The sequence below is a fragment of the Musca domestica genome, unplaced genomic scaffold, assembly GCF_030504385.1.
Source record: "Musca domestica strain aabys unplaced genomic scaffold, Musca_domestica.polishedcontigs.V.1.1 56, whole genome shotgun sequence".
In the NCBI taxonomy this organism is placed as follows: Eukaryota; Metazoa; Arthropoda; class Insecta; order Diptera; family Muscidae; genus Musca; species Musca domestica.
The window spans coordinates 2,498,998-2,643,176 of NW_026712356.1; the positions used below are offsets into that span (position 1 = coordinate 2,498,998).

Sequence of the window (144,179 nt, forward strand, 5' to 3'; positions counted from 1 at the left end):
AAAATTTTTCATTAAACCGCGATAATTTCAAATCCCGGCGAAATCACAAAGCCATCACAAGGTTACTTCTGACCTTTACATTGATGTTATTATCCAACAAATCGGATATATAGCAAAATATGTGCGATATATATGTCTATCAAAGGAGATATGCTTGCAAGATCTCTTATATGTCGAGAACGGCTGAACTGATTTCGACAGTTCTCATTAATTCAGAATGGCCTCTTGGCAGGAAAGAAAAAACGTCTAAAAAATTGCATAAAAATATCTCTCTAAAGATGAAAATATTGATTTTGTAAAATTTTCTCATATTTTTTCAATGTTGTCATATTTTTGGCATATTTTCATTTTGAATTAAACATTTGTTAATATTTCTACAGCTAACAAAATTAAGTAGTTAGGATATCAGGATATCATATATAGATCGCATTTATGGCCCGATCCTTACGAAATTTTGCATGGGGATAAGATGAGGGTCAGAATAGAAGTCTACTCTTTTTGGAGATGATCGCCATATATTTAGGGGTTGAAATGGACCAAAAAACTGCAAAATTGTCAGCGGGTCGTAATTATCGCCCGATCCTCACGCGAATTTGAATGGGGGTTATCGGACATTGCAAAAGCCAAGCAGTTTTGGATGGCCATCCAAAAATATTCAATGTGTGAAATAGTTTGCCAACTTTTCTAGACAAAATACGAAAATGTCCATTCCAGTGACTCTTTGGAGAATTCACAAATACAGGAAAGACGCACTTCTGAGTATTTCGTTAACGCCGATTTCGTTGAAGAATATAGTCAAATGGCTGTATTTCATATAGATGCGTTACAGTCAAAAACCAATAATAAATGTTAATCTTTTACCACTTCTGAGAGATTATAGGTCTATGGGAAATATTGGTTCCAGATCTAGGAAGACCATTTAAGTGCAACATCTACCAATAAATTGGAAATGAGCAAGCTAGTTTAAGTTGCTATTATTCGAAAATTAGGGAATGAAACCTGATGGTTTTCTTTTATTATTTGTCACAATATCTTGTGGAATTCTTTCGAGTATCTCGCCTATATAAACTGTATCGTTTATTATAGTGTTGTAGGGTATTCAACGGTCGGCCCCGCTCGACTGTAGCCTTTGCTTACTTGTTCGAATTAAAGTTGGAATAATTCGAATTACAAACCGAATAATTCGAATTTCAACTGGAATTCTCAACTTTTTTCTTCCATTTTTTAATGGAACATTTCGAATTACAGTTGGAATTATTTGAATTACAATTGGAATAATTTCGAATTACTCGTAGAATTCGTATGATTCGAATTTCAAATTACAGTTTGCAAATGTTTCGAATTACATCTGCCCAATCGCTATCAACAAAATCCAATCTAATCCAGCAATCATCCAGCAACCAAAGTCCATATTGGCTGGCACTTTAATTTCGCATCATAATTTCATTGTAACAATTGACAACTTTGTAATTAAAATGTCATTTTAGTATGGACGCAAATAATGTCGTCGTATACCGTTTAGTATTCATCAAGTGTAGTAAACACGCTTAAATGGAACTAATTATCAGCGTTTATCGTCAGAGGCCACTGCAACTGGAAGCCGTTTCAGCAACACTATTCCCACCCACAAACGCCACCACCACCAGCCATCATCCACAGCTAATGGGAATAGAAATTGAATTTCATTTTGTAGAAATTATTATCACTTTGTCATCATTGCCAGCATCGTTGGCTGTGCCATTTGCCTAAGGGGCAATATGGACAAAAAATAAAAAAAACAAAAAACAATGTCTCGGAAAACACTACAATTTCCATTTGCGCTTTACCTACCGCATCGATCGATAAATGATGTTATTGATAATGACTCTGGTGATGGATGGATGGAGGAATGAATGAATTGTTGACTACATGAAATGTAGTGGGACGGGTGAGCTTCCTCAGAGGTGTGGGAGATGACTGGCAATTGCTCTGTACTCAGCTATTGTTGTAAATTGCTTTGAATATGTACTTAATTTAAATGGCCGATCGATCGGCCGTCAGCCAAAGCAGCCAACCATTAAAACAATTTTCACTCGATTCAATGGACCCGATTGGAAGAGGACAGGAAGGAGAATAGTTACCACACCTCCAGCTACCTCTCTCTCTTCTATTGTTTAACTCCTCCAATTTCAGTGCAAGTGCAACACCCTGCCATCTGGCCATTTGATGGCCTATTCCAACACACACACTTCTAACACACTCATACACACATACAAGGATATTAGAGATGCATTGACTGACTGGCTTATTGAATTTTATCGACCACCCACGGTGTAGAATTGCAACGACCCGCAATGCAATGCCTTGCCATACGATGCGATGCCTTTCGCGCCTTCGATGACGCTAAAAGGCTTTTAGCTTTATTCAATGTTTACAAGTCAAGTCGTGGATTTTTTGCTGTTGCTGCTCCCCATCGACCACCTCGCCTCCGCTACTATTTTTTTTATTGCTGACAAGTGGTCGTACGACATTTAAGTTTGATGATGGACCAACCCGTCTAACACTTTAATAACATTTTACTGACAAGCCACTTGATACGTTAATAGTTTAGAAAGAAAAAAAACATACATAACATGGCTTGAAAATGTGACCGATTTTCTTTTGCCATGGACATTAATGGACAGAAAAGGGCATGGCAACAAGGATGGAAAACAAATTTTCAAACAATCCATAAAGTCGATATCTATACGAAATCGAAAAGTACTTTCCCATGGATGTTTCCCAGCTCCGTCAGGGGTAAAATCGGGGAAGAGCTTGTCGAGCTAGATTTTTGGAATATATTTGGGAACTTGCAGTGCCATGGATGATTTTAAGAATATTTTTGACTATTTGCAGAACCATAATCGTGGATTTTTAAAATAATATTTTTGAGAACTTGCAGAACCATAATAAGGATTTTGAGAATATTTTCAGAACTTGTAGAGCCATAATCTTGGATTTTTCTAAAAAATATTTTTGAGAATATTTTAAGAATTTGTAGAGTCATATTCATGGACTTTTAAAACAATATTTTTGAGAATTTGCAGAGCCATAATCGTGGATTTTTTTAAGGATATTTTTGAGAACTTGCAGCACCAATGTCGTGAATTTTTAAAAGAATGTTTTTGAGAACTGACAGAGCAATAATCGTGGATTTTTCAATGAATAGATTTCAAAAATATCAGAGCAATAATCGTGGATTTTTCAAACAAAAATAGTTCACAAAATTTGTAGAGCCATAATCGTGGCTTTTTCATAGAATAGTCTTCAAAATGTCCATAGCCATAATCGTGGATCAAAGAATAGTCTTCAAAAATTTCAGAGCCATAATCGTGGATTTTTCAAAGAATAGTCTTCAAAAATTTCAGAGACATAATTTAAAGAATATTTTTGAGACCTGGAAGATCCATAACCGTGCTTTTTTGAAGAATACTTTGAGAACTTGCACAGCTATAATTGGAGATGCTTAAAGAATATTTTTAGAAATAGAAGAACTATAATCGAGGGCTTTGTAAGTATATTTTCAAGCAATTTTAGGGGAATTATAGTGATTTTTTAGAGAATAATTTTTTATAATATGCAGACCCATAATCGTATTTCATTGTGGATTTTTTAAAGAATATTTTTGAGAACTTGTAGTCCCATAATCGAGATTTTTTGCTGCAGAGGGTATATATCATTTGATAGGTCAAAACGTGCCTCATCGAAATAACGGTTCTATGTTATAAAACCGCCTCTTTGGACCAAATCCGTTTCAGGACATTTGAAGTCGATCTAGCGATGTCCATCCGTTCATCTATATGTCTGTCTGGCTGGTGCGCACGGTATTTCTCGAAAGTAGTATCCGATTTGATACAAACTTGGATCATCGTAATATTATTGTCAAACTTAGATCGAGTTCGGAGATGGGCAATATCGGTCCACTCCTGGTACCTCCCCCACAAAATGTCACGTTTTCAAAGAATATAATTTAATGCACAGAAAGAGAAAGGATAATCCGGTTTTGCTCCAACTTTGCAAATCTTAAAATTTGCATCAGTGCTAGATGAGGTGCGAAAATGGACAACGTCGGTCTACTCCATCAAGTACCTCCCTCACAAAGCGTCAACATTTTGAATACTTATAACTCTTATAAAATGTGCGATTGTCTTCAAATTGCACACATCACAATATTTTTATGGACCCAAGGTTGGATGTGAATATGGAATATATCAGTCCCCTCCTTCTGGTACCTCCCCCACAAAGGGTCAATATTTTGAACATTTATGAAGCTCATAAAAGACAATTCCTTCGGAACCTACTCCATAGACGGTCAACAGTTTTGAATAATCATAACAGAATTAAAAATATATTGAAATAATCGAACATTGCGTGAGGGTATACAACTGTCGGCAAAACCGACTGATGCCTTTTAATTTGTTTTAATCACAATCAGAACCATAATTATGCGTTTTTTTTTTTTTAAACAATCGGGTTTAAGATCTTTCAGAGCTCTAATCCTGAATTTCCAAAATATTTTTAAATATTAAAATATATTTAGATATGATTTTTCCTCTGTCATTAGAAATGCCATTCTATTTTCAGAATCCTTCCTACATTTATTGAATCTAACCCAAATATATCACCACATAGCTATGGAATCCTCATTTTATCTTTACACAATCTCATGTGTATCCTAATGGGTTCGCTTAGCACCACGTACATTTTCTTTCCAAAAAGATACTCTAAGTCATAGCGATCGCAATACGAATGATAACGGACGGATGCATACATTGTCGTGGTGACAAGTGTGACAGCCAAGAATGGGTCACTTAAAGAAAGATGCACTTCGTCGCAGCAGCAAGTGGGTGGCGTATTTCAACTTTGTTGCAGTAAATGTTGATGCAAACAAACATTTGTCATTCAGTGTCAAGTCAAGTGGTGGTGGTGGTCAGTTAAGAGCTGTCCTGTCATTGATTTGTGGTGCTGAGTGAGGTAAATTGTGAAATGAGATTATCGCACAGGCACCATCATCTTCGGCGTTGTTCGACAGACGGGCAGGCAAGCAAGCTTTTGTGGAGGAACTTGAATCTCGAGAGGATGTTTTGTGTTTGTTAATAAGTGTATACATGTACATTTCAATTTTTACCCACTAAGTATGCGATGTGCTATCGCCAAACCATTGCTGTATTACATTTTCGACCAGTTTACTTGTCAAGACAATTTTCTGCACAAACAATTTTCTGTCTTTGGCTGTAGTATCCATTATTTGGAGTTAGAAGGCCAAATTTGAAATATTTCCGGTGAATAATGTCGGGAGGTACCGTTATATGGCGACTAAACGAAGACCTAGACCAGCACAGACAATTTTCCGTCATAGGCTGTAGTATTCATTACGAACTTCAAACACCAAAATTCCGTTGAATAATGTCGCTAAAATCATCAAAATACCGAATTTGGGAGGTACCGTTATATGGGGGCCTTCGAAGACGTTGACTTATAAAGACAATTTTCTGTCTTAGGCTGTACTATCCATTACGAACTTCAAATATCAAATTTAAAACATTTCCGGTGAATAATGTCGCATATATCATCAAAATACCGAAAAAAGAGAGGTACCATTATGACTTATGACTTATTTTCAATACCAAAAGTCCTGCAAACATAATACACATTTGAGTAAAATTTTATCAACCTACTTCATTTCGTTGGAAAGCTAGAGTGATTTCGACAGACGGACAGACAACGCTAAATCGACATAGAATTGTATGCTGATCAAGAATATATATACTTTGTGGGGTCTAAAATGTATATTTCGAGGTGTTACAAATGGAATGACAAACTTAATATACCCTCCATACTATGGTGGACGGTATAAAAACATACAAACATATCTCCTTACATAGCTATTTTCCTTTGGTAAATATTTATTTAAAAAACAACAACAACAAATGCTTTCCCTGACTACTGGTGATAATGGAAGAATTCCAGCGGCTGTGGCATCAGTTAAAACCGAGACTGCCAAAACGCAAAGGTTGATGTTTTTGTTACTTTTCTTGTTGTTAAGTGAAGAGGGTGGAGTGAGTGGTTGGTGAGTGGCGCACTTAAGATGACGATGACAAATAGAGATTAGAATAACCGAGAACGCTGAAGATTAGAACATAATAGCCAAGATATATACTTTGTTGTATTTGGTGAAGGAATGATAACATCGCCCATGGGGTATGCGGTATAATGCGGATAAAGGTATTTCATTTGAAATTCTCTGGGAATTTAGCCTTTTTTTTTTTTGTTTAAATTCCAGGAGATTTTTACTTCCACTATAAATGGCTTATGCGATTTGGCTAAAGAAACCGATTAAATCATAAAGAAAAAGTTGAAAATTGTTTTAAATGTATAAATGATTAAAGTAAATAAAAAGAGGGAGTTTATAATTAGTTAAGTGTGGCGGTGCGTCATTTTAGTGTCAGGTAAGGATTAGCATTTCTCAGAGAGTGAGAAATTTCAGATGAAACCAAATTAGGCATTTTGTGAAACGTCAAATAAGAACTTGAGATATGGTTTTCTGTCTTCCAAACGAAGATAATTTACTTTGAGTGTTGGTATGGTACTTTTATTAAGAGTAAGCTACAGTTTTTAACCTAATGGTAATGCCGAAGTTAGTTTGTTTATATTGCCTTTTAATGGATTATTCGGTTCATACAAGAATGTAATGCAATGATTTAAACTAAAGCTACATAATTCATATCTTTTCATCTTTTGTTTAATGATCTGAGAGTTTCGCACTTATATCTTCATACACATACATCTGCTTATTTGTTTCTCTTTTATTATTTTCGCATTTTACTCTCACTACTATTCACTTGCTATCTTCAGCAATTTTTGCATTTTTGCCAAGAAATTATTGTAATTTGCTTTTCCTTCATCACCCCCTCATTAATGGTCATTCAAGTTGATCAACCTTGACCTAATGTGAAATTTAATATCAAGTACATATCGGTCATATGAGATAGGCGCCTATCAACAAGCAATCTCTAATGAAACTTGGTTTATCAATAATGCATCACACAAAAAAGAACAACAATAATAACACATTTATTGCTACACTTCTTTGGTTGTTTGTTTTGTTATTTTTATTATTATTATTATCATTATTGCTTCTTTCAATTTTATACTGGTGCTCAGCACAAAAATTCAACCGGTATATGTGTGTGTGTGTTTGGTGAGTAGAGTATCACCTACCATTTATTGTGAGAACAAAAACAAAGAGACGCAATAAAATAGGGCCATACAATGTAAACAAAAAAAACAGCAACAACAACTGTAAACCAGTTAATTGTGGGTGTGTTCAAAAGAGGTGCACTCATTAAAGGGAGCATTAAATGCTCACACTATACCACACAATACCGCTGTAATGACAGTAAGCAAGAGAAGTACAGAGTTATTGATTTAATGAATTTGCAAATGACTTATTTGTTTTTATTCCAGGGAGCAAATTTTGTTTTTTTTTATTTCTAGCTGAGCACTAATGTCTTTTGAACTACAAGCCTCAATCCCTAGGGCTGGAGTGGGCAGGATAATGTTGCAAATCTTGACGGCATAGGGAGAAAGGTAGTCAAATATTCAGTGTATGACGTGATAGTCGTCACTACTTTAGCGGTGCTCAAGAACGAAAGCTCGCTCACCAGTCTATTTCTCTTTGCTTCTAGAAATTGTCAAGAAATCAGTGTTAAAACATTATTTTTTCCTTATTTGTTAATTACATTACTTAATCAATCAATACTTCTGGACCAAATTTAAAAACAATTGAAATAAATCATAGAATATAAAGAAAACAGAATATTAATTTTCTCTTAAATGTTCTCTTTTGAGAACTCATGTGTTTAAGCAGGGCTGCTATTTCTAGATCTTGTATATAAACGAAGGCCTTAAATTGCACTTTAAACAGAATAATGAACATATAAAATTGTCGACTACTAGAATATATTGACCGTATCGTATTACAGGTTGGGATGATATGCTTTAGACATTAAAATTTATACGTTTTTAATCTGAATCAAACTATCCCTTAGTACTTCATATTAAATAAAAATGAAGTCATTTCTCCGAAATCGCTGCAAAATGCCTTTAAAGTACACTATAAAAAGACAATCTGGGGTATAAGAAATTCCAAGTGGATTTGATAGCATTCCGTTTGCCGATCATACCCTCAAGAATGTTTGGGGTTCTCAAACTAAACTTTTTAAGGTCCTTAGTACAAAACTTTAATCATACAATGTTTTGAGCTATATTTCATAGAATTTAATATAGCTTTGGATTACTTCAAGGATTACTGGTATAAAAAAATGGGTCACGTTGGCAAACAATGTGTATAAAGTCCACATAAGGGTAAACTCCGATATCAAGAATTTTTCTCTTCAAATTCCGCCAAACATTAGTATTTTGAGTTCTTAAGATATTGAAACCCTTTTTGTCTCGGTTGAGGCTTAAAATGGACAGCTAAAACAATTGTCAAATTATCAGTAATATTTTATTGTATAGCGTCCACATAAGGGTAAACTCCGATTTCAAGAATTTTTTCTTCAAATTCCGCCAAACTTTGGTATTTTGAGTTCTTAATATATTGAAACCCTTTTTGTCTCGGTTGAGGGTTAAAATGGACAACTAAAATAATTGTCAAATTATCAGTAGTATTTTCGAATATTTTATTTAATTAAAATTCATAAATGCCAAGGAATCACAATCCGACAATTTTAACAAAAAGTTGAAGAAGGCTGATCTTTATTCCTCTATTTAGGTTACTTTGCAATGTTACCACTCAACTTGGCCTTACTTTCATAATCTACTATGATTTTCCTGTATTTTTATAACCTACACCACAAGGAGGTAATATTATTATGTCTTTGTGCATTTTTTTTTTTTTGTAACAGGCAAAAGGAAACGAGATAGACCTACAGTTCCTTTTGATGATCTGCATAGAATCACATTCTGAGTCGAGTTATGCATGTCCGTCTGTCTGTCAATGTATTTTTGTAAACAAAGGTCGAATTTAGGATGAACCCAATAGACGAATAGGTCACCGAGTGGAGTGGTTGTTTACACAACCACGCATCCTTTAACCTATCCTAACAGGCCACACTTATTGCTGCTGTCATTTCTAAACCACTTGACCGACAGCTGTTAAAATTATTTCAGTGACAGCTGATTATATTGTTTACAAGCATACAAAAGCATTTCGGTGAGGATTTTCCAGAAAAAAAAGTTATTCGTGATGGAATTCAAGCGTGATAGTGTGATTTCTTTATATTTGGCTGGAAAACCACTACTGGCTATCTTTAGAACACTCCAGCATTTAAAAGTGAATTAAATTTTTCGTTCGTTGCCGTGATACTGGTAGCGCAGCCCGACGTCAAGGAAGTGCAAAAAAAAGAGAGCGAAAAAGTGGCTTCGCCGAATTTGGTTTTCTCCGATTAGAAAACATTCATTGTCCAGCAGTTTGTAAACAAGCAAAATGATCGTGTTTACTTGCAAAAGAGGTCAGCTGAAAATGTGCACCTTGGGTTGGCCACCAGAACTCAGGCGCCGGCCATGGTGATAGCCGATGGTCGCTATCCACTCGTATTAATCGACCGTGGAATCAGAATAAATGCCTTGGGTACGCAAACATTTTGGCCGCAGACCTTGGACATACCAACAGGACTCAGCACCATTGCATTCAGCACGCGCCATATCCAGCGCACAATTTCCACCAGACTATTGTGTCTGGAGTATTTTGGAAAGCAGGGTACCGCAGATACCAAAAATAGCAAAATACCGCAGACCAACGTTCGGACAGCGTGTGACCGTTTTATTTGAAGGCTATAATTCGTGCCAAAGTTGACCAATTCGAACAAATCTAAACTTATTCTAAAATTTGATGCGGAAATTTCGGAATTTTTTGCTTTCATGCAATAAAATGTATCATAAAGTCGGCCCGCCCTGATACAATATTTCCAATGATCTTTGGCGGGTGTCAGTCTCCAAAAGCGAAGAGAGATTTGACTTTTAAATGATAGATGTGGGCAGCCTTTGTCCGAAATTTTACAAAGCGGCTATGCGAGGCACTAATTGTAAGCAGGCAAATACCTAATATCATTTGAAATGACTTTGTGGTTAGTTTCAGACCTTCAAACTCGTTTAAAGCATGTGAATCTATAATATCATTCGAAATATTTGCTATGATCTTTGGTGGGTAACCGGGATATTATAGACTTGATTTTTAAATGATAGAAATGGACGGCTTCTGACTATAGTTTTACTAAAATAGGATAGGTAATTAAAAAAGATTTTTAATTAATATGATTTTACTCATATTGTATAGGTTAAACTGATTTCAAAGCAGACCTTCGATTTAAGTCTTTCCGATAACAACAGCGGCTACGCGAGGCACAAATTGTATGTATAACCCTAGTTGCGTTCTAAATATTTGCTATGATCATTGCTGGGTGACCGGCCTTCAACCGGAGTTACATAAATAACTTTAACGTTAAGTAACCATAACCATAATTTTACTAGAATCTAAAATATGAGAAATATTTAATTGTATTAATTTTACTCGTGATCTGTACATATTTACATCTGATTTTAAGGTATTTTAAACATCAAACATTCCTTCCTTATTAGTCATACCTTATGTACCCAAGTTTAATTGTCAAAGCTTCTTGAAAACGGCCACTTAACAGACGGGGCAATATTTGCAAAACCGGTTTGGTAATGAAAGAAAAAAATAACAGTGATCCTGCCTTCAAAATCCACTATTCTCTACATTTTCTTCTTATAAGAATGCACAAGAACGTGATGTCAAACAGGAATCTCCAATGCCAACCTTTATCGAGACATGTCAAGTTATATTCATGTGCACCATTCATGGTACACAATTTTGAGACCACCATTGGTTTTTTTTAATTTTTCAAATAGCATTCTTTTTATAGACTCCCCATGTTTGAATCATGGATCCAATACTAAAAGGAAAAACAAATGTAAATACTCGCTATGAGTATACAGCCCTGTCGGGGCACTAGACAAGTACATTAACTTCTAACCGGTACCATGCAAAAGGGGTAGTAATCCAAAATCCTATTGGATTGCTCTTTATGGGTTTTTGTTAGCAGTTTCAAGTATTCCTTTCAAATACAGGGGGTGCTTTATGTAGAAGTAGAAGTTGAGCACTTGTCTGCAATGCAAATGAGAATTACTTTGTTAAGGGATAAAAAATAAATTTTACATTATTTACCAGCTAATAAATATGTATGTTTTTTTAAAAATAAATTTACTTTTTTTGCTGGTGCCTCGATGCGCGTGATTATAATGCACGGGAGCACGTCGTAAATATATTTCTGCTGCAGTTGTGTTGTAATATTTACATTTCTTGTTGTTGGTGGCTGGCTGGCTGGTTGTCTGCTGTCGTCGTCGGCTTTTTTGCGATATTGCTGATTTTTCTTCTTTTTGATGTTATTATTATTTTTGCTCTGACCACTTTACACTTTTAGGTGTTTTCTCTTGTGCTTGTTTTATTTCTTGTAATTTTGCTGAATTTTTGCTGTTGCTGTTATTATTTTTTTATATTTCACTATGTTTCCATCTATCACTTGTTTCTTATATGCCCTCACGGCGTTTTTTTCTTTTGGGTTGGTTGCCTCGTTTGTTTGCTCACTCACTCACACGCTCACTTTACAATCGACGGCTGGCTACGGCAAACACACAAACACATGAACGCACACGTATACTTTGGTGCCGCACCACAGCAGTAGTAGCAGCAGCAGCAGCAAACATACAATAATGCAACAACAAACACCACCAATAAATATTCCAAAAGAAATGAAATTTACACAGGTGATTGGCACTTTTTCTTCAGAAATTGCACACAACAACTATAGTAAAACAGAATTCCACACACAGAATTTTTGTATTTTTTTTGTATCGGCTATGGGTTTGCGTTGAGGGTTAAAACAGAATTTCTTTCTTAGTGGATTTTATTTATTAGCCTCACTCACTGGTGCTCATTTATATTCACATTCGCACCATCCCAAGCAATCTTCATCATACATGTATAACATTTCAATTCCCAGCGAAAGGCCTTATAATTCTTTACTTTTGTCGATTTTTTATTCACTTTCCACGATGTCAACGAAAGCTACCGAACTGCGCGAGTATTTTTTTTCGACCAAGGGTTGGCGTTTTGATATTAATAATTTATTTATTTTTTTTTTTAATTTCTCACTTATCGACCTGTATGTACTGGCGTTCGCGTTTTTGACTTGACGGACCGAACAAATGTTTACAAATGTAGAAATGGTTAATGTTTCGTTGATGGTTACCCATTGCCCCGAAATAACCGGTAGTCGGCCAGTTTCCATTAAAAAGTCTCTCAGTTATGCTCTCTCCTATGAAAATGTGTGAGAGTATTGTGGAATGTATTTATTGTTGCCACATTGTATTGCATTTATAGCTAAACCACTATTTACACCATACAAATAAAGACAAGTTCTAGGGAATGGAGCCCTTTTGTAATGTTTGTCCGCATTAACCCTTATAACATGTTATGAGTTTTAGAAGGTGGAAGTAAAACCACATCTATACAAAACGTCCTATCTATTTTAATAGTGCATTTATATATTATTAAAGATAAACCCACTGGATTTATTACATTCAATTGGTTAAACTTCTGTGTTTAAATACACCCTTTGGATCATGGTAGAAGAATACAGGCAGTCGCATCGACACAGCTGCTGGGACAATGAACTGTCAAACCGATTTTGGAATTAAAAATCTTGAATGAAAAATTATTGAGATTTGTAAAAATTGTTGAAAAATACATATCATTACAATTTCCGATTTGCGTCGTATACGAAAACATATAAAGATCTAGTTTTTTTTTTCCAAGCGTTGTTGAATCTACCTATATTCTTCTACCATGCTTAGGAGGATATCATGGCAGAAGAATGCAGATAGATGCATCAACGCTTGGGAACATTGATATGTCAAAAAAAAAATAATATATTTTTAAATACAAGTAGATTTTTATATGTTTTCTTATATGACATCATTTGGATGTTATTATAATTCGCGTTTTTTAACAATTTTTACAAATTTAAATAATTTTTCATTCAACATTTTCAATTCCAAAATTGGTTTGACAGTTCATTGTCCTAGCAGCTGTGTCGATGCGATTACCTATATTCTTCTACCATACTTAGGAGGATATTAAAGCCACTCTATTTACGTTTACACTTTATTTACGTTTACATACACAAACAACAGAAAATACAAAAATAGCCAAAATGATAAAAGAAACGTAGATTGATATTGAAAACTAAGTACTTATTCACATTGGTGACTATCTCTAATGCATCTCTCAATGTATAATCATGAGCAATTACAATTGTATGCGTTTTGTTATTATTGGAATGCGAAATGTAAAAAAACCTATACCAATTTAAAAATCCAGGGATGCTTTCCACAAATATGTGTATTCTGCACCGAATATGAAGTAAATCTGACCGTAAATGAATCTATTTATGTATGAATAATCGAGTTGGAAAATCCAGATTAAATAACTTTTCTGATTCTGATAATGTGGGCTAGTAGACCCCACACATGATTTTAAATAAATACGGTGGTTTAAATAAATCTGGTTGAAAAAAACTAGATTAAGCAATTAATCCTGTGGGTTAATCGGGTAAAGTTTTTTATCTAAACGCGCTATAATTCGGATAAAATTTTGTATTTGAATTTGATGATAACTAATAAATTCGCTTCATGTTATGGAATATTTTTTGACATAACATAAAGGGATATTGGATCTCTACTGGAATCTTGTCGGCGTTTTCCCTTAGCTGCTTATGTATCTTCACCTTAAAAATGCTAATATCCACGGTACAGTAAGAAGGTAGAACAGCTTCGTAAAAATACAGCTCTCAGGCTATGCCCGCTTACTGTTAGAACTATTCAAAATTATAAGCAAGAAGTTGTTTTCATCTATTTGTTATTTTTCCTAATTTTTAAATAAATTAAATAATGTGAAAAATGAATAAAATTCCTTGATTTTTAAAGATGATCCGAACTATTCAATTTTTCAATTCCATGGCAAAATTGGTCAATATCTTAAATATGCGACCTGCAAGGTATGTCACTTCTAATCATGGTAGAATTAAGAAGGTGAAGTCAAGCAACTATATATTTACAGGTTCAAAGATTATAGTGTTTTCCAGGGATAAATTTTGCGACTTAAAAAGCCATAGACCTATTGGCAAACAGGAACAATGAAATTAATGGCCCGCTGTCTGTATACATACGCCTACAGTCAAGCGACACCGAATATTTTAAATTCCTTTACCATTAAAACTATGGCAGTTGTGGAGTACAATATTCAACATTCCAGCTAATTAGAAAGCAAATTAATTGGCAAGAAAGGGTTCTGAATCAATTGACATTGAAGTTGGGAACTTCGTTAGATCACCCGTGTGACACATTTTTGTGCAATACCGAAACACTACTCCGAGTGATTCCAACAAAAATGAAAGGGAATATAATGTCCCGAATAAAAGCTGGTCTATAATCTCTGAGAAGACAACAAGATTTCTGGTCTCCATGGCGAAACCTGACCTAAAACTTGTTTTGGGTATCATCACAAGTCATTGCAGCTCGAGAGCCATGACTTCTAAATAGAGCAGCGCACTAAACTGGGACTACTTTTGGATGCATTGGTAGCTACAGGGTGAGGTGGAAAAACTGCAACCAACTTCAGACTGCTGTCAGTTTTAAGCCACTCCTCCGACAACTGTTAAAATTATTCAAGCGACAGCTCTTCATATTGTTTACAAGCGTATAAAAGCATTTTGGTGAGAATTTTCCAGAAAAAAAAATTATTCGTGATGGAATTCAAGCGTGTTAATGTGATTTCTTTATATTTGGCTGGAAAACCACAAGTGGCTATCGTTAGATCACTCCAGCATTTAAATGTGAATAAATCTTTTGTGTCTCGTACCATGGCAAAATGAGGTTCCTCGCTTCATTTCCAGCGCACAATGGCCGCCAAAATCTCCGGATAACAATCCGTTGGACTATTGCGTCTGGAATATTTTGAAAAGCAAGGTTGGCACTAAAAAATACCAAAATGTCGATCACCTCAAGCAAGCTCTTCGCCGGGAATGGGCCAAAATACCAAACTTGACCAAATCGAACAAATCTTACCTTATTCTTAAATTTGATGCTATTTCCGACATTTTCTGCTTTCATTCAATAAAATTCAAAAATAATGTAAAAGTCATGGCATTTGACTTTGTTGCAGTCGTTTATATCACCCCGTATTGCATAGATGCACAAAATGAATATTGCGCTTGTGTGTGTGTGAGAGAAACTAAAAGCACGCAAAAATATCTCCCTCTTGATTTTGGACGTTTTGTAACAAGAAACGTGCTTTAAGTTAGAAAAATTATTAAAAAACATTAAATATAAGCTCCATATATTTATATTTTTCTACAAAATCTATCTATAATTTGTTTCATTAATGTTAACGAATAAACAATGCGTGCATACCCCACGCATGTCTACATTCATTGAAGTCTCATCAACGACTGAGATCACCGCAAACGTACTGTTTTGTGCATCTATGCCGTATTGCAATGTTTCCTATTCATCTTCTCTCAAAAATCGATGATTCTGCTTATTTACGACGCATTAAGAAAAAAATAATTTTCATAAAACTAGAATGCAGTCTTAAATAAGTTTTTTTAGTGTATTTATGTCAACAGACTATTTTAAAAACTAAAAATTGTTCCATTTCAGCTGCGCCAAAACATCAGGCGCATCTATTTTTTCATTTTACAAAAAATATATCACTCGTTTGGCTTAAATAGTTATAGAATTAGTTTTAAAACTCTCATTTAAGAAATTAGATTACCTTTTTAATTTTGGTTTTGTTTATTTTACCTTTTTTTAACAAAATTACTATATTGGAAAAACCCCACAAAATATTAATGAAATATTGAAAATTTTCCACAAAAATGAATCAAATAGGGGACAATGTTGTTTCATCCAAAATAATACATTTTGTTGCCCGTTAACGTGGAAAATGCGAATTTTTGTTGCATCTAAATTTAAAATAATTTCAAATTTATTCTTTTTAATTCAAAACAATACACATACAAAAATTGTGTATATGTTTTGACAGAATATGGGCACAAAAAGAAAAAAAATGTATTTACGGGCTATCTTTGTTCTAGTTTTTATATTTGTGCTATGAATAATAATATAATCTCTTCATTGTATGGATTAAATGTGATATGGCAACGCTGACATTTACAATTTGACATTTTGACAATTGAGTGTTTTGTTTTGATTCCAGAACTTTATCGTTATATTCGACTTACCTCAACTTTCTACGGCGTCTTTCATGACGCCAATAAACTCTGTACTGTGAATTCTTCTATTAAGTAAGGTGTGAAATTTTTACCGGAAAACAATAACAAAAACAAAAATATACACACTGTATTTAAAAATAACACAAACACGTTCTGTTATACAGATTTTCAATAATAAAAACATTAATTAAAACCACTTCCAAGGAGGCAAAGCAAACAGCCGACGGAATATGAACATTTGTATGAAGTTAACAAAGGCAACAGCTGTCATTACTGAGGAGGAGCACCAGGAACCGCAGGGAGATTTTCACATATAATTTCCCATATTTTAAATATGCTGTGAAAATTGGAGCAAGGTTAATTGATTATATTTCGATGACATTGTAGCTAAATAAGACCACTAGTGTACATTTTGCCGGCAAAGAATTGATGTCTTAGAAAGAAATAGAACTCACTGACAAAATGGCAAAAGAGTCGTTTCGTGAAAGACAAATGCAAGAACTGGAAGCGATAAAGGTAAACATCATAGACTATGCAATCGCACAAATACACCCAAGTATATACATATGTTTGTATGTTGTTGAGTAGGGTTATGTTTCATTGAAGAATATTTTGGTTTTAATTTGAGACGCAATTAATTTTTATGTTGTCTTCTTTGGTAGTCAATTTTTGGCAACGATGTTGAAGATTTGCGTCCATATAACAGCAGTGCCACACCTTCACAATGGAAACCAACGGATATTCGAATTATGCTGACACCGCTGAGAGATTCATCGAATGGCCAACCGGAGGTACATGTTCGTACCAAACTTCATGTGGTGTGTCCCTCCAAATATCCAAAGGTGTAAGTGTAATCATTTTTGTAATTGTGATAAGAAAAGAGCTCAGGAAAATACTATTTATTCCAATTGGAAGAGTTTTTTTTGTATCCTTTTTTTATTTTAAATCGAATTCAAGATTTTAAATAGAAACAAAATATTTTTATGCATATTTACATTTATTATATACTTATATGAAGAGCAAATTTAAAAAAAAAAAACATGTTAACTATATCATTGGATTGTTAAATTGAATATTATTTGAAGTAGTTTCCCGATGTTATTGAAAAGCTTGCGAAGGTCCTTTTCAGGTGGTATCAATTGAAACCAACTAAAGAATTTAAAAAGAATGGATATTAATGAAAAATAAATACTTTTCGAGATATTTTTCTTAAAAATCTCTGTTTTAAATAAAAAATCATGGTTTAAAGCTGACTTTAACTGTCTTTGTCAAAAAGTTCTATTAAAAGGAGAATCTTGCTCCAGTAGCTCAATGATTTATCTGCCCCAAGACCGACTTTTGCTGCTATTCATAAGGGACCGTTTGTAATCCATAGATATTTACAGTAAAATTCCAATTTAAAATAACATTTTTGCTTGCGTAGCTTTGTTTTGTATTGTGCAGGGTGAGATAAAAAAACTTTAATTTTATTGAATGAAAAAAAAAAACATGTCGGAAATACCATCCAATTTTGAAATAAGTGAGGATTTGTTCGAATTGGTCACCCTTGGCACGAATTATGGCCTTCAAACGGCCAATGAAACCGTCACACGATGCTCTGCTGTATTTTGGCTCATTCCCGGCGCGGGAATGTCACCATACTTGGGTGGCGCGTGCAGTGTGCGATGGTGCTGAGTCCTGTTGGAATGTCCAGGGTCTGCGGCCAAAATATTTGCGGGCCCAAGGCTTTAATACACCCTACAGAATATTTTCGCCATAATATTCGGCATTTATTCTGGATGCCACGGTCGATTAATAAAAGCGGAGAGCAACAATCTGGTGGCCAACCGAAGGTGCACATTTTCAGCTGGCCTCTTTGGCAAGTAAACACGATCATTTTTTTTTGCTGGACAACGAATGTTTTCTCATCGGAGAAAACTAAATTCGGCAGTTCACCACTTTCGGCCAAGCGAAGCAACTCTTTAGTTTTTTTTCGGACGAGTGGCTTAGAAATGACAGCAGTCTGCAGTTGATTGCAGTTTTTTCATCTCACCCTGTATTTGACACAAGACCGACTTTTGCTCATGTTCATAAGAGAACGTTTGTAATCCCTAGATATTTACAGTACCTTTTTTTACAGAACCTTTTTGTTTCCGTAGCCTAGTTTTTACCTGTCCACAGGAGTATCTGCCACCGAAATTCAGTCTATTCCATGGGCAGACCGACTCTTGTATTCTTTACTTGTTTCAAATCATTGAAAAGTACCCATTGTTACCTTTTAAACGACATCAATATTGTCTAGTTTAGAGAGTTTTCAAAACCCCTATCTCAGAAAGTATGAATTTCTCATTAATAACCATAATATTATTGTAATCAAAATAATATAGAATGCATAAATATATGAGGGGTGACCTGAAGGGAACTTGAAGCAATAAAAATATAATTTTTATGCCGAAAAAAATGATGGCAACGACTCCTCTCCAAAATTCAACTAGGCAGGGTAGCAAATTTAAAAAAAAAATCAGTTTTTTAGTAAAATCATCAACATAGGTTATTATCCTGAATTGAAGGCTAGATATTTTAAAAAATAAGCTTAAATTATTTAAATAAATATCAAAATTTTAATTATTATCTGATTTTATTTCTTAAACCGTTTCAGAGCACCCAAAGTCACCCTGGAAGAATCGAAAGGCATTTCGGATCAACTAATAGAGGAATTACTCCAAGAATTGCAGCAACAATCTCAAGAATTACGCGGAGAAGTTATGATCTATGAACTCGCCCAGACGGTACAAGCATTTCTGCTGAAACACAATAAACCACCACGTGGATCTTTTTATGATGAAATGTTACAACAAAAACAACAACGGGAACAGGAGTTACTTGATATGAAAAAACAACGTGAAAATCAAGAGAGACAAAATCTTATCGAGGAGGTTGAGCGGCGCAAAGAAATGTTTAAATCAGAGGCAAAACGACGTGAACCACGTCGCAGTATGAGCGAGTCGAATCATCGACATCCCAGCTCCTCGGAAAGTTCGGAGAGCTCGTCACCATATTATCGTGGGCAAATCTATCTCACAAGATGTGTGGAACATCGCAATAGTGAAACGTTATACTTCCACAAAGTGGGCCGACAAATAAGACGCGGCAGCTGTTTGGGACATTCACAAAAGGGCTGTATTGCCTATACAGGAATCGATATTGACACGGGTCAATTGGTCTACATCACTGAATGGAATATAAAATATTCTCAAATTGAACAACACTGTGGCGGGAGTGGCAAATGCCTATGGCTCACTTCCGAACCAAAATGTTCGGGCAGCCATCGTGTCGATGATATTATTGCATCGATAGAGAAACAAGTTAGCATTTTGGCCCAACTACATCATAAGAATCTCATCCAATATGAGTGTGTGCTGTGTATTAAACGCAAAGAAGGATTGTTGGTGTATTTGGTGCAGGATTTTGTATTTGGCACAAGTGTGTTTAGCATTTCATCAGCCCTGGGTTGGTGTATGGATGGTGTAAGAGGTGTGGCCAAAGGCGTATTGGAGGCTTTAGTGTTTCTACACAACAAAGGTGTTTCGCATAGCCATCTATTGGACACCACGGTGTTTATGGATAATAGTGGCACAATAAGAGTAACTGATTTTTCAATAGTTACAAATTTGTTGGAACTAATTGGTGGTTCAGGAGAGAGATCAACCCATGGAGATTTGCCAGCTTTGGGAACCCTGGTGGACAGTTTGATGAGTACGCACACACCAGAAATGCGGGATTTTATTGACAAGTAAGGTGCTCCTATTAACGATATTGTTTAGTATTCATTGAAGTGACAAATATTTTATCGTAGTTTGGATGTGGATATAACATTTCTTTTTTCCTATTTTAATTTGTAACTATTTCCATAAAAAAATCTTATTTATATAATTAAGTGGAATATCTTACAGATTGAGTCTTATATTATGCTTTTAATTATAGTAACACCTCTTACTGCGAATCAATTCAATCTCACTTATTAATTGAACCCCTGTGGCACTGCAGCCTATGTGAAACCTAATCTGTAACCATGTTCTACGATTTTTTCTATTATTACGATTGAAATCTTAAAAAATCTTCTGAGAATTAGACAGAGTGTATTTGAGAGTGTTAGAGTAGTCATGAATAGAAGTTTTTGGAACCGTCCATGGCCCTATGGGCTAGGTTACTGTACAAATTGAAAATAAATAAAAAAATATTTATTATCAACTGGTTTATGAACAATTCATTTGAGACAATTCACAAAAACAGAGATAGGATGTTTTTAAATATGTCGAAAACCTTTTTTAGTACAGCTAGAATTGCTCTGCCCTTTGGTTTTATCCCAGTTAATTCTTCCATATTTTGTTTCCTTTTATATTTTCATTCGAAAAAATCCTTTACTTTGAATATTTCTCTAATAAACAGAATTATCAATTTTAATATCTCCAATACTCGATAACATTCCTTAACTACTCGATCATTCTAATAAGATTACCTATTTTTTCAGATGCCATTCAGATCGTACATTATCCGCATCCGAACTTTTGGAACATCCATTTCTCCGTTGCTCTCTGTTCACAAATGAGGATAAAGAAAATCAACATCTAACCATGGCGCTGACCACATACAAAACCAATGGCGGTGGTGGCAAACCATCTTTAGCGGTAGCTCCACTAAATTTAAAGCAACGTAACAATGTAACAGCACAACCAACCACACCACAAGCGTTAGCACCATTTTCCATACCATCTTTACCCACCTCACAGTCTCGGCTACGGACGGAATTTGAAGTTCTTATGTATCTGGGCAAGGGAGCTTTTGGAGATGTTCTCAAAGTGCGAAATATACTTGATAATCGTGAATATGCCATAAAACGTATACCGCTACCGGCACGTAGCAAACAGCTATACAAGAAAATGACGAGGGAAGTGGAATTGTTGTCACGACTAAATCATGAAAATGTAGTGCGATACTTCAACAGTTGGATAGAAAGTGTCAATGAGGAAGATGTCGAAGAAATGGATAAATTGGTGTCCGGCGATTGGTCCATGAGCGTGGAAAGTATTAAACCCCCGAAATCACCGCAAGTCACTAATGCTACCACAGAGACTGAAACGGATTCATCAAGCCTCTGGAATGGTTATATACCACATATGGATGATTCCGATTCGGATGGAATTGAATTTGTTGATTCGAATGGCGAAGCGGCAGTATATGATGATGAAGATGATGACGATGTGGATGAAGTTGATTCGGAAATATCGAAGGTACTATCGCCAAAACCCATTATGCAAATCATGTACATACAAATGGAATTTTGTGAAAAATGTACCCTTCGAACGGCCATCGATGATAATTTATATTCAAATACTGATCGTCTGTGGCGTCTATTTCGCGAAATTGCCGAAGGCCTGTCACACATTCATCAACAGGGTATTATACATCGAGATTTGAAACCTGTTAACATTTTCTTGGACTCTCACGATCAAATTAAGATTGGTGATTTTGGTCTGGCCACTACAAGTTTCTTGGCATTACAATCGCATCAAGAGCAAAACACACAACAAAATCATGCTTCTCAAATAACGTCCATGGAAGATGGTACCGGAACAGGCAAAGTGGGTACCACCTTGTATGTTGCCCCTGAATTGACGGGCAATGCTTCTAAATCAACCTACAGCCAAAAGGTTGATATGTATACGTTGGGTATCATCCTATTCGAAATGTGCCATTCTCCATTTGCCACAGGCATGGAGCGAGCTGAAACTATTATAAAACTACGGAGTCCCAATATTGTTATACCAAATTATATGCTAACAAATCCCAAAAATGAAAAGACTGTAAAGGTATGATTTCAAAATCTACAACCTACGGAATAAAATCTAATAAAGGTCTTTTAATTTCAGCTCCTGCGTTGGCTTTTAAATCATGATCCCTCACAAAGACCCACGGCTGAAGAATTATTGGTATCTGATCTACTGCCACCGGCCCAGCTAGAGGCCAGTGAATTGCAAGAAATGCTGAAAAATGCTCTGGCCAATCCACAAAGTAAAGCCTACAAACATATAGTAGCACGTTGCCTGCAACAAGAAAGCGATGAGGTTTTGGAACACACCTACCACATGGGTGGTAGTCGCGCTATGAAATCCTGGAATACTCCAGTTGTTCTTGAAAGCCTGGTAACTCTGAGTCCATTGATTGAATTTGTCAAGGGCAAGGTGGTTTCACTGTTTCGTAAACATGGCGCCATTGAAGTTGATACACCGCTAATGTCTCCTTTAACTAAACACACCAATCATTGGGTAAATCCGGTAAAACTTATGACACACTCTGGTTGTGTGGTAGTTTTACCAAGTGATTTACGCACTGAATTCGCCCGTCACATCGCCATGAGTGGGGTGAATATGATACGACGTTATTGTGTGGATCGTGTATATCGTGAGGAAAAAGTGTTCAACTTCCATCCGAAACAAAACTACGAATGTGCTTTCGATATCATTTCACCCCATTCCGCAAGCCATTTAGTTGATGCCGAGCTTTTATCCTTGGCCTTCGAAATAGCTTCGGAAATCCCAAATCCAAGGGAAAAGAATGTGATGATACGCATGAATCACACCAATCTTTTGCGAGCCATACTCCTATACTGTAATGTACCGAAGGAAATGTATGGAGATCTTTTTGCTAGCATATTGGATTACATTGAAGGACGTATATCGAAATTTCAGTTTCATTCGATTGTGAATAGCATTATGGAAAAATCCCGAACATCGGGTTCGGCTCTAATTGATTTATTGCTGGCAAATTTCCAAATGAGTGGTAAAAATAGTGCCGATGATTCGTCGCTAAGATCTTTGGTAAAAGGTAAAGGAGAGGCAGCTTCTCTTGCAAAGGGTGCGCTAAGAGAAATGGAGTCGATTGTTTTGTTAGCTCAAAGCCTGGGTGTAAAATGTCCGATACACATTTTTGCTGGTTTACCCATTAACTATGAACGAGCAGCTGCGGGTGGCCTAATATGGCAAATGATTGCCGATGTTAAGCCAAATCGTTCATCCCGCCCATCTGTACTGGCTGTGGGAGAACGTTACGACAGTATGTTAATGGATTTCCAAAAACAAGCCCAAGGTTTCAATCCAAATTTACCGAATCGTTGTATAAGTGGTGCAGGCCTTTCTTTCTCCTTGGATAAACTTGTGGCTGCCATGGGCTCGGAAGATTCCCAAAAATGTCGAACTATAGATGTGGGTGTATGTGTCTCGGGATCGAGGCCTCCCCTTAAAGATGTTACATACATTATGCGTCTGCTGTGGTCAGCTGGTATACGATGCAGTTTTATCGAATCGGTAACATGTAGCGGTGATGAATCTCAAGATTTAGCCAAGCTGGGGGCTAGCCATGTTATATTGGTTGCCGAAAATGGGGCATTGCGTATTCGGTCGTGGGAAAGGGAACGTTTCCAAGAACGTCATGTTACCCGTTCAGAATTGGCAGATTTTATACAAAAATTATCGGTGCGCCAAGAAAACAATTACAACGCATCCAGCGAATATTCCGTTCAACAGACAAATACAAATTATGGTGGTTTTGGCGGTGGAGGTGGCAGTGGCAGCTATGGCAGTCGTGGTGATAATGCCCTTAGTACCTCGGCGTCGGGTACAAATGTTAAGAATATCATAAGTTCAAGCAGTCTCAGTAATTTACCGAATATACAAGTTATATTTTCTTTGACACAAGATAAACTGTCGGCAAACTATCGTAGACGTTTGGAGAATCAGGTGAGTGATGGAAATTGTTGTTGTTTAATTTAAAAGAAATATTTAAAGAATTTGTTTTGTAGGTAACACAACAAATGTCTTCAACTCTGGCACAATTTGCTAAAACAGAAAACATTGCCGTATTGGTTGTTGAGTTATCACCATGTACATTAAATGGCATTGTAGCAGCTATTAATCCACGAGCTGTAGATCGCAAAGAGACTGAACAAGAAATTAATAGCGTAATTGATAGGTGAGTTATCAAAGGTCGATTGCATTTGGGGGTGTTTATGTTTTACGCCTAAAACTATGTACCAAAAGTCGCTGAGCCCTATTTTGTTTAGGTTAAGCTTATCCTTTTCCTGGCATTCTTAGTTTCAATTGAAAGAACTCCAAGCTCATCCGTCGAAAATGGGATTTTCAATGTAGATCCTCGCTTTACATAAGCAGATGTTTTTCGCACATAATTTTCAGTGTTTGACTAGAGCTTGAATTCAAACAAATATTCAAACTGCATCCTCAAAACTTTCCAATACAATTATAATGAATGATTTTTTTTTTTATTTCAGGTTCCCAAAAAATCGTCGATACATTTCAGATATATGTGAAGAAATTGTAGATTACATTACCGATTCGAAAATAACCATAGTTGCCTTATATAGCATAACTGATTCATACTATCGCGTTATAATATGAATAGAAAAGAAGAGTGTCGAATACAACACATCAACTATTGAGGAGTGTCATAATCATTCAACTAGATATTGACATGGCAACTACTTTAAATACATGATTTGAGATGCTCGAAATATGGTTATCCTTACCTAAAATATCCTATTGACGAAACGGTCCTTTCTGAAAGTTTCACATCGATTTTTTACATTTTACAAAAGGAAAAATCAACAAGAAACAATACCCACAAAATCAACTGGTAATATGGCTGTAACTGCAAAAAATGTAAATTGTCTCCACCTCTTAAAAATAATAAAAAAATAAATTTATAAATTCTATTTAAAATAATCATATCTTCCAATGTTAAATATACCATAATTTATAATCTCAATATAGAATTTTGTATAAAAAAATGTTTAACTATTCCTTAGCTATTTGAGTTTGAGAAATAACCATTGTTGAATTACATGTGAAATTATTTTTCATTTATTTTCATAATTTCAAAATATTGAAAAGTTTCATTTTCGCATTTGCATTTCCAAGACTTGCAAAACTTTTTATTTTCATTTTTTTCTTTAAGATTTTTATACATTTCTAAAGATAACAAATGTAAAACATTCATTTTTTTATCGAACAAAATCATAAAAAATAAAACAACTATTTAAAATTACTTAGAATAACAAATATTATTTATACCTATTTAGTTTTTGGTAAACAAGGACTACTATGATCATGAGGATGTAGATGGTGAGTTTTCATTTTGTACATCGTTGGCATTGGATTTGTTAAGGCTACGTATAATGCTGGTAGTGGGTTGTAGAACTTTACGTGAGAGACGCATAAAACCTGAGACAGGATCACGGCCAAAGTATTTCACTTGAATTTCTTGGCCAACTTCAAGGCCCAAGGCAGAGGGATGGGCAACCTGCAAGAAAAAGGCAAAGGAATGAATGTAACAATAACTGAAATGGCCTCACGCATTATTACTTTTCTTTGATCCAATTGTGAATTATGCAGTAAAGCTGGAGGCATGTTATTATATAATATGACCATAACTCCAGTATCACGTATTTCCGTAATTTTTGCCGTATAAATGCCACCAAATTCTAAATCAGGTATTCTTTCCTTCGGCACTAAGAATGTATCAATCATTTCCTTGGCTTCATGCATTGCTGACTGGGATGGTGCAAACAGAGTAAATGTTGTCTCATCTTCAGTCGTTGCTGTACAACCGGTTTCAACGTAAAGCTTTTTCAAATTTATGCCACCTGGTCCAATTAACTGGGCCCGTTGTTGAGGTTCCACGGTAATGCGCTCCGTAACTGGCCAACAATCTTTTTTCACTTTTCTTGGTTCGCGTATTGCCTCCCCCATTATGTCCAATATTTTTGCTTTGGCATCGGTGGCTTTTTGTAGTGCTTCCATAACAACTTTTAATGGAATGCCTGGTATTTTCAAATCAGCTTGTATTGCAGTGAAACCTTTACGAGTACCCGCAACTTTCATATCCATATCACCTAGATAGTCTTCTATGCCCAAAATATCGGTTAAAATACGATAGTCTTGTAAGTGTTTGGTGTCATTATTTTCATATTTTGTCACAAGACCAATGGCAACACCGGCCGCAGGTGATGAAACGGGTACACCGGCGTCCATTAATGCCATAGAGCCACCACAAACAGTTGCCATAGAACTGGAACCGTTCGATTCGAGCACTTCTGATGTCAGTCTTACAGTAAAGGGAAAATCATTTGGCAGTGTAGGTACTAAGGCTTTTTCCGCTAAGGCTCCGTGTCCCAATTCCCTTCGGCCAACACCACCAACGCGGCCCACTTCACCGGTGGCATATGGAGGGAATTCATAGTGTAACATAAAGTTTTTGGCTTTTACTCCACTGTAAAATAAAAAAGCAATTGGTAAATAAAATGAAAATTTAGTAAATTATACAAAAAGAAAATAACATACGCAAATATCGTCGATTCCTAGATATATATATTTATAACCAATGGTTCTTAGCTTATACAAATATATATGTAGGAATCGACGATATTTGCGTATGTTATTCTCTTTTTGTATAATTTACTGAATTTTATACATATTAAATGAAATGTTATGACGATTTCAACGCTCAGATCAAATTGAACTTTTTACCTTTCCAAAGCTGATAAAGTATCCAGTTTCATGGCAGATTCTTGGGAATCTAAAGATACAGTACAGAACACTTGAGTTTGGCCTCGTTGAAATAGAGCCGAGCCATGTAAAGGTTTATACAAATCCACCTAAAAGGTAAGTGATATATTTTTTAAATATTTAAATTATTTATAAAAAATGTCACTTACCTCACAGCTAATATTTCTTAAACTATCAAAATCACGACCATCACATCTGCGATCAGTTTCAAATATCAATTCTCTAAATATCGTTTTACAAAAACGATTAAACTCGTCAGTTATAAGGGCTGGTTCGGTATCGGGATAGCTGGACCACACCTTGTCAATTACATTTGTGCGTACATCATTTACAGCCACATCACGGGATATTTTGTCATGACTAGCATCTTGGAAGATTTCACGTAAACGCATTTCACTCATGCTACGCACTGCAGCGGAAATTTCCTCACCAACTGTGGTGATTTGTTCCAATGGTCTCTTCTCTTTGCCATGAAGTTTTTGCAGACGTTCAATTTCTGAAACTATACTTTGAGCTTCTCGTGTTCCTTGCTTTATGGCCTTGAGGAGATCCTGTTGCAATACTACATTGCCCTTGCCCTCTAACATAACGACGAGATTTTGTTTGGTAGCTGATACCACTAAATCCAACTGGGAAGATTGAAGTTCACGGCGTGTGGGATTGACAATTATTTCACCATCACAAAGACCTAATCTGCAAAAACAAAAAATATAAGTTAAATACTTTTAGGTTGTTAGAGATTATGTTTTACCTTACAGCTCCAATGGGGCCATACCACGGTATGTCACTTAAACTTAAAGCCAATGAAGAGGCATTCAAAGCCAACACATCGGGCGAATATACAGCATCCATGGCCAACATATTACACACCAATTGGGTTTCTGTTCTATACTCGGCGGGGAACAGTGGTCTCACAGATCTGTCAATAAGACGAGCCGATAAAATTTCTTTTTCCGATGGACCCATTTCACGGCGAAAGAAATTGGTTGGAATACGACCAGAGGCTGCTGTTTTCAAACGATAATCCACTACAAGAGGTGTGAAATTTGTGCCCGGTGTTGGTTTTTGCTTTGAGACAGCAGTTACCATAACAGCCGTATCGCCCATTTCACACACGGCAGTGGCATTGGCGAATCGGGCATATTTGCCCGCTGTCATAATGAGATTTCGTCTGTAATAGAATACAAATTGAATTTCAAAGAAATAAACAAGATTTTTTTTGCCTGCATAACTACTCACCCATTTGAAAATTTTACCTCTAATTGTGGTCCTTCTGTGTTGGATGTATGTAAAAGGTTTCTTGGTGTAAAGGAATGATTACGCAGTCTAAAGTTGAGCAGTTTCAAATAGTTTGTGGGATACTTCATCGCTAATTTAATTTACGAAATCGAGAATTGTTATAAAATAATCCCAAGCCGTCAAAGAAATTCCTCCTCACCTTCCGCAACACGACAACAGCTGATTTGTGGCACATGGAACGATTTTAATAATATAACAGTGCCCTCTGGTGGCAAGAAAATGTGAAATGCTGAGAATGTTAGTGGTGCCATACAACATTAAAAAGCGTTCGTATAACATAAAAGCATGTTTACATATGCGATTTAATTCAAAAGTATTTTTTTACACTCCACCCATGGTAGAAGAATATAGGTAGACGCGTCGACACAGCTGCTGGGACAATGAACTGTCAAACCAATTTTGGAATTGAAAATGTTGAATGAAAAATTATTTAAATTTGCAAAATTTTTTGAAAAACGCGAATTATAATAGCCTCCTTCTGACTTAGAATAAGAAAACATATAAAAATCTACATATATTTTAAAAAACATTTCAATTTTTTGACATATCAATGCTCCCAAGCGTTGATGCATCTACCTGTATTCTTCTGCCATGACTCCATCCATGGTAGAAAAATAAATTGGAAACATTGATATTTCACAATTTTTAAAGTGTTTTGTCAAAAATATGTGGATTTGTATATATTTTCCTATACGACGCTAATCGGAGGTTTTTATGATATGTACTTTTTAACAAAGACAGTTCAATGTCCCAGCAGCTGTGTCGATGCGATTACCTTTATTATTTTACCATGCCTCCACCATAGTATGTACGGTATATTAAATTTATCATTCATAACACCTCGAACCCCCACAAAGCATATATATTCCTGATTAGCATCAAATTCTATGTCGATTTAGCGATGTCCGTCCGTCTGTGGAAATCACTCAAGCTTCCGAACGAAATGAAGTAGGTTGATAAAATTTTACTCAAATTTGTATTATGTCTGCAGGATTTTTGGTATTGAAAATGGGTTATACCTCCATACAATGGTACCTCCCTTTTTCGGTATTTTGTTGATTTTAGCGACATTATTCACCGGAATTGTTTCAAATTTGGTATTAGAAGTTCATAATGGATACTACAGCCTAAGAAAGAAAATTGTCTGTGAAGGTCCACATCTTCGAATAGCCCCCATATAGCTGTACCCCCCGATATTCGGTATTTTGACGATTTTAGCGACATTATTCAACGGAATTGTTTGTTGCGTAACACCTGATACAGCGCTATGGTGGGGTTTCATCTAGCTCAGTCGGGGCACCAGTTTAGGGGTGAATTCCCAACCCTGCCACCATCAGCCCTAGGGGTCGAACAATCAAAAAGGAACAACATGAATTTACAACAAACAAATCAAAATAAAACGACGAAACACATACGACCATAACACGGGAAATTGGCGTTAATAATTCCCACACTTAGCCCGCCCAACCTTGACCCTTAGATCCTCATCCAAGATTTCGATTCAATTTATAAGGGCCCCGTTTTCCACACACACTTACCTTACTTCAACATCATCCTATTTTCCTCCCTAACAAAAAAACACTAGCAATTCATATTAATCTAAACACTTAGACATTAAAACAATTTATTGGTTTCATTATTTTCTTGTCAGAATTCTAAATTTCTAACAGTACGTTTACATATAAAGGGGTTAACCTACTGGATTTGGATTAAACTTGTCATATCCATTACCTATACTTCAAATAAATCCTCTTGAAGTAGGTTAACCCTACAAAAACCTCTAACATAAACATGACATAACACCTGACACATCGATAAGTCAACACCTCGGACTACCACCTTATCCTATTGAATTTCGGTCAACTCGGGGCGCTTTTCTAAATTATTTCCTCACCCAAAAGAGCTCTCTTATGTGGTTCTAAGGGACATTAATATTCGATCCCACAATAAATTAATTTCTAATAGGATTTTCTGGGATAACCCTACACTTGTCGCATTCTATCTGGCGTTAAAAACTTTTACAATTCTTTTTCAGATTTTCTAATGTTTCATTTCCATTTCTCCCTTTTAGATGTTAATAATCACTCAGGCTCTGGGCATTAATATTGCAAACAACGTTGCTCATCGCCGGTAAGTAGATCTTTTTTCTTTTAAGTATTGTTACCTGGTCAGCATATACATATTTGATCTTATTATTCCAGGTTTTTGGACATCACGGACTTAGGCACAATGAATACTTCAATGGTAGTTGGTGCTGACTTAATTTGCTGCCGTTCCAGTGGACAGTTCACTTGGCTTGGAATAAATCCTTCTTGGAAACAATTAATTCCGCCAAGGAATTCAACATAAATTTTTGGCTGACCTCCTTCGTTCATAGAATCGGAGACACAAACATTTAAACACCATTAATATAATACAATACAACACAATACTGACTTTAACTTGTTCGCACAAACGCATTCACACACAACAATAAAACACAAGTGTTAATTAAACACAAAAACAAAATTTAATTTAATTTTTGGGAGATTTTCTTCAAGTATATTTTAATTAGCAAATAAAAATGTCTTCTTTGCTAATACATCAAACAAACTGCCTCGATTTTTCCCCGATATGCCTTTTATAAGGCCGCAGCAATTTACAATTTTCCGGGATTCTCGCGCAATTTTCCTGATTCATCAAATTACCTTTATCGTACACATTAGAGTTGTATTTCTCGGGTTTATGTTTTACACCGGTTGGCAACACTGATTTCTTCAACTTCTGCACCGAGCTTAACATATCCGGTTCATTTTTTCCTGACCGGTAGAAAGCAAATACATCACATCGGGACTTGCTGCTAATTATTTTTCTTAAATTAAAATAAAAAACCACATGCAACATGTTTCAAATTTGGTATTTGATGTTTATAATGAATACTACAGCCTATGACAGAAAATTGTCTGTCCCATATTGTAGTATTTCCCGATGTTCTGTATTTTGATGATTCAGGTCCATGTCGTCTTATAGACCCTAATATAATGGCTACATTCGGTATTTTTAAGATTTTAATAGAATTTTTAACGAATTTTATTTTTTTGAAAACTGCCAAATTCGTTCCAAATGGTAGAGGGTATTCAAAGTTCGGCCCGGCTGAACTTACAGATTTTTTACTTGGTTTTATTATTACTTGATGTAATTCGAAATATTAAAAGTCTGTTTTTACTGGCTAGAGACATATCTTACATTCATACAAATGGAATTTCTATAATAAAGAAATTGAGAATTTTTCATCGATTTTGTATCAGGCCAAGACTTCACAAACATTAATAATTTCAAATAAATATCAATTAAAAATTTTAACAGCTCCAAATTTTATCTACAGATTCCAACCTTATTAACTTTGGCTGAATTAAAACCAGCATAGGCAGCCTTGGCTAATTTCAACATATCATCCATAATATCACCAGCTCCATTCAAACCAAGCCGCTGTTGGACAGGTATTTCGAAAAACATCCAAATTTGCATTTCCTGTTCGGCAGAGTAATAATCCCGTATGGTATCCACCAACATTGAAGTATTGCCCCTGGGTCTTATATCCAAATTTGCCAAACACGTACTCAGGGCCACTTTACCATCCGTATCCAATTTGCCGGCAACAATTTGCATATAGGAAAATTTCACCTCATACATTATACGATTTCTATCCGAAAAGCTGAATAGAAAATCCAAACACTCTTGACCCTGACAACCGGCAACTAACTGCTGATAATCACCATTTAGCCATCGTTGCAGATCCATTGTGCTTAGGAATTTCTTGCGGCGTGTAGGCCTGCCCAACAAATTGACCATATCGAATTTACGTATGTCGAAATATTCACATTGGATGCAGCTCAAACTTAGCTGGGCCGATTGCATTCGCTTGTCGACCTCACAGACCAGCAAATGATTGAGAACTGCGGCCGATGATTCACGTTTCGCCACACATCGTATCATGCAACAGTTTCGTTGTTGTAGCAACAAATGTGCCATCATCGAAGCCATCTCAGAACGTGTCCGGGCGTCAAAACCATTGCCAACGCAATCGAAATGCAATTTAGCCTTTGAAGGTGAGGATGATGATGATGACAAACTGGAAAATTGAGACGATGATTTCCGATTGACTTGTAACGTGTCGTAACCCAATGCAACAAAAGGGTCAGTCAGCTCGGGTCTAGCACGAACTTGTACCAGCGTTAATTTCGAGTGGGAGGCATTTTGTGATCCCAATTTATTTAGTTGAACGATTACGCGATGTTTTTCCGAAACTGCTTTTTCCAAAGAATGCATTCTTGCAAATTTCAAGTTTTCAAAGGGAGTTTTGAATTGTGATTTCTTTTTTTTTGTGGTAAAATTTAGAATTTGAACTAACACAAATTAATGATTTCTTATGGTGTTGCCGTGGTACAATAATTTGAAAATTTTCAAAATTTCAATTAAATCCAAGACCTATATAAAGTCGGACAAGAAAATTGTTATTGACAATAAGTTGAAATGTAATTAGTAGGTATGGCTCAATTGGGAATTGACGTACTTGACAAACATAGTTATCCGAAGGGCTTACTGGCCGACCTTATTTTGCCCTTGATTGAATTCAATTAAATCAAGGAAGGACACTGCTACCAATCCTTAAAGAATGATCGAAATCGGAGTCATTCTTACAAGGGGACTAAGCTTTTATACCCTCCACCATAGTATGGGGTGAATATAAAGTTTGTCATTTCGTTTGTAACACCTCGAGGTATACATTTTCCCCACAAAGTATATATACAGGGTGAGATAAAAAAACCGCAACAATGTCAAACGCTATAATTTTTACATTTTTTTTAATTTTATTGAATGAAAGCAAAAAATGTCGGAAATAGAATCAACTTTTAGAATAAGTTTAGACTTGTTCGAATTGGTCATCTTTGTCACGAATTATGGCCTTCAAACGGCCAATGAAACCGTCACACGCTGCCCCGAATTTTGCTCAGCTGTATTTTGTGCCATTCCCGCGAAGCGCTTGTTTGAGGTGATCGACACTTTGGTATTTTTTAGTGCCAACCTTGCCAGACACAATAGTTAACGGATTGGTGTCCGGGGAACTTCATTTTGTAACCATTCTAGGGTGGCGCGTGCTGAGGTCTGCGGCCAAAATGTTTGCGTACCAAGGCGTTAATACACCCTTTAGAATATTTTCGCGATAATATTCGGCATTTATTGTGATGCCACGATCGATTAATACGAGCGGAGAACGAAAATCGGCTGTTATGGCGGCCCACACTATCACCATGGCCGGCGCTTGAGTTTTAGTGGCCAACCGAAGGTGCAAATTTTCAGCTGACCTCTTTGGCAAGTAAACACGATCATTTTGTTTGTTTACAAACTGCTGGACAACGAATGTTGTTTTCTCATCGGAGAAAACCAAATTCAGCAGTACACCACGTTCGGCAACTGTTTAGCTCTTTTGAATCTATTTTCTTTCTGCTGCGGTGTAAGTACTTGCACTCTTTGGAATTTCAATGGCTTTACCCCGAGCTCATTTTTCAATATTTGTCGAATGGAATATAGCGATATGTTCAGCTCATGAGTCATTTTGCGGCCACTGCGACGCGAGTTTCGATCAAGTCGCTTCTTTACTTTTCGAACCATTTCTACTGATGTTGCTGTTTTCTTCGGTCCACTTCCTTGACGCCTGGTTACGCTATCAGTATAACGGTAACAAGCGATGCTTCGAGACACAAAAGATTTATTCACATTTAAATGCTAGAGTGCTCTAAGGATCGCCACTTGCGGTTTTCCAGCCAAATATAAAGAAATCACACTTTCACGCTTGAATTCCATCACGAATAACTTTTTTACTGCAAAATTCTCACCAAAATGCTTTTGTACGCTTGTAATCAATATAATGAGCTGTCACTGGAATAATTTTAACAGCTGTCGGACGAGTGGCTTGGAACTGACAGCAGTCGGAAGTTTGTTGCAGTTGTTTCATCTCACCCTGTATATTCATGATCAGCATAAAATTCTAAGGACGATATCCGTCTGTTGAAATTACGATACAGCCCACATTATTTGACGTAGAGCTTCAAAACTTGGCAAAACAATTTGTATTGTGTCTTGGATGGTTGGTATTTGAAATGAGATATATCGGTCTACATTTTGGTATAGCCGTCATAATACGGTACCTCCCGATATTCGGTGTCATAATGATTTTTGCCACACTATTCCACGGATTTGTCTAAAAATTTGTATTTGTAGTTCGTAATGGTTTCTAGCTCCGGTGGCAGAACTTAGTATATATACGTTTACGATTTGGTATAGCGTACATATAACGATACCCTCCGACATTCGGTATTTTTATAATCCTAGTCACATTTACCCACGAAATTGTTTTAAAATTTGGTATCTAAGAAGATTTGACAATCCTAGAATTATAAAATTGTTTATAGAGGTTCCCGTTTTGGTATGGCCTTCATATACTTTATGGTTTTTTGTATTATTCAAACGGTCTTACTGGTATTTGTAGTTTAAAGTGGAACACGTTTGAATTCAGATACTTTCATATAAAAATGTTTTCTTTATCAAAAGGTGTTTTAGTTATAATTTCATAATCTGCTGGATTTTCCCCGTAATTATCCCTTAAATAAAACAACAATACACATGGCTTATATACACCTCTTTTGATTTTTTATTTATTTATGCTCGATGATAAAATTAATACATCTATAAATTGCTGAATCATATATTAAACAAAACCTAGAATGCATTTTACATAATATTTAGTAATATTTATAATTCATACATTTATTTTTGTTTTGTTTTTTTTTATACGTAAACATTCTATAGAAAAAGTTATGTCCTGCTTGAGAATAAAAAAAAAACAATTTCATTGAATTTGTTTAGAAAATTAAACGATTACTATGGATAGAAAAGACTCCATTAAAAAAGTATTTTCTGAAAATCAGTTGTACTTAACGCATGAAACTTCAACGAATTCCTTATATCAGCTTTCGATTTCAATTTCCTACATCATATTCATTGTGGACCAAAGATTGTATAAATTCATTCATATTTTTTCATTCAGTAACTGGCTATGTATGTTTAATAGTTTTTTTTTTTAAATATTAATTTACTATTTTATTTTGTCAATATATAATACAATAGCTATTATATATATAGTTTAGTTAATAGTTATTTATATAATTTTTGCCGTTTTTAATTTATAATTGTTATATAGTAATTATATTTCATTTATTGTCAACAAATTATGCCATTTAATCAACAATGACATGCGATAGTTGTATATTTTAGTTAATGTATTTATTTGTAATACAATCATCAAATAGAAGTTGGTTACAGTTTTGTTTGTTATTTTGGAGAAGTCTTTAGATAAAATCCAGTCAAAAAAGAAACCGAATTTTATGGTAAAATTTTAAATTTTAGAAAAAGGTTCAGTTTGTTTTTTGTTTGTTTTGTTATATGTATTTGATGCAAACATTTATATATAAATTTAATTATACATACATATATTATGCAAAATAAATTTTACTCGTAATTGTTAAACGTTTTCTTTTATGGTTAGATACATGATTTACATGTTTTATGTAGAGAGGTAATTTGAGGTGATACAAGTCAAGTCGTGCGGAAGACGATGTAGACTCGCAAACTAACACCGATTAAAAAATGATAAAATTCTCTCTGTTCCAGAACTGCAATAATGTAAAAGTTTTTACTACGATAAAAGATTTCCCTTTATGATATCGAAGAAATTTGCAAAAACAGTAGGTTCTTGTAGGTACTGGAATCAATAATAATATTATAATATTCAAGGTAGCCAAGACCAGGAAGGAAAAAACAAAGGTCGGATGGACCGACCGTATGATATCCTACACCATTCTTGACATTTAGCAGAGTAGATTCTCGTAACACATTTACAGGGTGAGATGAAAAAACTTCAACAAACTTCAGATTGCTGTCATTTCCAAGCCACTCGTCCGACAGCTATTAAAATTATTTCAGTGACAGCTCATTATATTGTTTACAAAAAGCGTACAAAAGCATTTTGGTGAGAATTTTCCAAAAAAAAAAAGTTATTCGTGATGGACTCCAAGCGTGATAGTGTCATTTCTTTATATTTGGCTGGAAAACCACAAGTGGCTATCGTTAGCGCACTCCAGCATTCAAATGTGAATAAATCTTTTGTGTCTCGTACTATCGCTCGTTACCGTGATGCTGGTAGCGTAGCCCGACGTCAAGGAAGTGGAGGAGGAAAACAGGAACATCAGCAGAAATGGTGCGAAAAGTAAAGAATCGACATGATCGAAACCCGCGTCGCAGTGACCGAAAAGTGGCTCGTGAGCTGAACATGCCGCAATATTCCATTCACCAAATATTGAAAAATAAGCTCGGGGTAAAGCCATTGAAATTCCAAAAAGTGCAAGAACTTACACCGCAACAGAAAGAAAAAAAAATGGTTTTTTTCCGATGAAAAAACAGTTTGTAAACAAAGATGTCCGCAATCAGTAAATATAGAAAAATACGAGCTTCTTGAATTTTCAACTTTAAAATGGCATAACTTCTATTTTTAACACCGGATTTCTGTTATTTTTATACCCTAAAATACTATGTGTTGGGGGTATTATAAGTTTGATTGGGCCAAAAATTATGTAACGTCTCGAAATATTCGTTTCCCACATAGGAAAGTATATATGGATCTTTAATCTCGGCGAGCTGAGTCGATCTAGCTATGTATGTCCGTCCGTCCGACTGTCCGTCTGTTCATGTTAATTTGTAATCACGCAACAGGTCGCAATTATGGCCTGATCGATAAATTCCGAAATTTAGAATGGAGTTGGGGCTAGAGCCAGAATAGAAGCCTATTGCTTTTGGAGATGATCGGATAAAAAAAAATGTCCTTTAAAAACATTTCCTGATTTTGCAGTTGCTCTGCAGGTCGCAATTGTGGACCAAACGAAGCGGAAGTTAGCATGGGGTTAGAGCTTAGGGGTGGTCAGAAGCCTTCCAATTTTGAGGTCTTCTGGTAATATTCAGTTGGTTAAATAGACCACAACATTTGTGTTAAATAAAAGTCAAATTTTCCATTAAACTGCGAATATTTTTAATCCGGGCGAAATCAGAAATAGACGAAAAGGTAAATGATCACCGTTACGTAGATGCCGATAAAAAATATATCGGATATATATATATATATATATATATATATATATATATATATATATATATATATATATATATATATATATATATATATATATATATATATATTCAAAGGAAGAGAATGTTAGCTAGAATGCCTATATCTCAAGAATGGCTAGATTGATTTTGACAAATTTTGTCAATTTAGAATGCACTCTTGGCATAAAAGTATAAATTCTAAAAAAAATCTCATAATACATGCCAATACATTGACATTTTTTATATTTCCATATTTTTCATCGCATGCGATTTTTTCAATTTGGCTTATACCATTGAGGTGTATATTTTGTAATATTTTTTTACCTTACAACACAGATTGGGGTTATTATATTTAGATTGCAATTATCATCCGATCCTCACGAAAATGTTCACAAGGGTAGGGTTAGGCTCAGAAGTACCACTCCTATTGCTTTTAAAGATGTCCGGGTTGAAATGGACCAACAACTAAAACTGTTCCTGAATTTGAAACCGTTATAAAGGTCTTAAATAGAAACCACAGGACACGAAATCTCTTATGAAGTTAGAGTTTAGGGCAGCGAGTAGAATGGACCTCTACTTTTGAGTGAAAAAATACCAACATTACAGGGAAGAATTCTAACATTTTGGATTACCATTGGATAATATTTAACTGTAAAATGGACCACAACAACTAACAGCGCGGAGGAGTGCGTAAATATTGGGCAAATGTCCCCGGCAAATGTCCTAGGCAGTGCTCCGTCACATAATTTCGAGAGCAAAAACTTCGAAAATGGATTTGGACATAAGGGGGCTTCTAACGTATTGTAGGGCATCTCATGGTCGGCCCCGCACGTCTATAGCCTTTGCCTAATTGGTTTGTTTTGACTTTTTTGTACTTGTTCATGTTATTAAATGAAGCCCTAACGGAAGGACTCTAGTTCAGTAAAAACTCTCGGGTTTTTTTAAATTTTTGTTCCAGTGGTAGGAATTTTCACCCTGATTCCTGAAAAGTATATTTTTCAAAGACCTAAAATTGTAAAAACTAGACAAAATGCATTTTTAGCAAAGTTTGAAAAATCCAAAAATGTCCAAAATTCAAAAATTTGTATATTCCCTTAGCGGTTTACATCAGTTAACATTGGTAACTATGATATCATAACAACAGAGGTATTTTCACAGGGTTGCCATATTTTGACTCTGTCTTGTCCCATCTTTATACTTCTATGTCTTTGTATTTTTCTTGGGGGACGGACCTGGATACCCGGATATTTGACCCAAAAGTCTGGGTCCATGACCCGGGTTACACCCTGACCTACTAAGCAGATATGGACATTATAGGTATCATTCCGTTCCAATGACATGCACGATAGTAAGATTATTATGCTTCATATATAAATTATCTATATGCATATCAGCTTTAACATTTGAAAATAGACTCTACGTTTTAAAATCATTGATAGCCCTAAAAATCTCGATAATTATCTTCATAAAATGTTAAGTTAAATTTTGTATTTGATTAAAATAGTTATAAATTTCAATGCTTTCAATCGCCAGTTTTATTTTAAATATAATATGGAGCCAGAATCCTCTTCGGAAAAAATCAAATGAATAAAATTTCAGAAAAGTTAGTTTTAGAAGGAAGAATCACCTCAAATACCTCTCCACATAAATGTAGCATCCTCTCAATATATTGTGTGTTTTATTTGCCTTTCTCTTGCTTTCTTTTTAAACTTTAAACAAATATTTGTAACATTTTAATAAATAAACATTTATGTTATGTATGTAATTATTGCTGTTTGTATTTTTTGTATTTTTGTTTTTTTTTGTAACATATATTCATAACAAAAACATTCTCTCTTCTACAATTTATCTGGGAGTAGCAAATTTCAAGGTATCTGTGGTTATTTGAGGATATGTTTTGTGATGTTCAAATGATGTTGGGTTTTGGTTAATACTCGAGCGGGATGGATTAGGGGCACATTTTAATTTATGTGGTCCATTAACAGGTATGGGTGTGTATTTATGTTGTTATCAGACAAATCCTTTGCTAGTTCTATTTCTCATAAAAAGTTATGTGTTTTTGTTAAGTAGGAGTTGTATTCTCTTCTAATGGCAGTTAAGTTCAGCTTTCATACTTTCATGGAATATAGCTAAACATTTCTTTACAAAAAATATATCATTCGAGATGTCCTTCTTATTTTATTTAAACATAATCTATTTGTTTAACTTAACTTTTAAAACTATAATTAAAAAAGCATTTCTTTATATAAAAAGTAATGTCATTCTATTGGGGTAACACAAAATAATTTCTCGTTTTCCACGATTTTTACGATTTGTTATTAAATCAAAATCACATATTATTGATTTTCTTTAATGAAAAATAAATCCTCTTGTAAAAAGAAATTATAAAATTAAATAAAAAACTCATAATAAAAGCCTTAGATTTTTTTTATAAACATAAAAAACTATATGTAAATGCCATTTTGTGTTTTTGTTTCGGTTTGAAAGCAGCTTTTCTCGTTATTATTGTATTTGCTTGTTTGTTTTGCATCCATATGTCTCTCACTGTATCTAAGGGGGGTTGCCGGTTCATCATTTCATTTGCCAAATTCTATTTTGTTTTACACCTGAGCTGGTTTAGTCTTTCCAAGGACCATGAGAACTTTCTGCAGAAACCTTGTTAGACTTACTGTAAATTAGAGGGAGAGAATAAGGAATAAAATGTTAATAAGAAATTATTTAATGCATTCCTATTTTTTAAATTAGTATTAGTTCTATCGCCATGCACCATTCCGGTTAGTAGAAATGTTAAAGATTGTTTACTAGTTTTTGAAAAATTTAGACCAATTTGAAATAAATTTTAATTTAGAAATATATACAACAAAAAAAAATATTGGAAATTCTCAGAGTCACAAATATATTATATTAGAATGTTTTATATTGTATTAAAATGTCTGCTTTTACAATGAGCCAGGTCTTCTTTAAAACAGCAAAAATTGTTATAGGCGAATAGAAAAAAGTCCTCTGGGGAAGAACTTAATGTATTTTTACAATGAAAACAAAAAAACTCATAGAAGACTAGAAGGTTGTCTTATAGAAGAACTAGGGGTATTATTATAAAAAAACTCAGCACGTCTTGGAATATTTCAAGTTTTTTTTAAGAAACCAGAAGTTCTTCTTTTTGAAGACGAGAAAGTCTTCTTATATATGACCGCAAGGTCTACTTATTCTCATAGAAGACCACAAGGTCTTCTCATGAATTACCACAAGGTCTTCCAATTGAAGATCAAAATGTCTTCTTATAGAAATATAAAAGGTATTCGAATAGAAAAGGTATTCTTATAGAAGACAATAAGGTCTTTTTATAGAAAACAAGAAGGTCTTCTCATGGAAGACAAGAAGGTCTTCTGATAGAAGACAATCGAATATAATCGAAGACCAAAATGTCTTCTTATTTAAAGTAAGAACAAACATAATATTAACATTTTCCATTTTGTAACTCTGAGAATTTTCAGAAGAAAAATTTCCATTCAGCATTATCTAAATACTATATTTGTGATCCTAAAACTACATGTTGTGGACAAATTTTGTGCAAAGAAAAACAATATTTAACAAAAAAGGATTGTGCATAGAAAAACAGGATGGAGAAGGCATGCAATGAAAACGGGGAAAACAGATAAAACATAAAGATTTCACAAGGAAAAATAACCAAAACCAAAAAAGAAAGAAATTAATAAAAAAAATAAAAACCTTTGAGGAACTTTTTGGTCGAACAACCATCATCATTTTCTGTAATGCTTGGGTAAATCCACCTATAAAAATTAAAATGGACATTAGGATTTGGAAATAAAAATAATGGGAATAAATATTTATTTTATTCCCGTCTTCTTCTTCGTCTTAGGATAAAAAAGCCCAATGAGCGAATGAGTTGATATTTGAATTTAAACATGGAATATATTTTAATAAAATTTGTATTTATTATTTAAATAAAAAATCCGACTTACCCATAGTCTTTTGGAACCACATTGGTTTGTTTTTCCACGCAATAAATACCAAATAAACGGGTATACTGGACATGATCATGAGAATGCCATAGCCGGTCTCAACAGGACTGGCATACATGGGTACGACGGTGACAAAAACTGTGGCCAACAAATAAACGATGGGGAAGACTAAGGGGACACGGATGGGACGGGGCAAATTGGGTTGGGCCCAACGTAACCAAGGCAAGCACAGAACGGCAACACCAATACTTAACTGTGGGATATTGAAAAAAGAATGAATCAAAAAATACTTTTATACAAAAGTTTCAGGAACTTACCCATGTTGCAAAGCCCACATAGTTGATAAGGGCAAAGATATCCGAAACTGTCAAATATAACATCGACAACAAAGCCATGGCCAGGACAGCAGGGGTGGGTGTAAATCTCTGTATCTGGATCATAGTTAAAATTTCAGGCATTTGACCCTCATTGGCACCGGCATAGAACAAACGGGATGAGGTCAAGAGAATACCATTTACAGCACCGAATGTTGAAAGAGCCACAAACACTGCAAAAAGGGAAATGTTAAGTAGTGAGACCTATTCAAAAACTAAACAATCTTTTGTCATTTACCTGGAATGGTCCATGCAATAACACCAAAAGCTCTTTCGGCATAGGTTACGGCAACAGCTTGAGATCCCAAAACTTCATCGGGTGACAAAATGGTGTAGAACGAAACATTGGCCAAGACATAAACTAGTGTTACCAATACACAGGAAATAGCAATGGCACGAGGCAAATTCTTAACGGGATCTTTCAATTCTTCAATGATGAAATTAAGGTAGTTCCTGGAAGAAGATAGGAAGGATAAAACGATTTGAAGTATAAGTGAAAATTCGAAGACTACATTTTTTAAAAAATGAGGTTTTCAAATATATAACTCTGACTTCAAAATTGTAGAAGGTGTTCCAACGGTGGGAGACTTAAAAATTCCATTCAAGAAGACCTGAAATAGGTCTTGTATCCCTAGAAAACCTGAAGTAGATCTAGTATTCGTAGAAAATTTGAATACAGTCTTCATTCCGAAATAGAAGAGCTGGAGAATATCTTCTATTCATATTAGATCTCAAAAAGGTCTTCTATTGATAGGAGATCTTCCATCGATAAGAATTTTATGCATAAGAGATCTGACAGTGGTTGTTTATCCATAGGAGACCCGAAAATGGTCTTCTATTCATAGAAGATCTGAAGAAGGTCTGCTATCCATAGAAAACCTGAAGAAGGTCTTTTATCCATAGAAGACTTGAAGAAGACCTTCTATCCATAGAAGACCTGAAGAAGGTCTGCTATCCATAGAAGACCTGAAGAAGGTCTGCTATCCATAGGAAACCTGAAGAAGGTCTGCTATCCAAAGAAGACCAGAAGAAAGTCTGCTATCCATGGAAGACCTGAAGAAGACCTTCTATCCATAGATGACCTGAAGAAGGTCTTCCATCCATAGAAAACCTGAAGAAGGTCTTCCATCCATAGAAGACCTGAAGAAGGTCTTCCATCCATAGAAGTCCTAAAGAATGTCTTCTGTCCACAGAAGACCTGAAGAAGGTCTTCTATCCATAGAAAACCTGAAGAAGGTCTTCTATCCATAGATGACCTGAACAAGGTTTTCTATCCATAAAAGACCTGAAGAAGGTCTTCTATCCATAGAAAACCTGAAGAAGTACTTCTATCCATAGAAGACCTGAAGAAAATCTTTTATCCATAGAAGACCTGAAGAAGGTCTTCTATCCATAGAAGACCTCAAGAAGGTCTTCCATCCATAGAAGGTCTTCTATCCATAGAAGACCTGAAGAAAGCCTTCTATCCATAGAAGACCTGAAGAAGGTCTTCTATCCATAGAAAACCTGAAGAAAGCCTTCTATCCATAGAAGACCTGAAGAAAGCCTTCTATCCATAGAAGACCTGAAGCAGATTTTCTTTAAATATAAATTAAATTTTAATAAGAATAATAGCCAAAGCATCCAAAGTATTTTTTTAGATCTTAAAATAACATGATTAGCTATTATTTAATATCATGTACTACTCTGACAGCATCATTCAATTATCAGCGTAATTAAATTAACTTCAACTGCCAGTTGCATGTCTTCTTCTTTATTTTCCAATCGCTTGCCATGTAATAAGGGACCACACAAAAATAATAAAATCACAAAATCCTATTTTTTTTATAAGAAGACTATTTCATGACTTCCAATTGCAAGGAAACGAAAAAAGAAAACAGAATGCCAAGCAACAAGTGGTGGCATTACGCAACCTTCAATAACATCCTAGATCCTGGGTCAAAGATGCGTACGCAATATATTCTCATTTACCATTTCGCCCATTTCCCTCTCATCCTACCCTATCCCTTAACTCACCATCCATTGTAGGCAAATAATCCTGAGTAAAACGAAAGCGCCAGTGACGTGACTCGTGTATCCGTATTTTCAAATGTAAAATATTCCGTATGGCCCAAGTAGAGTTGGTAAATGCCCGATGCAATGATAATAAACAAGGCCAACAGCTAATAAATGGAGATAAAATAGAGACAAATCAGTTTATGGCATTATCTTTGTGTCCGGGAAAGATGTTGGTCAGTTGAATCCAGTTTAACTTACTTTGGCATATGTGAAAATATCCTGCACAGCAGTCGCCCATTTAACGTCCCAACAGTTGACAAATGTCAGGATACCTAAAATGCGAAAAGAGTGACATTAGTTGGCTTAAGAAATAAAAATGCTCGTTTAAATGGATTTTATTTAAATTTATGAGTGCGGAAGGATTTCCAATAAGGAAAACAGGGATAGTCTTCTGTTTCTAGAATGATATTTTTTTAAAGTAACGATTTCTATTTACAGTAGAATTATTTTATTTATGTGTGTTAATATGTTTGTAGAGTAATTGTATGATGTAATATTTTCAAAAATTACATTCGTTAGAAGAGCTAACATCACACTACGACAGTCATTTCTGAGTTTCCATGCCATCATAATTATTTATTCTTTGTGATTTAAAGCAAATAAACAAGTAAACGTAATGGGTTGATTTAGTAATGCATGGGTCAATATCAATTAATATTATTATTTTTTTTTAAATTATTAACTCCAGCAAATCTCATCGCATTAAAATGATTTTTTATTAATTATTTAAAAAAACACATCAGAACTTACATATACAACACACAGCTAACAGTCGGGCTGCATCTTCGGGCGGTGTACATTCCGGGAAGAATGGTTTCAGCACATACACACTGAATGTGAGCGCCACAATTGCCTGTGAGCACGGCCGCACAATCATACACTCAATCCACAAACGTATGAAAGCCATAAATGGACCAAACGTTTCCATGATATAGGCATAATCAGCGCCGGACTTTGTAATCATTGTGCCCAATTCCGCATAGCAATAAGCACCAACCTGAAATTAAAAATCGAAATATATTTAAAATTGAAATTTAATAAAAAAATAATAGTATTTTTGAAATAAACTGAAATGATGCTGGGAGGGAGAGAACAAAGCACAACTGAGGCATATTTGGAATAATTGGTTTTTAAAAAGTAAAAAATAAATGGAAAATATTTTCCTAATAAAAATATATATAACTAGCTGGCCCGGTCCGCGTTGCCGGCCCATAGTTTTTGTCTATTATGCATATTTGTCAAAGCATGATTATTCAAAGATATGAATGTTATAAATGTTCACGTACTGGTCGATTAGTTTTTAATTTTTAGTCAAATGAGCAGTAATTTGGAATTTACTGTACTTTGTACAACTCGTAATTGAGGGCTAATTGATTTAAGAATAGGCAAAGTTAATTACTTTTTTGAACCCATTAGCACCTCAGATTGTGCATTAGAGTCCTCATAAGTCCCCCTAACCATGTCGGTCTGTTTGTCCGCCAAAAGGTGGACTTGAGGGGATACTATTACATGGAGAAAATCCTAAAATTTGTAGATATGTTGAAATTTTTGTGTAAGATTTTCATCCCCAAATACTCATTTTTAGCCAAATCCTTTGAAATATGGTAAAATGCGAAACATCGACCTACATTGAAAACTTTCTTCACCCCTTATAATCCAAGATGACAAATAGAGGCCAAATCAAAAATATAGCTATTTTACATCCATTACCGTAAGATGGGAATTAATTTTATTTGCCATTTAAATTGTAAGTTGGAGTCCATATTTTTCATCATAGTATAATTTAATGACGATTCAACAAATATTCGGTCCCGTGCTACTTTCTTATATTTGTAATTTGTTCATGTTTTCACAATTTATTTCATATAGATGTATATCCCAAATCTACGTTCCCAACCAATATTCTCTTGGGGGTTACAAATTCAATAGAATACAAATTTTTCTTTTCTGACCACACATTAGATGTGAAAGTGGACTTGGGGATACTCCAATGTGGGGACTTTACATGAATAAATTTCTATGTGGCAATTATCTGTACGATGGTTCCTTACCCCAGGGTAGCATAAATAAAATTTTTTAGTGGTCAAGACCAATATGGGCCCTACTCCGAAAATTTTATGCGAAGAGGTTCTCTACCCCCCTTAGAAACAAAGATGCCAAATAAGGGCCAAAAATAGAAGAAAATGGCGAAGACTCCAAAAATGGCTTAAATCATACGATGATTATTTATGATCGATATCATGACCTGCTAAAGCGATTTAAGGTATCTTAAATGTTCAGGCAGAATTTTTGGAAAGATAGAAATCCTTTTCTTACTAAAAGTCCCATTCGCTCTACTATTTTGCACCCTTTATATTTGGTATTTTACTGATTGTACTCCCAAAATTTTTTGCATTTTGAGCTCTCATTGGACGGATTATTGTCACATGAAAGAAGTAGGGCCACGCTTTGAAATAAGCCCCATTAGTCTTTTTCGGTCATTTTTGTTTGTTTAAATGTCTACGCATCTTCCAGCTGAAGCACGATGTAGGCCCTGGAGTTGAAAGGTAGATGTCAGTTACCATCGTATTTCGCACTTATTTCATTTTTTTGGTGAAAAATTGTATATAGTGAAAAATTATTCTTTATTTTGTTCACAAAAAATCCACTGAATTCAATATGATATTACAAATTGAAAAAAATTGACAAAAGAAGAATAAAAAATTGAAAAAATCTTTAACTTGTTCGCTGATTTTTTACAGCAACTGTTTAAAGATCCTTACAAAGTTTGTCAATAGAATGTACTTTTATTTTAAAATTCAATTCCATTGGAAATTTTTTTCGATATTTTCCCGTTTTGAGATTTGTTGCAATGAGATCTCTTTTTTCGTCATTTTTTTAACGATTTTGAAAAAGTACTTATCTTTTAACTTTGGTGTGACCGCATTAAATTATTTCGGTATCATCTATTCCGTTTCGCCACCACATAATTCGGTACTACACTTCCATGTAACCCGTTATCAATTTCAGTTCTCAAGAAATCAAGGCAATTAAATAAATTGATATTAATATTCGAATTCAAAAATAAAATATAAAAAACACTACAAATGTACATTAGAAAAAAGTAAGTCAAAATGGAAAAAATCATGCAAAATAAAACATTACTATTGTACATTTCAAAAGTCAAAATGAAAATGTTAACATATCACATTTTTACGCGATTTTTTTGGATATTATCCTTTTCGGATAAGAGACAATTCCGAATTTGTATGAATCATTAAAATCAGTTCAGCGGTTCTTAAGTTATACGCGTAGTAACTAACACAACTTTCATTTATATATATAGATAATATTTCTCATTTTATATTTTTGTAAAACTAAAATACTGTCTGAACTTCGATTTTTTTGGCAAACATTTTAAAACCAAATTGAGAAAAAATTCGTTGTTCAGTAGTTTTGTAAACAAAACAAATTAAAAAAGCAGTTTGGAACGAATTAGAAAAATTTTCAAAAAAATAAAATCCCTTGAATTTTATTTTAAATCTTTACAATATCTAATATAGGAACGGGGTATATATGATATTGTGGACCTATTAAGACAAATCTATGTCTGGATGTAAAGTACTCACAAGGAACTCCTTGTGTGGATTTTCAGACAATTCCATTGGAAAAATGGCTAAAATCATCAAACTACTGAATATCGGGGGGTATCGTTATATGGGGGATATACGAGATTGTGGACCTATAGACAATTCCATTTCAGGGGTAAAGTGATCACAAAGAACTCCGTGTGTGGATTTTGAGACAATACGAAAATGTGGCTAAAAACAACAAAATACCGAATATCGGGGGTACCGTTATATGAGGGCTATACGATATCGTAGACCTATATAGATAATTTTCTGCGGAGGTATAAAGTACCCACAAGGAACTCCTTGTGTGGATTTTCAGACAATTCCGTTGAAAAATGTGGGTAAAATCATCAAAATACCGGATATCGGGGGGTACCGTTATATGCGGGATATACGATATTGTGGACCCATATAGATAATTCTCTGCCGAGGTATAAAGTACCCACAAGGAACTACTTGTGTGGATTTTAAGACAATTCTATTGAAAAATGTGGCTAACATCATCAAAGTACCCAATATCGGGGGGTACAGTTATATGGGGGATATACGATATCGTGGACCTGTATAGACAATTCTCTCTCAGGGGATAAAATACTCACAAGGAACTATTTGTGTGGATTTTAAGACATTTCCATTGAAAAGTGTGGCTAACATCATCAAAATACCGAATATCGGGGGGTACAGTTATATGGGGGATATACGATATCGTGGACCTATATAGACAATTCTTTTTGAGGGGGTAAAATGCCCACAAGGGACTCCTTTTGTTTCAAACAATTCCATTAAAAAATGTGGCTAAAATCATCAAAATACCTAATACCGTGGGGGTACCGTTATATGGGGACTATACGATATTGTGGACCTATATAGATAATTCTCTGCCGAGGTATATAGTACCCACAAGGAACTACTTGTGTGGATTTTAAGACAATTCTATTGAAAAATGTGGACCGATATAGCCCATCTTCGAACCTGACCTGCCTGCAGACAAAAGAGAGATCTGCACAAAATTTTATCTTCGTATTTTAATTTGTTTAGACTGTAGCGTGATTACAACAGACGGACAGACGGACGGACGGGGCTAAATCGTCTTAGAATTTTACGCTGATCAAGAATATATATACTTTGTTGGGTCTGAAATGATTATTTCGATGAGTTACAAACGGAATGACGAACTTAATATACCCTCCATACTATTTTTAGTATAAAAATGATCGTGTTTACTTGCCAAAGAGGTCAGCTGAAAATGTGCACCTTCGGTTGGCCACCAGAACTCAAGCGTCAGCCATGATGATGGTGCGGGCCGCCATAACAGCCGCTCGTAATAATCGACCGTGGCATCAGAATAAATGCCGAATATTATCGCAAAAATATTCTGGAGGATGTATTAAAGCCTTTGGCACGCAAACATTTTGGCCGCAGGCCTTGGACATTCCAACACGACTCAGCACCATCGCACTCAGCACGCGCCACACAAGAATCGTTACAAAATAAAGATCCTCCCTTCATTTCCATCTCACAATGGCCACCGAAATCTCCGGATACCAATCCGTTGGACTAAAAAATACCAAAGTGTCGATCACCTTAAGCAAGCGCTTCGCCGGGAATGGGTCAAAATGCCGCAGAGAAACTTTCGGACAGCGTGTGACGGTTTCATTGGCCGTTTGAAGGTCATAATTAGTGTCAAAGGTGACTAATTCGAACAAATCTAAACTTATTCTAAAATTTGATACTATTTGCTTTCATTCGTTAAATTAAAAAAAGTGCAAAAATTATGGTGTTTGACCTTTTTGCAGTTTTTTTTGTCTAACCCTGTAAATGACCTGATTTTATACTACAGGGTTGTCCATATTCGACGGACCCATCTGGCAACGCCAAAATTTTGACAGAGATGTCACATCGCTTAATGACATACCGCGTTTGAAGCGTCAGTCCAAGCAGATTTTTACCATGAACCAATACACGCCACGCGAAATAGTTGAAATTTACATTCAACAGAAGAAGTCAATTGTGAAAACTCAACGTGCTTTTAAAACATTAAAAAGAACACCATTAAGCGTTTATACGAAAAATGTTCGACTAGTAAGGCTCTTTCTAATCCGAAGAGGCCATATAAAAGTCGACCAAGGCGATCGGCCAAGAATATCGCTGCCGTACGAGCCAGTGTTGAGAGGTCCCCAAGAACATCCCAAAAACGCCGTTCTCAGCAGTTTGGGATGGCTCGGTCCACTTTACAACGGATTATTCGCATTGATTTGCATTTGTTCCCGTACAAAATTCAATTGACGCAAAGAATGTTGCCTGCGGACAAGCCTCGTCGATTGGAATGGGCCCAAAGAGTCATGGGTCCGCCGAATATGGGTAACCCTATATAATATCATTAAACATTACTGTGTTTTCAATCGTCGGAAGTTCAATAAATCGCGAATATAGTTTGTGATTGATTTAATCATTGTATTTTCTAATTGTTGCACAGTTAAGACTCAAATTATTTCATTAATTTCAACCTGAATTTAATATGAATCATATCTGTTAATTATCGTTGATCTTGTAACATTGTGTAGTCGCGTGGCAGAAAATTGTGCATTTTACACAAATCATAGATACCACAAGTTATTCAAATTACAGATAATTAGCCCTATTACTACACGAGACTAAGCAATAAGAAACAAAACTTATAATACAAATCAATAAACAACTTGGTCAGAAAATGTATCCAACGAATTAACCTTCAATAGGCTTTAAACATTTGTCCACAGAACTAATATGAAAATTTGCCTAAACGCGATATTTCTTTAAGACATTCCTTAAAAGAATCTGCACTTTTTGATCAGCAGTTTGTTGAATAAATATTCATAAAACTATGTGATTTTTGATATGCAATTTCTTGAAAATATTTTCTTAAAAGAAAGACGATTTTTGGCCACAAAAAATATTTTTAAAATCAACGATGTTTTAAAAGGTTTTTGAGAAATATTCCATAATTTTTTAGAATATTTTAAAATATACAATTCTTATCCAAAAAAAAAAAAATCTTCTCATAGCTTGAAAAAAATTTTAAGATTCAAAGCAATTGGACCAAATCGTATATTTAACAAGAAAATAGCTGTAAGCTCGGCCGGGCCGAACTTTGAATACCCTCCACCATTTGCAACGAATTTGGCAATTTTCAAAAAAAATAAAATCCGTTTAAAATTCTGTTAAAATTTTAAAAACACCGAATGTAGCCGTTATTTTAGGGTCTATGCGACGACGTGGACTTGCATAGGCAACTTTTGTTATAAGCTATTACAATATTCAAATGCGAAACTTGAAAAATGTAATAATATAACTAAAATCATCAAAATACCGAATATCGGGGGGTACCGTTATATGGGGGCTATACGAAAACGTGGACCTGCACAGACAATTTTCTGTCTTAGGCTGTAGTATCCATTACGAACTTCGAATGCCAAATTTGAATCAATTCCGCTGAATAATGTCGCTAAAATCATCAAAACACCGAATATTGGGGGGTACCGTTATATGGGGGCTATACGAAGACCTGAACCTGCATAGACAATTTTCTGTCACAGACCGTACTTCTCATACGTAATTTGAAACAATTCACATGAATACTGTCACTAAAATCACCAAAGTACCGAATATCGGGGGGTACCGTTATATGGGGGCTATACGAAAACGTGGACCTGCACAGACAATTTTCTGTCTTAGGCTGTAGTATCCATTACGAACTTCGAATGCCAAATTTGAATCAATTCCGCTGAATAATGTCGCTAAAATCATCGAAACACCGAATATCGGGAGGTACCGTTTTATGGGGGCTATACGAAAACGTGGATCTGCACAGATAATTTTTCGTAATAGGCTGTAGTACCCATTAAAGCTTTAAATAGCAAATTTGAAAAATAATTTGAAGAATAATGCCGCTTAAATCACCAAACTATCAAATGGTGGCTATACCATTTTATCAACCTACTTTATTTCGTTCGGAAACTATTGTGATTTCCAAGGACGGACAGACGGCTAGACGGACTGACAATGGTAAATCAAAATAGAATTTTATGCTGATCAAGAATATATATATACTTTGTGGGGTCTAAATGTATAAAATATATGAGGTATAAAAACAGCCGTACATTTCCAACAGTGACTCACATTTCAAATTTCAAAATTCTACTATTACACTGTCACTTCATAATTGCACATTGTAGGTGCTACTACCTCGAATTTTAAACCATAACACCACTGGCTAAATACGGACCCTATTTAGGCAGTGTTTTCGAACAACCCAGTCCAAATATTTTTCTATAAGCTACTTTTAAATTTGTGTATATTAGTTGAATATGAATAGGAAGTTCCGAAAAAGGTATATATTTATTTGAGTAAAGTCCGAACAATTAATCAAAATTTAATCAAAATTGGCTCCACTCTGAAATCCTGGTTATCACTAATCCCTCTTCTATACAGTTTTTTTTTAATTCTTTAAAATTATTTTGAAATCATCACGGATATTACTTCTTTAGGATTTTGTTTTAATTTATAAGATATATAATTTTAAGATATAAAAGTGCGTAGATCTGATAGCCCTGAAATTTCTTCAAGGTACTCTTACATATCCACGAGTGTAACTCTGTCAGTTTTTTAAGACGATTCGATAAAAAAACTTTGACCTTGAATTTAAATATTAAACATATGATTGTAATAGAGTGCAATCCTTCAAATATGTAAGGTGTAATAAAGAAATAAACGATTTTTAAAAATACTTCATATCTCATCAAAAATAAATTTATCCCACTCCAGTCATTTAGGATGAAAAAGGAACAATCATAACTTATGATTTTTCTTTTTACGGAAATACATACGTACAAGAAAAAAAATTGAAAAATCAATTAAAATGAAAAAAAAAAAAATGGAAATTCCTAACACGTTGTTATGGCCATAGTGGGCTGCAACAGACAATCGACAACTTGACTTGACGTTGATGTCATACCAATTCGTCGTTACCGACATCGTTGTTGTCCATAAACATTGACACTTGATGTTCCTAAGTGTGCCAGAGAGTATGAACAATTTACAACAAAGTGAAGAAAAAGTATTGAAATCCAACCGCCCACAAACGCCTTGACTTGAGAAATGCTCAATATTGTTTGACTCCTTAACTGGAGAGGCGGCGGTGGCGACTTCAGAGACTCTTCACAGGCGAATGATGGTAAGAGAATAGTAATGAGATATTTGCCTTTCAATAAAACTGTGAATGTTATGACTTCCTGCTCTTGTAGTGACATCTAAGGAATTTCAGAGTAATTTCATTATTGATAATGCCTGCGGCAGAGCCTCTAACATACATACACACATATATATGTATAGATGCCACGCACAAAACCCTTGTACAAAATGAAATGCCGACATTTTCTTATTTCGCTTCTGGTTATGATGGTATGCCAGGGTCTTTGACTATTTATGAAGTGTGAGAAATAGGAATGGGATCAAAACAAAAATATGCCATTTAATTTAAACGATGAAATGAGTAAATAAGTAATTTAATTATACTAGTAATGTGTTTGTTTTCGCATTTATCCGGCGGTGGGCAGCAATAACAAAGATTCCTTTTTTTTTTTTGGAAAATAGTGAAGAATAAAAACAAAAATCTACAAACCCTCAACTTTCAGATATTCTTAAAATATATTGCCTAAGTTTTAGAATAATATTAGGTAATATTCATTCATAATTCATTCGATTCGCAAATATCGGATGCTACCGTTATATATAGACTATATAATAGCTAATTTTGGTATTCCAGCTCTATACATTCACTCAATATCAAATTTAGTAACACTTAGTAATTGTCGTTTAATTTTAGTAATCATTTGCAAAACCGTTCCTTATCTCAATCCTAAAAACCAACAGTTATCGTAACATAAAATTTTACGTTTTCAACTCTATCCCTTCACCCAATTCGGTAACACTTAGTATTATTCGAAAAATTATTGTACACATTTCCAAAACAACCTCCATATCTCAGATCCAGATACCAAGAGAGACCCAAAAAATTTTTGATGAGAATTTTCGATAAAAAAGTTATTCGTGATGGAATACAAGCGTGATAGTGTGATTTCTTTATATTTGGCTGAAAAACCACAAGTGGCTATCGTTAGAGCACTCCAGCATTTAAATGTGAATAAATCTTTTATGTCTCGTACCATCGCTTGTTACCGACGTCAAGGAAGTGGAAGAAAACAGCAACATCAGCAGAAATTGTTTGAAAAGTAAAGAAGCGACTTGATCGAAACCCGCGTGGCAGTAATCGAAAAATGGCTCGTGAGCTGAACATATCGCAATATTTCATTCGGCAAACATTGAAAATTGAGCTTGAGCTAAAGCCAGTGAAATTCGAAAAAGTGCAAGAACTTACACCGCAACAGAAAGAAAATAGACTCAAAAGAGCTAAAAAGTTGCTTCGCTTGGCCGAAAGTGGTGAACTGCCGAATTTGGTTTTCTCCGATGAGAAAACATTCGTTGTCCAGCAGTTTGTAAACAAACAAGATGATCATGGTAACTTGCCAATGAGGTCAGCTGAAAATGTGCACCTTCGATTGGCCACCAGAACTCAAGCGCCCGTCATTGGGATGGGGGTGTGGGGCGCCATAACAGCCGATGGTTGCTCTCCGCTTGTATTGATCGACCGTGGCATCAGAATAGATGCCGAATATTATTGCGAAAATATTCTGGAGGGTGTATTAAAGCCTTGGCCACGCAAACATTTTGGCCGCAGACCTTGGACATTCCAACAGGACTCAGCACCATCGCACTCAGCACGCGCCACCCAATAATGGTTACAGAATGAGGTTCCTCGCTTCATTTCCAGCGCACAATGGTCATCAAAATCTCCGGATACCAATCCGTTGGACTATTGTGTCTGTAGTATTTTGGAAAGCAAGGTTGGCGCAAAAAAATACCAAAGTGTCGATCACCTCAAGCAAGCGCTTCGCCGGGAATGTGCCAAAATACCGCAGAACAAGATTCTGGCAGCGTGTGACGGTTTCATTGGCCATTTTAAGGCCATAACTCGTGCCAAAGATGACCAATTCGAACAATTCAAAACTTATTCCAAAAGTTGATGCTCTTTTTGCCATGTTTGCTTTCATTCAATAAAATTAAAAAAAAAACAGTAAAGAAAGTCCTAAAGTCGGCCGGGGCCGACTTTATGATACCCTACACCACTTTGCTAATTTAGTTGAGTTCCACTTAATAATAAAAAGTTTTTATGGGAGAATTCAATAATACTCATAGCGTGATTATAATTATAATTTAAAATTCAAAGGACTAAATATGCCGAAGCATTTGTATCTTTTAAATTCGGACTTTTATTGCCCATTTGGTGCGAAATTAATTTGAAATCGGATAAAAATATATATGGGAACTATATCCAAATCTGAACCGATCTCGATAAAATTGTGCAAAGATATTTCTGGGCTGTATTTGATATATTTCCCTGAATATCGTTGTTACGGAGTGCATATTACGGCTGTGGGTAACAAATACAATAAATCGGATGAACAATATATATGGGAGCTATAACTATATCTGAACCGATCTTCACCAAATTTGGCATACTACCTTCTAGACTAAATTCGTATGTGCCAAATTCCATCCCATTTGGACAAATATTAGACGTTTGGTGCACAATAAATGGTAAATCGGACGTAGTTATATATGGGAGCTATATCCAAATCTGAACCGATCTCGATAAAATTTAGCAAAGGTATTTCTGAGCTGCATTTGATATATTTCCCCAAATACTGTTGTTATAGAGTGCATATTACGGCTGCGAAGGACAAAAATAACAAATCGGATGAACAATACATATGGGAGCTATAGCTATATCTGAACCGATTTCGATAAAATTTGGCATACTTATTTTCAGGCATAATTTGGTTGTATGTGCAAAATTCCATACTATTCGGGCTGATATTACACGTTTGGTGCACAATAAAAGGCAAATCGGACGAATATATATATGGGAGCTATATCTAAATTTTTACCGATTATCTCCAATTTCAATAGGGTTCGTCCTTGGGCCAAACAAATGTTGTTTGCTAAATTTCATCTCAATCGGATAATAAATGCGACCTGCATTTTGTTCACAAGAATACATGGACAGGCGGACGGACGGACGGACAGACGGACTGACATGCATAAATCAACTCAGAAAGTGATTCTATGCAGATCATCAAAAGGAACTATGGATCTATCTCGTTTCCTTTTGCCTGTTACAAACAAATGCACAAAGACATAATACCCTGACCACCTTGTGGTGTAGGGTATAAAAAATGTAAAAATTCTGCCTTTAGACTTTGTTGCAGTTTTGTTAATCTCACCGTAAATTCTAATTCGATTTAGCCATGTCCTTCCTCCTGTTGTAATCATGCTATCTTCCGAAGGAACTAAGATAGAAAGTTGAAATTTGGCACACATGTGTTTTGGACCTGAACTTTCCTGAACCTGAACTGTGTTTTGGACCTGAACATTTATCAGCAGAATTTTTTCCATTTTGGTGTTCCCAGTGAGATCTGCTTCATAGGACAGAAAATTGTCAACACAAAAATGGAAGTCCGCGTGTAGCCCCCATATAATAGTACCTTCCAATATTCGGTATTTTGATGTTTAAGAAATCGTATTTGAATATTGTCTAGATCTATCTATGGCAATAAAATGGTAATTCCATATTTTCGACATTTTTATGTTCTTAGCAGTATTTTTCAACGGAATTTTTTTAAATTTTACAAATTTATTTTTTATGTTGTGGGTGGTATTCAAAGTTCGGCACGGTCGAACTGACTGTTTTATTATTTAAATTTTTTTCATTTCTCAGAGTCTCATTTTTTTAGAACTATAATTTCGAATGCAGATTTCTCTAAACTTTCCTCGACCACATTGCGACTTCTACGTAAGTCCATCAAACCGATTTAAACTAGTTCTATTAACGCATGAAGCATCGATAACATTTTAATTTCTTTTTTTTCTCAACTACAAACAAATATTGCATTATTTATAAGTGAGCCGGTGAAACAAGTATGGCAAGAAGAAGATGAAACTTGTACAACGTGTAATCATGGTAATAAGAATGCAAATAATAGTGGCAGCAGCAGGAACAGCAACAGGTGACAATAGTCAATCGATAATTGCCAGACGCTGAGCTATTTAGATTGAGACAACCTGAACGATAGTCTTCATTCATTAGAATATTATCCCCATATGGATTGGGTGGTATTTATTGTTAAGTTTGGGGTGGGCATGGCGGTGTCCACCGGTGGAACAGATGTTGTTGCCAAATGCACAGCGCGTGTACATCGCAATTATAAGTAATATTTTCAGTTGCCTAACAATTAGCTTTATTCTTGTTCGGTGAATATGTCTCAGGTGGTTGGTCGTTTGGGGTGTGTGTTTTCGCTGTTTAGCAATTGTTTACATGTACGGAGTAAACAAATTACTGCTTGTTTTTTGTTGCTCGCCTTATAAATCATCTAAATACTAGTTGGCTAGCACAGGTGGGAATTTTATTATTATTATTATTATTATAATTATTAAAATCTGAGATGCATTGTTTAAAAATTAACATTTTAATGGAATTGATTTAAATATTGGTGACTTAATGCCACACGTAATGGAGGTGGAATTTTGTGTACCACAATCAAGAGGATGTTATATAAAGTTTTTTTTTTTGGAAATCCATATTTGCAAATTCAGATATTAATAGAAAAGAAATACGTTTGGATCGAATTTTTTAGATGCTGTTATAGAGAAAGACTTGTTTGGAAAAACAACCAAATGAAAAAAAAAAAAAAAAAAACATTAAGAAAAATTAGAATACTGGGAAGTTCCACTTTTTGAAAAAAAAAACCGTAAACGTATAGGTAAAGTATAGGTACCCTATACCACATGTGTATTTAGAAGAGCTCCCATAACAGATATACCGGACCAAGTTTCACCAAATGCACAAATTCGGTTGAATTTTGAAAAAATCTCTCCAACTTGGTAATATAAGCCCATATATGGTGAATAATAACCGTGAAATCGGATGAAGATGCATATCGAAGGTATATAAAAACTGAACCGATGTCTATACATTTTGACAGAGGTATTTTTGAGAAATATTTGATATATCTGAACCGAGATATGATATATTTGAACCGATTTTCTCCAAATTTGAAGTACTTGTTTCTAGGACGAATTTGGTTGGAATTTCCAAAATTCAGTCCATTTGAACTGATAATAGCCATTTGGTGCACAATAAACCTGATATCTGATAATGATATACATGAGAGCTATATCCAAATTTTACCCGATCTCGATAAAATTTGACAGAGGTATTTTTGAGTTTCATAAGTTATTTGGTACAAAATGTCGTTCTTGTGCAGTGCATATGAGGGGCATAAAACCCCAAATCGTAGGAAACATATGTATGGGAGCTATAACTATATCTGAACCGAATTTTCTCCAAATTTGAAGAACTTATTTCTAGACTGAATGTTGAAACACATCCTATTTGGACGAATATTACACATTTCACTTGACATGAACAATTTAACCTCTATATTGATTTCAATTCAATTTCATGCTGATCTCCGAACATATGCACTTTATGTGGTTTGCGACGAGTATTTCGAAGTGAAACAAATGAAATAAAAATATTAAAAATCTTGTCCCTATTGTTTTTTTTTCCTTAAATTTGAGTTTTACTTAAAAAAAATAAACCATTAAAAATAATTCGAGTTTTAATAAGTTTTTTTCCTACTTACCATTGAAAAAATGCCGGATACCACCCAAACAATGAGAGCCAAATTTACACTGCCGGTATACATGAGGACACCTGTGGGCGATACAAAAATACCCGAACCGATAATGGATCCAACAATAACGGTACACCCGTTGATAAGGCTCATTTTGGCCTTCAGTGTCACTTCACCGCCCCCATCGGCTTCCACCTTTGGTGCAGCTTCACCATTTCCATTTACAACGGAACTTTTCCGCGATGAATTTTTCCGATTTAATGATTCAGTCTCCATGATGATGATAACAGTGGTGTGGCGTGGTTTACCTCACTGACGACTCACCGACTGACCACGCAGCAATTAATGTTAATTAGTAGGTACTTGCACGCTTATGTTCGTACCGGGCTATTGTTTATTTTTTGGTTCTGAAAATAGACAGAAAGAGGAAGAAATTAAATGGTGAAATGATTAGCTTTGCAAGAGTGAGATGTTCGGGGAGATGCTTTTGAGTAAGATATTCCAAAAAAAACATTTTAGAATAAACATATTTGTGTTGTGTTTACTTTTCAAATTAGTATTTAGGAATAAATAGACGTAACATGGCGAAGATTGCACAGTGTTTTGGAGTCAAAAAAAAAATTAGGTTATACATTTCTTGAAATTATTTATAAAAAATAAGTAAGTAAGTAAGACTATAGCCTTAGTCGTGAGGGGCCGACCATGTGATACCCTACAACATTACAATATATTAGAAGCCCCCTTATGTCCCCTTGGAAGATTTCGCTTTTGAAATGATGTCACGGAACACTGCCTACATATTACCCTTAGCATTTTGACCAGGAAAATTTGCCCAATATTTACGCACTTGTTAGTTGTTGTGGTCCATTTTAAAGCTAAATATAATTCAATGGTCATCCAAAATGCTAGAATTCTTCCCTGTCCTTAACTCTCTTCTCAGGCGAGTTTAGTGGCTTCAATTGTTTGACCAGGAAATTTTTTCTATTTTTGGTTCATTTGAACCTATAAATATTTTGCGATCATCTCCAAAAGTAAGAGTCCTCTCTGTATTCCAAATTTACACTCATCTATAAGATTTGCTTGTCTACGATATTTGGCTATATTCGTCAACGAAATCAGCATAAAAAGTCAGAAGTTTGCATTTTGTGTACTTCGCATATCGCCCGTAAGTAATGTGCTCCATTCCACCCGCCGTCCTTAACTCTAACTTCATGCGAGATTTCGTGTCCTTTGGTTTCTATTCCTTCCTTTATAACGGCTGCAAAATCAGGAACATTTTTAGTTGTTGGTCCATTTCAACCCCCAAATATATTGCGGACATCTTTAAAACCAATAGGACTAGCCCTTTTGAGCCTAACGCTACACTTATGACAATTTTCGCGAGGATTGGACGATAATTGCAATCTGTATTTAATAACCCCAACCTGTGCTGTAAGGTGAAAAAATATTACAAAATATACACTCCAATATTATAAGTCAAATTGAAAAAATCGCATGCGATAAAAAATATGAAAAAAGTAAAAAAATGACACAAAATACTACAAAATCTATATTAACATCATTATTGGCATATTTTTTGCGCTTTTTTAGATTTGATACTTTTATGTCAAGAGGGCATTCTGAATTGACAAAATTTGTAAAAATCGGTACAGCCATTCTTGAGATATAAGCATTTTCGTTAACATCCCCTTCCTTTGTTTATACACATTGTATATATTTCGCTATATATATCCGATATATTTACTATCGGCATCTAACGGTAACGGTCAGAATTGACCTGTTCGTCTATTTGTGATTTCGCCGGGACTAAAAATATTCGCGGTTTAATGGAAAAATTGACTTTTAATTTAACACAAATGTTATAGTCTATTTCACCCACTAAATATTACCCGATGACCATCAAAGCCCTAAGCTCTAGCCCCATGCTAATTTCCGCGTCGATTGGTCCATAATTGCGACCTGTAGAATAACTGCAAAATCAGGATTTTTTTCAGTTTTTGGTCAATTTCGACCCCTAAATATTATGTGATCATCTCCAAACGAAATAGGGTTCTATTCTGACCTTAACCCCACCTCTATTCTAAATTTCGAATTTCGAGGTGTTACATAATTTTTGGTCCAATCAAACTTGTAATACCCCCAACACAAAGTGTTGTAGGGTATAAATATTGCTTTGCTACGGGAGCTACAAGCATCTACTAGTTTTGCCATTTTTTTCAATACCAAGGAAAAATCGCTAATCGTTGTGAAAACTTTTACATTCTAGTAGTTCTGAAATAATTCGTATGCTTATGATTTTTTTTTTTACATTTATTAATTTTTTATCTTTTTTTTCCGTACTTATGTAAATTATACTTCGTATCTTTTACTGCAAATTAATAAGTTAATCCCAACTGTTCAAGTCGAGTTTAATGTCAATGTCAGTTGATTAATTCTATAAAAAGAGCAAAAACAACAGCTCAAATCTGCTCTAGTTTCTATATTTGTACAAATGTTATTGTGATAACAATAATCAAATGAAAAGCTTAGCTTAGAGACGTATCAGTCGATTTTGCAGAAAGATGTATACCCTCAGCCAATGTTCGATTATTTAAATATATTTTGACTTGTGTTATGATATTCAAGTGGTTGAGATTCTATGGAGTAGGATTCGAAGGAATGGGCCTAAATTGTCCATTTCGTATCGGTCCTAAGCAAATATGATATAAATATTGCGAGGTGTAAGGTTTGGACAACATCTACTACTTCCTTCACTTTATAAGAGATTTCTGATAATTTTTAGAAAATGTTAAAATGTGCGTGATGTACCGAAATATTTCACTTTGTCATTCCGTTTGTAACACCCCTAAATATTCGTTGTAGACCCCATAAAGTATATATATTCATAATCAGCATGAAATTCTAAGTCGATTTAACGCTGTCCGTCTGTCTGTTGAAATCACGATACAGCCTACATTATTTGACATAGAGCGTCAAAATTTAGCAGAATAATTTGTATTGTGTCTAGGATGGTTGTTATTGTATATCCGCCCACGTTTTGGTATATACCATATATTTCACGGATTTGTCTAAAAATTGGTATTTGTTGGTCATAATGGGTTCTAGCTCTGGTGGCAAAAGATTGCATTTATAGGTCCACGATTTGGTATAACCCCCATATAATGGTACCTCCCGATATGCGGTATTTTGTCGTACGTCTTAAAATTGGTATTTGTTGGACATAATGGGTTCTGGCTGTGGTGGCGAAACATTGTATGTATAGCTCCATGGTACCTTCAGATAATCAATATTTTGATGATTCTTGCCACATTTCTTCGCTGATTTGTCTAAAAATTGGTATTTTTGTGTCCTAATGGATTCTAGATCCCTTGCCGAAGTATTGTATGTATATGTTCACGTTTTTGTATAGCCCCATATATTGGTACCTCCCGATATGCAATATTTTTATGATTTTGCGACACTTTCCCACGAATATGTCTAAAAATTGGTATTTATGGGACACAATGGGTTCTAATGTTTCCTTTACCCTAAGGTGGAGGGTATTAAAAGTTTGGTCCGGCCGAATTTAATGTTTTTTACTTGTTATGCTTCATCTAATACAGATACAAATATTGGTATGACAAAATTACAAGAAAATCGAACATCTATAACCAATTTTATGCGAAACCATAAATCCGATATTCACCCGTGTTTTCTGGTTAAGATAAAATTGTGACGTTTTGTGCGTGAGGTACCAGAGAGAGTTCGCAGATATATATCAACTTCTTGTATTAGCAAAAATGTTTGTAGGTGTGAAATTTGAAGGGAGTGGGATAATTATTTTGCTTTCTTTGAGAGTTTTGTTTTTCAAAATCTTCAACTCTTTGTGGGAGAGGTACCAGACAAAATGGAAATATTGAGATGCACCAATTCTGATTGGACTCGGATATTAATTTCGCGTTTTTTATGAGCTAAAAGGATATTGAAAATGTTTTCCCTTTGTGGGAGACCGATATATTCCATCTTCACAGCAGATATTTTTTTGTAGAAGTATTGAGATGTGTGAAATTCAAGGAGCTTATTTCACGTTTTACGAGCATCATGGCTATTTCAAATTCTACTAGAAGGAGTGGACCGATATATTCTATCTTTACGGCAGATCTTGTGATAGTGGAAATAATGGGATGTGCACAATTTAAAGAGAACCGGATACTTATTTCGGATTTTATAATCGCTTTGTTTATTAAAAATGTTGACCCTTTGAGAGGGAGGTACCAGAAGAAGGAGACCGACATATTCCATCTTCACACCAGACCTTGGTTTGATATAAGTATTGTGGTGTGTGTAATTTGTTCATTTTCCCACCTGCCATAGCACTTTTGCAAATATTGGGATTCGCAAAGATGGAGCGAAATCCGATCATCCTTTCCCTTTCTGGGCAGCAAAATATTTTCTTTGAAAATTTCGACATTTTGTGGGGGAGGTACTAGAAGGAGTGGACTGATATTGCCCATCTCCGAACTCGATCTAAGTTTGACAAAAATATTATGGTGTACCCTTTGAGAGTTATGAGAGTTATCGTGCCCACCATCCAGACAAACAGACATCGCTAAATCCACTCCAAACGGATTTGGTCCAAAGATACCTAGGGCCTAAAACCATTATTTGGACTAGGTACGTTTTCGCCGTCTTAAATGTTATATGCTAGAGAAGGTATATATTGTTGAGGGTACAACTAGAAAAATGATGATAAACCAATTATAAACAGGATTTTGGCATGCTTGTCGGACTATTATATGCCCTACCAAAAAAATAAATAATTAAATTGTAAAAATAATACTTCTAAATTTACAAGTACCCTTCTTCAACAAAAAGTCCACCTTAAAATTTGAGATTCGTTTTAGCAGTTCGTGTTAGTCCTTTTAAGGACTCAAAGAGTACAATTTTTTGGAAAGATTAATTGGAAAATAATTACCTTTTATGTCAAAAAGTCTTCAAAATCTTTCATTTTTAAGTTAACCGAGGAGAATATTAGTAAAACCATTGCAAGATGGATCCATATTAAATTTTTATCATAATCTATTTCAATATCTCCATATGTAAACCCTACAAACCAACAGATCGACCTCAATATCAAATTTCGGAGTTTCAGCCCTATCCTTTCACTCAAAAGAAAATGTAGTATTTGTATCTTATGGTTATATATGCCAAATACCATCGTATTTAGATTAATATTACAAATTTGGTGAAAATAAAAGACAAATTGGGCGAAGATATATATGGAAGCATTATCTAAATTTTGACCTATTATCTCCGGACAATAAATACGACCTGTATTTTGCTTACAAAAATACATGGACAGACGGACATGCATACATCGACCCAGAATGTGATTGTAAGCAGATGATCAAAAGAACTGTGGGTCTAACTCTACTATTTAATATTCTAATAATTGGCTGGAAAACCACAAGTGGCTATCGATAGAGAACTCCAGCATTTAAATGTGAATAAATCTTTAGTGTCTCGTACCATCGCTTGTTACCGTGATACTGGTAGCGTAGCCCGACGTCAAGGAAGTGGACGGAAGAAAACAGCCACATCAGCAGAGCCATTGCCATTGAAGCCATTGAAATTCCAAAAACTGCAAGAACTTACTCTTCAACAAAAAGAAAATAGACTCAAAAGAGCTAAAGAGTTGGTTCGTTTGGCCGAAAGTGGTGAACTGCGGAATTAGGTTTTCTCCAATAAGAAAACATTCGTTGTCCAGCAGTTTGCAAACAATCAAAATGATCGTGTTTACTTGCCAAAGAGGTCAGTGTTGTGTAGATTATAAAAGTTGATAAATAAGTTGCAAATATCATTTTGTCTTGTAGTTTTAAGGAATATCCCATTGTTTTTATACCCTCCACCATACTATGGAGGGTATATTAAGTTTGTCATTCCGTTTGTAACTCCTCGAAATACTCATATCAGACCCAACAAAGTATATATATTCTTGATCAGCGTAAAATTCTAAGTCGATTTAGCGATGTCCGTCTGTCTGTCTGTCTGTCTGTCTGTCTGTCTGTCTGTCCGTCTGTCTGTCTGTTGTAATCACGCTATCTTTCGAATGAATTGAGATAGGTGGCTAAAATTTTACACACATGTTTATTTTTCCAGTAGGCAGGTTAAGTTCGTAAATGGGCCATGAAGGTCCACGTTTTCATATAGCCCCCATATAACGGTACCTCCCTATATTCGGTATTTTGATGATTTTAGCGACATTATTCACGGGAATTGTTTCAAATTTGGTATTTGAAGTTCAAAATGGACGGAAAATTATCCGTGCAGGTCCACGTCTTGGTATAGCCCCCATATAACGGTACCTCCCGATATTCGGTATTTTGATGATCTTAGCGACATTATTCACGGGAATTGTTTCAAATTTGGTATTTGAAGTTTAAAATGGATACTACATCCTAAGACAGAAAATTGTCTGTGCAGGTCCACGTCTTCATATAGCCCCCATATAACGGTACCTCCCTATATTCGGTATTTTGATGATTTTAGCGACATTATTCACCGGAATTGTTTTAAAATTGGTATTTGAAGTTCGTTATGGGAACTACAGTCTGTGGCAGAAAATTGTCTGTGCGGGTCCAGGTCTTCGTATAGCCCCCATATAACGGTACCTCCCTATATTCGGTATTTTACCTCCCTATATTCGGTATTTTAGCTACATTATTCACCGTTTATTTCAAGTTTCGAATTTGAATATGGTAATGGCTTATGACAAACAATGCCTATGTATGTCCACGCCGTATAGACCCCAAAATAACGGCTATATTCGGTATTTTTAAAACTTTAACAGAATTTTTTAAGGATTTTATTTTTTGAAAATTTCCAAATTCGTTGCAAATGGTGGAGGGTATTAAAAGTTCGGCCCGGCCGAACTTACTGCTTTTTAACTTGTTTTTTTTGGCTTACGGGCTATGCAAATGATGACTTGTTTAAATTACAATCCCATTGTGGACATGCAGTGGTATAAATGAGCTGTATGGCGTTATTTCCACAATTTATTATGTTTTCATCTACTCTCAAAAAAACTTGTAAATTTGCTAAGCGTTACACTCTAAAAACTCTAGAAAACCAAAACAATAGAATGCACGAATCTTTTTGATTAAATCCGCAAATTGAAACATTTCACTTCACTTCTTAACACGCCACAGCTTCAAGCATGACTGATCATTTGTTAAACCAGCAATTTTTTATTTGAAAACATTTAAATCGAGTTCTTTTGGCAAAACCACAAGAAATATTTGCTATAAAATAACACAATAATTAAAGTAACAACCTTATGACCCCCTTTAGTTTATGGTTTAGAAATTTTCAAACTCATATAAAAGAAAAAATAAAAAAATATTCTAATTTAAGAACTTATAGCTGAGTTTATTAACCTTTGAATACAAATGTAGCCACACAGGTGGTCAAGTACGTGTTTTTTTTGGGGGGATGGCAACAGACTTCTTTTGGTCATAATGAAATGTTTGAGGTACCGGCATTTCATCAGACAATACATAATTTATGTTAATTTATTCATTATTGTTATGTATAAAACAATAGTAATAACAACAACAACTACAAAATAAAAAACCAAATCATTGTGAGTCATTGTTAAAAATAATCAAACATACCGGCGACTATGAATATGAAAAATAATACCTAATAGGTTTTTTATTTGGAAAATGGTTCATACAAATTGGATATGGTTGTAAGGAACGGATTGTCGTAGCGGCACAGGAGGGAAGGTATGATTTGTTAAGACCTAAACTAAAGTTTAAATTTTTATCAAATCGGTCCTGAAATTTCTTTATTATTTTATATTTATTGCCAACCAATGACTTACATCAGAAACAATATAAGGTGAGATAAAAAACTGCAACAAAGTCAAACGCAATAATTTTTACATTTTTATACCCTCCACTTGGAAAGGAGGGTATATTAACTTTGTCATTCCGTTTGTAACATCCTTAAATATTCGTCTTAGACCCCATAAAGTATATATATTCATAATCAGCATAAAATTCTAAGTCGATTTAACGATGTCCGTTGGTCTGTCTGTCAGTCCGTCTGTCTGTCTGTTGAAATCACGATACAGCCCACATTATTTGACGTAGAGCGCCAAAATTTAGCAGAGCTATTTGCATTGTGTCTAGGATAGTTGGTATTGAAAATGAGATATATCGGTCCACGTTCTGGTATAGTCCCCATATAACGGTACCTCCCGATATTCGGTATTTTGATGATTTATGCCACATTTTTTTACGGATTTGTCTGGAAATTGGTATTTGTAGGTCATAACGGGTCCCTGAGCGTGTGGCAAAACATTGCATGTATAGGTCCACGTTGTGGTATAGCCCCCATATAAAGGTACCTCCCGATATTCGGTATTTTATTTTTTTGCCACATTTATTCACGGATTTGTCTAAAAATTGGTATTTGTGGGTCATAATGGTTTCCAGCTCCGGTGGCGAAACATTGCATGTATGGGTCCATGATTTGGTATAGCCCCCATATAACGGTACCTCCCGATATTCGGTATTTTGATGGTTTTTGCCACATTTTTTCACGGATTTGTCCAAAAATTGGTATTTGTTGGTCATAATGGGTCCTAGTTCGTGTGGCGGAACATTGTAATTATAGGTCCACGTTTTGGTGTAGCCCCCATATAACGGTACCTCCCGATATTCGGCATTTCAATGGTTTTTGCCACATTTCTTCTAATGTTTCTTTTACCCTAAGGTGGAGGGTATTAAAAGTTTGGCCCGGCCGAACTTAATGTTTTTTTACTTGTTTTTTTTTTTTAATTTTATTGAATGAAAGCAAAAATAGCGGAAATAGCTCGAATTGGTCACCTTTGGCACGAATTGTGGCCTTCAAACGGCCATTGAAACCGCCACACGCTGTCCGAATGTTGCTCTGCGTTATTTTGGCCCATTCCCGGCGAAGCGCTTGCTTGAGGTGATCGACACTTTAGTATTTTTTAGTGTCAACCTTGCTTTCCAAAATACTCCCGACACAATAGTCCAACAGATTGGTATCCGGAGATTTTGGTGGTCATTGTGCGCTGGAAATGAAGAGAGGAACCTCATCTTGTAACGATTCTTGTGTGGCGCAAGGTATGTGTGGCCCAAGGTATGCGGCCAAAATGTTTGCATGTCCAAGGTTTTAATATACCCTCCAGAATATTTTCACGATAATATTCGGTATTAATTCGATACCGATTAATACGAGCGGAGAGCGACCATCGGCTGTTATGGCTGCCCACACTATCACCATGGCCGGCGCTTGAGTTCTGGTGGCCAACCGAAGGTGCACATTTTCAGCTGACCTCTATGGCAAGTAAACACAATCATTTTGTTTGTTTACAAACTGCTGGACAACGAATGTTTTCTGATCGGAGAAAACCAAATACGGCAGTACACCACTTTCGGCCAAGCGAAGCAACTCTTTAGCTCTTTTGAGTCTATTTTCTTTCTGTTGCGGTTTAAGTTCTTGTACTTTTTGGAATTGAAATGGCTTTACCTCGACCTAATTTTTCAGTATTTGCCGAATGGAATATTGCTTTATGTTCAGCTTACGAGTCATTTTTCGGCCACTGCGACGCTGGTTTTGATCATGTCGCTTCTTTACTTTTCGAACCATTTCTGGCTGATGTTGCCGTTTTCTTCCGTCCACTTCCTTGACGACGGGCTACGCTACCAGTATCACGTTAACGAGGGATGATATGAGACACAAAAGATTTATTCACATATAAATACTGGAGTGCTCTAACGATAGCCACTTGTGGTTTTCCAGCCAAATATAAAGAAATAACCAGCTTGAATATCACTCTAGAAATCCATCACGAATTAATTTTTTTCTGGAAAATTCTCACCAAAATTCCTTTAGACGCTTGTAAACAATATAATGAGCTGTCACTGAAATAATTTTAATAGCTGTTGGACGAGTGGCTTGGAAATGACAGCAGTCTGAAGTTGATTGCAGTTTTTTCATCTCACCCTGTATATCATTATTAATATTGTACTGATTTACTTTTAAACAGCCCTGGTTTTAAAAGAAATATTTAAAATTCTGTAGAAATTTAATGAAATTGAAATTAACGGGATTTTGCAGTGAGTGAATAAATTTCCAAAGTATCTGGATAATGACTACAAAATTACTAATTACTCACTACTACTACTTTTTATTCAATATTCTTACACGTGAACATAATAAATGTTATGATGTTGACGTTACAAGTTGGTTTTTTTTGTTATTGCTGTTATTTGTATTTGCCATATGCCTCTCGCCCACCTGTATAAATGTTAAGAGGGGTTTTTATTTATGAATGTAATTCTCGTACTTTTTGCTGGGATAATTTATCTAAGCACGTGATGTAATTTTACAACTGTGACTTTTAGTATTTCATTGATCAGGGAATTTCTTGTGGGATTTTTTTTTCTTGAAATCAAAGTGATGCAATATTTAATATAATTCTGTAATGTTTCGCAAGAAATCTGTGATCATTTTAGTTATTTAATAGAAGATGCGAACATTCAATTAATATCATAAAGAAAATTTATATATAACAATTGATTTTATTCGGGCATTGAATTGTTTGAAATAACAGCATTTACGTACGCATTGTTTTAAAAACTTCACTTGGTACCTTAGACAATATAAGATGCGTGAAATAATTTAATTTGAAAGTGAATGTGCCTCAATTGATTAGTGATAACAACTTTTCAGTGTTAATAGCTGTGCTGTCACTGTCAATTAACCTATAATTGCTTCGAAATCAATTTCGTTGTTGTCGATAAATGATTTTTCTATGTGAATGAATATACAATTTCAATTTCAATTTTTTCCAGTTTTAATTCTATTGATTTAAAATAAAAATCGATTGCAAAATTTGGTCAAGACCCTCGAAATAAGTAAAATCAGCATGTACCTTTATGTGGGCGCTACACCGAAATATAGTCCTACATTGAAAATTTTCTGCTAAACTTTTTTATGGTCCAGGCCAAATCAGGCGAAAAAGTGACCTAGAACCCGAAAACAGCTGCAGTCAGGGGACACTTTCATAAGAGGGTTATACCAAAACGTGGGCCTATATTGATTTTTGCAAGGATGTTTTTTCTTACTAAGAACTCATGTTCCCAAAATGTGACGAAATTAGTATAAAAACAAGTAAATAACATTAAGTTCGGCCGGGCCAAACTTTTAATTCCCTCCGCCTAAGGGTAAAAGAAACATTAGAAGAAATGTGGTAAAAACCATTAAAATGTCGAATATCGGGAGGTACCGTTATATGGGGGCTACACCAAAACGTGGACCTATAATTACAATATTTCGCCACACGAACTGGGACACATTATGACCCACAAATACGAATTTTTAGACAAATCAGTGAAAAAATGTGGCAAAAACCATCAAAATACCGAATATCGGGAGGTACCGTTATATGGAGGCTATATCAAATCATGGACCCATGCATGCAATGTTTCGCCACCGGAGCTGGAACCCATTATGACCAACAAATACCAATTTTCAGACAAATTCGTGAAAAAATGTGTCAAAAAACATCAAATTACCGAATATCGGGAGGTACCGTAATATGGGGGCTATACCAAAACGTGGACCTATAATTACAATGTTTCGCCACACGAACTAGGACCCATTATGACCCACAAATACCAATTTTCAGACAAATCCGTGAAAAAATGTTTCAAAAATTATCAAATTACCTAATATCGGGAGGTACCGTAATATGGGGGCTATACCAAAACGTGGACTTATAACTACAATGTTTCGCCACACGAACTAGGACCCATTATGACCCACAAATACCAACTTTTAGACAAATCAGTGAAAAAATGTGGCAAAAACCATCAAAATACCGAATATCGGGAGGTACCGTTATATGGGGGCTATACCAAATCATGGACCCATACATGCAATGTTTCGCCACCGGAGCTGGAACTCATTATGACCAACAAATACCAATTTTTAGACAAATCCGTTAAAAACTGTGGCAAAAATAATCAAAATATCGAATATCGGGAGGTACCGTAATATGGGGGCTATACCAAAACATGGGCTTATAATTACAATGTTTCGCCACACGAACTGGGACACATTATGACCCACAAATACCAATTTTTAGACAAATCAGTGAAAAAATGTGGCAAAAACCATCAACATACCGAATATCGGGAGGTACCGTTATATGGAGGCTATATCAAATCATGGACCCATGCATGCAATGTTTCGCCACCGGAGTTGGAACCCATTATGACCAACAAATACCAATTTTCAGACAAATCCGTGAAAAAATGTGGCAAAAAAAAACTAAAATACCGAATATCGGGAGGTACCTATACATGTAATGTTTTGCCACACGCACAGGGACCCGTTATGACCTACAAATACAAATTTTCAGACAAATCCGTGAAAAAATGTGTCATAAATCATCAAAATACCGAATATCGGGAGGTACCGTTATATGGGGACTATACCAGAACGTGGACCGATATATCTGATTTTCAATACCAACCATCCTAGACACAATGCAAATTGCTCTGCTAGATTTTGGCGTTCTACGTCAAATAATGTGGGCTGTATCGTGATTTCAACAGACAGACGGACAGACAGACAGACGGACATCGTTAAATCGACTTTTATGCTGATTATGAATATATATACTTTATGGGGTCTAAGACGAATATTTAAGGATGTTACAAACGGAATGACATAGTTAATATACCCTCCTTTCCAAGGTGCAGGGTATAACAAGTAAGCAAAGGCTATAGCCGTGCGGGGCCGCCATGTAATACACTACAACACTATAATATCGTAAAAGCCCCTTTATATACAAATTCGTTTTGGAAGATTTCGCTTTTGAAATTATGTCACTGAGCACTGCCCAGATATTACCCTTAGCATTTTGCCCAGGGACATTTGCCCAATATTTACGCACTCCATCGTGCTGTTAGTTGTTGTAGTCCATTTCACAGCTCATCTATATGATTTGCTTGTCTACGATATTTGGATATATTCGTCAACGAAATCAGCATAGAAAAGCCGAAAGTTCGCATTTTGTGTATTTCGGATATCGCCTGTAAGTAATATTGGTATTTTTTTCACGCAAAAGTAGTGGTCCATTCTGTCCTAAGCTCTAACAACATGCGAATTTTCGTGTCCTTTGGTTTCTATTTGTGACCTTTATAACGGCTGCAAAATCAGGAACAATTTTTGTTGATGGTCTATTTCAACCCCTAAATATACTGCGGACATCTTTGAAAGCAATAGGCCTAGCCCTTCTGAGACTAACCCTACTCTTGTGAAAAATTTCGTGAGGATCGGACGATAATTCTAATCTGTATATAATAACCTCACTCTATGTTGAAGTGTGAAAAAATATTACAAAATATACACTTCAATGTTATAAGTCAAATTGAAAAAATTGCATGCGATAAAAACTATGAAAAATAAAAAATGTCACAAAATACTACAAAATCTAAATTTACATCATTATTGGCATATTTTTATCAGATTTTTTTAGATTTTTTACTTTTATGCCACGAGGACATTCTGAATTGACAAAATTTGTCAAAATCGGTCCAATTTTTTTTTGGAAATTTTTCAAGTTCCATCAAAGTGGTGGAGGATATTAAAATTCGGCCCGGCGGAACTTATCTGCTTCCTTATTTGTTTCCCACTCATTTTTACTCTTTGAGAAAAATCTTGCCCTATTTTGTGCGATTACTCCGCTTAATCCCACACAAAATAAAAAAGAGTAAAGAGTAGACTCTGAAAAAAACTCCCTCTCTTCGAGCAAATTTCACTCTCGAGTAAAAAATCGGTGTTCTGCATTATACACAATAATTATTTATCACCACCGCATACAGGAAAAAGGAAACATGATTTTATTTATTTAAAAGTGTATACTCTCGTGCCATGCAAATAAATATCCGCAAATTACAGATTAAAACACATAGCTAGAGCAACATACACACATACATATGACAAACCGGCATTAATTCTATCATTATCAGCTGGAAGTTGCTATAGATGTCAAAGATCTGCAATTAAGCCTTGTTGTTGTTTTTGTTTTATATTCTTGCTTTTGTTGTGATGACAGCTAAAGCAAACAATTGATAAATCGAAATCTTGTTCTCTTTTTAATCTAGCTATCCACGACAGACAATGAACTTTTTTGTGACGTTATAGACACTCGATGACTATTATCTTAAATTGTCTATAAATTATTTTTGAAAATATTCAGTTTTTTTTGTGTTTGTTTGTGTTTTTTAAAAACTGACCTACCCAAACCATTATTTTTGACATTTCGAAAGAAATCGCTAATACAAAGAATATGACTAAGAAACTTAGTTTGAGCTAGTTTAGCCTGAGTCGATGATTGATTGCTAGAAATAATTAGTGCGTATAAACATTGGGTTCTTTTTTCACAGACTGTGTAGATTTTTTTACACCTAATTACAGTTAATTGCATTGCCAATACAACCATGTAATCATTTTGAATTATCTATTTAGAAATGGTTGGTTTTACGGCAAAGCATTCATTTTGAAAACGTTCATTAGAAAACGATTTGAGTTTTGAAACTCAAATTTGAAAATATAATAAAAACTTTTATGACATTATTATATACAGGGTTAGATGAAAAACTGCAACTAACTTCAGACTGCTGTTGGCCACCAGAACTTAAGCGCCGGCCATGGTGATGGTGTGGGCCACCATAACAGCCGATGGTCGCTCTCCGCTCGTATTAATCGGCCGTGGCATGAGAATATGTATTCGAAAATATTCTGGAGGGTGTATTAAAGCCTTGGCCGCACACCTTGGACATTCCAGCGTACAATGGCCACCAAAATCTCCGCATACCAATCCATTGGACTATTGTGTCTGGAGTATTTTGGAAAGCAATGTTGGCACAAAAAATACCAAAGTGTCGATTACCTCAAGCAAGCGCCTCGCCGGGAATGGGCCAAAATACCGCAGAACAACATTCGGGCAGCGTGTGACTGTTTCATTGGCCGGTTGAAGGCCAATTCGTGCCAAAGGTGACCAATTCGAAGAAATCTAAACTAATTCTAAAATTTGACGCTATTTCCGACATTTTTATACCCTACACCACAAGGTGGTCAGGGTATTATGTCTTTGTGCATTTGTTTGTAACAGGCAAAAGAAAACGAGTTAGACCCATAGTTCCTTTTGATGATCTGCATAGAATCACATTCTGAGTCGATTTATACATTTCCGTCCGTCCGTCTGTCCATGTATTTTTGTAAACAAAGTACAGTTCGCATTTATTGCCCTATCCAGATGAAATTTTGCACAAATCATTTGCTTGGCCCAAGGAAGAACCCTATTGAAATTGGAGATAATCGGTGAATATTTAGATATAGCTCCCATATAAATCTTCGTCCGATTTACCTTTTATTGTGCACCAAACGTGTAATATCAGTCCGAATAATATGAAATTTTGCACGTACGATCAGATTGGACCTGAAAGTAAGTATGCCAAATTTGACCGAAATCGGTTCACATATAGATAGAGCTCCCATATATATTGTTAATCCGATTTGTTATTTTTGTCCTCCGCAGCCGTAATATGCACTCTGTAACAACAATATTTGGGGAAATATATCAAATACAGCTCAGAAATACACTTGCTAAATGTTATCGAGATCGGTTCCGATTTGGATATAGCTCCCATATATTTTTTTATCCGATTTCAAATTAATTGTGCCCCAAATGGGCAATACAAGTCCGAATTTAAAAGATGAAAATGCTTCGGCATATTTAGTTCTTTGAACTTTAAATTATAATTATAATCATAGCGTGTATGATTGAATTCTCCCATAAAAACTTTTAATTGTTATGCAGAGCTCTACTAAATATGCAAAGTGGTGTAGGGTACCATAAACTCGGCCCAGCTCGACTTTAAGACTTTCTTTATTGGTTTATTGTTATTATTATTTTTATCTCACCCTGTATTTGTTTTTCTCTTTTATTTGACAATCATAAAGGGGCAGTAGTGATATTCAAAGATTTGTTTGCCACTGTAATTGTGAGCTGGGTTATTAGAAATTAATTACAAATTGATTTGTTGCAATTTAACAAAGGCACATAGAGTTTTTTTTTATTTCTCAAACACAGTTTGTAATAATAATTGACTTTGTGTTATGTTTTCAACTCTATTTTTTGTTAACAATTTTAAGAAAAAAAAAAAAACAATTTAAATGAAGAGAGAGAGAGAGAGAGAGAGAGAGAGAGAGAGAGAGAAAAACATGAAATGCCAACATAATTTCAAATAAAAACCACTGTAATTGGTTGTGCTCCCCCTGCCAACCAACCAACCAGCACTAGAGCAAAATGTGAAAGGTAATTGTATTATGATCGGAGTATTTAGTATTTTTGGATCATTATTTCCAAGAAACAAAAGGAGAACAACAACAGCATTCAAAGAAGTAAAAGTAAAGAGTTAATGAACTTTGTTAATATTTTTGGTAAGAAACACGAAAGCCATAATGTCTGTGGTTTTTAAATATGACTGGCCAGAATTATTGGAGTGTGATGATGGTGACGGTGATTGCCTTGGAAATTATCTTCAGTCTTTTTTTGAACACATTAGCCCCAAGGGAATGTTTCAATTTCCATTAATAACTTATCTATATGCCATCTATTGTGTATTCTTTCTGTGTGAGAACAATAGATGACCCAAATCTAATTATTGGAGTAAAAGTTTTGCTTTTTTTGATTAAAACCTCAGAGACAATCAGTTTCACGTTTATTGTTTTAGTGGCTTGTTTGGCTGCACCGTATATGATTGAATATATGTATGTTTATATTTATGGCTTAATTAACAGAGTTGTAATATATGTGATTGGAGGGATTGAATCCATAAACGGAAGGGGAATGTTTACGGAGATGAAAAGTAAGTCTTTGAAGTAGAAGGGGGTGAGATAAGGCAAACTTCACGTTATCTTCGATTTTTTCTCCTAAAAATCACTTACTTGTTGGTAAATTTGCTCCTGGAATTTTCGTAAAGGGTCACTATATAATATCCTATATTACTCTGGATTTCCTATAACAAATATGTGTGTATTCGGGTCTTGTGGAACATACATGCAAAATCAAATAAAAAATTGTGTAAAATAAAATACCGCTGAACAACATTCTTTATCGGTTTCATTGGCCGTTTGAAGGCCATAAGTCGTGCCAAAGGTGACCAATTCGAACAAATCTAAACTTATTCTTGCTTTTAGGCTTAATTCCGTCGGAAGTACCAAAATTCACTCTATTTGGACTGATATCTACCATCGGGTTCACAATAAACGTGAAATCGGTCGAAGATATATATGGGAGCTTCAGGGTGAGATTAAACCATTAAACCGACCGACTTTATGATACCCTACACCATTTTGCATATTTATTAGAGCTTCACATAACAAATAAACGTTTTAATTTAATTTTTTTTTAATTTTTAATTTGTGAGAATAAAATTATACCAACTATGATTATAGTAATAATTAAAAGTCCAAAGGAACTAATATATGGGAGGAATATCCTCTTCTTAATCGATTTCTACTGACTTTATCGAGGCATTTGCGCCTTTTCAATTCGGGCTTTTATTATCCATTTGGTGCACGATTAACTTGAAATCGGATAGATATATATGAGATCTATATCTAAATCTAAACCGATCTCAATTAAATTTGGAAAAGGTATTTCTGAGCTGTATTTGATATATTTCCCCGAATATCGTTACTACGGAGTCCTTATTACGGCTATGCAGGGCAATTTCAACAAATCGAATAAACAATATTTATGGGAGCTATAGCTATATCTGAACCGATTTCCACCAAATATTACACTTTTGCTGCACAAAAAAAGGCAAATCGGACGAAGATATATATGGGAGCTATATCCAAATAATAATCGATCTCGATAAAATTTAGCAAGGGTATTTCTGAGTCATATTTGATATATTTTCCCTAAAATAGTTGTTTCAGAGTGCATATTACGGTTGCGGAGGACAAAAATAACAAATCGGATGAACAATATATATGGGAGCTATATCTATATCTGAAACGATTTCGATCAAATTTGGCATACTTATTTTCAGGTCCAATCTGATCGTACGTGCAAAATTCCATACAATTCGGACTGATATTACACGTTTGGTGCACAATAAAAAGCAAATCGGACGAAGATATATATGGGAGCTATATCTAAATTTTCACCGATTATTTCCAATTTCAATAGGGTTCGTCCTTGGACTAAACAAATGATTTGTGCATAATTTCATCTGGATCGGGCAATAAATGCGAACTGTACTTTCTTTACAAAAATACATGTACAGACGGACGGACGGACATGCATAAATCGACTCAGAATGTGATTCTATGCAGATCATCAAAAGGAACTATGGGTCTAACTCGTTTCCTTTTGTCTGTTACAAACAAATGCACAAAGACATAATACCCTGACCACCTTGTGGTGTAGGGTATAAATACAGAGGTATTTTAGGCGGTATATGATGTCACGTACACTGATATCAAACAACTAAATTCAGCTGGTCAAATATTTAAAAAATGTCCACCCTTTGGAAGGAATTTAAAAATTAGCCTAAAAAAATGGTGCTAAAGTTATAAAAATTCCGAATATCCTAATAGATGTACCGCCTAATATTGTAATATTGCCGAAGATACTTTATGCAAAATATGTAAGGATTCCAAGGAATCCTAAACCAAAAAGTACAAAAAAATCCTTTATTTAGATTATTTAGACTTTATCCAGCTCTACTTTCATAATCTACTGGATTTTCACTGAATTTTGTTTCACAGTGTAATTATGTTTTTAATAAACGACATTAAATACTCATGTTTTAGGTCAAAAACGCGGACCGGATTAGCCAGGTTTTGATATAAACACAAAGCTCTAAATACAACAATGTTATATCAACAAAAGGACATAAGAAGATTGCCAACGGACTTTGAATTTTATGATGATCAAGAATATATACTGTAAGGGATCTCAGGGATTTCATGGTGTTGGAATGACAAATTGAAAATATCAATTGAAATCATAAGTGATATCGAAAAAAAAAAAATTTATTTGCCATTTCAAATGATTTTCTTTAGGAATCATGTTTCCTCCATAGTATCCTAAAAGTCATTGGATGGACGTAGTAGTAAACCACCGAATCGTAATTTAAACACCTCCTCCAGCAGACCGGCATTTGATGAAATATAAACAGCCAAGTGATTAACTGCCACCATACCATCATTAACAACAGCAAGTTGTTGTGATAAGTTTTGTTTTTGTTGTTTTCTATTTTTTGATACGTCAAACGGCGACAAGTTCTCAAAATAAAACTGGCAACTTTCCATTCTTTTGCTTTCTTTCTTTCGTTATAAACTGGAAACTATGAAAACACCAAAACTAGCCGGCTGCGTGTGTGTGTATGTAAGGAACTACGATAAACGTGTTATTGTTATTGTTTTGTGTCCTGCTTTCATGTGTTATGACAAACATTGACTGTTTTTTTTTTCGGCTGAAATTGGGGTCAAGGATATTGCGTATCCTTTTGGAATTACTAATGGTTAAGTTTATGTAATGTTTTTTTTTCTTTTGGTCAAAGTGAGGGAGTTTGTTAGAAGGTTTGCGTGTGATGATTTATACACATTCACTAGGGAGGACAAAGGACTGTAAAAAAATAACAATTGTATTTATGGTCAAATAGTTAAAAGCCTCGAAAATAGATTCGTGATCTTATTCTATGAATGTATTACGATTTTAAATACTAAATAATTTTACGTTATCTGTACACATGAGTAATAGACATGTCGACACCCCGTCTCAACGGAATCATTAGAAATTAAAAAAAAAAAACTTTATATATTACTTTTACATATAAGGATAGTGAAAATTCCAAGCTTATTATTGACAAATTCTGATTATTGGCAAATTCTCTGATATATCATCTAGTGTAGACTATGAGCGACAGAAGTAAGAAACAAGATTCTAATTTAAAGTCGGCATAATCCTTCCTATTGCACCTATATTAATAAAAGAGTAAAGTGATAGACTAATTGACTGAAGCTAGAATCTTCAAATTTTGAGTGAGGGTCACTCTTGGTCCGAAGGTGTCAGATAAGGATAGGTTATTAGAAATTCGTTTTAGAACGGTACGAAAAGTTCTCAATATGATACCCTTTGTAAATTTGGATTGAAAGTGAATAATGGAGTGTATGATGAGTGTACCCAATTTTATGGAGGGTATATTGGCTTTCTCATACTGTTTGTAACTCCTCGAAATATTCAAAATAGACAATACAAAGTATATATATTCTGAATCAGTGTAAAATTCTAAGACGATCTAGCAATGTCCGTCTGTCTGTCTGTAGGAGACTAACATTTTGAATTTACCAGTCGGCAGGTTAAGTTCGTAAATGGGCCATGTCGGTCCACATTTTCATATAACCCACATATAACGACACCTTCCGATATTCGGAATCTACTGCAATTATTTTTAATGGGTACTACAACCTAAGGCAAGAAAATTCGTATATATAACATTTCTTCGTATAGCCCCCATATGAAGGTATTTCCCGATACTCGGTTCCTTTATGATTTTTGCGACATTATTCAACGGAATTGTAACAATAACGGTACCTCCCGATATTCGGTATTTTCATGACATTACATATTTACCGGACTTATTTCAAATTTCGTATTTGAAGTTCGTAATGGGTACTACAGCCTATTACAAAAAATTTCGTAAGCCGGTCCACGTCTTTCTATGGCCCCATATAATAGTTTTCAATTTAGTGGTAGTTTTCAGATTTTTCAAGTTCCAAGTGTACGAAAAGTAATAAAATTTACTACATTTGATACCATTTCGCTTAGAGTTAAAAAACTCAAATTTGGAATGGTAATCAAGGTTGGGGAGTAGGGTCTATGTAAGGAGGTAGTTTTGGAAGTGTGTATACGAAAAGTAGTAAAAGGTACAAAATTTGGTACCATTTGAATTCGGAAGAACGGATGGTGCTGGAATGCTGAAACTTGGAAATACGATTACTATTAGTACAATAGGTTTAGAAATCAGTACTTATGTCTGCTAAATTTGTTACAATTTAAATTTGGGGAGAACCAATGGAGTTGGAATCCTGAAATTTGGAGTAAAGATTTATGTTGGAGTGTAAAATTGGAGTTTTTTTTAGAAAGTTTTGAAAATTTGTACTTAAGTGTACTAAACGGTACTATATATGGTACCATTTGGATTTGGGAAAAACGAAAGAGCTGGAATTCTGAAATATGGAGTTAAGATGTATGTTGGAGTGTAGGATTGGCGTTTTTTGGAAAGCTTTGAAAATTTGTAGTTATGTGTAGTAAATGGTACTAAATTTGAAAGAATTGAAATTTTGGGAGAACCTGGAATTTGGAAATTAGCTATATCTTGGATTGTGTGATGTACGGGGCAAGATGATGAAACTCCAACCAACTTCAGAGTGGTGCGATTACTAAGTCAGCTAGAAATCTGAAATCGAAGAAGAACGGGGTCGATGTAAGTAGGTAGTTTTGGACGTGTGTATACGAAAAGTAGTAAAAGGTACGAAATTTGGCATTTGAATTCGGAAGAACGGATGGAGCTAGAATGCTGAAATTTCGAAATAAGATGACTATTACATTGTACTGACTGAGGCATGTAGGTAGTGTTAGAAATTCGTACTTATATCTACTAAATAGTACTAAATTAGGTACAATTTAAATTTTGGGAGAAGTGATAGAGTTGGAATCCTGAAATTTGGAGTTTAGGTTTATTTTGGAGTGTAGGATTGGGGGTTTTTTGGAAAGCTTTGAAAATTTATAGTTATGTGTAGTAAATGGTACTAAATTTGAAAGAATTGAAATTTTGGGAGAACCTGGAATTTGGAAATTAGCTATATCTTGGATTGTGTGATGTACGGGATGAGATGATGAAACTGCAAACAACTTCAGAGTGCTGTCATTACTAAGCCACTCGTCCGACAGTTGTTAAAATTTTTCCAGTGACAGATCTTTATATTGTTTACAAGCGCCCAAAAGCATTTTGGTGAGAATTTTCCAGAAAAAATTCACACACGGAATTCAAGTGTGATAGTGTGATTTCTTTATATGGACACATTTTCAAAAGTGTTAATTTCCAAGTGGTGTATTGTATTCAATTTTAGGTCGGTCTGAACTTTACTGTGTTTTGTCTCATTTTTATTTGATACCAATTTCTTAATTTTTTTCAGTATTTCTTTTTTTTTTTGTCTCTTTTTTTTGTCTAACATTCCAAATTGTATATTTACCAAACTTTTATCAACATTGCAGATTATACACGAAAGATAAGATGGTCCAAATTTATCTTTTAACTGCGTCGTTCATCAACATTACAGCAGACGAAAAATAAATAAATTTGTTTCTTAACTCACATTCATTGAGAAAATTGACTTTTAAAATTTTTCGGAGTTATTTTTAAAATTAAGACACTAAATATTAGGAGAAAATTGATTAAAAACATGTTTTCGTGGAGAATTAGCATAAATTTAAATATATCTACAATTTAGGGAGGTACATTTAAATCTATTTTAAATGATTTTGATAAAACCCAAAGTATTTATAAAAAAATTAAAGATTTATAAATGCTATATAAACGAAAATTGGATATGAATTCCAATTAAAAATTTAATTTTCAAAACTTTGTTATACATTTCAAATGTTCAAGCTAGCAAAGTTGGTCACTCCAAGATGAAATTGGTTTCGTCCCACTATGGGGATATGTACAGAAAAACAACATTGTGGTATCCATTTGCGGAAAGAAAATCAAAAATGCTTCCAGACTTACGATTTTTGAGAAGTGAACCCATCGGGAAACATCATAGTGGCCAGACTTATATTTCAAAGTGAAATTGTTTTCGGCCCACTTTGGGCAAATGGTCAAGAATACATCCTTGTGTGCCCATTTTTGGAAAGATTTTCAGGATGGCTCTTTTGACTGTATTGATCGAATGGAACTGTTTTACATTTTATATGGGTAGTTTGTAATATGTACCACCTGACTACAGAGACGGACGTTTTTCCATACAATGCTTTGTAATTTGATATTTGTAGTTCGTAGTGACCATCACTACACCCTTTGATTGAAAATAATCTATATTGGTTCACATTTTCCTATATTGGTCCCCTAAATAATTTGGGATTTCAATTTTCTACAAAAGCAACAGATACAGTGTGAGATAAAATACTGCAACAAAGTCAAACGCCATAATTGTTACATTTTTTTTAAATTTTATTGAATGAAAGCAAAAAATTTCGGAAATAGCATCAAATTTTAGAATAAGTTTACATTTGTTCGAATTGGTCACCTTTGGCACGAATTATGGCCATCAAACGACCAATGAAACCGTCACACGCTGCCCAAATGTTGCTCTGCGGTATTTTGACACATTTCCGGCGAAGCGCTTGCTTGAGGTGATCGACACTTTGGTATTTTTTAGTGCCAACCTTGCTTTCCAAAATACTTCGTACACAATAATCCAATGGATTGGTATCCGGATATTTTGGTGGCCATTGTGCACTGGAAATGAAGCGAGGAACCTAATTTTGTAACCATTCTTGGGTGGCGCGTGCTGAGCAAAAGCTACATATTCAGTGTGAGATAAAATACTCCAACAAAGTCAAACGCCATAATTGTTAATATTTTTTTAAAATTTAATTGAATGAAAGCAAAAAATGTCGGAGATAGCATCAAATTTTAGTTTAGATTTGTTCGAATTGGTCACCTTTGGCACGAATTATGACCTTCAAACGGAAATGAAACCGTCACACGCTGCCCGAATGTTGCTCTGCGGTATTTTGACACATTCCCGGCGAAGCGCTTGCTGGAGATAATCGACGCTTTGGTATTTTTTAGTGCCAGCCTTGCTTTCCAAAATACTCCAGACACAATAATCCAACGGATTGGTATCCGGATATTTCCAAGGTCTGCGGCCAAAATATTTGCGTGCCCAATGCTTTAATACACCCTCCAGTATATTTTTCTTCAACCAATTTTGGATTAAATGTGCATCAAATGGCCAATATAAGTCCTAATAACCTGAATTTTGGTACATCTTACCAAATTCAGTCAGATATAGCTATATATATGTTTCATCCGATTTGGGGTTTAAAGTCCCTCACATGCTTAATATGCACTGCACAAGAATGATATTTGATACTAAATGTCAGATACGTCCCAGAAATACCTCTGCCAAATTTTATCAAGATCGGTTCAGATTTGGATATAGCTCCAATATATATCCTTAATCCATTTCGGGTTAATTGTGCTCCAAATGACCAATATCAGTCCAAATGACCTGAATTTTAGCACATCCTACCGAATTCAGTCTAGAAGTAAGTACAACAAATTTGGTAGCTCCCATATGCGATTTGGTTTTTAAGTCCCTCACACTCGCAATATGCATTCGACAACAATGATATTTGGTACATGATATCTTATAGAGCTCAGAAATACTTTTGCCAAATTTTATTGAAAATGACTAAGATTTGGATATAGCTCCCATATATATCTTTAATTTCAGTTTTATTGTGCAAATAATGGCTAATATAAGCCAAATTGGAGTGAATTTCGGGACGTACGTTTCCATTTTAATATAATCCTTCTCGAAATGAGATCATGCACTATATACCAATGTTGCAAAGATTAAAATGTAATGATAGTTCCCTCTAAAACAAAACTATAACTGCTCTAAAGCCAAACGCTGATAGGCTTTATGATATACTTCAAAAAAATTCTTTCGTTACGGGAGCTCTTCTAAATATGCATAGTGGTGTAGGGTATCAACTACTCGGCCTTGTCGTGGGGACTTTCTATATTATCTATTATTTCCGTTTAAAATATATATATTAAACACCTCTTAAAAAATAAAAATTGCTGGTCTCAAAATAAGAATTTAGCTTAGACTTAGTTAATACATGTTAAGTTATAATGGTCTGCAGTTCTGCCGTTCCTTATTACTATCAGTGTCCAATTTTATCTCTCTTATACAACTCTTCAAAACTAGAACATAAAATTTAGTTAATTTTCCATTTGTATAAACACTAATTTTATATAAATATTTATTTAGCAAAATTAAATATATATAAAACAAGCAAAACTGTTTTATTTTTTTGTCTCTTCATTAGAGTACAGCAACACCATTGCAAATTTGCATAGGATCATAATAAAATATTATACTCAAAAATAGATTTTTAGATTTTTTTGATCGGCCAACTTTGAACACGGTCATAAAAATAATCACACGATTCTTAAAGTTGTTCCATTTTATTTTTATTTCCAACTAGGCGGGCACCGACGAAGTTTATGATTTTGTTTTGCTATCAAGATTTTTTTTGTTTCTTTTTTTGAATCGTTAAAGAATCCACTTCAAATGCACGTTTATTTAAATTAGACATGAGCACAAAATGAACGTCATTTCAGGATTATAAGTTTGCAACATTTTTTTTGTTTCACTTAATACCTGAGAGGTATTTTTTCGGATAGGGGTTTCCATTCGTTTCTTAAAAAATTGATTTTGAAATACAGCAAATACTGTATGCTCTTCACTTTTTGAGAGTACCACACATGCACATAAAACTGTTTCTGTTTATCTTACTTCTAGCTTGCCTCCAGCGGAAGCGCACAACAAACACTCAAGAATATAAAATGATTTAAAAGAACCGATTTATTTTACCGTACCTAAACAACAAGCACCGCAAAGCGTTCCGCCGTTTTCAGCACTGAAACGTTATTTGAGATACGGGAGTAGCAGAACTGTTCAATTCAAACCTCTGATGTGGTTGGTTGGTTGGTTGGAACGACCGGTAGACTGTACGACCGGTTGGTTGGCTGGTTTTTTTCGGTTGTATGGTTTGATTGTTGTTATGTTGTTTGCTGCCATCTCCACCTTTTCACGTTACTCCACACCGGGTATTTGTTGTTTGAAATGAAGGTGGGGATGTGGTTGGTTGTACAATGTTCGATGTCTAACAACAACTTGTTCCTTGGTTAGCTTTTTGGAGGCTCGCTTGTTTTCATATTATGTTGTTGTTGTTTATCGTAGTTTCCAAACTGGTTTTGTATGTGACGTGACAACGTTCTTTTTCGTTGTCTTCGTCTAGGCATTCAGCGTCTCCAAACTTGTAGACCAAGTTAATGGTGTCTAACGTTTTCTTTTATTTTTGGTTATAACTTGATTTGTCAGAACTGTTATTGACCCCAACCGATGGCCATGTACTGTAGCCAACATCATGTCTGTGATGTGAATGTTGCAAGCACATTTTATGGACGCATACATGGTTTTTTGGTTGTTTCAACCCTTAAAGAAATTTGACACACAAAAAAGGCGCGAAAAGCTCTGTTGGAAATGTGTAAATCAGAAATAATAAATCACGCGGCCAGGGTGAGAACGACAAACATAGAAAATTTGGTCATGGGAAAGGATTCACACTTGCAGAAAAATAGTACGGTTGGGTACTGCTTGTAGGAAAGTGTTGAAAGTTGAAATGTAGGTTACGGTTTGAAATTCATGGTCGAAGGCAAACGGCATCTGTGTCAAAACTATATTTAATATGTACTGTACTTGGTTTAACATTGGGCGCCAAAAAAGCAAAGTATTTAAATATTAACAAACAAATACCGACCATCGCTTTTGTAAATCTTCAATATTTCCCTGAACATATGAAAATAAATAAAACAAGTTAAAAAGCAGTTAGTTCGGCTGGGACGAACTTTGAATACTCCCCCCATTTGGAAGAAATTTGGAAATTTAAAAAAATAGAATAAATAAATAAATAGGATCCCTTAAAAATTCTCTTAAAATCTTAACAATACCGAATATAGGGGGTGACCGTTATTTTGGGGTCTATACAAAGACGTGGACCTGCATAGGCAATTTTCTGTCACAGACTGGAAATGGATTGGAAATAATTCCGCTGAATAATATAGCTAAAATCATCAAAATACCGAATTTAGGGAGGTACCGATATATGGGGCTATACGAGAACCTGGGCCAGCATATATAAATTTCTCTCATAACCTGTAGTACCAGTTAACAGCTTGAAATACGACATTTGAAACAATTCCGTTGAATAACATAGCTTAAATCAACAAAATACCGAATATTGGGGCTATACGAAAATGTGGACCTATATATACAGTTCTATGCAAGGAAGTTTCTTACATGCTGGGAATACAAACTGAAATATTAAATATCATTGTTTTGGTGTGCATATTGTGAATGTGAGGGTCTTTAACACCGAATCGGATGAAACATATATGTGAGAATCAATTTTCACCAAATTTGAAGTATTTCATTCCCAGCTGAATTCAGTCGGATGTGCCGAAATACATCAGCAAACCTTCTTACGAACAATTTTTACAAGAGCTTCATATACACCTCTGACTTTTACATCGATGCTGATTTCGTTGATGAACATAGACTGATATCGAATACACAGGAAATCACATAGAGGGAATTAAATTTTTTATACCCTCCACCATACTATGGAGGGTATATTAGCTTTATTATTCCATTTGTAACTCCTCGAAATATTCATGTCAGACCCAACAAAGTATACATATTCTTGATAAGCATAAAATTCTAAGTCGATTTAGCGATGTCCGTCTGTCTGTTGTAATCACGCTATCTTTCGAACGAATTGATGTAGAAGGCTACAATTTGCACACATGTTTATTTTTACAGTATGCAGGTTAAGTTCGTAAATGGGCCATGTAGGTCCACGTTTTCATATAGCCCCCATATATCGGTACCTCCCGATATTCGGTATTTTGATGATTTTAGCGACATAATTCACCGGAATTGTTCCAAATTTGGATACTACAGCCTAAGACAGAAAATTATCTGTGCAGGTCCACGTCTTCGTATAGCCCCCATATAACGGTACCTCCCGATATTCGGTATTTTGATAATTTTAGGGACATTATTCACCAGAATTTTTTCAAATTTGGTACTTGAAGTTCTTCATGGGAACTACAGTCTGTGACAGAAAATTGCCTATGCAGGTCCCATATATCAGTACCTCCCTATATTCGGTATTTTGACGAGTTTAGGTGCAAAACCCACCGAAATTGTTTGAGATGTCGTATTTGAAGTTCGTAATAGATGCTACAGCCTGTGACAGAATGTTGTCTATGCTGGTCCAGGTCTTCGCACAGCTCCGATATAACGGTACCTCCCTATATACGATATTTTCATGATTTTAGCTACATTATTCACCGTTTATTTCAAGTTTCGAATTTGAATATGGTAATGGCTTATGACAAACAATGCGTATGTAGGTCCACGTCGTATAGACCCAAATATAACGGCTATATTCGGTGTTTTTACTGCTTTTTAACTTGTAAATATTGTTTTGTTTTTTGATTAACCATTAACACAACATAGAGCATAAATATGTCCAACAATGTCCAACACATTCTATTATTACGTATAGGGATGTTTCTTAGAGGAATCTTCCTTCTAGTTAAAAGGGTTTCAGATCTGCAGAAACTTTTCCGCAAGTTGTAATGTTGTAGGGTATCAAATGGTCGGCCTCACCCGACAATAGCCTTCACTTACTTTTTTCATAATTTGCTTCACTAATAATTTTGGAAAACATATATATTTTTTCTCTCTCTCTCCCTCTCTAAAATTATCTCTTTTTCAAAATAATAATGCCATGATGTAGATACATAATGATTTAACATAACATTTAAAAAAAAAAAAACATTAAACATATGAAATATAGCGCATCAAACAAGTTTGTGTACTTTCACACAATGTTTAATTTATCTATGTTCTTGTTATTCGATAATGATAGCGTTTCATCAATTTGATTTGGTAGTTCACAAACTTGTGGCAGAGATTCTTTTCCTATCTTCTATTAAAAAATTTCTTTTTTTCGAATTTTAGCTAAATTTTTCACCTATCTATGAACGATAGATGAACATTATGTAGGTGTATGTTTAGACGTTTTTCAAATGTGGTCCATGATATTGAACAAAGATAATGTTCAAAAATTCCATTTCGTATGAAAAATGTTTATTTTTTGTTTCAAACCTGTATGTATATATTTGTACGTATGTTGCCTTCGATTCTCTACATACAGGTGAGTAAAGTAAACAAAACATTTACAAGAATATAGCAGGGATAAATTAAAATTTATTGACTTTGCTGCAAACATTCCCCATGATAGTGAATAATGATTTAAACTAGTGGTTGGTAAACAGACCAGTAAAAGAAAGCTTTTTAAAGTTTTTTGTTTTTTTTTTGTGTTTTTTGTTTGGGCTATTCTTCTTCTGTTTTTTTATTTTGTGAGTAGAACATAAAAGTGATTAATCATAGTTAGCGCAGTTTTCCTTTTCTTTTTCTAGCTCAGATACATACTAGTTTCTGTGAACCATTTCATTTCTAAGGGAATCATACTAGAGTTCCCCTACTAATCCTGCTCTCGCATAAAAACCAATTATTCATCAACGACTAATCTATGGAGGTATGTTCTGTTTATAAAAATAAGTTATATATTTTTTGAAGATTTCATGGCTTCTGTGAAGTTCAAAAAGGTCAAAGTTATTTTGTTACGTAACTGCCAACCCGAATAGTTATAATAAAAAAAAGTTCCTCCAATGACAGGCAATTCATGTCTGAGAAGTTGTCATCAGCAGATGACGCTGTTGCCCAGATTTCCATTGTTCCGTCCAAAATAAACAGGGTGAGATGCTAGAACTGCAACCAAATTCAGACTGCTGTTATTTCTAAGGCAATCGTCCGACAGCTGTACAAAAGCACTTTGGTGATAATTTTCTAGAAAAGAAATTATTTGCGATGGAATTCAAGCATGATAGTGTAATTTCTTTATATTTGGCTGGAAAACCACAAGTGGCTATCGTTAGAGCACTCCAGCATTTAAATGTGAATAAATCTTTTGTGTCTTCTACCATCGCTCGTTACCGTGACGACGTCAAGGAAGTGGACAGCAACCAAACAGCAGAAATGGTTGGAAAAGTAAAGAAGTGACTTGATCGAAACCCGCGTCGCAGTGGCCGAAAAATGGCTCGTGAGCTGAACATACCGCAATATTCGGCAAATATTGAAAAATGAGCTCGGGGTAAAGCCATTGAAATTCCAAAAATGCAAGAACACAACAGAAAGAAAATAGACTCAAAATAGCTAAAGAGTTGCTTCGCTTGGCCGAAAGTGGTGAACTGCCGAATTTTGTTTTCTCTGATTAGAAAACATTCGTTGTCCAGCAGTTTGTAAAACAAAATGATCACGTTTACTTGCCAAGGAGGTCAGCTGAAAATGTGCACCTTCGGTTGTCCACCAGAACTCAAGCACGGGCCATGGCCGATGGTCGCTCTCCGTTATACATTTATATCCATATTCATCTCAAGTTTCTGGTTGAGAGAAATGTTTAGATACAGCATGTTGTAAAGAATCGCCGACATGTTTCGCAAGTTATGAAGATATGAGTAATGGAAATTGTGACTCTTTGTGGGTGAAGTACCAGATGGGGTTGACTGATTTATATCATCTGCACAACAGAAATTTGAAATTTGTTTTTAAAAATATTGAATCCTATGTGGGCAGGTGGCAAGAGAAACGATCCGATCTCGACCATCTTTATAACAGATCTTCTGATGATGGATGATGGAGATGTAGCAAGTCTTGAATGGAATCGGATGTTAGTTTAGCTTTTTATGAGCTTCATGGATATTTAAAAATTTTTTGACCTTTTGTGGGGGAGGTACTTGATGGAGTGGACCGATATTGTCCATTTTCACACCTGACCTAGCACTGAGGCAAATATTAGGATTTGCAAAGTTGGAGCAAAATCGGATTATAGTTTCTCTTTCTGTGCAAAAAAAAATCTTTTTTTTTTTGAAAATTTTGACCATTTGTAGGGGAAGTACCAGAAAGAGTGGACCGATATATTACATCTTAACACCAGACCTTGAGTTAATATAAATATTGGGTAGGGTGAAATTTGAAGACAATCGGACTCTTACATCAGATTTTATAAGAGTTGTAATTATTTAAAATGTTGACCATTTGTGGGGGAGGTACCAGAAGGAGTGGACCGATATTCTGCATTTTCGCACCAGACCTAGCACTGACACAAATATTAGGATTTGCAAAGTTAGAGCGAAATCGGATTTTCCTTTCTGTGCAAAAAATATTTTTTTTGAAAATTTCGACCATTTGCGAGGGAGGTACCAGAAGGAGTGGACTAATTTATTCCGTATTAACACCAGACCTTGGGTTAATATAAATATTGGGATGGGTGAAATTTGAAGTCAATCGGACTCTTATATCACATTTTATGAGAGTTGTAATTATTTGAAATTTTGACCCTTTGTGGGGGTACCAGAAGGAGTGGACCGATATTGTCCATTTTCACATCAGACATAGAACTGACGCAAATATTAGGATTTGCAAAGTTGGAGCAAAATCGGATTTTCCTTGAAAATTTCGACCTTTTTGTGGGGAAGATACCAGAAGAAGTGAACCGATATTGCCCACCTCCGAACTCGATCTAACTTTGACGATAATATTACTCCCTTCGAGAGTTATCGTGCGCACCAGCAGCCAGACAGACGGACGGACATCGCTAGATCGATATTCTGAAACGGATTTTGTCCAAAGAGACCTAGGGTCTAAAACCGTTATTTCGACTAGGCACGTTTTGACCGTATCAAATCATATATACCCTCTATAGCCATATGGCTGAGGGTATAAAAATTAAAAATTATGGCGTTTGACTTTGTTGCAGTTTTTTTATCTCACCCTGCATTACAGTTATGAAAAGTTTTGAACTAAGTTTTAACATGGAAAGATTGTCTTAATTTTTATTAAACTCGTTGGATTGGTGACAATTTAGAGCATACTTTTTCGGCTTTCGGTTAACTATATTTTATTTATTTAAATGAGAAAATAAAAAAAAACAAATTACAATATCTAAGAACGGAAGCTTCCAAATTGATTATGTTATGATAAACTTTCCACGCCTCGCCTGATAAGTAGCTACTAAAAAAATCCATTTCACATCTTATTATTTTTCAAATAAATTGCCATAATTATGTATTTCTATTCATTCATCTAACTATCTGTTCGGCACCTTTTGTTGATAAATATTTCAATTTTTATTTCCCCTATAAATATTGTTCACCATAATTCAATTCAACAATTAATTTGTTAAGCATGATATAGCTATGTATGTACATAAATAGATACATATCACTAATGAATGAAAAAAATACTTCTAATGTGACTGACAATGGCCAGACGACGTACTTATGTCGTCTGACTACCTTTTACAATGATCATTGACAACAATTGCAACAATTAATTGTTACTGAGATTCCAAAAACATTTTCAATGTGCCAACAACTAACTAAACGACAGATAAATGACAGTATCTTACATGGCCACATACTGTCATACTGTCTTGCTATTGTCATCAAGAGGCAAGCGCATGAGCCAAGATGAACTCGGACTACTGCAATACAAAAGACACAAACAACCACATCACCACACCTTAGTGACTGAAGATTGACTGAGTACAACTAAATTTCTCACAAACGTTTGGTCATCTCACACAAAAGATTAATTAACAGAGTATATTTTATTCGCTATGAAGAGATACAACTTTGTACAGTGATTGGAAGACATACATGGATATGACCCAGGTACCCAGTGAATATAATTTTCTGAAGAATATTTTAGGAAACAGTCTTTGTAGGCCATGAAATCATTATAGATGGGCTATGAAGGCAGGAAATCCTTACTGGTAGGTTGTGAAAGCAGAGAATCCTCATAGTCGAGTTTAAAAATCAGCGAGTCCTTGAGGACAAGATAAGAAGAAAGAAAACCTTTAACGGAGAGTATCTTAATAGATACCATGCGAAGTCATGGAATCCCTATAGAAAGGCTGTGAATCCAGGGAGACGGATGAGTTGTGAGGCTTAAGCAGAAGGGAGTGTTTGTAGGCATATTCAAGTAGGAAGTTTATATCGGTGATGAGTAATTTCGACGAGCTGAAGAAGGGCGTCTATTTAGACGAGTTGAAGCAGGGAGTCTGTATAAATAAGATAAAGCCGGGAATCTATTTTGATGAGCTGAAACAGATAGTCTATTCAGATTATCTGCATCAGGGAGTCTATTTAGATGAGTTTAAGCAGGGAGTCTTTTTAGCACATGGGATTCTCTAAAGAAGAGTTGGGGCAGGAGGATGTCACTGTAGGGATTAATTGAATCGAGGGAGTCTTAAAAAGATCGGTGAAGCAGGAGGATTCTCAATGGCTAAGTCGGACAACGAGGGATTCCCTAAAGACGAGCTGGAGTATGGGCGAGTCTCTATAGCCGAATCACGACGCAGTCTTTATTGGGATAGCTAAATCACAAGAGACTTTCCATAGACGAGCTAAAACATGAGGAAATCTATATACAGTCTTTGTGACAGGAAAGACAGTCTTAATAGACTAGCAGGAGTGAGAGTCTTTATATATAAGCCGGAGAGATAATCTTTATAGAAGAGCAGGTGAGAGAGTCTTTAAAGACGAGCATGAGAGAGTGTCTTTATGGACGATCAAGAAAGAGAGTCTTTATCGACTAGCAGTAATGAGAGTCTTTATAGACAAGCAGTAGAGAGAATCTTTATAGACAAGTAGGTGAGAGAGTCTTTGTAGACGAGCAGGTGAGAGAGTCTTTATGAATGGGCAAGAGTAAGTGTCTTTGTAGACGAGCAAGAGAGAAAGTCTTTATATACGGGCTAGAAAGAGAATCCTTATATACGAGCAAGAAAGAGAGAGTCTTTATAGACGAGCAAGAGAGAAAGTCTTTACAGACGAGCAAGAGAGAGTCTTTGCAGATGAACAAGAGAGAGTCTTTGCAGACGAGCAAGAGAGTGTCTTTACAGATGAACAAGAGAGTGGCTTTATAGACGAGCAAGAGAGACCTTTTACATAGGAGCAATAGTGATTTTTATAGACGAGCAAGGGAGATTCTTTGCAGACGAGCAAGAGAGAGTCTTTGCAGACGAGCAAGAGAGGGTCTTTACATACGAGCAAAAGAGAGTCTTTACAGACGAGCAAGAGGTTGTCTTTACAGACGAGCAAGAGAGTCTTTACATACGAGCAAGGAAGTCTTTACATACGAGCAAGAGGTTGTCTTTACAGACGAGCAAGAGAGTCTTTACATACGAGCAAGAGAGTCTTTATATACGAGCAAAAGGGAGTGTTTACAGACGAGCAAGAGAGAGTCTTTGCAGACGAGCAAGAGAGTGTCTTTACAGATGAACAAGAGAGTGGCTTTATAGACAAGCAAGAGAGACCTTTTACAGAGGAGCAAGAGTGACTTTTTATAGACGAGCAAGAGAAAGCCTTTACAGACGAGAAAAATAAAGTCTTTACATTCGAACAAGAGAGAGTTTTTACAGACGAGTAAGAGAAAGTCTTTACAGACGAGCAAGAGAGAGTCTTTAGAGACTAGCAAGAGAGAGTCTTTTTAGATACTAGCAAGAGAGATTATTTATGGATGATCGGATGGAATAGAGAGTCTTGTTAGAAGTTTTCCAACCCTATTTCCAAACAAATTAGCAGTAATTGAAAATTCCCAGTTCTTCTGCAGTTTGACTTCTCGCAAAAATTTTTGGAAAGTTGGTTCAATTTTGGCTCAACATCCATACAACGGTACCTCCTGATTTTCGACACATTAAAGGATTTGGTCTGAATTTGCATTTAATCAGCTGTAAGTTTGGGATTCCAGTGGGTAGGACTGAAGCGATATCCCGCATGAAAGTCAATGTGTGTCCACCTTTTGCTATGGTCCCCATATTTCTGTTCACCCTTATTGTTTGGTATTTCGGTTCCAACGGTAAACCAAATTAACTGTAAATAGATATTTTGGGTTCTCAGTGGGTAGTTTAACTTCTCTTTGGAAATAGTCCATACAGGTATAACTTCTGTTTTTGTTTTTGTTCTTCCTCCCATTTTTTGCTACATCAACTTTTCTTGCCCATGTATTGAAAAATTGTCTTCAAAAGCTTTGCTGGGTTATTGTCACTTCATATCATGCCCGATATGTGTGCAAATCTCAAACAATTTAAAAATGAGGATATAATTAATTAGACTATATTAAAATTTGTTTGCTCATACAAAACAGCTAGTGTGACATACAAAGTAATTACTTTTGTGTAAAATGCTTAATTGTCATAAATGAATTTAATTGAATATTTTGAGATTAAAGTAGAACAAGATATAAGGGGGAGTTTGTTTTAAATTTTTAAGTTATGGAGCAGACACAAAATCTATGTTCATGCAACGCAGACAAAGGATGTTGCCTTTTAAATAGGAATATCGATGTGGTGCCCAATCTATGTCCGTAATTATGTACATAAATGTTTATGGAGAGTTTGAAAACTGTTTGAGTTTTTATTTATAAATATTTTTCAATTAAAAATTTATTCATGAAAATAAATATTGGTTTAAGAAAATGTATTTAGTGTAAATCCCATGTGACTCATTGTGGATTAACCCCACAATCTAGATTATATCCGGATTCTCATGCAACTATTCGCACATTTAAGTATTCTCAAAAACAATACACCTGTCTACGCTTGTCTCATTAGCTTCCTCTTAATTGGGGTTTTCACGACTTTAAACAAGAAATGTTCATTTCCCTTCGGCTGATGCAATCTTGACAAATTTATTTGTAATATTTCATCATTTAATGGCAAGATGTGAATGTGAGCCATTGACATTAAACGAGGAATGTTTTTTATGTTTGACAAATAGTCAGACATGTCAATAGCTTAGCTGACGGAGATAGAAGCGAAGTTATTTGAAGAAAGTTGTACATATCAACAGTATTAACTAGTATACTGTAAAATCCTCCATCGTAAACCTATATGGGTGATTTGAGTAAAATTTTAGCAACTTACTTCATTTTGTTCGGAAGCTCTAGTGTGTTGCAACAGATGGACGGACATAGAATTTTATGCTGATCAGGAATATACAAACTTTGTGGGTCAAACGCCATATTTTTTTTTTAAATTTTATTGAATGAAAGCAAAAAATGCCGGAAATAGCATCACATTTTAGAACAAGTTTAGAATTGTTCGAATTGGTCACCTTTGTCACGAATTATGGCCTTTAAACGGCCAAGGAAACCGTCACACGCTGCCCGAATGTTGCTCTGTGGTATTTTAGCCCACTCCCGGCGAAGCGCTTGCTTGATGTGATCGACACTTTGGTATTTTTTAGTACCAACCTTTCTTTCCAAAATACTCCAGACATAATAGTCCAACGGATTGGTATCCGGATATTTTGGTGGCCATTGTGCGCTGGCAATGAAGGGAGAAACCTCATTTTGTAACCATTCTTTGGTGGTGCGTGCTGAATGCGATGGTGCTGAGTCCTGTTGGAATGTCCAAGGTCTGTGGCCAAAATGCTTGCGTGCCCAAGGCTTTAATACACCCTCCAGAATATTTTCGCGATAATATTCGGCATTTATTCTAATGCCACGCTCGATTAATACGAGCGGAGAGCGACCACCGGCTGTTATGGCGGCTCAAACCAACACCATGGCCGGCGCTTGAGTTCTGACGGCCAACCGAAGGTGCACATTTTAAGCTGACCTCTTTGGCAACTAAACACGATCATTTTGTTTGCTTACAAGCTGCTGGACAACGAATGTTTTCTCTTTGGAGAAAACTAAATTCAGCAGTTCACCACTTTCGGCCAAGCGAACCAACTCTTTACCTCTTTTGAGTCTATTTTCTTTTTGTTGCGGTGTAAGTTATTGCACTTTTTGGAATTTCAATGGCTTTACTCCGAGCTCATTTTTCAATATTTTCCGAATGGAATATTGCGATATGTTCAGCTCACGAGCCATTTTTCGGCCACTGCGGGGTTCAATCAGTTCGAACCATTTCTGCTGATGTTGCTGTTTTCTTCCGTCTACTTCCTTGACGAGATTTATTAACATTTAAATGCTGGAGTGCCACTTGTGGTTTTTCTGCCAAATATAAAGAAATCACACTATCACGCCTGAATTCCATCACGAATAAATTTTTTTTTTTTTAAACAATATAATGAGCTGTTAGTGGAATAATTTTAACAGCTGTCGGGCGAGTGGCTTAAAAATAACAACAGTCTTAAGTTGATTGCAGTTTTTTCATCACCACCTGTATGTTTACGATATATGTGTTTATTTCTCTTTCGAAACGAGCTTAATGATTTGAATCTACAGTGGTTGCAACAAATGGACGGGCATAGAATTTTATGTTGATCAAGAATATGTAAACTTTATGGGGTCATATATACATATTTCATACACACCAAACGTCAAATATACTATACCCTCCACACTACTGTAATCAGTATAAAAATTTCCATAATATGATCGCATAAAAACCACCTAAGCAGTTATACAAGTGTTTCCTCCATACGACGCATACTATGGATCAGTTATTAATGCTTACGAAAAATTTCTCAATTTACCTGATGGATCGCATTACAATCATAAATCAGTGATTTAAGGCATTTTTTCGCTTTTCGAAGAAAATAAATTATATAAACATACCTTTATCAATGGATATTAAGTCTCATTTATAAATTAAATACCTTAGAAGGTAATATATTTTGTGGCTGAAAAGCCGACAACGAAAAAACTCTGTTAAATAATTTATTGTGCGTATGATCTTAACCTTGAAATATGTTATAGATATTTTTTGGAATGACCGCAGAAATGGGAATTTAGTGGAATAAAATGTGGGAGTGGAAGAATATTCGGATTTTAAGTTTAATTTATGTATGTCGCCACGATGCTGTTTATGACAATGTTAGTTAGTATTCGTTTCACAAATTTCAGCTTCAATTTAAAATATTTTAATTCTTTTTATACTCTTAGTCATATGACTACAGAGGGTATATATCATTAGATACGGCTAAAACGTGCCTTACCGTAATAACGGTAACCCTAGGTCTCTAGGACCAAATAAATTCAGAACATTTGGAGTCGATCTAGCGGTGTCCCCGGTGTCTCTCGAAAGGAGTATCGGATTTGGCTCAAACCTGGTACATCGTAATATTATTGTCAAACTAAGATTGTGTTCTGAGATGGACAACGTCAGTCCACTGCTCTTAGTACCTTTCCCACAAAAGGTCAAAATTTGCAAAGAAAATGATTTACCTCATCGAAAGAGAAATGATCATTCGATTTTGTGCATACTTTGCAACTCACAACATTATTTTCAGAGAAAATGGAGAATATCTCCCTCACAAATGGTCAAAATTTAGAATAATTATGACTCTCATAAATGCGAAATAAGCATCTGACTCAATCTTAATATTTCTACTAACACAAGATCTGGTGCGAATATGGAATATATTGGACTACTGCTTCTGGTACCTTCCCCAGAAAGGGAATACAAAATGTGAAATAAAGGTTCGATTGTCTTCAAATTTCGCAAATCCCAATACTTTTATTTACATAGATCTGGTGTGAAGGTAGGATATATGGGTCCACTCTTCTGGTACCTCCCACACAATGTGACAAAAATTTTTAATAATTATATCCCTCATAAAATACGAAATAGGCATCAGATTCTCTGCACATCTCACATAATTTAATATTTGTACTGACGCAAGTTCCGTTTTTAATAATGATAGACATACGTCTCCCCATCTAGTACCTCTCCCACAATGCTTCACGGTTTTCAATACATATATCTCCCATAATATGTAAAACACCAGATTATTCCCAAAGATTTAGTGGTAGATATTTGATTTCTTTTAAATTTTTCACATCCCAATATTTTTATCAGTATTAGGTGATGTGGAATGTTTTGGTCCATGTATCTGGTACCTCAAGCATACATAATTATTACGGGCACGTTGTAATATATTCAGGGTGAGATGAAAAAACTGCAACCAACTTCAGACTGCAGTTATTTCTAAGCCACTTATCCGACAGCTGTTAAAATTATTCCAGTGACAGCTCATTATATTGTTTACAAGCATACAAAAGCTTTTTGGTGAGCATTTTCCAGAAAAAAAGCAACGGAAAGAAAATGGATTCAAAAGAGCTTAAGAGTTGCTTCTCCTGGCCGAAAGTGGTGAACTGCCGAATTTCCAGCAGTTTGTAAACAAACAAAATGATCGTGTTTACTTGCCAAAGAGGTCAGTTGAAAATGTGCAGAACTCAAGCACCGGCCTTGGTGATGGTGTGGGCCGCCATAACAGCCGATGGCCGCTCTCTCTCTCTCTCTCTCGTATTAATCAGAATAAATGCCGAATATTATCGCGAAAATATTCTGGAGGGTGTATTAAAGCCTTGGGCACGCAAACATATTGGCCGCAGACTTTGGACATTTCAACAGGACTCAGCACCATCGCACTCAGCTGGCACCACCCAAGAATGGTTACAACAGGAGGTTCCTCGCTTCATTTTCAGCGTACAAGGGCCACCAAAATCTCCGGATACCAATCCGTTGGACTATTGTGTCTGGAGTATTTTGGAAATCAAGGTTGGCACTAAAAATCACCTCAAGCAAGCGCTTCGCCGGGAATGGACCATAATACCACAGAGCAACATTCGGGCAGCGTGTGAGGGTTTCATTGGCCGTTTGAAGGCCATAGTTTGTAACATAGATGATCAATTGGAACAAATCTAAACTTATTCTAAAATTTGATGCTATTTAGAAATAGCCTCTTCACTCATGATTACTTTCGATGAATAATCATCTACTTTTTGGTGGTGATTAAGGATGGCTTGAGCGTATGTTAGGCGCTTCCATGACATCCTTGGATACAACAGCAATACCCTCTGCAGAACGGATACTCCGGGGTCTGCCACGTCTGGCAGCGTCTTTTGTTGTGCTAGTGTCTTCGGGGCGAGCGGCTAAATTTCCCAGTGTTTCACAAGTAGGCGTTGGACGGCCAGGAAATCTGCGACAAAATTCACGTTGTGCTAACGTCACCGACCGATTAGTGGTATAATCAGCAATATTCCGTGTTCTGGAGCAGTGTAGCGTAACATTGTTCATTAACGTGCATTTCGCATGTGTTTCACATTAGGGGTCAATAGTAAAATGTATAGCATTTTCTGATAGGTCGATTACTTTTGGCGCCACCTTGTATATGTTTTAACCGATTTAAATTTTTTCTCTTAAGCATTCTTAAAAGACATACATACCACAAGGATGATATTTGGTCCTATAGATAACATACAACATAAAATAATCTCCGTCAAATTTAGTGAAAGTCAATTAAGATATAATTTCTATCCATCTGATTTCAAGTTTTAACCGCTCTAAAGCCGTAGTAAACATTCGATAGGGATTATTGTTGGTATTATTTACTTCACGCAAACTCTCAATATGAGCGTATATTTTTGCCTCAGGCATAGTGCTAAATATGTATAGTGGCCTATATCATAAAGTCGGCCGCTCCCGATTTTTGTTCTTTGTCAGCTGATTAAAAAATCTTAACCAGAGAGGGGTTAAATTTTAGGATTTCAGACCAGACTTCAAATCTGACGCAACTTCTAGCTTGTTTGTAGCAAGACAATAAGTACATACCAGATCCAATAAGAAATAACCAGATCCTTTTTGAGCACACGAAAAATGGTACCTAATTATTTAGAATACCGGCATTTGAACACAGCAGACATTGCGACCTCGTTTTCGCCGTCTTTAAAAAATCTAAAATAATGAAAATTATAAAAACCTTGTTTACTACAACGCTTGTCTATGATGATATGCATTTTTCACTATTTACAAGAGTGTCACCGCAACCATTCATAGTCTATATTTAGTTATTTATACAGAGGCGCTAACGTGTTTCCAGGAACATTGCATCCTTTGTATTAAAGATTAATGACTTAGTCTGCGTTTTTTTCATTGTCCCCTTTCAGCTACCTACTATAATGTAACTATGACGTATGAATGTGTGCCACAAGACAGCCAACAATGCACAAATACATATAGGTAAGTATGACGTAGTTTTGTGGGTCGATCTGCAAGCTCATACACACATTTGTGGGCGGCATTTATATGCGAAAAGTAAGTGGGATGTCAATCGGGTGGTAATATTTTTCAACACGAATTACTTGGGTGGGAACCTACGTGAGCGAGCAGACATAGCAATAAAAGACAAAAGGACATTTGCAAATTCGTAAAAAAGACAACCTTCACACGACGTAGAAAAAGGATGATGAAAATTCAATAAAAGATTACAATGAGTGTTTGTGGCATTCTTTTTTGTGTATTTAGAGGATTATAGAAATAATTGTTGAAATGAGAACTGACATTTTTTGGATACTTAAAATCGAAATTTTTCAAATAACAAACACGTGGTTTTCTTGGTGTACTTACCAATTTTGTAGAGATGCTGCTGATGGTCACTCAATTTTGAATTATATAAGCTTGTATTGTTGGTAATGAATTCAACAAATTATTTTATTTTATCATATTCCATAAACTCTTTTCAGTATATTTATGATTATTAGTAAATTTTATTTACTTTTTTGGAATTACTTCACAGAAACTGAAATTTTACTTTTAACCCGCAATATAACTTTTTTACACACCTTCTCTTTATGTATGCCGCCGAAAAACTGATTTCTAATGGCCAAAAATATAACGTTGCTCTTTGCCAAGATGGTCTGCAAAGGATGCTATGCAAAAGGATGGTTGGTTGGTTGGTCTTTCATTGAAACAAGAACTCACAGCACAGAATCCAAAGTGTCCCTTCTCTCTTTGTCTCTCGCTCTCTCCGTTTTGGTGTCCTTCCATGTGTATGCACACAAATGTTTGTTTGCCCGCCTTTAAACACCGCCACCAAGCTTCGTCAATTTTTGTCCGAATGAATACTGAATGGCGGTATGTGTACTCCACACAGATACAACGTAAATCTCTGTTGGTATGCTGTGTGTGCATGTGACGTAGTTTTAACCGCAGACAAGTCGAATGTTTTTTATACCCTCCACCATAGTATGGGGGGCATACAAAGTTTGTCATTCCGTTTGTATCACCTCGAAATATACATTTTAGACCCCAGAAAGTATATATATTCTTAATCAACATAAAATTCTATGTCGATTTATCAATGTCCGTCCTTCTGTGGAAATCTCTCTAGCTTCCGAACGAAATTATGTAGGTTGATAGAATTTTACTCAAAGGTGTATTATGTCTGCAGGACTTTTGGCATTGAAAATGGGCCATGTAGGTCCACGTCTTCGTATAGCCCCCATATAACGGTACCTCCCGATATTCGGTATTTTGATGATTTTAGCGACATTATTTGCCGGAATTGTTTCAAATTTGGTATTTGAAGTTCGTAATGAATACTACAGCCTATGACAGAAAATTGTCTGTATAGGTCCACGTCTTCGTATAGCCCCCATATAACGGTACCCTCCGGTATTCGGTATTTTGACGATTTTAGCGACATTATTTAGCGGATTTATTTCAAATTTTGTATTTGAAGTTTGTAACGGATATTACAGCCTATGACAGAAAATTGTCTGTGCAGGTCTACGTCTTCGTATAGCCCCCATATAACGGAACCCCCGATATTCGGTATTATGATGATTTTAACGACATTATCTACCGGAATTATTTCAAATTTTGTATTTGAAGTTCGTAACGGATACTACAGCCTATGACAGAAAATTGTCTGTGCAGGTCCACGTTTTATAACCACCATGGTACCTCCCTATATTCGGTATTTTGAAGATTTTAGCTACATTATAAATATTTTTTTTTTCAAGTTACGAATTTGAATATTGTAATAGCTTGTGATAAAATTTGCCTATGCAGGTCCACGTCTTCGTATAGACCCTAATATACGGCTACATTCGGTATTTTTAAGATTTAAACAGAATTTTAGAGGGATTTAATTTTTTTGAAAATTATTAAATTTGTACCAAATGGTGGAGAGTATTGAGTGTTCGGCCCGGCCGAATTTACAGCTTTTTTACTTGTTTTTTTCTATATGAGTGCTACACAGCGTGGGTGCTGTGTTAAGTTGTTTCCTATGACATATTAGCGATATCAGAGATTTCGTTAGAATAAGTAATAACTAAATGTACATAAATGAAATCAAATAAATAGAAAATTAGATTAAATACCCTCCGTCAGGAGAACAACCGAAAGAATCGTATCGGACCTAAATAAATATGACATAAATATTGCGACAGGCCAGGTTTGGAATATACAATTTTATTGACTGAAAGCAAAAAATGTCGGATATAGCATCAAATTTTAGAATAAGTTTAGATTTATTCGAATTGGTCACCTTTGGCACGAATTATGGCCTTCAAACGGCCAATGAAACCGTCACGCGTTGCCCGAATGTTGCTCTGTGTTTACAATCTGCTGGAAAACGAATGTTTTCTCATCGAAGAAAACCAAATTCGGCAGTTCACCACTTTCGGCCAAGCGAATATTTGCCGAATGGAATATTGCGATATGTTCAGCTCACGAGCCATTTCCACGTGGGTTTCGATCAAGTCGCTTCTTTACTTTTCGAACCATTTCTGCTGATGTTGCTGTTTTCTTCCGTTCACTTCCTTGACGTCGGGCTACGCTACCAGTGTCACGGTAACGAGCGATGTTACGAGACACAAAAGATTTATTCACATTTAACGATAGAAACTCGTGGTTTTCAGCCAAATATAAAGAAATCACACTATCACCCTTGAATTCCATCACGAATAATTTTTTTTCTGGAAAATTCTCACCAAAATACTTTTGTACGCTTGTAATATAATGAGTTATCACTGGAATTTTAACAGTTGTCGAACGAGTGGCTTAGAAATGACAACAGTCTAAAGTTGGTTGTAGTTTTTTCATCTCACCCTGTATATATGTGATTGGGCAGACCAAAACGTGCCACATTGAAGTAACAGATTTAGACCCTAGGTCTCTGTAGACCAAATCCGTTTCAGTCGTGAAGATGAAACATATAGGACAGCAGATGGTGTTTAAAGTTCGTCTGATTGTCGTTAAAGTTCGTGTATCTCAATATTTCTATCAACATACGGTCGGGTGTAAATATGGAATATGTCGATCTACCCTTTCTGGTGCCTTCTCCACAAAATACGAAACATATTGATTACCCACAAAACTGGAAATAAGTTATTACTGAAAATCTTAATATTTTCATCAGTATAAGTATTATGTGTTTTAATAACCCACTCTTTCTTCTACCTCCTCCTCAAAACGTCAACATCTTTCAAAGAAATATGTTCAACAATCTCAAATAAAGGGGAGGGAATAGTCGATATAGTCTAAACCTGGCACGTCACAATAATTATATCAGACTTAGGTCATATGCGAAAAAAACCAGTAAGGAAAAATCAAAAGTCGAGCGGGGCCGACTAATTGTGACCAAATAACATTGCTGTATAGTGCTTTATATAACTTCGATAAGGATCATATTTAACAAGTAAGCAAAGGCTATAGTCGTGCGGGACCGACCATGTGATACCCGACAACACTACAATATGTAATAGGCCCCCTTACGTCCAAATCTATTTTGGAAAAATTTTTCAGTTTTTGGTTTATTTGAACCCCTAAATATGTTGCAATCATCTCAAATGGAAAAAAATGAGGCCCTCTGTATCTCAAATTTAGACTCATCTATATGATTTGCTTGTATACGATATGCTGCTATATTCGTCAACGAAATCAGCATAAAAAAGCCAGAAGTTCGCCTTTTGTGTATTTCGGATATCGTCTGTAAGTAATGTTAGTATTTTTTCACACAAAAGTAGTGGTCCATTCTATCCGCTGTCCTAAACTCTAACTTCATGTGAGATTTCGTGTCCTTTGTTTTTTATTTGTGACCTTTATAACGGCTGCAAAATCAGGAAATTTTTTAGTTGTTGTTCCATTTCAACCCCTAAATATATTGCAGACATCTTTGAAAACAATAGGCCTAGCCCTTCTGAGCCTAACCCTACCCTTGTGAAAATTTTCGTGAGGATCGGACGATAATTGCAATCTGTATATAATAACCCCAACCTGTGTTGTAAGGTGAAAAAATATTATATTTTGTAATATTTATATTTTCAATATTAAGTCAAATTGAAAAAATTGCATGCGATAAAAAATATGAAAAAATAAAAAAATGTCAGAAAATACCACAAAATTTATATCAACATCATTATGCGATTTTTTTCGAAGGTATATACTATATTATTTGGCAGAGGTTTTTTGAGCTGCCTCTGATGTCCGGTATCAAATATCATTTGTTGTGGAGTGCGAATGAAAAATATGTATATGTATGTAAATCTGTAATACGTATGTAAATCTGAACCGATCTTGACAAAATTTGAAACGCTTATTTAAGAAATGTGTCTAATAACTTGTACCAAAGATCATTGTTGCAGAGTGCATATTACCCTTGTGAAGGACCTAAACCCAAAATCGTATGAAACATATATATGGGAGCTATAGCTATATCTGAGTCGATTTTCACCAAAATAAAAGTACTTTTTTCTAGGCTGAATTCGTTCAGAATTGCAAAAATTCAGTCCATTTGGGCTGGTATAAGCCATTTGGGCACAATAAACATGAAATCAGTCGAAGATATATATATAGGAGCTACATCGAAATTTGAATCGATCTTGATAAAAATTGGTAGAGGTATTTCTGGGCTGTATCTGATATCTGGTACCAAATATCATTGTTCTGTAGTGTATATTTCGAATGTGAGGGACTTAATCATTAAATCGGATTAAACATATATATGGGAGCTATAGCTATATCTGAACCGATGTTCACCAAATTTGATGTACTTGCTTCTAGACTGAATTCGGTTGGATGTGCCAAAATTCAGGTCATTTGGACTTATATTGGCCATTTGGTGCACAATTAACCCGAAATCGGTTGAAGATATATGTGTTATCTATATCTAAATCTGATCCGATTATCAACCCAATTTCAATAGGGCTCGTCCTAGTTTCATATCAATCGGATAATAAATGCGACCTGCATTTTGTTCACAAAAATACATGGACAGACGGGCGGACTGACATGCATAAATCGACTTAGAAAGTGATTCTATAAAGATCCTTAAAAGTAACTATGGGTCTATCTCGCTTCCTTCTCCATGTAACAAACAAATGCACAAAGACATAATACACTATGTGGTGTAGGGTATACAAATTGAAGGACATTCTGCCCAAAAATCAAAGGTTTTTTTAAGAATTCTGACCAATACGTTTGATTATTTGTTTTTATTTCCCGGACAAAAATTTTACATTTTTAAAGGACTTCTTCAAGGACCTCTCAGGTCGAAGTCTAATCAAAATCGACAACCGACTACCCAGCATTCAAAGGTTTGCCCAAAACAACTATGTATCTCCTATTTTTTACTATTGGAGCCGGGAGTGTATAACTTAATAATACATTTTTGAATAAATCGGATATACTTATCCTTGCATCCATACATTTGCACACTGAAGTAACAGGTACATCTTTAGTCGTGTTAGACCGGTTACAATTCCCACTGCGCTTGATTTTCGCTAACGTTGGCTTTTGTCCTATGTACATACAGACAAATCGTTTGCAGAAGTTCATTCCATGTCTACAATGGAACCTTTACTTGCATACATACATATATATTAAGAAAGCCTTATTTCCATGACTTGTCTTTTGCTTGGATGGTTAGTCTGCAAATTACATGTTTGAGAAGATGCTATCTCTTCGTATTTTGAATTCTGGTTGTCGTTTAAATATGCAGCCAAACAAAAACACAACTACATACAATTAAATGTTTTGTTTTTGTTCAACAATCTTCATCCGCAGTTCGTCGTCGTTCAGACTAAGTCAGGCTGTCTTTCATCAAATCACAACTGAAGTTAATGATGATGTTCCCGAAAAAGTTGGCAAAAACTAAAGAAATTTCAAATTTCTTATTTTTTCCATTTTTGGAAGTTTTATTGTGAAACCCCTTCCTTTATTTGTTGTTCTCCAAATTCAGGTTTTGAATTTCAATCCATATTTCAGGCGTTTTTTGTTGTTGTGAATAGTGATTATGTTGAACAATGCTCTTGTTCTTTTTTTTTTATTTGGTAATATATGTTGTTGCTGTATGTGTTTTATGTTGCACGCGTTGTTGTTGAATGTGTTTGAGTGTGTTTGTGTTAAGGTTGTTAGACGAGGACTTCGTGATTTCAATGTGAACAAGGTCAGCTCATGGTGGTTGAAGGTTTTTTTTTTTGAGGGCAATGGTAGCTCTCAAGTCTCTCGTTGCTGCAAAGGTCGTCGATGCGCAAGACAGAAAGTCGTTCCTTTTCGTGATTTTTTTTATTTGGCATAAAGACAGAGCGTATATTTTTAAGTGTTGGAAAGTGTTTAATGGAAGCTTAGCAACACATAAGCAGCAAATTGGTCAAATTTTGTCGGTTTTTATTAGAATTGATAGTCATTCGCCTTTAACTGCAAACTAAATTGAAATTTTTATGATTTGGGTTCGCTAAACATAATCCGATTATAACCTAACAACAAATGTTGGTCTACCCTAACTAAGGATGATAAAAATAAAACTAGAATTAATGATGCTAAAATGCATTAAAATAAATTGAAAAAAACAAAAATCGTTGCATTTAAGAAATCTTGAAGCACAAACATTTTGATTTTGTTATAAAATTTGAATCTTCGAAGAAATTTGTTATAACAATTTGGAAGATATCCTGGCCGACTTTAAAGAAAACCTTGAGAGATGTCATAATCAGAACGTGGAATGATTAAAGTAAATTTTAAAAGATTTTCTGATCAGAAATCTGTTTTTTGTTGGATATTCCTAAAAACAATCTGTATTTTTAGGAATATATTGAAGGATATGATAAAAGATAAAAAATTTGGACTTTTTATTGAAAGACGTCATGAACAAAAATCTTTGATTTCTAAGAATACGCTTAAATTTGATGAAAAATCGGAGAATTTAAAGAACATTTAGAAAGAGGTTCTTATAAAAAATCATAATTTTGTATGTGATTTTGGATAGAGATCCTAATTAAAAATCGTGGATTTCAAAGAAATTTTCAAATGTAATCTTTTTAAATATTAACAAGTAAAAAACCTGTAAGTTCGGCCCGGCCGAAATTCGTTCCAAAAGGTGGAGGGTATACCTTTTGGAACGAATTTGGCAATACTCAAAAACAATAAAATTCGTTAAAAATTATCTCAAAATCTTAAAAATACTGAATATAGCCGTCATATTAGGGTCTAAACGACGACGTGGAGCTGTATAGGTAACTTCTGCCATAAGCCATTACAATATTCAAATGCGAAACTTGCAAAAAAAATTGGTAATAATGTAGCTAAAATCATCAAAATACCGAATATCGGGAGGTACCGTTATATGGGGACTATACGAAGACGCTGACCTATACAGACAATTTTCTTTCATAAGCTGCAGTATCAATTACGAACTTAAAATACCAAAATTGAAACAATTCCGGCGAATAAAATCGCTAAAATCATCAAAATACCGAATATCAGGAGGTACCGTTATATGGGGCCAATACGAAGACGTGGACCTGCACAGATAATCTGCTGTAATATGCTGTAGTATCCATTACGAACTTCAAATACCAAATTTGAAACAATTCCGGTGAGTAATGTCGCTAAAATCACCAAAATACCGAATTTCGGGAGGTACCGTTATATGGGGGCTATACCAAAACGTGGACCCACATGGCCCATTTTCAATACCAAAAGTCCTGCAGACATAATACACATTTGAGTAAAATTTTTTTAATCTACTTCATTTCGTTCGGAAGCTAGAGTGATTACCACAGACGGACGGACGAACGGACGGACACCCTAGTGGAGGGTATAAAAGGATGACAGAAAATTCGAGATTTTCAAGGACATTTGAGAGTTGTCCTTACCAAAAATATGTGTTTTTCACGGACGTAATTTTTTTAAAGAAATCGTGTATTTTTTTAGAATATTTGACCAAATCTGACCAAAAGTCTTGTTATTTTTCTCTTTTCTTTAACAAAATGTTGAAATTTTTTAACAAATTTGACCTAACTAACAATGGTGAATTGCTTAAAAAATATTTTTAAACATTTCTTGGACACAAATATATAGTACTATTTTCAAAGCTGTTAAAATTAATTCAGTGACAGCTCATTATATTGTTCACAAGCGTACAAAAACATTTTGGTGAGAATTTTCCAAAAAAAAGTTATTCGTGATGGAATTCAACCGTGATAGTGCAATTTCTTATATTTGGCTGGAAAACCAAAAGTGGCTATCGTAGAGCACTCCAGCATTTAAATGTGAATAAACCTTTTGTGTCTCGTGCCATCGCTCGTTAGCGTGATATTGGTAGCGTAGCCCGACGTCAAGGAAGTGGACGGAAGAAAACAGCAACATCAGCAGAAATGGTTCGAAAATTAAAGAAGCAACTTGATCAAAACCCGCGTAGCGGCTCGTGAGATGAACATATCGCAATAGTCCATTCGGCAAATATTGAAATATGAGCTCGGGGTAAAGCCATTGAAATTCTAAAAAGGGCAAGAACTTAAACCGCAACGGAAAGAAAATAGACTCAAAAGAGCTAAAGAGTTGCTTCGCTTGGCCGAAAGTGGTGAACTGCCGAATTTGGTTTTCTCCGATGAGAAAGCATTCGTTGTTCAGCAGTTTGTAAGCAATCAAAATAATCATGTTTACTTGCCAAAAAGGTCAGCAGAAAATGTGCACCTTCGGTTGGCCATCAGAACTCAAGCGCCGGCAATGGTGATGGTGTGGGCCGCCATTACAGCCGATGGTCGCTCTCCGCTCGTATTAATCGACCGTGACATCAGAATAAATGCTGAATATTATCGCGAAAATATTCTGGAGGGTGCATTAAAGCCTTGGGCACGCTAACATTTTGGCGGCAGACCTTGGACATTCCAACAGGACTCAGCGCCATCTCACTCAGCACGCGCCACCCAAGAATGGTTACATAATGAGGTTCCTCGCTTTATTTCCAGCGCACAATGACCATCAAAATCTTCGGATACCAATACGTTGGACTATTGTGTCTGGAGTATTTTGGAAAGCAAGGTTGGCACTAAAAATGTCGATCACCTCAAGCAAGCGCTTCGCCGGGAATGGGCCAAAATACCGCAGAGCAACTTTGGAGCAGCGTGTGACGGTTTCATTGGCCGTTTGAAGGCCATAATTCGTGCTAAGGGTGACCAATTCGAACAAATCTAAACTTATTCTAACATTTGATGCTATTTTCAACATTTTTTTGCTTTCAATCAATAAAATTTAAAAAAAATGTAAAAATTATGGCATTTGACGTTGTTGCAGCTTTTTTATATCACCCTGTATGTACATTATGGGGTCTACGATGAATATTTAGGGATGTCCCTCTTGGTGTTGCAGTTTTTTTATCTTACCCTGTATATATATATATATGGGGTCTACCACGAACATTTAGGGATGTCCCTCTTGGTGGAGGGTATAAAAATATCAACTTCCATGTGTTTCTTCTTGTTAGTTTGCTTTGAAAGTTGTACACAAGTGTTTGAAAGTTTGTAGACTTGCTGCATTCATACATCCGTGGGATATTTAGACATCTACTAAACTTGGCCAGTAGAATTGACTTTAGTTTGTAGCGTTTGGGATTTTACATTATTAGAAATTAATCGGAAATTCCATGCAACAGGTTTTTACTCCCAATTTCGTTTATCACACATCGATAAAATGTGTTATGTCAACATGTCAATAAAGCTTTGACAAAGTGGTGATTAATGTAAGCGCACAATTAAGCTAGTTGCAATTTAAAAATAAAGAATATAAAACTTATTTATGAAAAATGATTTCTAAAACAAGTTCAGCAAAAATTGTGCGAAGAAATATAATACCAACTAATGGTGTTGGTCTACATTCAACCTTGGAAAAATTTAATTAGATTCAAAATTTGAAAAAAATATATATCGCTTACAAACGCATAGCCGAAATGTCAATGAACATGAACTAAGCCAATGACATAAATCACACTAAGATATGTGTGATTTGCACACGAAAAACTTGAATAAATAATTATTATTACAGTATTATTGCAGTTTAAGAGTTGGAAATTCCAAGTTCAGATGATGGTGTTAAAGTATAGGAATGGACGTCCCATAGTAATAGTTTTCATTATTTTTGTTATAGCTCAAATTCAATATAAAGATAGAATGAAACAAAATATTCTTAAAATTTGGTATGAAACATGATTTATATCAATTTGTATGTCGATAGTATAGGGTGCATAAATACACCGGAGAGTGTCCACTTCTTACTTAGTGATGGTTAACAAAAACAGAATTTTACGGAACTTTGGTATACCTTAAAATGTGAAGTTCCGAGCATCCTTCCGTATTCTGCCAAAAAGAGTGAGCCTAATGCAAATTTTCAACAATGTAGCTATAATCGATCGCTCATCTCCAATGCGGGTCAATTTTTGACATTCGGATACAGTTATAAAAAAGGTTACCTCTGCATTAGGAGAGAGCATCATATAAAACTTCAATTCACTACACCTTTCTATACCCTCCGCAATAGTATGGAGGGTGTATTAACTTCGTCATTCCGTGTGTAAAACCTGGAAATATACATTTTAGACCCCACAAAGTATTTTTATACCCTCCACCTTGGAAAGGAGGGTATATTAAATTTGTCATTCCGTTTGTAACATCCGTAAATATTCGTCGTAGACCCCATAAAGTATATATATTCATAATCAGCATAAAATTCTAAGTCGATTTAACGATGTCCGCTTGTCTGTCTGTCCGTTGAAATCACGATACAGCCCACATTATTTGACGTAGAGCGCCAAAATTTAGCAGAGCAATTGGTAATGTGTCTAGGATGGTTGGTATTGAAAATGAGATATATCGGTCCACGTTCTGGTATAGTCCCCATATAACGGTACCTCCCGATATTCGGTATTTTGATGATTTATGCCACATTTTTTCACGGATTTGTCTGAAAATTGGTATTTGTAGGTCCCTGTACGTGTGGCAAAACATTGCATGTATAGGACCACGTTTTGGTATAGTCCCCATATAACGGTACCTCCCGATATTCGGTAATTTGATGATTTTTGCCACATTTTTTTCACGTATTTGTCTAAAAATTGGTATTTGTAATGCATGTGTAGGTCCATGATTTGGTATAGCCCCCATATAACGGTACCCTCCGATATTCGGTATTTTGATGGTTTTTGCCACATTTCTTCTAATGTTTCCTTTACCCTAAGGTGGGGGGTATTAAAAGTTTGGCCCGACCGAACTTAATGTTCTTTTACTTGTTATTCTTCATTAACATAAAATTATATGTCGATTTAGCGATGTCCGTAGTATATAGTCGTAGTAGAAGTAGATTGATACAATTTTACTCAAATGTATATTACGTCTGCAGGACTTTCGGTATTGAAAATTAGCCATGTATGTCCACGTTTTGGTGTAGCCCCCATATAATGGTACCTCCCATTTTTCGGTATTTTCGTGATTTTAGCGACATTATTTACCGGAATTGTTTCAAATTTGGCATTTGAAGTTCGAAATAGATACTACAGCCTTAGACAAAAAATTGTCTGTGCAGGTCCACGTCTTCGTATAGCTCCCATATAACGGTAACTTCCGATATTCGGTATTTTGATGTTTTTAGCGACATTATTCGCCGGAATTGTTTTAAATTTGGTATTTGAAGTTCGTAATGAATACTACAGCCTCAGACAAAAAATTGTCTGTGCAAGTCCATGTCTTCGTATAGCCCCCTATATAAGAACCTTCCTATATTCCGTATTTTGATGATTTTAGCTACGTTATTCACCGATTATTTTTTTTTTCAAGTTTCGCATTTGAATATTTTAATGGCTTATGATGGACCACGTTGTCGTATAGACCCTAATATAACGTCTACATTACCTATTTTTATTATTTTAAAAAAATTTTTAACGAATTTTATTTTTTTGGAAAATTGCCAAATTCTTTCCAAATGGTGGAGGGTATTCAAAATTCGGCCGAACTTACCGCTTTTTTACTTGTTTTTACTACTTTGTATGACATTCGAATACAGTTATATAAAATTCCTTCTATGTTACTTCTGCATTAGGAGAGAGCCTCATATAAAACTTCAATTCATTACACCTTTTTCAGTTATAATTCGAATTTTTGATTGATTTTGTAATTCGAGAATTCCATGTGTATAACCACTACCTTTTTTCAAATAAATACAGACACCAACAGTGACCTCAATATCATACATCAGGAAGGCATACTTAATTGCAAATTAAATAGCATTTAGTACTTTTCGAAAAATTATGGTACGCATATTTAAAACAATCTCCATATCCCAACCTCAGATACCCATACAGACCTCAATATTTGATATCAAGATTTCAGGTTTTCAATTTCCCCCATTACCAAATTTAGTACAATTTGGCAAAATTCTAGTACCATTTTAGAACTTTTCGTAATCTTAAATTTCGAATTTCCAAAAACGCTTTGGTACACCTATCCTGCACTCATTCGGTTTGTCCAATACAAAGTATTTAATTTAGAGTACATTTTAGTACTCTTTTGAACGAATTTCCAAAAACCCAACCTTGTTTAAAATAAATATTGATATGGTATATTTGTATTCAATTATATGTCATTTCAGTACACTTTTACGGTACAAAATCAAAGACATAAAAATAAAATACTTGTAGTGAAGACACTTACTATTTCTTCATGATTGTAGTCCCTGCTATTCATGGTAGTATAAAGAAGCTTTTGTGTTGTGGTGTTTATTCATTTTAATAGATGGCGTTCTTGCGATTAGTTTACGGGAGTCACATCGAATAATAAAACAAAGCCGTAAGTTCGGCCTAGCCGAACTTTGAATACCCTCGACCATTTGGAACGAATGTGGAAATTTTCAAAAAATAAAATCAGTAAAAAAATCTTAAAAATTCCGAATATATCCCTTATATTGGGGCCTATACGACGTGGACCTACATAAGCACTGTTTGTCATATGCCATTATCATATTCAAATTCGAAACGTGAAATAAACAGTGAATAATGTAGCTAAATCATCAAAATACCGAATATAGGGAGGTACTGATCTATTGGGCCTATACGAAGACCTGGACCTGCACAGACAACTTTCTGTCACAGACTGTAGTTCTCATTACGAACTCTAAATACGTAATTTGAAACAATTCCGATGAATACTGTCACTAAAATCATCAAAGTACCGAATATTGGGAGGTACCGTTATATGGGGGCTATACGAAGACGTGGACCTGCACAGACAATTTTCCGTCTTAGGCTGCAGTATCTATTACGAACTTCAAATACCAAATTTGAAAGAATTCCGGTAAATAATGTCGCTAAAATCATCAAAATACCGAATATCGGGAGGTACCGTTATATGGGGGCTATACGAAGACGTGGACCTGCAGAGACAATCTCCTGTCATAGGCTGCAGCATCCATTACGAACATCAAGTACTAAATTTTAAAGAATTCCGGTGAATAATGTCGCTAACATCAACAAAGTACCGAATACCGGGAGGTACCGTTATATGGGGGCTATACCAAACCCATTTTCAATACCAAAAGTCCTGCAGACATAATATACATTTGAGTAAAATTTTATCAATCTACTTCATTTTGTTCGGAAGCTAAAGTGATTTCCACAGACGGACGGACATCGTTAAATCGACATAGAATTTTATGCTGATCAAGAGTATATATACTTTGTGGGCCCTACAATGTATATTTCGAGGTGTTACAAACAGAATGACAAACTATGGTGGAGGGCATAAAAAGATAATATGGTTACCTCCAAATACAACTTCAGTATGCCAGCCACTAGATCAAGGAATTATCCGATCTTTTAAGTTTCACTATCGCAGTTTCATAGTTGAAAATATTCTGGCAAATTTAGAAACACATTCTGACACTGCAAACAAATAGCGTGTGACGGTTTCATTGGACGTTTGATCTTGCCAAAGGTGACCAATTCGAACAAATCTAAACTCATTTTAAAATTTGATGTTATTTCCGACTTTTTTTGTTTTCATTTAATAAAATTAAAAAAAATGTAAAAACTATAGCGTTTGACTTTTTTGCAGTTTTTTTTTTATCTCACCCTGTAGTTAGCAATAATAGTATAGTAGTTTTTTTTTAGTACGAAGATACAACATTATCTTCTGTCTCACACATATGCTAATTTTTAAGATCTTAGCCTCTAAATATTAAGATCATAAAACGCAGTTTTAGTACTTTTTACAACGAATTTCTCAGAAATCCATTCTATCTATCCCCCACCTACCCACTAACAGCTTCCTTCATGGCAAATTATAAGATTTGAATCTCAGCCGTTTCATCTGGGCATTGATACGGTAATAATTAACTCATCTTTTACAATTAAATATATGTATATAAAATGCAGATTACTTATTTTGCATATCTTTTATTCCCCACAGCTGAATTCTGAATTACATACCTTCATGACTGCTTTTTACCTTGACTTTTGTCCTCATAATATTTTACATTGTAGATATATTATATGATTTGGCTATTTTCTGCAATGTTTATCTGTCTGCAAACTTTCTGATTTCATAAAAACTCACAAGAATCTCTTGAATGAATAACATTTGAAGTGATTCCAATTGAATAGAAAGTTATAGAATTTCTTAAAAATTTTGCCAGACTATTAGGACTATAAAAATCGAATGGTGTGGTTATGTTGTAATTGGTTGTATTCGAATTTGAAATACATTATTCTGAAACAATCGTCATGTAAATGTGATGAATTCTATATAACTTACTTGTATATCCAAATAAATGCCACAAATTGCTACCTTCAGCAAGGTTATTCTCATATGCCGGTACTTTCAAATGTTACAACATACCAAGGTTCATCGTATTTACATTTCAAACCACTAGAAAATATCGAATATTACTTATGACCAACAACGAATGAATATGTGCTGACGATGTTGCTTGTGGCTAAGGCAAAAAAGAGTAAGTGTAGGAAAGAAACATGAACTGGGGGGATGAAGAAAATTTTCCAAAATACTCCAATCATCATTTAGTTTGACAATGTGCACTAATAGAGTGAAATTGAAATCAATTTTCAAATCATGATTTATATGATTACACACACAAATACACCCGAAGAGACATGTACATGCTGTGGGGATTGAATGGAAACCATAGATTTTTGGCAGGTAATGCAATCAGAGTTTTGTTTGAATAGACATTAGACATAGTCCCTTGAAGCCATGAAAAAGACATAGTCCATTAAAGCCATAAAAATGCTGTTAAAATCTGAAAAATACCGAATGTAGCTGTTATATTATGGTCTATAAGACGACGTTAGTCGTAAGCCATTACAATATTCAAATGGGAAACTTGAAATAAAAATCGGTGAATAATGTAGCTAAAATCATCAAAATGCCGAATATCGGGAGGTACCGTTATATTGGGGATATACGAAGACGTGGACCTGCACAGACAATTTTCTGTCATAGGCTGTAGTATCCATGACGAACTTCACATACATAATTTGAAACAATTCCGGTGAATACTGTCGCAAAAATCATTAAAATACCGAATGTCGGGGCTATACGAAGTCGGTGTGCTGCATAAGTAGTTTTTTGTCATAGACTTTAAATAACAAATTTGAAACAGTTCTGGTGAATAATGTCGCTAAAATCATCAAAATACAGAATATCGGGAGGTACCATTACATTAGGGCTATACAAAGACGTGGGCCTGCACAGATAATTTTCTGTCTTAGGCTGTACTATCCATTACGAACTTCAAATACCAAAATTGAAACGATTCCGGTTAATAATGTCACTAAAATCATCAAAATACCGAATATAGGGAGGTACCGTTATAGGGGGGCTATACGAAGACGTGGATCTGCACAGACAATTTTGTGTCTTAGGCTGTAGTATCCATGACGAACTTAATTTACCAAATTTGAAACAATTCCGGCGAATAATGTCGGCTAAATCACCAAAATACCGAAAAAGGAAGGTAGCACTATATGAATAGAATTTTATGCTGATCAAGAATATATATGTTGTGTGGTCTTCGAGGTGTCTCCATCGGAATGACAAACTTAATAAACCCTCCATACTATGGTGGATTGTATAAAAGAACATCCGTAGCAAAATTACGAAACATATCCGCAGAATTAGTTTCCATTGCGAACCAAATTGTAGAGAATTTCGTTTAAAAATGTGGCCTATAACATTATATAGGTAATATCGGGAGGTACTATTGCATAGGGGATTTATAAAACGTAGATCTATATAGCCTTATACTAACTTCTGTTACAAAATTGTACAGAATTCCCTTAAAAAAATCCAACTAAAAAAATTAAAAATATCAAATATTTGGGGAGTGAGGGCTAAACGAACAAAAGACCAGACTTCTTCTTCCAAGGTCTGCGGCCAAAATGTTTGCATGCACAAGGCTTTAATATACCCCCCAGAATATTTTCTCAATATTTTCTTTCCACGGCCTGATTAATACGAGCGGAGAGCGACCATCGGCTGTTATGGCGGCCCACACCATCATCATGGCCGGCGCTTGAGTTCTGGTGGCCAACCGAAGGTGTACATTTACAGCCTCTTTGGCAAGTAAACACGATTATTTTGATTGCTTACAAACTGCTGGACGACGAATGTTTTCTCATCGGAGAAAACCAAATTCGGCAGTTCACCACTCTTTAGCTCTTTTATTTTTGTTGCGGTGTAAGTTCTTGCTCTTTTTGGAATTTCAATGACTTTACCCCGAGTTCATTTTTCAATATTTTCCAAATGGAATATTGCGATATGTTCAGCTCACGAGTCATTTTTCTGCCACTGCGACACGGGTTTCGATCAAGTCGCTTCTTTACTTTTCGATCCATTTCTACGGATGTTGCTTTCTCCGTCCACTTCCTTGACGTCGGGCTACGCTACGAATATCACGGTAACGAGCGATAGTACGAGACACAAACAATTTATTCGCATTTAAATGCTGGAGTGCTCTTACGATTGCCACTTGTGTTTTCCAGCCAAATATAAAGAAATCACACTATCACGCTTGAATTCCATCACGAAAAACTTTTTTTTTCTGGAAAATGCTCATAGAAGTAATTTTGTAAGCTTGTTAACAATATAATGAGCTGTCACTGGAATAATTTTAACAGCTGTCGGACGAGTGTTTTAGAAATGGCAGCAGTCTGAAGTTGGTTGCAGTTTTTTCATCCCACCCTGTATATGGAAGTACGATATAGCTCATCTTTAAACTTCAACTTCCTGCAAACATAAGACAGACTCCAGTGCAGAGCTAGCCAACCACTATCAACACAAAAGCTTTGATTGTGTATGTATCGCAGATGTGAAGAGTAACTCTCCCTCTCTCGGTAAACCTGTATTAGAGCAGCTCTCGCCATACACCGCCCATGGGAAATTCATCACACCTCGCACACAATCATAAATCAACTCAGACTTTTACTTATATCTCGTGGCAGCTTTGTAAATAATTCTCTATATAATTGTATTACAATTTGTGTAATAGTATTTTAAACTCGAGAAATCAAATTTAGATCGTTTTTAGCCAGATCTATTGAGATTTCTGATGAAATGATCCCCAAATTCAGATGATTCTGTATTTTGAGGCTGACTAAAATAGCCTATTTTCAATACAAGCTGTTGGGTCAAATTGCTTAGTTTTACAAAATTCGATCAACATTAAATTTCATGCTGATCAGGAATAAATCAAATAAGACGAAACTTTTGCCATCTCCCCACGTAGAATAAACCATAAAAACCAAACATATTATATAATAAAATAAAAAATGAACTCTTAAAGGCATCTTCACAAAACCACTGCTTCGTCGTCGACGAAATCAATTCAAAAACTTTACAATTATTTTTATTCAATGACAACTAAAAATTTCACCAAGCCAAAAGTAACTCCTGCTGCTGCCAACACTTTTCGGATGGAGTTTGTGTCTTACACTGTCTAGTGTAGTCCCTTTGAAGTTGGGCAAAATCCACTCTGCGTGAGAGGATAAATGCAAATCCTACCGTCTATATTACCATAACTACAAAACCGCAGCGAAATAAATGTACACACATATGTATGTGTGTGGATAACACAACCATGGTATATTTGTATGTAGAACGCCTGCATTCAAATTCAAAGAGTTTATAAACGATTTAATATGATTGTCAGGCCGGAAAGGGCTATATATGTGTGTGTGCGAGAGTGTGTATAAAGTATCGTATACGTTTGTGCAGGGGTGTGAGTGTAACAAACATTTGAACGCATGTAAAAGTTTCCCATTCAAATATTACATAAACATTATGTTTTACCTGAAGCGATATTGTTGTACAAATGTTCGTTACGCTTGAGTGGATGGATGGTTGGCGAGTACAAAAATACAGTGGTTTTGAAGTTGGTGATATAAAAGGAAGCGAATGGGAAAAAGTATCAGAAGTAAAGAATCTTGGCGTAATTTGAAATATCTTCTATGGAAGCTTGAATATGGCATTTTATCTGTAGAATGTCGTTTCAAGTCGATTTTTCCGTTAAATGTATACCCTAAGCTATTGTTTTTGTAGAAAAGTGTTGGCATGTTTGTTGGGGATACCGTAGTATTTTGTTGTTGCAAAATAGTCAGGCTTAATCCCATTATTGTTGTTTTTATAAAAATAAGGTTTGTTTATTAGTGGAGAAAGATGGTAATTTTTATCAGGGGGTAAGGCAGGGTATAAAGCAGGGGGATGAACGAGAAGAAGTGAGCCGATAAAATCCATATTCAGATCAGATCTTTAATTGAGAAAAATATGTAGATATACCTAGTTAGAAAAGAATCGCCGAATTGTTTTATGGGAAACTGTGAACCTTTATGGGAGAGGTATCAGAAGAGGTTGTCAGATATATTTTATTTTCACACTGGAACTTGCGTTAGTAAGTTATTGGGATATGTGAAATCTGAAGAGATGTGAAATCTGACGCTTATTTGGCATTTCATGGGAGATATAATTACTCAATAATGTGGAGGTACCAGAAGGAATATTCCATCTTCATACCTGGCCTTGAATTGATAGAACTATTAATATGTGTCAAGTTTGAAAGGAATAGGATGCTTACTTCGTGTTTAAGAACTTCTTGGCTATGACCTCTTGCGGACGGGGTATTAGAAGGAATAGTCCAACATGTACCACCTTCATAACAGATCTTGGGTTAATAAAAAGATTGGTATGTGTCAAATTCGAAGACAATCTGACTTCTATTTTCTATTTTATAACATTTATAATTACTGAAAATTTTGACCCTTTGTGGATGAGGTTCTTGATGGAGTGGAAAATAAATGTCTTCGTAACAATTCATTGATGATTCGAGATTTCCATTTGTAATTTGTAAAAATTCGAGAATTTCATTTAGAATTCGAAATATTTAATTTGTTATTCGTAAAATTCCATTTGAAATTCGAAATATTTCATTTGTGATTCGAATTTTTCTACGTTTTATTCGAATAATTCCATTCCAATCAATTGTAATTCGAATCATTTTAATTGTAATTCAAAGAAAAAAATCTTAGCTTTTTATTATCGGCCGCATAGGTCCGTTTTCATATAACCCCCATATAACAGTACCTCCCGATATTCGGTATTTTGATGATTTTAGCGACATTATTCACCGGAATTGATTCAAATTTGCTATTTAAAGTTCGTAATGGATACTACAGCCTAAGACAGAAAATTGTCTGTGAGGGCTCACGTCTTTGTATAGCCGCCATATAACGGTCCCTATATTCAGTATTCTGATGATTTTAGTGACATTATTGACCGGAAATGTTTCAAATTTTGGTATTTTAAGTTTAAGTTCCACGTCTTCGTATAACGGTACCTCCCAATATTCGGTATTTTGATGATTTTAGCGTCATTATTCATCGAAATTGTTTCAAATTACGTATTTAGAGTTCGTAATGGAAACTACAGTCTGTGACAGAAAATTGTCTATGCAGGTCCAGGTCTTCGCATAGGCCCCATATATCAGCAACCCCCTATATTCGGCAGTTTGTAGATTTTAGGTACAATACCCACCAAAATTGTTTGAAATGTCGTATTTGAAGTTCGTAATGGATGCTACAGCCTGTGACAGAAAATTTTCTATGCTGGTCCAGGTCTTCGCACAGCGTCGATATAACGATACCTCCCTATATACGATATTTTGATGATTTTAGTTACATTATTTGAATATGGTAATGACTTATGACAAACATTGCCTATGTAGGTCCACGTCGCATAGACCCCAACATAATGGCTATATTCGGTATTTTAAAAATTTTAACAGAATTTTTTTAATGACTTTATTTTTTGAAAATTTGCTAAATCCGTTCCAAATAGTGGAGGTTATTCAAAGTTCAGCCGGGCCGAACTTACCGCTTTTTAACTTATTTTGTTTCGAATTTCAAATAAAATATTTAGAGTTACTAATTAGGAAATTTCTGACTAAATCGAATTTCATGATTGAAAAAATTGGAATCTAAAGGTGAAGGTCTGGAAGGTGTGAACGCAGAAGGCCTGAAGAAGGTACTTTATATGTAGAAATTCGAAGAACGCCTTATTTTTGCCTGAGACCGGAATGTCTTTTAGAAGATCGTCTATCTATAAATGATCTAACGAAGGTATTTCATCAATAGAAAGCCTGGAGAAATTTCTCTCTATTTATAAATAGTCTGTAGAGAGTATACTTCAAGACCTGCGGACATTTTCCGATCTTAAGAATACCCGATACAAGCAAGCCGGTTCTATCTTGCTGACGTTTTTTGTTGCATAAATTTCCCCACAAAATCAAGGTCTTATACGCAAAATTGCTTTATTGTGGCCTAATATGCATGTATGATTGTGTTTCGTACAATTCCATCTTGAGAATCACCATATGTGATATGATTTCATTCATTCCAAGAATCTCTACAATTGTCCGTATACTCATTCAAACATTTACGGAAGAATGTGACAGAACAACATATGCACATACATGCGGGCGGGCAGGAAGACAGACAGACAAGGATGACATACTCCTTTGCATAAGGACAACACAATATTTATGTAAACCATGCCGACATTTATTTTGTATTGCTCACTTGATTCCAAAAGTAAATTGTCGTCACACGGTACATAGGTAGGTCGTATAGGGTAAGAGGGTAAGGAGAAAGACGCTATCTTTTGCGCAAAATTCCATCCTTTGGATGGAAACCTTATCATAATGAATGCTGTTTTACATTCACTCCTTCGTCCCCTCACCGCCCTTCCTGCAATGTAAATTTTTCACATATTTCTCTGCGGCACCGCTCAACGTGAGATGATAGGTATCATCTCGTTCGTCCAATTGTCCACAGCTGGGTTATTTAGTTTGGGGAAAACGGTTCTATATGTGAGTTTGTGTGTATGTGCAAATTGCTGATCCAGGGCACGTGTATTTTGCCGCATTGATATGTGGCATCCTTTTCATGTGCTTAACTCTAGCCTGAAATCCTTTTGAAATATCTCAAAGCTAGCGATATTTGCAAATGCCACCAACTGTGGACTTTCTTGATGACATCTTGAAGGAGTTGTAGAAATTGTTTTACATAACGCTGGCATATTTAACAATGAACGGAATTTCCACAGAGGGACCAATAATGTACTTCATATTAGCTGGATTAGATTTTAAGCAGTTCACAAAAGATTGAATGTGTGTGTGTGTAGTTCACAGGAATTACTTAAGGCAAAGGGCGAATGAAATACCTATGGAAACTGGTGTTAATGTAGGAGGAAGAAATGTGACTTGGATGAAGATAACTTTTTATTGGCTATAATTAGAAAGATTAAGATTAAATAGAGAAATTTGAAATTTGGCGTCCTTAAATAGTAATGGTGGTGTAGGGTACCATATAGTTGGCCCCGTCCGACTTTTTTCCCTTCTTTACTTCTTTGTCCTTCGTTGAGTCCCATGCCATAGATTAGCTGTTGTAGTATGTAATTTATCTTATATTTTTTATACCTCAGTCATGTGGATATATGGCAAGACATCGGCCTACACCCTCCTGGTGCCTCTCCAACAAAGATTCTCTCATTATGTGCATAACACCAGATTGTTCCCAAAATATGATTATACAGGGTGAGATAGAGATGAGAGGGTGAGATAAAAAGCAGTTGAATACCCTCCACCATTTGGAACGAATTTGGAAATAAAATCCTTAAAAAAAGCTGTTCAAATTTTAAAAATATCGAATATCGCCGTTATATTAGTGTCTATACGACGTCGACCTACATGGACATTGTTTGTCATAAGTCATTACCATATTCAAATTCAAAACTTGAAATAAACGGTGAATAATGTAGCTAAAATTATCAAAATATCGTATATAGGGAGGTAGCGTTATATCGAAGACCTGAACCAGCATAGACAATTTTCTGCCTTAGGCTGTAGCATCCATTACGAACTTCAAATACGCGTCTCAAACAATTTCGGTGAGTATTGTACCTAAACTCGTCAAAATACCAAATATAGGGAGGTACTGGTGTATGAGGCCTTTACGAAGACCTGGACCTGCATAGACAGTCACAGGCTGTAGTTCCCATTACGAGGTCTAAATACGTAATTTGAAACAATTCCGGTGAATAATGACGCTAAAATCATCAAAATACCGAATATAGGGAGTTACCGTTATATGGGGGCTATACGAAGACGTGGACATGCACATACAATGTTCTGTCTTAGGCTGTAGTTTCCATTACGAACTCTAAATACGTAATTTTAAACAATTCCGGTTAATAATGTCGCTAAAATCATCAAAATACCGAATATAGGGAGGTACCGTTATATGGGGGCTATACGAAGACGTAGACCTGGACAGTTTTCTGTCTTAGGCTGTAGTATCCATTGCGAACTTCAAATAGCAAATTTGTATCAATTCCGGTGAAAAATGACGCTAAAATAATCAAAATACCGAATATAGGGAGGTACCGTTATATGGGGGCTATATGAAAACGTGGACCTACGCGACCAATTTATGAATTTATTTATTTTATCTAATGTAAAAAATAAATATGCGTGCAAAATTTTAGCCTTATATCTCAATTCGTTCGAAAGATAGCGTGATTACAACAGACAGACAGACAGACATAGCTAAATCGACTCAGAATTTTACGCTGATCAGCACTTTGGTATTTTTAGTGCCAACCTTGCTTTCCAAATTACTCCAGACACAATAGTTCAACGGTTTGGTATCCGGAGATTTTGGTGGCCATTGTGCACTGGAAATGAAGCAAGGAACCTCATTTTGTAACTATTCTTGGATGGCGCGTGCTGAGTGCGATGGTGCTGAGCCCTGTTGGAATGTCCAAGGTCTGTGGCCAAAATGTTTGCGTGTCCAAGGCTTTAATACACCCTCCAGAATATTTTAGGCATTTATTCTGATGCTACGGTCGATTAATATCAGTGGAGTACGACCACACGCTGTTATGGCGGCCCACACCTTCACCATGGCCAGCTGGCCACTTTGGCAAGCAAACTCGATCATTTTGTTTGTGTACAAACTGCTGGACAACGAATGTTTTTTCATCGGAGAAAACCAAGTTCGGCAGTTCACTCGGCCAAGCGAAACAACACGTTAGCTCTTTTTAGTCTATTTTCTTTCTGATGCGGTGTAAGTTCTTGCGTTTTTTGGAATTTCAATGGCTTTACCCCGAGCTCATTTTTCAATATTTGCCGAATGGAATATTGCGATATGTTCAGCTCATGAGCCATTTTTCTTCCACTGAGACACGGGTTTCAAGTCTCTGATGTTGCTGTTTTCTTCCGTCTACATCCCTGACGTCGTGCTACAAAACGATTTATTCACATTTAAATGCTGGAGTGCTCTAACGATAGCCACTTGTGGTTTTCCAGCCAAATATAAAGAAATCACGCTATCACGCTTGGATTCCATCACGAAAAATTTGTTTTTTTTTTGGAAAATTCTCACCAAAATTCATTTGTATGCAATCACTGGAATAATTTTAACTGCTGTTATTTCTAAGCTACACGTCCGAGCTTAGAAATAACAGCAGTCTGAATTTGCTTGTAGTTATTGCATCCCACCCTGTAAATATCTGTTTTTCTTAAAATTTTTGCACATTCAAATTTTTGCGCGAGCTGGAGGCCGGAGAGTCGATATAGACGACCTGGAAGCCAGAGAGTTGATACAGACGAGCTAGGGGCCAGAGAGTCGATATAGACATGTTGGAGGCCAAACGGACGATATAGAGGGACTGGATGCCAGAGAGTCGATACAGACGAGCTGTAGGCCAGAGAGTCGATATAGACGAGCTGGAGGCCAGGTAATCGATACAGACGAGCTGGATGCCAGAGAGTCGATACAGACGAGCTGGATGAAGGAGAGTCAATACAGACGAGCTAGAGGCCAGAGAGTCGATATAGACGAGCTAGAGGCCAGAGAGTCGATATAGACGAGCTGGAGGCCAGAGAGTCGCTATAGACGAGCTGGAGGCAAGAGAGTTGATATAGACGAGCTGGATGAAGGAGAGTCAATACAGACGAGCTAGAGGCCAGAGAGTCGATATAGACGAGCTGGAGGCCAGAGAGTCGATATAGACGAGCTGGAGGCAAGAGAGTCGATATAGACGAGCTGGAGGCCAGAGAGTGGATATAGACGAGCTGGAGGCCAGGCAGTCGATATAGACGAGCTGGAGGCCAGAGAGTCGATATAGACGAGCTGGAGGCCAGACAGTCGATATAGACAACCCGGAGGCTAGAGAGTCGATATAGACAAGCTGGAGGCCAGAGAGTCGATGTAGACAAGCTGGAGGCCAGAGAGTCGATATAGACGAGCTGGAGGCCAGAGAGTCGATGTAGACGAGCTGGAGGCCAGAGAGTCGATGTAGACGAGCTGGAGGCCAGATAGTCGATATAGACGAGCTGGAGGCCAGAGAGTCGGTATAGACGAGCCATGTGAATTTGTCTACAAGCACCGTGGTGATTCCTCTATAGGCCCCCGGGGAATTTCTCTATGGGCCCCGGCGTATTCCCCTATGGGCCCTGGTGGTATTCCCCTCAGAGTATCCATCTACTCTACTACAGTAGCAAAACTGAGTTATACTTTTGTAACTTGTTTTAAAACAACATGTTGAATAAATACTTCAGCCAAGAGTTCTTAAAAAATTCAGAATTCCCAAAATTGAATTAGTAATAGAATTTTCTATTTTATGTTTTCTACTGCAAACTTAATTCTTTTTTGTTCTAAACAAAAAACTCCTGCCAGACTTTTAAGTAAATAATTCCTTTTAGCAATGTAACCGGATTAATTGTTGTTATGGCTTCGTTAAAAATGCATTTCGTATTTTCTATAAATTGTTTTTTGTTTGGTTTTTGAGAAGTCATCATATATTCCTTGGGGCTGCCGACACTTGCTTAGTTTCCCACTCCCGCTCTTTTATTGTTTTTTTTTTGTTTTGGGGGAATTTCAATGCAATCGAAATAACACCGCACCACTGCTAACATCAACACCAATAACGACAACAACAATATCAAGTATCGATTCCAATGGAAAGGTTTATGGTCAGCCAATAAAACAGAGAAAATTGTATAACAATAGTTGAGACAGGCAAAAACTAGGCTGGGTAGTGGTTATGTAACTGTTACAGTTGTATTAAAAAGTCTCTCCAAATCATATGTTGTTACAATCAAGTGGATAGAAAATTTGGCGTCAGTCAAATATGCTCCGAAATCACAAAGCAAACCAGTAAAGAAAGTCTTAAAGTCGGGCGGGGCCGACTTTATGATACCCTACACCACTTTGCTAATTTAGTAGAGCTCCACATAACAATTAAAAGTTTTTATGGGAGAATTCAATCATACACGCTATGATTATAATTATAATTTAAAGTTCAAAGGACTAAACATGCCGAAGCATTTGTATCTTTTAAATTCGGACTTGTATTGACCATTTGGTGCACAATTAATTTGAAATCGGATAAATATATATATGGGAGCTATATCCAAATCTAAACCGATCTCGATAAAATTTGGCAAAGATATTTCTGAGCTGTATTTGATATATTTCCCTGAATATCGTTGTTACGGAGTGCATATTACGGCTGTGGGTAACAAATATAACAAATCGGATGAATAATATATATGGAGGCTATAGCTATATCTGAACCGATCTTCACCAAATTTGACATACTAGCTTCTAGACTCAATTCGGTCGTATGTGCCAAATTCCATCCCATTTGGACAAATATTAGACGTTTGGTGCACAACAAAAGGTAAATCGGCCGAAGTTATATATGGGAGCTATATCCAAATCTGAACCGATCTCGATAAAATTTTGCAAATGTATTTCTGAGCTGTATTTGATATATTTCCCTAAATATTGTTGTTGCAGAGTGCATATTACGGCGGCGGTGGACAAAAATAACAAATCGGATGAACAATATATATGGGAGCTATAGCTATATCTGAACCGATTTCGATCAAATTTGGCATACATATTTTCAGGCCTAATTTGGTTGTATGTGCAAAATTCCATACAATTCGGGCTGATATTACACGTTTGGTGCACAATAAAAGGCAAATCGGACGAAGATATATATGGGAGCTATATCTAAATTTTGACCGATTATCTCCAATTTCAATAGGGTTCGTCCTTGGGCCAAACAAATGATCTGTGCAAAATTTCATCTGGATCGGGCAATAAATGCGACCTGTACTTTGTTTACAAAAATACATGGACAGACGGACAGACGGACGGACAGACGGACGGACAGACGGACGGACAGACGGACGGACAGACGGACGGACGGACATGCATAAATCGACTCAGAATGTGATTCTATGCAGATCATCAAAAGGAACTATGGGTCTATCTCGTTTCCTTTTGCCTGTTACAAACAAATGCACAAAGACATAATACCCTGACCACCTTGTGGTGTAGGGTATAAAAATGCAATCTTTAATTTACTTACCCATCATTTTAGACTAAAACTTAAGTTCAATGTACGTGTAATATGACACATCATTTTAATAAGGCAAGCATCGAACTTAAAATTTAAATGATAAATAAAGGGTGTTTTTCTAAGAGCTTGCTGATGCCAAATTATAAAATGCAAAACAGATTTTTATTTGGTAGATAATTTCTTGTCATTTAACATTTAAATATAATTTGGGGCATGTGGTCACCACGACTATTTTGGCGGACCAATTTTCGACCACATTTTCAAGCATTTGTGGTCGTATTTTAGCAATGAGTAAATATATCATATGGCTACAAGTATCTGTCAAAACCAAAAAATGTTATTCGTTCTATGTGAAGTTATGATTTTATTGGTTCAATTGAAATCGAGAAAAAGCTACATTTAGGGGTTCAAATGACCAAAAACTGAAAATTTTTCCTTATTTTGCAACCGCTCTACAGATCACAATTAATTACCTATTTATATGGATTTTCGCATGAGATTAGAGTTTTGGGACAGGGTAGGAGGCTAGCATTTTGTTTGACGATCGAATAATATTTAGCGGTTAACACGGATCAAAACTTTTGTGTGCATTTTTTTGTTTTTTGAATATCTACCAAACACCAAGGGTAGCATTTTTGCTGGATTGTTTCAAAAAAAGTACCAAAATGTGTTTTGACCCAATGGGGTTTTCCAAATTATCATAGTGTTATAGGGTTTTACATGGTCGGCCCGCACTATTATAGCCTTTTCTTATTTTTAGACCCCCAACCATTCTATGAAATGTATATTAAATTTGTTATTCAGTTTGTAACTCCTCAAAATAATCCTGATATATTCTTTCAAATTCCTTTTAAATGGTGGAAGGTATTAAAAGTTTGGGCCGGCCGAGCATATCTGCTTTTTTATTAGTTTTTTTTTTTTTAAGGATTTCCTATCTACCTAAGTGTGTCCATCTGTCTGTTCAGGTTCATTTGTAATCGAACTACTGGACACAGTAAATAACAAACAACAATTATGTAATTTCAAAACAATCTCAACAGATACAATGAAATACAGATACCAATAAAATTTCAGGATTTCAGCTCTTTAATTTCCCACATTACCTAATTTATCCAAAACCAGGTCCTCGTCTACACTGCAGACACCAATAGTGACATATATATTTAATATCTGGATTTCAGCTCTATTCCTTCACCCAATATCAAATTTAGTACTATTTAGCAATTTTCGTATAATTATATTAGACATTTCCATAACCACCTCCATATGTCAATTCCACAGATCAGCAGAGACTTATACACCCATTTTAGTACTATTCGTATAATTATAGTACTTATTTAAAAAACCCGTTCCATATTTCAATCCTAGACACAAACAGTAATCGCACCACCAAATTTCAAGATTTCAGCTGTCTTACAAACTTTCGTACAAATATAGGACGCATTTCCAAAGCACCGCTAAACCTCAAACACAGATACCATCTTGAATCTAATTATTAAATTTCAGGATTTCAGCTATATCCCTTCACTCAATACAAAATTTAGTTCTATTTGTACTTTTCGTACAATAATAGTACACATTTCCAAAACCACTTCCATATATCACTTTACCAAATATAGTACTATTTAGTACAATTAGAGTACAAATTTCCAAAACAAGTTCCTTCTCTCAAATACAGAGACCAACAGTGACATCCACATCGAATTTCAGGATTTCAGCTTTTTTCTCACCCAATACCAAATTCAGTACCATTTGGTACTTTCCGTACAAATATAGTACGCTTTTCCAACCCACCGCCAAAATTCAATACAGAGTCGACATCAGAACCCATTATGAACCAAAAATACAATTTTTTTTTGGAAAAAAACATCAAAATACCGTATATCAGGAGGTACCGTTGTATGAGTGCTATACCAAAACGTGGGCCTATACATAAATGTTTCGCCACGGGAGCTAGAACCCATCATGACCAACAAATTCCAACTTTTAAACAAATCCGTGAAAAAATGTGGCAAAAATCGTCAAAATACCGAATATCGGCACGTACCCTTGTATGAGGCTATACCAAAACGTGGACCAATACATACAATGTTTCGGCACCAGAGTTAGAACCCATCATTACCAACAAATTTCAATTTTTAAACAAATCCGTGAAAAAATGTGGCAAAAATACCAAAACGTGGACCTATACATACAATATTTCGGCACCGGAGCTAGAACCCATCATAAACAACAAATTCCAATTTTTAAACAAATCCGTGAAAATTGTGGCAAAAATCGTCAAAATACCGAATATCGGCACGTACCCTTGTATGAGGCTTTACTAAAACGTGGACCTATACATACAATGTTTCGGCACCAGAGCTAGAACCCATCATGACCAACAAATTTCAATTTTTAAACAAATCCGTGAAAAAATGTGGCAAAAATACCAAAACGTGGACATATACATACAATGTTTCGCTACGGGAGCTAGAACCCATCATGACCAACAAATTCCAATTTTTAAACAAATCCGTGAAAATTGTGGCAAAAATCGTCAAAATACCGAATATCAGCACGTACCCTTGTATGGGGCTATACCAAAACGTGGACCCATACATACAATGTTTCGGCACCAGAGTTAGAACCCATCATTACCAACAAATTTCAATTTTTAAACAAATCCTTAAAAAAATGTGCCAAAAATCGGCAAAAATACCAAAACGTGGACCTATACATACAATGTTTCGGCACCGGAGCTAGAACCCATCATGACCAACAAATTCCAATTTTTAAACAAATCCGTGAGAAAAATGTGGCAAAAATCGTCGAAATACCGAATATCGGCACGTACCCTTGTATGAGGCTATACCAAAACGTGGACCAATACATACAATGTTTCGGCACCAGAGTTAGAACCCATCATTACCAACAAATTTCAATTTTTAAACAAATCCGTGAAAAAATGTGGCAAAAATACCAAAACGTGGACCTATACATACAATATTTCGGCACCGGAGCTAGAACCCATCATAAACAACAAATTCCAATTTTTAAACAAATCCGTGAAAATTGTGGCAAAAATCGTCAAAATACCGAATATCGGCACGTACCCTTGTATGAGGCTTTACTAAAACGTGGACCTATACATACAATGTTTCGGCACCAGAGCTAGAACCCATCATGACCAACAAATTTCAATTTTTAAACAAATCCGTGAAAAAATGTGGCAAAAATACCAAAACGTGGACATATACATACAATGTTTCGCTACGGGAGCTAGAACCCATCATGACCAACAAATTCCAATTTTTAAACAAATCCGTGAAAATTGTGGCAAAAATCGTCAAAATACCGAATATCAGCACGTACCCTTGTATGGGGCTATACCAAAACGTGGACCCATACATACAATGTTTCGGCACCAGAGTTAGAACCCATCATTACCAACAAATTTCAATTTTTAAACAAATCCGTGAAAAAATGTGCAAAAATCAAAATACCGAATATCGGGAGGTACCGTTATATGGGGGCTATACCAAAACATGGACCGATGTATCTCATTTTCAATAGCAACCATCCTAGGCACAATACAAAATGTTCTACTAAATTTTCACGCTCTACGGCAACTAATGTGGGCTGTATTGGATTTCAACAGACAGACAGACGGACGGACATAGTTAAATCGACTTAAAATTTTATGCTTATTATGAATATATATGTACTTTATGGGGTCTACGACGAATATTTAGGGATGTTACAAACGGAATGACAAAGTTAATGTAACCTCCTTTCCAAGGTGAAGGGTATAAAAAGAGATGCCATAAGTATATTAATCTTAATATCAAATATATGACAATTTTTTGTACAATAATAGTACAAATTTCGACCAAAGCTATTGTAAGTTTCTATTTAAGTAATATATATAAATTTTTAGTAGCCAAAAAAACACTAATACTTCTTGCGGCATGCCTTTCCTAAGATAATAGGTTGGTAAGCAGATTTGTAATCAATATTTTTGCTGGAAATCTATTTGGACATAATTTAAATTTTAACAAGATCCGTTTTACTTCTTTCCATAATTCCTATTTGCCAGATTTAGAGTATATTTCTGTCATTTCCCATTTTCGGCTGCATACTTCTCGTCTCTAATGTCAATTAAAAAATATGTTTCCGGATCAGGCACGGCTCCCATAAAGAACACAATAAATCTGAAAATTGTAAAACAATCATCTGCTGAGTTTCGTTCCGTTTTTTAGGGAATTTTCTATTGTTTTACGCAACTATGGCAGTCCGGCGTTTCATTCGCTTTTTTTTCTCGGCTGCTGTGTTTGTTCAATGGCATGAAGCAACAATCACAAAAGCCGGACGGATAGGCTTAGAACTTTGTTTCATGTGGCTGGCATATTGTAACCACCCACGACGGCTAAAAGAAGCGACGTGTTCATGCAAAAAATTGATTTTTTTTTTTCAAAATATCTCCTGCCAAATGTTGGGTATTCAGGCGTTAGAATCCGCTTAATTGAAAATGAATATTCAGTTTGTAAGTGAAAAGGGTATAAAGGGGGAGGGGTCGGTGTAGTGAGAATTCAGCCAGACATTCAAAGTTCGAATTGAAATGACATTGAATGGGAAAATATAATTCCCTACCATTTGTTGCATAAATGTCACAGCTGATTAATTCATGACATTGGGACAAATAGTTAGAATGCTAGCCAGGTGCAAAGAGGAGGACAATGCCACATCATTTTGATGTTGCCCACCATCGAAGACAGACAAATTTGCAAATGCCGTTTGTCTGCTGTCTTGCAAATGGGTTTGGTCCTCTTTAATTTAGCCCCTGTAACCTGCTGCAACGTGTAGTGGAATTGATGTTCGAAACTGCTGCCATGACTGCCTGATGTTGATGTTTATTTGCTTTGATGATGGATGCGACAATACGGCGAAAACATCAACGCCTCATTCTCCCTTCATGTCTAATTGTCAACTAAGTCATCTTCATTATCAGGAACAGCCGTGGCAGCAGAACCAGCGTTGTCGTCAGCATAACTGATGTGTTGATGCCATGACCACCATAGTCCTGACACCGTGCGAGGTGCATTTGAGATAAATATGTGTGCCTGGGCGGGTGTGTGTGTGTGTGTTTGCCTGGGAGTTTACAGCGAAGAGCATAGGGCACAGGTGTCAACATGATGATGTTGGATAACAATTGTCGCAGTCACGTTACAGGATCAAAGGACAATGTCCTCGTACCCCAGCAAATGTATGTGTCAATGCTAAAATAAATAGTACAACAGGGCAAATAAACCATTTAGAGGGTACAGTGGTTTAATATATATTAAGATTATTAAATTTTTATAACGGATTTTCGATAGAATTTAGATAGCGGTAAAAATTGGTGTTTGTGGGTCTTAATTGGTTCTAATGTTTCCCTTAGTTAGTTTTTATACCCTCCACCATACATAGTATGGAAGGTATATTAAGTTCTAAGACGCCATGTCCGTCCGTCTGTTGTAATCACGCTACAGTCAAATCGAATTAAGATAGGGAGCTAAAATTTTGCACAGATCTGTCTTTTGTCTGCAGGCAGGTCCAGTTCGAAGATAGGCTATATCGGTCCACGATATTGTATAGCACCCATATAACGGTACCCCCAGATATTCCATATTTTGATGATTTTAGCCACATTTTTTAATGGAATTGTCTGAAATTCCACACAAGGAGTTGCTTGAGAGTACTTAACCCCCTGAAAGAGAATTGCCTATATAGGTCAAATATATCGTATAGCCCCCATAAGTGGTACCCCCCGATGTTTGGTATTTTGATGATTTTAGCCACATTTTTCAACGGAATTGCCTAAAATTCTTCACAAGGAGTTGTTTGGACCACTTTACCCCCTGACGGAGAATTCTCTTTAAAGGTCAAGGATATCGTATATCCCCCATAAGTGGTACCCCCCCCGATGTTCGGTATTTTGATGATTTTAGACACATTTTTCAACGGAATTCTCTGAAAATCTACAAAAGGAGTTCTTTGTACTTTACCCCCAGACATAGATTTGTCTATATAGGTTTACAATATCGTATATCCCCCATATTTCGCACCTTCCAATATTAGGTATTTTAAAGATTCTAACTGAATTTTTAATAGATTTTATTTTTTGAAAATTTTCTAATTTCGGCTCGGCCGAACTTACTGCTTTTTTACTTGTTTTATTTATTTTATTATACCCTAAGCCATATGGCTATACCATCACTCCTTCCAGTACCTCCCTCACAAAAGATCGTAATTTTCAAAAAATATATTTTCTGCACAGAAATCCGATTTTGCTCCAAATTTGCAAATTAACGCCAGTGCTATGTCAGGTGGACAATATCGGTTCACTCCATCAAGTACCTTCCCCACTATAACTATTCCTATAAAATGTGATGTAAGAGTCCGATTGTCGTCAAATATGTTAAACCAAGGTCTGGTTTTAAAATGGAGTATATCGGTCCACTCCTTCTGGTACCTCTCCCCGCAAAAGGTTGAAATTGTCATTGTTTTAATTAGCTTTTTATAGAAACGTGTTTTTTTCGCCGACCCACCAAATATGTGCCTTCCAAACTAGTTTAACAAAAAGTTCTCCTGATAATGTCTGTCTTCTGCTCCTCCCAACAACAACGTAGTAATTCATCGTTCTTCCCCAGTAGCGGCATAAACACAATAAGGTGTTCATTTGTCTTTTTTAACACCCTTCCCCCTATACCTGCTTCACAACCCTAATGCTTGAAAATTGCTGCTGTTTTGCAATGGTGTCGTGCATCGCCGGGACAAATGTCATTCTAGTGAAATGAAATTTGCAAACAAAACAGACAAAGAACATGGAACCGAAAGTAAACGGAAGTTAAACACCAAGTTGTCGACTGTTTGTTTCGACCAGCATACATGTGTGAATAGAGTCGTCTCGGCCATGGAGAACTAAGTTGCCCATCTGTAATTTCACTCAAGTATTCAAGTGTTAAAGTGCTGAGAACAAAACACAATTTTGATTTTATGTTGATGGATTCTTTAAAGCAGTGATCATTTTGGTTATTGGCTATCAGGGTGTATCATTATTTGACGAGTAATGGGTACTTTGAGGTACCCATCAGTCGGTTTTGCCGACAAATGTATACCCTCAGCCTATGTCAGTTTATTAAAATATACCAACTTCAGACTGTTGTCATTTCAAAGCCACTCTCCCGACAGCTGTTAAAATTATTCCAGTGACAGCTCATTATATTGTTTACAAGCGTACAAAAGCATTTTGGTGAGAATTTTCTAGAAAAAAATTTATTCGTGATGGAATTTAAGCGTGATAGTGTGATTTCTTTATATTTGGCTGGAAAACCACAAGTGGCTATCGTTAGAGTACTCCATCATTTAAATGTGAATAAATCTTTTGTGTCTCCTACCATCGTTCGTTACTGTGCTACTGGTAGCGTAGTCCGACGTTAAGAAAGAGGACGGAAGAAAGCGGGAACATCAGCAGAAATGGTTCGAATTGATCGAAACCAGCATCGCAGTGGCTGAAAAATGGCTCGTGAGCTGAACATACCACAATATTCCATTCGAAAAATATTGAAAAATGAGCTCGAGGTAAAGCCATTGGAATTCCAACAAGTGCAAGAACTTACACCGCAACAGAAAGAAAATAGACTCAAAAGAGCTAAATAGTTGCTTCGCTTAGCCGAAAGTGGTGAACTGCCGAATTTGGTTTTCTCCGATGAGAAAACATTCGTTGTCCAGCAGTTTGTAAACTAACAAAATGATCCTGTTTACTTGCCAAAGAGGTCAGATGTACACCTGGCCAACCACCATTGTGGTGGTGTGGGCCGTCAAAATCATCAAAATATCGAATATAGGGAGGTATCATAGGGGTTATAAACGTGTACCTGCACAGACAATTTTCTGGAATACGCTGTAATACCCATAACGAACTTCAAATACCAAATTTGAAACTTTTCCGGTGAATAATGTCGATAAAAACATCAAAATACCGAATATCGGGAGGTACCGTTAAACAGGGGCTATACGAAGACGTAGACCTGCATACAATTTTTTTTTTCATAGGTTGTAGTACCTATTCGATTTCTTTCAATACGAAATTTGAAACAATTCCGGAGAATAATGTTGCTGAAATCATGAAAATACCGAATATATAGGGGCTATACGAAGACGTGGTCCTGCATACAAAAATGTTTGTCATAGGCTGTAGCACCCATTACGAACTTCAAATACAAAATTTGAAATAATTCCGGTGAATAATGTCGCTGAAATCATAAAAATACCGAATATCGGTAAGTTCCGTCATATGGAGGCTTTACGAAGACGTGAAACTGCATACAAAATTTTTTTGTCATAGGCTGCAGTACCCATTACGAATTTTAAATATGAAATTTGGAACGATTCCGCCGAATAATGTTGCTGAAATCGTCAAAATACCGATTATCGGGAGGTACCGTTATATGGGGGCTATACGAAAGCGTGAACCGACATGGCCCATTCACGAATTTAACCTGCCCACTGGTAAACTATGCATGTATGCAAAAATTTAGCCTTCTATCTCAATTCGTTCGAAAGATAGCGTCATTATAACGGATAGACAGACGGACAGACAGACGGATATCTCTAGGTCGTCTTAGAATTTTACGCTAATTTGTAGGGTCTATTATGAATATTTCGAGGAGTTACAAACGGAATGACAAAGTTAATATCAACTCCATAGAATGGTGGAGGGTATGAAAACTCAACAGTTCGGTGTTGTATCACTCTCAGTCTCGATTTTTACACATTTCTGTGGCACATTGGCCTCCGTGACCTCTCCCCAGAAAATGGAGATTTAATTGCATATTCTGATTCCAATATTTGGAAAGATCTGAATATATTGATGTCCGCAGCTATTTTATACCGCAAAAGAAGGGTCGAATCTTGTTCATTTTGTGGGAGTTCGAACTGAAGTGATGATAGTGGACACTTTAAATAAGCTTTTTTACAAAAAAAAAAAAAAAGCCTCAATTTTGTTCATTTCAAATGTGATTTTGTTAAAAGAGTTTTTGTTCGAGTGGGAGTGTTGAAATAAACTGTTGGAAAATATACTTGAACGAATAAAAACTTGTAAGCCATAAGAATTGAATTCGAAATGTTGTCAATAAATATAAAATATCTTTTACCTTTAACCGTTCAACTTAAAAGACATATTTTATTTGTTGCTCTGCTAACATAACATAATAGCATTACCTTTCACAAAATTTTCACACACACCCCCTATTTCCCCCATTTAACAAAAATAATATAGTTCAATCATTGTGGCGCATTTTTTGTTTATTTTCCAAATCATTTCGACAGCATAATTATAATTTTACTTTTGAGGAATGGGTTGATACATATTTTTGGATAGATTTCGTGTGGAGCCCCGTACATAATTTGGTATGGTCACACAAAGTTATTAAAAGCTGAACATATAATTTGATAATTAGGAATAAAAAAAATTTAATGATATTTGGTTAGAGGAGGGTAGAAACGTAAAAACTCTTTTAGTCAAAATAAATCCACATAGGATGATAGTCACAGCACTCGGCTCGGTCTTGCTACTTCTGTTTGTGTGGAGTGTTGTTGCCAGCTCAACGACCACTCATGGTCAAGTGGATTTCTATACTAACTTGTTGCGGAACATACATCAAGAAAGGTCCTATGACACCCTGGTTGTGTTACACGAGGATGGTTTCAATGATCTGAGGCTGAAAGCAATCTATAGTTTTCCTCACCCGAAAATATTTCTTTCGAAACATTTTGAATTCTTCTATAAAAAAGTTTTTAATTCGGAAATTTTTGTGATAATCTTAATGTCTGCTGCATTGGATTTGGAACTAATGGAGATTGCAGCTAGATCCTTAAATTATATACGTCAATCAAGAATATTGTTAATTGCTGGGAATATAAGCAATGAAGAAGAATTCATGACCGATTGTTTGCCTCTACTCAAAGATTATTCCATGACCAATGTTTTGTTGCAGTTTTTACGAAATTCATCTGAAATCCCATTGGACTATCAACAATTGAAACCCTTCCCTGAATTTCATTGGCAAAAGAGGAATTTTAAGGAAATAGATTTGACATATTATCCACAACATTGGCGGAATTTGTATGGAGCTAATGTTACCACGTACACTGATCAGTCCCTTCCTTCGTCCGTAACCTACTATGATGGGCAGGGAAATTTGAAACTCAATGGAAATGTGGCCAGCTTGGTGGTACTTTTTGCGGAACATTTTAATGGCACTCTAAGGATGTATAAGCCAATAGTCGAGAGAGGTTTCACCCATTTCACAGTAGTTGCAGGTATGGCCATCAAACGTCTGATTGACATTGCCATGTGTCTGCATGTAACAGGCATAGCTGAGCACAGTACTTGGATTTATGCCTCGGATGTTTATGAAATAGGCAGTGCATCGATAATAGTGCCATGTTCAAGCCCCCTATCTATAAGAGATATGTTCAAAATTCTTTTGAATGAATATTTCTTTGGCATGGTCGTAGTCTGTACGGTGCTGTTCTCAGTTTTTCATTTCGTCATCGACTGTTATTTTGATCAACACTTTAGTTACATGGATCTGGTTTTTAATAATCGTATAATTGGTGGAGTTTTGGGTCTATCATTCACTGGTCGCAATTCACCATGGCGTTGCTTGAAACTGATTTATATTCTTCTATTCTTTGCTGGCCTGAACATCAATACCCAGTTTTCGGCACGAATGAATACCCTCTTTACAAGTCCTCCAAGATACAAACAAATCGAAACTTTAGAGGATATACGCAACCTCAATTTTAAAATAAACGTTCTGAAAGGTGATCTGGCCATTATGGGTGACGTTATGTTGCCTATTTCCCGTTCGGTGATTATTACCGAAGACATTGCCGAATATTCCAGCATGCGTTATAATTACAATACCTCAACCGGTTACTATGTAGCTTCGGCCCAATGGAAGTTCTTAAATTTGAAGCAAAAATATCATAGTCGCAAAACCTACTGTACCTACGAAAATTTGACCTTACATAAGTTTATACCCTGGAATATATTGCTGCAACCAAATTCTCCGTATAAAGAACCCTTTAATTATGTTCTACATCGAGCTAATCAAGCTGGGTTGCCAGATGCCTGGTACAACGGTGCATTTCTTGATTTGCTAAGATTAAAACGTTTATCACTGACAGATCCAAATCCTGAACGTGGGCCAAGTATTATGACCGCCAATGACTTAGAATGGGCTTGGCTTGTACTTGTTATTGGTTTGAGTCTTGGTGCGGTTATATTCTTACTGGAATTATGGCATCATCATCGTACTCGTTATTCGGATAATAATAAATGCAACATTTTCCAAATATGGTAACATATATTTGTGTTTGAATTAATTATTAAAACATTGTATTGTTTTAATAAAGCAGATTTTAAGTGAAAATAATGATTCAAAAAATTTATTGTAGTTCCGTTAGCATTTCTGGATCCAAGAGAAAAGTAAAATTTCATAATAAGATGCGGTGATTTATTTTCCACATTAAAACACATTATAATGTGACAAACAATTGTAAATGAGTAAAAATTCGCACTTGAGAAAACTGCAACCAATTTTAGATTGCTGTAATTTTTAAGCCACTCGTCCGACAGCTGTTAAAATTACTCCAGTGACAGCTCATTATACAAGAAACGGGCGGACAGAGATAAATCGTCTAAGAAATTTACGCTGATCATTTAGAAATAAGATTTCTATTGAATTGCACGATTCAGGTTGTAAGGGAAATTTTTACTTATGTGTTCCAAATGGTACTAAATTTGGTACAAATTGAAATTGTGGTGAACCGATAGATCTGGAATTCTGAAATTTGGATATAATATTCCAATGGCATTGTATGGTTCAAGTCATGGTGGTAACTTTGGAAATTTGGAGTGTAAGATTTGAGTCGAAGGAAGTTTTGGAAATTCGTATTTTTCGTACTAAATTTGGTACAATTTAGATTTGTGTGAACCGATAAAGCTGGAATACCGAAATGTTATTTTAAGGTCTCTGTCATGGTAGAATCAAGAAGGTAAAGTCATTAAATCATATGTTTACAATTTTTTCAAAAATTATTCATTTAACAACATCTCATTGTCAAAGTTTGTATTTATAAATCCATTGTACATACACAAATCAGAGATGGGAACCTGTTTTTATGTAGTGAAATGAGACAAGGTAAATTACAGAAAATGCAGAAATGGGAATGCTTTTTTGAAATGACTTTACCTTCTTAATTTTGCCATGGTGGAACTGAGGTATGGAGGTGATTTCGGAAATATGTACTAAATGGTAATATACAGTACTAAATGGTACTATACAGAGTTATAGCAATGCAACAAAGTCAAACGCAATAATTTTTTTCCTTTTTCCAAACGTCGGAAATAGCATCAAATTTTAAAATAAGTTTAGATTTGTTCGAATTGGCCACCTTTGGTACGAATTATGGCTTTCAAACGGCCTATGAAACCGTCACACGCTGCCCGAATGTTGCTCTGCGGTATTTGGGCCCATTCCCGGCGAAGCGCTTGCTTGAGGTGATCGACACGTTGGTATTTTTTAGTGCCAACCTTGCTTTCCAAAATACTCCAGACACAATAGTCCAACGGATTGGTATCCGGAGATTTTGGTGGCCATTGTCAGCTGAAAATGAAGCGAGGAACCTCATTTTGTAACCATTCTTGGGTGGCACGTGCTGAGTCCCGTTAGAATGTCTAAAGTCTGCGGCCAAAATGTTTGCGTGTGGAGGTGATTTCGGAAATATGTACTAAATGGTAATATACAGTACTAAATGGTACTATACAGAGTTATAGCAATGCAACAAAGTCAAACGCAATAATTTTTTTCCTTTTTCCAAACGTCGGAAATAGCATCAAATTTTAAAATAAGTTTAGATTTGTTCGAATTGGCCACCTTTGGTACGAATTATGGCTTTCAAACGGCCTATGAAACCGTCACACGCTGCCCGAATGTTGCTCTGCGGTATTTGGGCCCATTCCCGGCGAAGCGCTTGCTTGAGGTGATCGACACGTTGGTATTTTTTAGTGCCAACCTTGCTTTCCAAAATACTCCAGACACAATAGTCCAACGGATTGGTATCCGGAGATTTTGGTGGCCATTGTCAGCTGAAAATGAAGCGAGGAACCTCATTTTGTAACCATTCTTGGGTGGCACGTGCTGAGTCCCGTTAGAATGTCTAAAGTCTGCGGCCAAAATGTTTGCGTGTCCAAGGCTTTAATACACCCTCCAGAATATTTTCGCGATAATATTCGTCATTTATTCTGATGCCACGATAGACCATCGGCTGTTATGGCGGCCCACATCATCACCATGTCCGGCGCTTGAGTTCTGGTGGCCAACCGAAGGTGCACATTTTCAGCTGACCTCTTTGGCAAGTAAACGCGATCGTTTACCTCTCATCGGAGAAAACCAATTCACGACTTTCGGCCAAGCGAAGCAACTCTTTAGCTCTTTTGAGTCTGTTTTCTTCCTGTTGCGGTGTAAGTTCTTGCACTTTTGGGAATTTCAATGGCTTTACCCCGAGCTCATTTTGCAATATTGGCCGAAAGGAATATTGCGATATGTTCAGTTCACGAGCCATTTTTCGGCCACTGCGATGCTGGTTTCGATAAAGTCGCTTCTTTACTTTTCGAACCATTTCTGCTAATGTTGCTGTTTTCTTCCGTCCACTTCCTTGACGTTGGGCTACGCTACAAGCATTACGATAACGAGCGATGGTACGAAACACAAAAGATTTATTCACATTTAAATGCTGGAGTGCTCCAGCCAAATATAAAGAAATCACACTATCACGCTTGAATTCCATCACGAATAACTTTTTTTCTGGAAAATTCTCAACAAAATGCTTTTGTACGCTTGTAAACAATATAATGAGATGCCACTGGAATAATTTTAACAGCTGTCGGACGAGTAATATAGAAATGATAACAGTCTGAATTTGGTTGCAGTTTTCTTGGTTATATCTAATCTAAATGTCCTGAAACAATAACATTTTTAGCCCACCGCAAGGGTAAAAGTTAAGTTCAACACTCTTTTTAAATTAATAATATCATCGTCATATAAATATGCTCACTGAATATTACAAAAGAAAAACTCCTCCAAAAATTAAAAGAAAACTCCCTATGTTTATCTTTCTGTTTGTTTTTATTTTCCTCTTCACTGAGCAAACGTAATTACTTGCAATATGTTCAATTAATTGCCTTAAAATCATTTTGTGTGCCTACCGATTTTCTGGCTCGACTCGACGATATGGGTTTTTTCAATACTTCATTTATTGTTGACTTATACATTTTCATACTTTTCGACGCGTTGTCCTGCCCATGCACTGACTACTATCATTCTCGTCCGGTATGGCCAATCGCACATCCCATACATTATGCATGAATTATTTTATACTTCCACTTGGCATAATTTTTCACATCCTGGCACACTCCCGAAAAAAATATTTATTCATATTTTCGGACACTTTTGGATATTTTCAAAAACTTTAGCCACTGAAGAGGTTGAAATTCACATCAATATCGTAAGCGGCTGGAAAGTACGATAACAACAACAACAACAAAAATACCGCATTGCCACCTACATGACCACCGACAGTATCAGTGGCATCATCATCATCATCGTCGTCGAGGCTGAGGCCAGGGCACAATACAGCATTTATGGCCAATTTCCATAAGTAAAAATCATATCTACTTATACCGAAAGTCTATTCAACCCTGCTCCTCATGAAGCCGTTTCCCTTGTGGTAGGGCATAATTTCCAGGGAGGAAACAAAGAAAAAAAAAACTTGAAGTTTATTTACTTTCCATATGAGTATGTAAATTTGAACGAATTTATACTTGCCAGCCAAAAAAGAGTGGCTGGCTTTGCTCTACAAGGGCACTTATGCAAAATGTGCAGGATGCAGTTTATTGGCCTCTAGAGGAAAGCAGGAACCAATTCCCAAAAATTGGTAAATGGAGCGGAATACTTGGAGTGTCGGCGATAAGAATGTTCTTTTACTCATGTTGAACTATTTGTGCGTGCTTGTTGATGTAAGGGTTCATGGAGAGCAAAAATAATACGAAGGATGTTTTATAGGGTGTCGTTGGGAATAGGTTTCCATTTTGGGTATAAAAAGAGTGAGGTTTTTAAGGAGAAACATCTTTATCTTTATTACAATTATAATATTGTGTTGAGAAATGCATTTAGTTTTAATTTATACAGGGTGAGATAAAAACAAGTAAAAAAAACATAAAGTTCGGCCGGGCCAAACTTTTAATACCCTTCACCTTAGGGTAAAGGAAACATTAGAGGAAATGTGGCAAAAACAATTAAAATGCCGAATATCGGGAGGTATCGTTATGTGGGGGCTATACCAAATCGAGGACCTACACATTCAATGTTTCGCCAAAGGAGCTAGAACCAATTATGACCTACAACTACCAATTTTCAGATAAATTCTTGATAAAATGTGTCAAAAATCATAAAAATACCGAATATTGGGAGGTACCGTTATATGGGGACTATATCAAAACGTGGACCTATACATACAATGTTTTGCGACACGTACAGGGACCCATTATGACCTACAAATACCAATTTTCAGACAAATTCGTGAAAAAATGTGGCATAAATCATCAAAATACCGAATATCGGGAGGTACCGTTATATGGGGACTATACCAGAACGTGGACCGATATATCTGATTTTCAATACCAACCATCCTAGATACAATGCAAATTGCTCTGCTAAATTTTGGCGCTCTAAGTCAAATAATGTGGGCTGTATCGTGATTTCAACAGACAGACAGACGGACAGACAAACGGACATCGTTAAATCGACTTAGAATTTTATGCTGATTATGAATATATACTTTATGGGGTCTACGAATATTTAAGGATGTTACAAACGGAATGACAAAGTTAATATAACCTCCTTTCCAAGGTGGAGGGTATAAAAACTGGAACAAAATCAAATGCCATAATTTTTTGGAAAGGAGGGTATATTAACTTTGTCATTCTGTTTGTAACATCCCTAAATATCCCAAAAAGTATATATATATATATTCATAATCAGCATAAAATTCTAAGTCGATTTAACAATGTCCGTTTGTCTGTCCGTCTGCCTGACTGTCCGTCCGTCTGTCTTTCGAAATCACGATATAGCCCACATTATTTGACATAGAGCGTCAAAATTTAGCAGAATAATTTGTATTGTGTCTAGCATGGTTGGTATTGAAAATGAGATATATCCGTCCACTTTTTGGTATAGTCCCCATATAACGGTACCTTCCGATATTCGTCATTTTGATGATTTTTGATATATTTTTTAATGGATTTGTCTAAGAATTGGTATTTGTTGGTCATAATGAGTTCTAGCTTCGGTGGAAAAACCTTGCATGTATAGGTCCACGATTTGGTAAAGCCACCATATAATGGTAGTTTGATGATTATCGCCACATTTTTCCACAAATTTGTCTTAAAATTGGTATTTGTGGGTCATAATGGGTTCTAGATCCGGTGGCGAAAAATTGTATGCATAGGTCCACGTTTGGTATAGCTCCCATATAACGGTACCTGTCGATATTCGACGATTTTTGCCACATTTTTCCATGTAATTGTCTAAAAATTGGTATTCGTAGTTTTAAATGGGCCCGGTGGCAGAAAATTGACTTTTATATAACAATAAAGAAAGTCCTAAAGTCGGGCGGGGCCGATTTTATGATACCCTACACCACTTTACTAATTTAGTAAAGCTGCGCATAACAATTAAAAGCTTTTTATGGGAGAATTCAATAATACACGCTATGATTATAATTATAATTTAAAATTCAATGTAATAAATATGCCGAAGCATTTGTATCTTTTAAATTCGGACTTGTTTTGCCCATTTGGTGCAAAATTAATTTGAAATCAGGTAAAGATATATATGGGAGATATATACAAATCTGAACCGATCTCGATAAAATTTAGTAAAGATATTTCTGAGCTGTATTTGATTTATTTCCCTGAATATGTTACGGAGTGCATATTACGGCTGTGGGTAACAAATACAACAAATCGGATGAACAATATATATGGGAGCTATAGCTATATCTGAACCGATCTTCACCAAAGTTGGCATACTACTTTCTAGACTCAATTCGGTCGTATGTGCCAAATTCCATCGCATTTGGGTAAATATTAGTTTGGTGCACAATAAAAGTAAATCGGACGAAGTTATATATGGGAGCTATATCCAAATCTGAACCGATCTCGATAAAATTTAGCAAAGGTATTTCTGAGCTGCATTTGATATATTTCCCCAAATATTGTTGTTACAGAGTGCGTATCACGGCTGCGGAGGACAAAAATAACAAATCGGATGAACAATATATATGGGAGCTATAGCTATATCTGAACCGATTTCGATCAAATTTTGCACACTTATTTTCATGCCTAATTTGGTTGTATGTGCAAAATTCCATACTATTCGGGCTGATATTACACGTCTGGTGCACAATAAAAGGCAAATCGGACGAAGATATATATGGGAGCTATATCTAAATTTTTACCGATTATCTCCAATTTCAATAGGGTTCGTCCTTGGGCCAAACAAATGTTGTTTGCAAAATTTCATCTCAATCGGATAATAAATGCGACCTCATTTTGTTCACAAGAATACATGGACAGACGGACGGAC

At 35.6% G+C, this 144,179-nt stretch overlaps 6 protein-coding genes across 9 annotated transcripts in view; 2 read left to right on the top strand and 4 right to left on the bottom strand.

The window, feature by feature from the left end:
• Window positions 1–12,317, bottom strand: part of LOC101901760 (G protein-coupled receptor kinase 2) — a 353,962-nt gene extending 341,645 nt beyond the window's left edge. For all 3 annotated transcript variants that reach the window (XM_059128652.1, XM_059128650.1, XM_059128651.1), the window contains exon 1: window positions 11,310–12,317. The gene's annotated coding sequence lies outside the window, so the exon portion shown is untranslated. The remainder of the gene's footprint in view (window positions 1–11,309) is intronic.
• Window positions 12,318–16,439: 4,122 nt separating this feature from the next.
• Window positions 16,440–25,493, top strand: LOC131805442 (eIF-2-alpha kinase GCN2). Its single transcript, XM_059128593.1, has 7 exons — window positions 16,440–16,913; window positions 17,060–17,241; window positions 19,036–20,169; window positions 20,908–22,246; window positions 22,307–24,172; window positions 24,235–24,404; window positions 24,721–25,493. Exons 1-7 carry the CDS (start codon window positions 16,860–16,862, stop codon window positions 24,845–24,847), a joined length of 4,872 nt encoding a protein of 1,623 aa, XP_058984576.1. The 5' UTR covers window positions 16,440–16,859; the 3' UTR covers window positions 24,848–25,493.
• LOC101888547 (polyribonucleotide nucleotidyltransferase 1, mitochondrial) lies at window positions 25,287–28,485 on the bottom strand. The gene is made up of 6 exons (XM_005188609.4): window positions 28,253–28,485; window positions 27,765–28,184; window positions 27,163–27,706; window positions 26,975–27,102; window positions 25,811–26,717; window positions 25,287–25,748 (listed from the first exon to the last, which is right to left on the bottom strand). The coding sequence occupies exons 1-6, from the start codon at window positions 28,378–28,380 to the stop codon at window positions 25,554–25,556; spliced, it is 2,322 nt and encodes a 773-aa protein (XP_005188666.2). The 5' UTR covers window positions 28,381–28,485; the 3' UTR covers window positions 25,287–25,553.
• Window positions 28,486–31,666: 3,181 nt separating this feature from the next.
• Window positions 31,667–32,620, bottom strand: LOC131805449 (uncharacterized). Its single transcript, XM_059128610.1, has one exon. It carries the CDS (start codon window positions 32,618–32,620, stop codon window positions 31,667–31,669), a length of 954 nt encoding a protein of 317 aa, XP_058984593.1.
• A 6,103-nt stretch (window positions 32,621–38,723) lies between these two features.
• LOC101891780 (Y+L amino acid transporter 2) lies at window positions 38,724–100,024 on the bottom strand. Of its 2 annotated transcripts, none has more exons than XM_059128632.1 (10): window positions 99,800–100,024; window positions 58,339–58,736; window positions 44,676–44,922; window positions 44,124–44,197; window positions 43,884–44,029; window positions 42,106–42,320; window positions 41,811–42,040; window positions 41,494–41,746; window positions 41,240–41,301; window positions 38,724–40,178 (listed from the first exon to the last, which is right to left on the bottom strand). In XM_059128632.1, the coding sequence occupies exons 2-10, from the start codon at window positions 58,603–58,605 to the stop codon at window positions 40,176–40,178; spliced, it is 1,497 nt and encodes a 498-aa protein (XP_058984615.1). In that variant the 5' UTR covers window positions 58,606–58,736; window positions 99,800–100,024; the 3' UTR covers window positions 38,724–40,175. The 2 variants fall into 2 exon arrangements, with proteins under 2 accessions (XP_058984615.1, XP_058984616.1); XM_059128633.1 differs by lacking the exon at window positions 99,800–100,024 and adding an exon at window positions 84,123–84,144.
• Window positions 100,025–136,289: 36,265 nt separating this feature from the next.
• LOC101897134 (uncharacterized) lies at window positions 136,290–137,834 on the top strand. The gene has a single exon (XM_005190257.2). It carries the CDS (start codon window positions 136,290–136,292, stop codon window positions 137,832–137,834), a length of 1,545 nt encoding a protein of 514 aa, XP_005190314.2.
• The last annotated feature ends 6,345 nt before the right edge of the window (window positions 137,835–144,179 follow it).

Bases quoted from the DNA above. Each gene is read 5' to 3' on its own strand.
- LOC131805442 (XM_059128593.1), top strand. From the start codon at position 16,860: ATGGCAAAAGAGTCGTTTCGTGAAAGACAAATGCAAGAACTGGAAGCG. The intron at 16,914-17,059 runs GTAAACATCATA...CTTCTTTGGTAG, and splicing joins AAGAACTGGAAGCGATAAAG to TCAATTTTTGGCAACGATGT. The intron at 20,170-20,907 runs GTAAGGTGCTCC...CTATTTTTTCAG, and splicing joins ATGCGGGATTTTATTGACAA to ATGCCATTCAGATCGTACAT.
- LOC101888547 (XM_005188609.4), bottom strand. From the start codon at position 28,380: ATGAAGTATCCCACAAACTATTTGAAACTGCTCAACTTTAGACTGCGT. The intron at 27,103-27,162 runs GTAAGTGACATT...CTTACCTTTTAG, and splicing joins TAAGAAATATTAGCTGTGAG to GTGGATTTGTATAAACCTTT. The intron at 25,749-25,810 runs GTAATAATGCGT...TTTTTCTTGCAG, and splicing joins CACAATTGGATCAAAGAAAA to GTTGCCCATCCCTCTGCCTT.
- LOC131805449 (XM_059128610.1), bottom strand. From the start codon at position 32,620: ATGCATTCTTTGGAAAAAGCAGTTTCGGAAAAACATCGCGTAATCGTT.
- LOC101891780 (XM_059128632.1), bottom strand. From the start codon at position 58,605: ATGGAGACTGAATCATTAAATCGGAAAAATTCATCGCGGAAAAGTTCC. The intron at 42,321-43,883 runs GTGAGTTAAGGG...ATCTTCTTCCAG, and splicing joins TTATTTGCCTACAATGGATG to GAACTACCTTAATTTCATCA. The intron at 42,041-42,105 runs GTAAATGACAAA...CCCTTTTTGCAG, and splicing joins TATTGCATGGACCATTCCAG to TGTTTGTGGCTCTTTCAACA.
- LOC101897134 (XM_005190257.2), top strand. From the start codon at position 136,290: ATGTCTGCTGCATTGGATTTGGAACTAATGGAGATTGCAGCTAGATCC.